General features: G+C 44.1%; 1 protein-coding gene across 1 annotated transcript; it reads left to right on the plus strand.

The window, feature by feature from the left end:
* Window positions 1–6,677: 6,677 nt before the first annotated feature.
* On the plus strand, window positions 6,678–105,726 carry FHDC1 (FH2 domain containing 1). The gene is made up of 12 exons (XM_085641681.1): window positions 6,678–6,913; window positions 28,575–29,129; window positions 64,330–64,391; window positions 65,666–65,768; window positions 80,747–80,832; window positions 80,932–81,032; window positions 81,715–81,785; window positions 81,874–81,981; window positions 84,959–85,029; window positions 91,291–91,408; window positions 95,632–95,796; window positions 101,219–105,726. The coding sequence occupies exons 2-12, from the start codon at window positions 28,647–28,649 to the stop codon at window positions 103,250–103,252; spliced, it is 3,402 nt and encodes a 1,133-aa protein (XP_085497807.1). The 5' UTR covers window positions 6,678–6,913; window positions 28,575–28,646; the 3' UTR covers window positions 103,253–105,726.
* The last annotated feature ends 38,453 nt before the right edge of the window (window positions 105,727–144,179 follow it).

Raw genomic sequence — 144,179 nt, forward strand, 5'->3', positions numbered from 1 at the left:
CACAGGCCTGCTACTGCAGCCTGGGTGAGGTAGTGTTAGCACTTCTCACTGAGGTATAGGTTCCCTATATCTCACCTAGCACACACATATAAGCCTACCAGTCACCCCTAAGGCAGGCCCTATCAATCCTGAGGGCAGGGTGCTTGGTTTACATGTGAGGGGGTGCCTCTGCCTGAGAAGGGCCCCTCTGCAGCCCTCAGAGTCTATTCTCTGTGGCTGTTTGTGGATGCGGTTAAACCATATACTCTTAAGTGCATTATAACCTAGCGGTAAATGCTAACTTTGGGATGGCTGCATCAAAACATGTCGTGTTTGGTGTCAAACGCTTTGGAATCATACCCCCACACCAGTAACTGGTGTGGTGGTATGATCCCACCCTTCTAGAGGGGTAGACATGTACCTACTGTGGAAACATATTAGAAACCTAAAAGAGCCCTGGCATCACAAAATGGATGCCATCAGCACAGACACTGGGCTGCCCTCCTGCTGCTGACTGAAACTCGCAGTGGAGGAGGCCCAACAAGAGGCATCCTGTCACAGGGAGGTGTAAACACCTTCCAGACTGGATTTAGTGTATTGGGGCTGGGTGGGTGCACTCCTAGAGTGCTTTTAAGTCCTGCACTGGGGGAGCAGTAGGCTCCTGTGTGCATATGCCAGCTCAAACCAGTTCAGGGGCTACCAGCCCCTGCTCTGGCGCAAAACTGGACAAAGGGAAGTGGGTGTAACCACCCACTCCCCTGACCCTCCCATAGGAGAGGTCATAGAGCTAGTCCCTCCCTTTCCTTTACTATAAGACAGGGAAACCTTGCCATTGCAAACTAGATATCCCTGAAGAATAATCCTGGACCTTCGACGTTCCACTACCTCTGGAAGACTGAAGAATCTCCCTTGGAGTCAAGGAGTGACTCCCCTGCTTGGCAGGCACCAAAACTTTGAATCAACAGTCACAAACTTTCCCACTCCCGCCGGAGTCCGAAGACCCTGCAGCCCCGGAAGTGGATTTCCTGACTTCTCGACAGCCATTGTGAGTCCCCAGAAAACCTGAGGCGAGTGGACCCCACGAGTGACAAGGAACAGCAATACAAGGCTACTGTGCACTATTGTCAAGTTTAACCCCTTTACGACATTCTACGAATGTGTGCATTGGACCACATGTGGTCCAAGCCTCCAGCAAAATTTTCCTTGAAAATCAGAGGCCTACCTTGCCCCGAGTGACCGTGGGCTCCTGTGAAGTGAATCCTCATGAGGCGTCTTTGCGATCCCTTGCCGGCTTGCTTGTGGGTCCCCTGAAGACTTTTCTACCAAACCAAAGGGCTCCCCTGTTGCTCCAGGCCTGCCCTGACTTAGTCTTGCTGGGTGAGTCCCTCAGACCTTGCTGCTCTGCACTACTGACTTTCTTCACATTCCACGAGACTTGCTGTTGCCAAGGCTTGTTGGCTCCAATCCAGTTGCTGACACCTCAGTAAGCTGCAGACTTCATGGGACACTCCGAATCCAGCTCCTGGTCCTCGTCGACGCCTCCTGGACCTCGTGGCTGAAGAGTCAAGACACCCATGATCACCTGAAAACACCCGACTTCTGTGGGTATCCAGCTTCCGGGCCCCGGGTCACTGGCAAGTGACTTTGAACACTGTCCCTTCTGCTTTCAGGTCTTCTTTCTTCAGAATCCAGCTTTGGATTCCACCGGACACTTCACCTGTCTTCACAAGCAGCAAGTCTTCTTTGGCTCCCATTGAAAACGACGCCACGACCTGACACCAAAAGACACCTATGCACCCGGCTTCCCTGGGTGAGGTAACTCGAGTACTCTGGTGCTCCTGTGTGTGTTGGCTCTAGAACTACTTACCCTGTAAGTGACTTGCTTGTAGTCTCTCCCGAAGTATCCTAAAACTTTAAAATTCCAACCGCGACTTGCTCCATTGAAGTCTATTGGGATCCGCGGCTGTGTTCTCACACTGCATGCGTCTCCCGTGGGTCCTTTACTTATCTGCCTTGGGTGGATTAGTGAGGCCCCAGCGCTTCTGAAGACCTTAGGCCTTCTCACTCCTCAAGTCTTTCTTCTTATACCTCTTTTTTAGTATATGGCCCCAGCCATATAAGTGCTTAATTTGGTGTGAAATATTGATTTGTGCATATGTTCCTGACTTCTAATCTCATAAAGAGATTAGTAGAGTGTGGCTAGAAATAAATACATATATATTTTATATATATACCTGTGTGGTGTCCTTTCATTTGGTCATTCAAGAGATTATAAGGTAAAACAAGCTGCTTTACATTCCTCTGAGACTTAGCCTGAAGGCTGCTCTCCACAGCTACCACTAGGATAGCTTTCTTTAAAAGGTTGTCTTAAACCTATCTCCCAGAAGAGTCGAATTGGACTGGTGCAAGGTGGCCACTTTAACTAGTGACCAGCATATGCCAGGCCAACTTCTCACAGCATCCAAGGAGGAGGTCATGAGGGGGAGGGGCTTTGGAGAGATGATGGGCACTGGCGCAGCTTGGCAGTGAGGGCATCTGAGGAGGAGGTCATGAGGGGGAGAGGCTATGGAGAAATGAGGGGCACTGTTGAAGGGTGGCAGTGAGGGCATCCGAGGAGGCGGTCATGAGGGGGAGAGGCTTTGGAGAGATGAGGGGCACTGGTGGAGGGTGGTAGTGAGAGAGTCTGAGAAGGAGGTCATGATGGGGAAAGGCTATGAAGAGAGGAGGGGCACTGTTGGAGGTTGGCAGTGAGGACATCTGAGGAGGAGGTCAATATGGGGAGAGTCTATGGAGAGATGAGGGGCACTGGTGGAGGGTGGCAGTGAAGGAATCCAAGAAGGAGGTTGTGGGGGGGATACAGAGAGATGAAGGGCACTGGGGGAGGGTGGCAATGAGGGAATCCAAGGAAGAGGTCATGAGGGGGATGGGCTTTGGAGAGATGAGGGGCACTGTTGGAGGGTGGCAGTGAGGGAATCCAAGGAGGAGGACATGGGGGGCTATGGAGAGATGAGGGGCACTGGTGGAGGGGGGTAGTGAGGGCATCCAAGAAGGAGGTCATGAGGGGGAGAGGCTACGGAGAGATGAGGGGCACTTGTGGAGGGTGCCAGTGAAGGAATCCAAGGAGGAGGTCATGGAGGGCTACGGCGAGATGAGGGGCACTGGTTGGGAGTGGTAGTGAGGGAGTCCTAGGAGTAGGTCATGAGTTGGAGGGGCTGCGGAGAGATGAGGGGCACTGGTAGAGTGTGGCAGTGAGGGCATCCAAGGAGGAGGTCATGAGGGGGAGGGGCTTTGGAGAGATGAGGGGCACTGTTGGAGGGTGGCAGTGAGGCATTCCGAGGAGGAGGTCATGAGGGGGAGAGGCTACGGAGAGATGAAGGGCACTGTTCGAGGGTGGCAGTGAGGACATCTGAGGAGGAGGTCATTAGGGGGGAGGCTATGGAGACATGAGGGGCACTGGTGGAGGGTGGTAGTGAGGGAATCCGAGGAGGTGGTCATGGAGTGGAGGGGGGTGGAGGGGGGTGGGAGCTACGGAGAGATGAGGGGCACTGGTGGAGGGTGGTAGTGTGGGAGTCTGAGGAGGAGGTCATGAGGGGGAGAGGCTATGAATAACGCAAAAAAAGATCCGACATCAGGGATCAGAGAACCTAGCTAGATGGGAAGGGAGGGGTCTACTTAGTGAGTAAGACGCACCTCAAATAGAGAAAAGAAAATACTTTTCTTGAGTTCCCTCACTCACCAAAGGTTTCCCCTAGGTGACATGCTTCATCATTGTGGCCATCCCAAGCATCTACTGCTTGGGGCGTGCTACGACTTGCGACAGTTAAGTAGGAGCACTATTTAGTGAAGACTATGTGTAGTGCAGTGAGAGGGGAGTGGTGTGGGTTTAAATTAAAAATTACCTAGCTAGTGAGTGTATAGGAGTTTGTTTGTGCTCCTAGTTGGTAAAGGATAAAAAGGGGGGTTAATAAAAGGGAGGAATTAGGTAATAATGTGCTAATAGTCTCTAATATTGAAAGTCAACATGTTTTGAGGTTATCCCCTAAACCTCTTCTTCAGGACCACATGGGGACCAGCCCCATGTGTACCACTCCGTGCAAAGGCCTATAATAAGGTGATAAAGTAAAAAGGAAATATAAACGCGCACATTAGTGTCAGCGTAAATAAATTACATACGGTTAGATTGAACGCGTAGTATTTAGTAGTTAATCAAAATTTGCCTCATGGTCTACCGGGGTGGAGAAGCCTAAATAACCTTGACTCAGCTTGCCTCCGTCAAATTGACCTATTGGATCCCATCGGCGGACCGCTGAAGGGTTCTATTGGAGGGTGGTAGTAAAGGTATCAACGGAGAAAGAGGTCAGTGGTGGGGCACCAATAAAGACTTTTGCACCAGCGCTAAAGCCGACCCTGTCATGGCCTTTCTGTTTCTGTTTATTTAATTAGCTGTCGGGTTGTTAGGGCCACTGTGGAATATATTTGTGTGTGCTCATTATATAACTGTTATATTCAATGTTTTAAGTTTGAGGGTGATTTCACTAATGTTTTTTACTGGGAGTAATGAAAATGGAGCCGGGTTGTGGCTGATATGGGGCTGGGGCCCAAGGTCAGCTGTGAGATAAGGTGTACCGGAGATAGATGGTACAAAATGGATAATCAGGCCTGGAAGCGAGTGTGCTGGAGAGTACGGGGTTAGGTGGAGGTAGTAATGAAGAGAGATTCTCTCTGAAAGCTGGCGACGAGGAAGGCTGAGTAGTGTTGCTTCCCTGATACTCCCACCTCAGGCACCTCCCCTTGCCATCAAAGGGACCTTACATGGGATGGATTTCAAAAAGAAAAATTAAACATTTCTGTTTAATTTTTTACGTGCAGGCATTGGTCTGTGGGACCACTGCCTGCTCTTAAAAAATATTTTCGCGCCATTCACAAAGAGGAAGGGTCCCCTGGCGACTCCTTCTTTCCGAGTGGCTTACCAGCTACTTGAAGTAGGTGGTAAACTGCGACTGCAATTGCAGTCACAAAACAATGATACATACAAATGTGGCTCGCTATTAGGAAGGGACGCCCTTGCAATGCCCCTTCCTAATACCGTCTTGCACAATAGCGTTTGTACGTGACAACAACCCTTTTTTGCGGTGGGAAACGGGCCAATTGCCCGTTTGCGACTGCAAAAAAACTGTTGTGCATCTGGCCCTTAGTGAACTAAAAGGCAAGTCTGTTGTTATGTGCGCCCTACTTGTGGCTTAGATTCTTAGTGCAGATGAAGCACTATGATAGTGAACTAAATCAAACAGAAAATGTGTTTTGTACAGTGCACATCTAGAACACATCCATTTGAAGGTGCTCTCTTATGTGATGATGAATTAAGGAGGCTTAGGAAAATAAAGGTTTGGCTAGGATCACACAATTTGGTCAAGCATGGAAGCCAGGATTGATCCCAGGATTTCTAGTTTCACATTGTGCAATTCAACAACTAGATGGGTGTCTCCTTCTCCTGTTTTGCATTACAGATTAAGCTTTATCTTTCATAATTTGACTGTTTTAGCACATGAGAAAAGAACTCCCGGCAAACATATGTACGGATGAGTTTATAAGGGAGTTTTCAAAGAATAATAGAAGACTATCTCTATGACTAGAACTGCTAGTTTTGAAATGGTCGGTGCCATCTGGGGCCGCCCAAACCAGTCATGAGCACACTGTCCTTCTCCATGCAGGCAGCCTGCATGGAGTACATGGCCTACACATAAGCCCCTGGCTTGGAGGCCTCCTGACCAATCACAACGCTGCTTGCAGCATTGTGATTGGCTGAGGAGAGGGAGCCTGGCTGCCTGCTAATAAATTAAAACCCCCGGGTGACCTCCCCCGTGACTGCCACAGTGGCCCACCCGAAAGCACCCTTTGCCCACCCAAATAAAAATTCCTGGAGCCGCCCCTGGTTGAAATAAACCAACACTGCAACTAACATAATGCATTGGGATTGTACCAGAAACCCGAAACTGTAAAATGATGCCCACGATGACATCGAGCCATCTAGTAAATGCAGTTCTTGCTTTGTAACCTGAATTGAAAAAGTGCATTATCTGTGTAGAAAGAGACAACGGATTTGACACCAACGCTGAAATCTCACGGTGCCCTGCATTCTGCTACCTGTAGTGTGCTTTTCCTGCAATATACCCAGAATGCGATGAAAGAAACAGAACGTTGTAAATTACTCCTACACGACAGTAAACAGTTTAAAACATCCATGAAGCTGCAACTACTCAATTTTCAGGATTATAAATTAGCATTTTGGTGATTCGTTCCTGCTTGGTAAATTGCCCCTCTTGGAAATGCATGCGAGGAGTCTGTTAATGGGCGGTTTGCAGGCTCCACTCACTCTTCTGACCCACAACCGGTCCTGTTTGCAGTTCTAATGTTGCTATGTACTTGCGCAAGGCGACCAAGAAACAAATTTGAGCATCCGCGAGATAAGACCTTTAGAGCAGCCTTTTCACGATTCTGGTCGGCACCACGAGTCAAGGTGCCTTTGTACTTCATCAAAGCTGACCGAATGTATTTCCCAGAGCGCGTTGGGTGGGATATCAGGTAAAACACACACAGACGGCAGTGTGGAGGGAGGAGCAGGACTCCGTGGAAGAGGAGCGATTCCACCACTCCCCTGGGGCTTCTGTTTAATCACCTGAGGGGGAGGCCGCGCGTGCGCACAGCCTCCTTTCGTTCGAGCCAGTGCAGAGGCGGCAGCCAGTCCTGGATGAGAGCTGGGAGCTCGCAGGGTCGACGGAGCCGCGGAGATTCCGGGAGGCAGCAGCAGGGTTGGGCAGGAGCAGCAGACCCGGCGAGGGCAGCGCAGTTGAGGTCAGCGGTCCCAGAGCCAAACAGGTGGAGGGCAGAATCTGCGGGTCGGGTGGACGCCTGGGAGGCAGCCGCGGAGCCCACGGTAAGTGCTGCCGCTTCAGCGTCCCTGGTCCAGCACGGGGCGCGCGCGCGCGGTTTGTATGGAGGAATCCGCGCTGTTGCCGGTGCAGCCGGGTGTGGTGGTGAAGGGTCGTAGTTGGGCTTTTTTTGGGGAATTCGACGGTGCAGCGGGCTGTTGGTTTAGTATAGGGTCGAGAATGAGGGAGCTCGCGACACTGTTGAGCGGCAGGTTGTGGTGTAAAGGGTGGAGGTGGTGCAAGGGGGGTGCTGCTGCTAATGGCAACTAATCGTGCGGTTTGGGGGGTGACCAGCTTTAAATTATTATAACGTAAGACTAGAGCAGGCTTCTCCAAGAGTAGCTAGGGACTTCTGGTAGCTCTCCAGCTACCCCCGAGTAGGAGGCTTTTGCTGCTTGGTGAATATAGGTGTACCAAGACTGAAAAACATGTATTCAAGATCATAATGTGTGTATGTTCAGAAGTTTTTTCAGAAACTTTTGTTTGGAGAAAAAAATTGTTATATTTGCAAAACATATTTAAAGCTGATATTTGAGTGATAAATCAGGGGGGGCGGGGGCTTATTGCTTATGTTAATCCTTTGGTACCAAGAGCAGTGCATCAATGGCAGGTGTGAATTACCCAGGTAGAGGCACTCCAAAGTGGTAGAGCCATGTTCACATTACCGCTGGCAGCCCGGCCTGATGCAACGAGGTGACCCCAACTGACAATTTTGTCTGTGGCGGCCACTTGTGTAATCATGATTGATGTGGCCAAACACATTAGCAGCTCGGGGGGATTTTTATTTATCTTGAGTAGCTCTGTACACACTGACGGTTGGAGACCCCTGGACTAGAGAGAGCGGCCTCTGGGCATCGCTGTGCCCAGGCTGCACCTGCTGTTTTCGAGGGGGGAAGGGTGACAGTACACATCCGGCTGCACCCTCAGGACCATTCTACTCCAGCCCCCACGCCAAACTGAACCCATCCCCTGCCTTAATAAAAAAAAAGCTTATGTAGCGCTGCCTACTGTGAATTTATGGTTTCGTGGCGCGTTAATAGCAGGACTGTGTGAATCCTGTCCAGCGCTGGTGCAGCGGCTTCGACACTGTCAAGGTCCATAATGGACGAGGGACAGCGCTTCTGGGCCCGTCCTTCCGCCCAGAGATGCCTTGAGAACAGCAGATACTGCGTGCACACGCAGCCCGGGGACGTAACGCAAGCCCTGCTTCCCCGCGGCGCAGAGGGGTAACCCTAAAACCCGCCTCCTCCCATTTACACACTAACATATATGGGCTACTTGGGAGCCCCTCATCACATTTAGAGGGGGCCGCACATATTCTGTTTGGCCACGGACACAGCTCACCCTAACCTACCTGGGGCATTGAGTTTGGATTGTCACCGTGTGCACGAGCGCACCGCTGGACTCGAACATTAGTTTAGGCAGGTGCCTTGGATATGAGACTAATAGGATGCCAGGGAAGTATTTCTTCCGAGTGTCAGGGAGGAGGAGGGCCGGGCATTGGACTGGATAATCAAATCGCCCTAATTAACACCATTTACGTAAGTACCTTTTCGAACACAGTCTATTAAAACACCCGCAAACTGACGTGTGTTCGTATGACGAATGCGAGAAAACAGATGTCATTTAATTTGGGGGAAAAACGCTTAATTCTGATTTCAGTTTGACGAGCGGCGGGATTTTTTTTGTTTCTGGTTTTTTTTGTGTGTCTCTTTGAATGTGTGGAAACTAACCGCGTCGGTTGATTTTAGGATATGCAGGGCTAGAGCTGCGGCCCAGAGCTCGTTTGGTGCTATTTCGTAGCAGGCTTGCACGTGCGCAGGTATTGTGGAATCTGTCAAATGAAGTTTCAGAGAACCTATATATATATATATATATATATATATATATATATAATGTTGTGCTGTTTTAAGCACTGTAACGACGCTCTTATTCGTAATCGGTTTCCCTTCATAGGATTTAAGACTATGATGCCCCTACCGGGATTCGAACGTATGCAGAATAGCAAATATTAAGAGAGCATTACCTCTCCTTTACCTGAGCATAGTCCACCCCCCCCCCCCCTCCTCCCCTCCCCCCCTCCCCTCCCTCCCTAGAAATCGGATGATGGTACTGTGTCTCAGGTGGACCGCATCCTGGTCAAATTCCGCTGTCGCGTTTCCTTATTGCTGCGACCTGTCCTCTCTTCCACCCTGCCCATTAACTGACCAACATTGTTGTTGTGAGGCTGGAACTCCCCCACCCCCAAGCCATGACATACATTGGCCTTTGTTCAGCCCCTAGGGGCCCTGTCTCCGAGCCCTGCCCCTCCCCACACCAGTGATTGCTGCCGGAATTCCCGGGCTCTGAGTGGCTGCAGGGTTGTTCCCCTTTGGGGCTCCTTCCCACAATCCGGACAGCCTACCCCCACCCCTCTCTTAACAGGCTGCTCCACTTTTCCCACGAAGACATAGTGAAACCTGTGGAGCTAACACGAGCCCTGGGGGAATTCCATGGGGCTGGGGCTGGGGGGGGGGGGGGGTGTAAACACACGAAATGTGACAGCGGTAACAGGGTTATTTCTGCGCGAGGTGGGGGGGGGGGGGCTCGAGAGTTCTGCTCATTGAAGCATCGGCAGGCCCCTTTCTCTTGTACTTTATGAAGAGGGGGCTTTCATTGACAGGCCTGGGGCCACGCGGACCTGTGGAGAACGGCCTCGATGTATCTACCCACCTTCTCGAGACCTCCCACGATGTACCCTCCTCTCGGGACAGGTCGCGGGAAATATCATGAAGCCGCGGTGGGCGCTCTCACGCAGCCCCCCCCCCCCCCCCCCCCCCCCCGTTGGGGGCGGCGGCGGAAGGCCACCGGTTATTAGCATGAACTTCCAGCTGTTGCCTAACACAGCCTTCTAGCCACAGATGAAGTGTGCAGTGTTGTGCGGGTTGGTGCACTCATACCAACAGTCAGTACCACTCACTCTGTCTTCCTAGCCCACCCCTTAGTGGGGTCGAGCCGGGGGTCTTTAGGCCCCACCAGTCCTCTCAGCAGCTTCCGTGTCTTCCCACCCACCAGGCCTCTGTCCGCAGGGGTCCCGTGCATTGAGTGGGCTGCAGCTGTCCCGGTGTCTGTCTGTGGCAGGCATGAACTTCCAGGGAGGGGTCGCACTAACTACAGCAGCAACAATAAATATCCCAGCTGGGAGCAGGGCAGGCGACGCCTCTCCCACGTTAGTCACGTGCACCCTCGCTGTTTGCCTGTTGATCTGTCACTGTACATACAAGACACACCCGGGGCGACTCCCACTGAATGCTTTCCTCATTTTATTATTTTTAAATTGGTATTTTCTTTCAAGCAACTCTGACCGCCCACCTTTCCCTCTACGTCGAACAGCCAGCAGTGCCCTGCCGTCGGTGGGTTGTGTTGATGCTTTCTTTGGGCTACCCTTGGGGCTATGCATGGTATTAATTACCATGTGGACGGTGTGGTTTACTTCCCAGCGGGGAGTGACCTGGTGCGTTTTATTTTTGCCCAAGTATGTTACCAGCTGCGGTGATTTGTTGCGGTGGACTTTGCTCGAGGAAAGGCTCGAATGCTTTTTGCTTTAACGCGGGTGTGATTTATGATTTATTTATGTTTTGTTGTTGTTTCCTAGGGCTTGGGTAGGGGTACAATTTTCAAATATGCACCCACAAATCTTTGGCTTTCCATTGCAATGTATGTCTTGTTTTCCATACGCGATTGTCCTTAAAACTGTCTCGAGTCTCTGCCCCTGCTTTTTTATTTTGTATTTACGTTTTTTTCCTCATATTCAAAAACACCCTCCCCAGATATGAGGTAACCTGGCTGTAACAGAAGGAAAGCCAAGTCTCCACCCTGGCTTGCAGGTGCATTGTGCGTTGAAAGGCCCCTCGCCCATTGGCTCACTGAAACGGGTGTAATGTTTCCTACACGTTTTGTTTATGGCTTGCATTGGCATACCCGCTGCATTTAAAGAATGGGGGGGGTTCATTTGTGATAGGGAAGGACGTTCCTGTGCCTTTTGTGCGCTATTGTTCAGTGGGACTGCTGTGAGACAATCACGTTGTCTTGGATCCTCCCGCGAACAGGAAAACGTGATATCCTAAATTAACAACTGGAATTACTAGTTCTTCACGCGGGAGTGTACCGTAAAGGCAAGCACTTGGTGCAAGGTTGGCAGGGCCTTGTGAGTTCAACGTAGTAGGTTATTATTATTTTTTTGGGCCGATTCCACTGTTGTCGGCACTTGGTAAACAATTTCACACCCTGTGCTTTCTGGTATTATAGAAATGGACTATATACCCTGGCCAGTGATGCCTCAATTATTTACTGGTAATACTGATTTATTTCTATAAATTGAGTTCAGAAGCCGCCGGGGTATGAAAGTCGGTCAGATTTCATGCTGTTTTATGATAATTGTAAAATTGCTCTGGGAGAACCTGCGTTTAGCGGTTTCCAGTCATGTTGTGAGCATGGTGCCCCGCTCTAGCGGTCTCACAGGGGTGGGGGGGTAATGGGGAACGTGGGCACAGCATGAAGGCCGTAGCGCCTGCAAGTGGTGCAGTTTTGCCCCCTTTATCAGAGAAAAGGGGTCAGAAACCTAATTTTTCGCTAATGTGACCACCACCTGAATTCCAGATGCTGACGGTCTCGCTAGGAGGTTGCCTTACGTGAACCGCTGTGTGGGTGGTAGACTTCCTACTTGGATCTTGCAGGATGCCGTGTTTGGGGCAACATTACCTTTCCCTTCAAACCTGACTGAATTATGGAACAGCTGAGCAAGAGCGCTGCTAAGAAGCACAATGTGGAAGAGCTGTACGGCCTTGGAGAGTCGGTTGTCCTTGCCAAGGGTATAATGAAAGTGGTGACGAATGGAAAGAAGTTGATGAGCAAACCATTTCTTGGTCATGAGAACTTTTGCAGGGGTTTGTGTAGGAGTGTGCCTCACAGGTGGATACATTGATGGTGGGCTTGCCCTGACAGGGTACGTTATATCGGCAGACGCCTCGCTATCCACCCAGTGGACGCAAGGTTTGAAAATGGCAGTGATGAGAGCACATTGAGCCTCTGGTTTTGTGATCATGGCCTCAGCATCTGCCGGGTCCAGTATACCACCTCTATTGAAGGACTTTTCAGAAATTGGCAGAGTTGAATGAGATACATGGTGCCTGTATGTGAAAGCTGATGAAACCCGAGGGATGGGGATCGTGACCCCTCTCGACCCCCTTTTATTCAAGGAGAATGGGAAGTTGTTAGACACGATTTTGTCCTCTCAGGGCTGAATAAAACCTACCGTAGGTGCCTGCATGCACCTGTTGTGCCACCGTGTTTTCTGCACTGCAGTTTCCAACCACCACACCCAGCCTGTGTTATTGGTGTGTCGTGTGGCAGGTGGCTGTCGAGGTCCTTGCTGTCTTTGAACATTCCCCTCCCTTCCTTTCAAGTAGTAAGATGCTTGTCTAGCAGACTCTTCTCTTCCAGCAAAGCCAAGACAGCTGTTAGCTGCAGCATGCGCAGAAGGCAGTGCACCCGCCACACCCTTTTAAGCATTTTCTTTGTCTTGTCCGTTTTAAGGTCCCAGAGCAGAGCTGCGAGTAGTGCCAGTGCAACATAGTGTGTCGTTTTAAAAAAAGCGAAACGCAGCTTTTTTATCAGTATGAATAGAGGAAGTAGACAGTGCTTAATTTGTACCGGTGGTAGTCACTAGTGTTCATTTTTTTTTATTTTTTTTTAAAAACCTCTATTTATACCAACATGGATCACAGCTATTCAGCCGACATCCTGGGGGTCCGGCAGCATGATAAGAACAACACGTGAAAGGGTCAATGGCTATAGAACAGGAGTAACAAAGGTTTAGTTTTAAATTAAACCGAAAGTGCAAAACAAAAGCAAGGCAGAACATATAATAAACATGCGCAAGTTCTCAGTTGGGGCGAGGTCCCATCCGCAGGTCAGTACAACGCACTGAAGCAGTGGGGGGAAAGCAGAGGTATGGACTCCAAGTTATAGTCAGTTATACGTCTAAAGTTGGAAATAGAGCTAGGGGGAAAGCTGCACATCTAACATTTCAGTAGCCGGGGGCACACAAATATCGCCCCTATAGCGGTTCCATCGCCCCCATATCTTATGCCATTTCTTAGGGCGACCTCGGGCACTGTACACCGTTTTCTCTCGGAACATGCCCCAGTACATATTCTCCATCCATGTTACCAAGGTGGGAGGTCTCTGGGATCCCCACAGCTGCGCAATATCTCGCTTCGCCACCATATTCCCCAGGTTCACCCATTGGGTCTGAGTGGCATCATAATCGGTGGGACCCCAGACATTCAATAGGTAACGTCTTGCCTCCGGTAGCAGTGCGATACCCGTGACCTCTTCCATCACATCATGAATTTGTTTACAGAACTTTGTGATCCCCCCCACATTCCCAAATAATGTGTAGAAAGGTGCCCAGCATCCCACAGCCTCTCTTGCATAGGCCATCTTCAGAGAAACCCATGTGGATCAGGCGGGGCCCCGTGACATAAACCCTGTGAAGTATCTTAAGCTGCACCAGCCTAAGTCTCGCCTGGATCGCAACCTCCTTCGGAGAGGAGATGGCATACTGCCAGTCCTCATCGCCCAGCTCGAGACCATCCCTAGTCCATTGTTCGCGCACGTCGAGGAGGAGATCGGTCCGAACGTTAACAAGCTTCTTGTAGATCAAGGAGACTGTACTCTCCGGCATATGGCCATCCAGAACCCTATCCTCCAAAGGAGAGGACTCAGGCACGACCTCCCCCCTCGGCAAGGACAGATAGCAGAGCATGACGCACCTGGACATATCGAAAGTATTCAGTACCCCCTAAGTCGTACTCCGTCTGCAGCGTCTCAAACGAAACTAGTGTTCATTTTTGAAGATCTGGACATATTTTTCACCATGAGACTTTGACACCGAGAAAGATACAGAAAGGTAGAAAATGAAGAAATAAGTGAAAAAAAATAAAGAAAGGAAAACGGTGAAGAAGGCAGAATTTGGGGATGAAGTAGAGCGTGCAAGAGTGAGAGAGAGAGTAGTGACAGGTGTTGGAGATAGGAAGTGGAATTGAGGCCGCTGTGGGATTTGTCAGCTCTGGCATTGGTCTGCACCATAGGCTCCTAATAAAATCCTGTGGCCTCTGCACTTATTTTATGTTTGACAAAGTAAACGTGATTGGCATCACCAGTGTTGTTCATGCTCATGGTAGGATGTCTGGATATACATTATACTTTTGCTTTCCCACAGTTGTCTGGTGTAAGTATTGTATTTCTAAACCAGGGGTGGGCAAGGCTATTGAAGTTTGGGATGTGAAGCACATGCCCTTAAATTGGGCATCTCCATGAAAACCTGATCAGGATAACACTGGCATGAAAACTGTGCATCCCTCTCTGTGCTTTACTGTGTGGCAGAGAGATCCCTAGGGTGATGTAGGTGTCCACGCAGCGTCAGCTTGGGCATATTTACCAAATAACTTCCTAAGTACATGAAAAGTGCCTCTTTTTTCCCCCCACAGTTGCCTATTCCATCTCTGCTCTCAAGGACGGTGGTCTCTGTCTGTGGAGAACCAAGCTTCACAATTAAAATCTCCACTTGACACCTAGTTTCTGCTAAAATGTCTTTCCTGCTCCCTTTCCTGCAGTTTAGATGGAGACCACAGTGTGCAGATTTAGGTGGCTCTGCTGTCCCCCTATTGGTGTGACTGTGACCCAATCACTGGTGGGAGGAGCCTGCATTTTTTTCTGTAACTTTGTCTACTGGAATTAGCTTTTTGCGGCCTGTACGGATGCTGCTGCTGTTAACGGATCTGTTATTACCTTCATTCTGGGGAAGTTTCTTTTAGCACAAACAAGTCTTTATCCAGGCTCTAAGGGATACATAATACCAGAGAATCAAATATTCTTCTCAATTTAAAATTGTGACCATACTGAAGTCTTGCATTTTTTCCATATAAAGCCCAGAGACTTTAAAATACTATAATTATTGCCATTACAGAGCAAACTCTCCTACTCCTGTGCTGTCTAGTCACTGGAAACTCACGTTGCTTATTACTGAACTTAATAATAGTACGTACTTTATCGACCTGGGATAGATGAAGGGCTGAGCAGAATTGCCAGAATTTGAACCCGTGGCCATTGATTTGCACACTGATCTCTACATGGGATGCACTAGTCCACCAAGATCGCATAACTCCCATGCCCCAATCTTGTCCAATCACATGGTGTGAATTCAGTTTTGGTTGTGGAGTTACTTCATCTGCCCAAAAGGCTCCAATCCCATCAAGAATTGTTCTGCTCGGCCTCACCCTGCAGTGCCCTTGTCTAGAGCCAGCTCATGCTTTTTTTCCACAGGATGTACATGTTTGATCTAATGGAAAAGTTAACCAAATACCTGCACTGGAATCCTCCCTGTGATCCAGTTTCTGAAATGGAAACTGAACTTCACAGTAAACATTTCCTAAACCTGTAAAATATTTAAATACATCTGAGCAGTCGCGGGTTTCCACAGGTAAAAATAGTTTCATCGCACAGCGCGAGTGTGTGGATAGGTCTCCTGTAGACTGCTTTTTGCTCATCATTACTTGCTCTCATGTCCATCTCGTTTTGCTTGCTTTTTATTCAGTGGCTTGCCTCACCCCTGGAGCAAGGCTTCTTTACCTTCCTTTGGCTGCCAGACTTGGATCCTTCCAGCGCTGACATCAGGGAACTAATTCACATCTTTTTGTGCAGCACTCCATGGGAGTCTGTGTGTGTATGTGTGTGTGTGTATATATATATATATATATATATATATCACAACAGCTTCCTCCATACATGAAAGAAGAAAGGGACACAGCGGGGCTCGTCTGGACGCTTTATTCTCAAGGATTCGGCATGACAGGTTTCGGCGCACAGCCTTTCTCAAATGCCTCAGTCCATTGAAAAGAAACCCCTTTGAATGTTCAAAGAGTGTGTATGTATATGTGTGTGTGTGTATTACCTACTGGCGGTCGCCAGTAGGTTGTTCTAGTTAGGACCCCTTTTCCATAGGAAATCCGCAACATTCTATTTTGAATAACTTTGGCGCCGGTCGACGAATCCTCGCGAATTTCTCAAAATAGGTGGGGCGCTACGCTCCGCTCCTACCCTGAAAGTCTCGGGGGGGATTCGTCAAGCGGGGGCTGAGATAAAAGGGGGGTCCCAAAACGCGTTTTTCCCATGCATTTTTCCATAGGACCTTTAGACAGGGCTACAGCCCGAACGGCTGAACAGAATTACTAGAAATTTGGCAGAGAGGTAGTCCTCAGGTCAAGGAAGTGCCTTTTGTAGGTTTGGTGTAAATCTGTTCAGTAGATTCTGAGAAAATAGCCTTTAAATCAATATATATATCTGAGCCAGCTTACGGTACGCTTACCGTAAGCTTACCGTACGCGTACGGTGGCGTGCGCGAGCGCGATTCTGATTGGCTCTTAGATCTTAGTAAACATTCCAAACAGCCGAAACCAGGAAGCGGCGGCCGCCATTTTCTCTCTTGCACTGAGAGCTAGGTTGTTAAATAAAACCAATAAACATGTAAAGGGGCTGTTTAGACAGCTCCCACACACATAGCCATGTTGAGGGAGTCCCCAAAGACCCCCCCAAGGCCAAAAATGCAATTTTTTTTTTTCGCTAATTTCGCTGATTACGCTTACCGTACGCGTACGGTAAAAAATGTTAAAAACAAACACTATCCACACTCACCCCACCCCCCGTGCTTTTGGTCGCCGCAGGCTACCAAATGTGCAGGGCTTATTAGAGGTATGAAAAACCACAATATTTTAAACAAAAATAATAAAAGAAAAAATTAACAACACTCTCTCCACCCCACTTATAAAAATTACGAAAAATTAAAATATTACCTTTCAAAACGAAGTGCATCATATGTCCTCCATGTGCGCACGGTGCGCGAAGCGCATCGTGCGTACATGGCCCATCTAGCGTAACGTGGGCACGCGGTGCGCGTAGCGCACCGCGTGCCCACCGTGCGTGCACGGCACTAACTGCGTAAAGTGGGCGCGCGGTGCGCGAAGCGCACCGCGTGCTTACTGTGCGCGCACGGTGCGCGAAGCGCACCGTGCACGCACGGAACGAACTGCGTTAAGTGGGCGCGCACGCCACGAATGGCGTAAAGTAACTTAGCATTTAAAAAAACGTACAAATTCACTGAAAAAACCATAGGTTTCACACACGTTATAGTTAGGAATTAGCATTTAAAAAACCTTGCAAATTCACTGAAAAAACCATAGGTTTCACACATGTTATAGTTAGCGGAAATTTTACTGATAAAAAACCAGTGAAATTCCCCTGTTATAGTTAGTGTAGGCAACTATAACTCACGCGACCGCAATCTTCTGCTGATGACATATGTGTCTTTATGAAAAAAAAATATTTGAAATATATGTATAGCTAAAAATGTATGGAAGAAGACATGGGCAAATAAGTGTCTAAATACAGTATTAGCATCCGCAGAGGATTGCGGTCGCGTGAGTTATAGTTGCCTACACTAACTATAACGGGGGAATTTCACTGGTTTTTTATCAGTAAAATTTCCGCTAACTATAACATGTGTGAAACCTATGGTTTTTTCAGTGAATATATGTATGTGTGTATGTATATATATATATATAAATATATATGTATATATATATATATAAGGTTTTTTAAATGCTAATTCCTAACTATAACGTGTGTGAAACCCATGGTTTTTTCAGTGAATATATATATATATATATATACATATATACATACACACACACACACACACACCCCTTTTTCACCCCTGGGAACCGCTTCAACCCTCTCCTCCCCTATCCCAATCCTTTTCAGGTTAGCTTATATTATTCTGTTTCTCCTCAGTTGCTTCCCAGTCCTTGGCAGAATTGATTTCCTCCGGAAACAAATGTGCTTCACCTCCCAGCGGGTTCGCCCCTAAGCATTATGGTGGATGCAGTTCATCAAGCGTGTGTACTTGCACAAAAGTTCTTTTGAGTGTTTCACCAGGTTGGTACAGATCAATGCTGGCCATCTCTAAACACGTGCTTCTGGATTATTATCTGTCATCAGTAGAGATTAGGCATGAAAATATTTGGGGTTGCTGAGCAGGCTGGCAAAGTCTTCTGGTTACAGTACCTCTCCAGGCGCGCAGGTGCCTCTCCACGAGCTAGTCAGCTCAAAGCGGCTCGAGGGAGCCTTTTAAACAGGAAACAAATGTGGGATCACACTGCTTCACCTTCCAGCTGGTTCACCCCTAAGCATTATGGTGGATGCAGTTCATCAAGCGTGTGTACTTGCACAAAAGTTCTTTTGAGTGTTTCACCAGGTTGGTACAGATCAATGCTGGCCATCTCTAAACTCGTGTTTCTGGATTATTATCCGTCATCAGTAGAGATTAGGCATGACAATATTTGGGGTTGCTGAGCAGGCTGCCAAAGTCTTCTCGGGTCACAGTACCTCTCCAGGCGCGCAGGTGCCTCTCCAAGAGCTTGTCCGCTTTGATTCCTCCACCTGCCCCCTCCCTGTGAAGATTCTTTATTCCTTTTGCTAAAATAAAATTCATGACGCACTCAGTGACACAAGTGTGCACTTGCTGCATAATACTGGGCTGGTCATTTTGTGTGTGTGTGTGTATATATATATATATATTAGTTTTTGCTGCCGATGTCTGGCATTGGCAACAGCAGCTGCCCCCGTCCCCCTTTGCTGCTCAGCATCGGCAACGAGCCTTGGAAAAGTGAAAAGGCTGGCTAATATCTTTCAACGGTGAGACATATTGTCTTTGCCAGTGTTTCTTTTTGAAATGCCATGTATAACGCTTGCTACATAGGAAAGGTACCCTTTAAATTCCACGTTCTGATCAATTCCCTTAATCTGACAAACAAATGTATTTTCTTCCTTGTTTATGCTCCTAAACAGTTGTTAGTTTTGAAGTAGCTACAGTTGAGATTTGAGTGTATAATTGTGGGCTAATGAAAATTCAGAAGGGCTGGTGGTTCTTCACTCCAACAGCGCCATGATTCTATGGACTATAAACGCTGCTTGGCACCTCTTGCACATGCTGCACACCGACCAGTATTGGGCTCTGCCAGCGGCACACTAGCACCTCCTTGACCAGCCTGGCTCAAGGACACACTCCAGTTAGTAATACTGCATTGTTCTAAATGCTCTAGTGGAAGGTGCCCTCTATAGAAGGACATAGTCCTGTCTTCCGTAAGTCATATCCCCTTCAGCGTTCCTCAGCGTATGCAGCATTCCTACATTATTGCATTGTTGTTGTCCAAGATGGCAAGTCAGATGCAACTGTCAAGACTCCATGCTGCAATGCTGAATGAAGCAATGTGGTTTGAGTGTTGGTTGTGTCTTCAGTTGGTGATGGGCCGTTTGAGCTGACCCCTGAAACGCATGGGGTAAGGCATGTTTAATTCATTTCCAGTTGCTTTCCCTGACAAACCACTTTGGAACTCAATTTGGGGAGATGGCTTTACGTCCTGCTGTTTTTGCTTTTTAGAATTATGGATACGTTTTTCCCAAAGTCTCTTCCAAAACTATCTGTTGTGATTTGGGTATAGAGATTGCAATGCATGGTGTCTGATGTTCAGATCAGTATAAATCGGTGTTGCATTTTCGAACATTTGCAAAGTATTGTTGGCTGGAATGTATATCAGTGTACCTTTTCAGTATGTGCTGAATTTGTTTCTCTACCATTGTGTATGGTTGTAGATTTCATTTTTTTTTTACCAAGAAAAGAGGAGGGCTGACGATTTCCGCCTGGCTTGTGGTGGGCTATCTCATTAAAACTTAAACACTTCTGCAACTTGAAAAGAAGTCTCACCACCACACTCCTAGTTTTGCTGGTAATTCCTGACAATACACCTCATAGCTGATCACTGGCTGGTGTGGGTGTTTTTCTGAAAGCCTTTGTGCATGCATGCGGGTCCACTTCTATTCTCTCCACACGCCTTCCGTGCCTCCATTGGATTACTGCTTGTTTTTAGTAATGACATTGTTTAGTACAGCAGGGATCATCTTTGATTTGGACAACTTTCTTGGGTCCCCTGACCCAGGAAGTGTTTGGGGTGGACCTAGTTCTTTCTAGCATTTCAGAGCATTGTTACCTGTTTTCTGAAATAAAAGGCTAACATTCGAGGGCGACCAGTGGGTTGACATCACTGACCTCGCTACAGAGCGTTGTGGTTCTCCGCTCTGCCTTGGAGTTCAATGCAGATCACGCTACAAAGTGTACGGGACAATCCTCGCCGCAGCACAGAAGAGGAAGGCAGCTGCTGACAATCCCAGATAGTATTCCCTGAACTTCAGGTTGTCAGGGCTTGCTACAGAGAGGAAGGGCTCTTGGCTCTGGTGGGAGTTCAATGCAGGTCACGCTAGGGTGCCCGAGACCATTCTCAACTCAGCAAAGGAGAGTAAGGAAGCTGCCAACAGTCCCAACCTGGCCTCTTACTCATCTCAGAAAAAGGTGTAGGTGCCAAGAGAGAACGTTATGAAAAACATGTACAGGCACCACACGCTGGCGCGCGGCTGCTGCATTTACGAGGTGCATCTGTCCAGGGTGGTATACGACTTACTTACCTGTTGATTCGAATTGATCTGGTCTTCTTTCATGAGTGTACCTGGCCTGAGCGGGGTGTGCGGGTGGTGGGGTCTCCAAGCCACAGTCCCATCCTCTTTGGTTTTTCTGCCCTTTGCGTGCTCATGCCAGGAATAGTGATTTGTGTCAGTTTGACCCTGTGAGTGCTCCCTCGGCAAATTCACCCAGTTGGCAAAGCGATGATGAAGTCTTCAGTTTTACAGCACATTTGAAATGGCCCATTTCAGACTTCCAGCGATAATTTGGCTCAAGTATACATGACACCACAGTATCCATGCATGCACAAAACGTGTGAAGTATTTCACAGTATCCATGCATGCACAAAACGTGTGAAGTATTTCACAGTATCCATGCATGCACAAAACGTGTGAAGTATTTCGCAAGAGGGTACAGACCCCGGAAGGCCCCCCCCCCCCCCCCAAATAAGATCTGAGAGAAACCGCGGAGTCCATACATGCCCATTGTTGAAGCCCCTGCCATTACAGCAGAGGCCATCCTGCGCATCTCCTAGAGGTCAAAGTTCGCTCATCGGGAGTGGTTGTTAGCCTGTCAATGCTGCATGTGAGGGCCCTTGTGCCTGTTCTTTTCCCCATGGTCGTGTGACTCTTACAGCAGCTACGGAGCCACATTTTTGCTCCCTTCCCTCCCCAGCGCTAGAGAGCCGATGGTGTCTGGCTGCTGGAGGCTCACTGTTCGGTGTTTTTCTATATTTGTGAATTAAGACAGCTGGGGATGATGACCATCTCCCGCGGATGCAAGGAGCGAAGAGGGAAATGCGTTCGACAGAGAGAGAACCACCCAATGAATTCCCTCAGAGTTCCGAATCCTCGTCGGCAGCGCGCCATAATTCACTCACTGAAGGCCTCTGCTTCAGCCCGGTGTTCTTTAAACAAGATTAACACCCAAAGGCCCTGTTAGACCCCCCTAAACGAGCAGTGCCATTAACGGTGCTCTTCAGTAATCATTGTTTGCTCTTTTGTGTCGGAGGGAAGCGCCGGGATCCTCGCCTGTCAATTAGTAACGGGGCGCATTAGTCTTATCGTGGTGGGAGCATGAGCCCTTTGATTGCATCTGTTTGTGGTCTTTTAGTTCCTGGGCTGCTGTTTGTTGCTTGAACTGTTTGTTCCCAGCGCCTAGAAGTCACTGTCGGTGACGGGCCTCTGCAGGAGCAGTTCTTTCTGTCCGCGTCTTCCATGCACTGCACCACGCGCGCGTTTACAGGCGGAGGCGGGAGTTGCTCAGTTGATAACCCCTCTTCCTTCCGGACAGACCCAGGGCATATATCGGAGGCTGAAATGTTTTTCAGTGCACACCCTGCCACGTGAGAATTTTGGTGAGAGGTGTAGGTGTTGCTATCTTACATCGCATTATATGCGAGCGTGTAAAGCAGACCCCTGTAGTTCAGGGGACCTGTTACGTTTCAGGGAACCCCGGTCAGCCCATGGGCCCTGAATATTCGTGAGATACGAGTTTTGATGGTTCACGTACACGGTATGGGTACAGAATCCTCTGCCTCTGTGTGTAACTAAGTTGCCCATTCCTCATAGTTTCGTGTTTCTTTGGTGAACTGGGGCCTCATTTGGCTGACGGTAGGATCACTGGCTTGTGGGAAGGTTAGTTTAGGGCCTAGGCTCTGGAGTCAGGGTTCACACTAGTTGTTGTATGGTAGCGTGATTTACCGTCCTTGTGACCCTGTCGCGTTTCTTTACATAACCGCCCCCCCCCCCCCCCGGTTTGCTCAGCTGTTCTGGAGGGGTGGGGTGGGGGAGGGGTGCCTGTAGTAGGCATAATGAGGTCTCGTGCTGTCTGCCCGGCCTCACCGCTGTGGAGTAGAGACTCGTTTGCATTTCTCTCATCCTGAATCGAGTGCTCGGCGCTCCTTTGCGTCGAGGCTGCTAAACGAGGAGTATTTGCAAGGATCGCCCGTGTGCACTTCATGCATTTGCGTGGTGCCCTCCGTTAACCTGGAAACACAGATTTTCACAAGTGCACTCCCTCCCTAACTAGTGATAGTGAAGGACGCCAGTTTTCCTTGGCAGTATCTACTCTTGTGGATAAGGCAGTCAGGTTTAGCAGGGAGGAGAGGAGCGTCCCGCTTCTATTGATTCACTGTAACCGCTGTTGTATTTTACTTTTCGTACTCCACGAACTGGCAGTAATGTCTGGTTACTTCTTTACAGCAACGCACGATGTGGCAGAGAAACGACCAGGGGAGCTGCAGTGATGTCCTGGCACACTACGGAGTGTTTTGTTTCTGTAATTTGCAAGTTGGTCGCAAAGTCAGTTGTGGGAAGCGGGTAGAGTAACGGAAAACCGGTAGATGAATATTGACTGCTTAGGCGATGGAGATTAACGTTGTTTTGAGTAATCATTGAAAAACAAGTTGAAAATAATGATGCATTTTCCATTGTTGCCCTTGTCAGTGATGAGCTTGTGTGTGGCGAGTGGAACCGTACATTTCTGCAAACTAAAGTGGGCACGAGGCACACTCTGCAGTGGCAAGTAGTGAGTGCTCGGAGGTCAGCCGGGTGCATCTGTCGTTTCTGCCCGAAGGACCGGTAATTTGCCGCCTTGCACTTCTACGGGGTGTGAACCCCAGTTTGGGAGACTTGTGATATAGCAGGTCCCCTCTCCGCAGTGCCCTCTGTGCAAAACGTTTCTCATCCTAGTGATTTATTTGATAACCTGATGTATTCTGGGTGTTGATGAGGTTTGACTAATTGTATAGCTGCATCTGCAAGCTATGATATGTGGCACCGCCTGACTGGAATCGTAGACTTATGACGTCAAGGAGCGAGGTGCAATTTCTAGTGTCATATTCAGATAATTTGTTTGTGATGTGTTAATTACGAAGTTTTTTTTGTTGCAAACATATGCAGGCCGACTTAGATGGCAATCATTTTGTATTGTCTTTAAAGGTTTAATGGCTATTACATGTTTGTAAAAATAATTGAATAAAATACACCAGTTTGTAAGTGCCAGACCGCTTGGCTTTGACAAAGCCTGTTTGTTATAAGTATTTGCCTGATTTATAGAGAGGACACCCACCCACCCAGCTGGCTGTTAATGGGGGCGGGTGTTTGGCAGGGTGGAGATGAATGGGCCTTGTTCTCCCGGGAGGGGGGAGAGGCTGCTCCTAGATGTGATCTGGGTGGCTTGAGCTTGACCTCCCTGGGATTTGGCCTTTTTGAAGTCTGATGGGATGCTTGTCCTTGAGTAAAGAGTGGGGCAAAGGTGACATGGGGTTGTTTAGCTTGTATTTGCGGGCAACCCTTTGTATTAATGAGCTGTTAGTGTCAGGGCGCTTCTGGCCATCATCTTTTTTTAAGAGGCATTGTGGCAGGAGTAGATAGGCCGCGCACACCTGAGACTTTCCTAAGGTGTTAGTTACACCCATGATGTTCATGCTTGTTGACCTGTGAACAGCTAAGTAAAATAATCCACTACACACTTTTTTCACCCTGAGCCAGCGCGAGCCGCACTGATGAGCACACAACAGGCTGAAGATGATGATGATGATGCTGCAGTAGTGGATCATGTGCCAAGTAAAATGTATTTTAATATTTGCGGAAGGGCTTCGACCTACTGTCCTGTCATTCATGAGGGGGTCTCCGTAACCTGCGCTGTGTCTGTTCTACTTCCATTGTGATTTTAAGCATGTCCGTAAGATTCATAGTTTGCTGTGCATCTGTAGTATTTGTTTTCAGACCCTGTTCTGCCAAGAGCCTTTTATTCGAACCACGAGCATTCTCGACCCCCTACAGCTGGTGGTGACTTGGATAATATTCACTGTATAGAATATACAAAAATTAAATTTTTCTAGGGGCGCAGGGCCACTTTACTTGCTTAAAGTGGCATTCCCACCATGCGTAGTGTTTGTTCGAGTTGCAAACTCTGAAACAGTCGTTTCCATTGGCTGGATGCTTGGATGGGCTAATGCAAATGGAAATGACCGAAATCGTGGTTTAAACAGCTTTCCCTATGGACATTCGTTCACCAAAACTGTAAGAGAAGTGGAAGTAAAATCATGCAGTTTTTGAGAATTGATGACCTCAAAGGTTTGACCTTTGGAGCACCCTTGAGTGATTTAGATTTGCTTCTTAAGCAAGTAGTTGAAGGAGCTAAGCAGCTGCCCCCCCCCCTAGTTAACTTTTAATTGACGTGCATGGCTTTACCATTTATTTTTTTGAGCAAAAAAACTCTCGACTTGTGATTGCTGGAGCCATATTGTGATTTAGGATTTTTCCCAAAGCCTTGCCTTCACATACCTACTCCTCAGAATAGAGGCAAGCACGGCTAAATTCCAAGCAAGCTTGGCTATGTAAAAATCTCCTTCAGAGTAGTTTTTCATTTTAAAGTAGAATTGCTTGGAATGCACATATTGTTCTGTTAACAAAAGTTTCCAATCAGTGGCACCAAATTGATGTGATGTCCAGTCAAGGACAACGTTTTTTGCTCAGGAGGAGAAATGATGAGCTGGTGTTCTTAACATGAGGCAATTGTCAGGATTGATTCAATGTGGAAACCAGTCCAGAGCCTTGCTCTACAGTAAGATAAAACGGTGCCCACCAGCCTGATGCTCCCTATCCAGGGTTACCCAGGCCCGCATCTAGACCAAACCTATTTGACGTGGTTTTTAATTTCTTGATCGGGAAGCCAAACTTTCTATTGAATTCTGGAATGTGCTTTCATCCACTGTAGAACAATAAAATCACGATCCACTAAAATCTATGTCATAGGTCCTTATTGGATGGAAACCTCCCTTTCCCCAATTTATATGAATGTATCACATGGTATGACTAGTATAGACCTGCGAGTTGGACTGTTATTATCACATGATATTGATCATCTCGGCTTTAATCCATCCTCTGGTATTCTAGTCGGATCCTACTTAGCTGGGATATCCATTTTACAAAACAGGAGGTACAAAAACAGTATTATTAACCATTGCAAAAACCGGAGTATGCTTTTGGTTGGGAATCTTGTCGCTGAGAATAAATGGCTGCTTATGAAATTTCAGCTTTCAAAAGTCTGCATAGTAAGGGGCACTGAATGATGACCTGCCTGTGTTTGTAGCCCTCTTGGTTTGTGCTGTGGTTGTTAAAGCTTTTTTTCTGATAGACTATTGAGGCAGAAATAACATTGTTTGCTCACTAGAAATGTAGTTTATCATTTGTACTATACTGTACATTTTCAAATGCTCATTGTAGTTTAGAAAGTTTGTCAGAATATTTTCACGAAGTGTTTAACAGTGTACTAAGACAACGTTCACAGAAAAATTATTCCAGACATCGTCCCACAGTATACCGAAAGAGCTACTGATAGTCTGATCCGAAATTAAATTAAGCTTTTGGCCCATAACTCGATTGGGCATACAGTATGAACTATTATAACAAACTAAAACTGGTCGCCTGAGAGTGAAATTGAACTTCAACTTAGGCCTTGAAAAAGTGACAGGTGTTGCGAAACCCTTGTTGGCTGCTCTGGCATTGGACATATTAGCAGTGATCAGGTCTAGAGAGGAGTACCCTTTTTAAAAATTTTTAAATTATATATTGTTATTTAAACCAGTTGATTATGAATAGGTTTGCAGTTAAATTTATGATCGTACAATTTTAACTGTTGAATCACATAAAATTGACATAAAATACTGTTAAAAATAAGTATAACTAAAAAATAAGAAACTGGATTTTGGTGTATAAATTTGGATGCCTCTTACATTCTTCCGAATACTTTTATAAATTGTTAGGGGGGGCAACTACCTCCTTTGAGAGCACCAGTGCACTGGACACAAAAAACAGACAAATGTTTTGTTAAACTGATGAAGAAAAGGTACCCAGAAAGATTAATAATTTGTTCCTTTGTCACCAGTTACGAGTGAATATTTTCCTGTTTTGAATTTGTTTAATTCTGGTACTAATCAGAATTTCGTTTAGTTTTCAGAGGATGTGTTTGATATGGAGACTGGATGCGGACATTTTTATTCACTTGCCACATTGTAGCGTGTGAAACCCTGATCCAGATTTTGTCTTTAGGTCTGTTCGTAAGACTGATAAATTGCTCAAGTGAAGGCCCACCCCAAGGATCAAGAATTCACCAAACACAATCTTTTAATGACCAAGGGTGCATTATATCAGAGAACAAACCTTTGGTCTGTTTCGCTGAGGTATGTTTCAGGTTACTGAGACTTGCAAGGCCTTGTAACTTTCGTAGACACACAAAAATTATGGGAATCCTTGAAGAGAAATTATTAGTTTTATTTTCAGACCTCTAGCACTGCCCAGGTGTTCAACATAATGCCACAAAACATGGTGTAGTAATACCTGGTGGTAGACTTGTGTCTTCAGATCCAGTCGGATTGGGGCTGCCTGTACCAATTGTAGGTTTAAAGTGTTGTCCTGGAGGGGGGATTGTGCTGCATGTTTGTGACCTTCAATCAACTGCTGTCCAGTTTAAGCCCCCTAAAAGCCCACATCGGAATTACCACTCGCAGCAGGGGAAGAATGCAGGAGGTAACAAAACCACTTCTTAGATTGGGCAGTTGTAACATTAGTGATTTTTAAAACAACTGATTGGGTGGCTATACCTGAAATTGATATACAATTTGCTGATAGGCACAAGTTGGCTATTTAATGTTTGCTATTACTCCCAAATTTCTTATCGCCTTTAAAATCTGCACCGCAGTGGCTTTAGAGAAGTATTGTGTTCAGCCTACAAGTCAAGAGTGTACAGCTTAAGCCACGTGCAGAGTGTGCGTAGATTAGGTTGCAGCCCTTTCTTTATAATGTACCTGGTGCTGGTTTGTAACTCGAAATGTTGGGGGGGGTGGGGGTAAAGGTGGTTGGCTGTAGTGGATTGAATCCTACCTTCAAGTGCAGACTATAGTCTGGTTGTAAACTCGGGCAACACGCGATTTTAAAATGTTTCTTCTCTGTTGTGGCTGCCTCAAACAACGACAGTTGAGATTTTTGTTGCAGAGACGATACCCCCGAGTGTGGCCAGGCTGCGTCCACCCTGCCTGGTTTCAGACGTGGGAAGTGCCGATGATGTGAAAAGTGAGCACCAGTTGTGGTTTCCACACACAGTGAGTTGTGTGTTCTGGGAATCCAAGTCAAAGTGCAAATCCCGATTCAATCGGTGAAAGCTCACTATTGTCCTTGAATTGTTCTTTACTACTTTATTCGAACTGTGAGAGGTGCTGTGGAGCAGTAGAGATGGGTACTTAGGCTTCTAGCTGTCCAGAGTGTAGATATGTTGCGTATTTGTAATAGTTGTATGTTGGCATCTATCGTTTTTAATAAAGATGGCCGGTATGTCCGTAAGCAGGCTACCGAAGTGGTGGGGCGTGGTTGTAGGCCCAGTCTGTCCTGTCATGTGATGCTCATTGGTGAACAGTCCTGCCAGAAGGATTTTGACCAGCACTCCTGGGTGTTGTGATGTTGAGGATGCTTTTGCAGCCTTGGAAATTAGGGCTGTCTGCCTCTCTCCCTCTTGGCTCCTCTCTTGGGCCCTCTTGGCTGGTGCTTTAGAGTGAGGTATACAACATTGCCCTTTATTTCCGAGCACCCCACGGACTGACCCTTCTCTCTCCAGCTCCAGTGTTTTCCTGCTTAACATAATATCCATAGAGGTGCGATGGATATTGAATGCCCCATCCCTCCCAATATGCACCAGTCTTGCAGTATCCGAAAGCTGTCCAAAAAGGACAGTGAAATATATCATTCAAGTCTAATCCCCCACATGCAGTGGGCAAGCAAATCCTCGAATGTGTTTGCATATGAACTTGTCAGAAGCGTGCTGTAGTCATCTTGTGCGGTGACGCTATGCTTTTTGTGGTGTAGCGTTCCTGCATTAATGACTGACTACTCTGCATCACCTTTGTGAAAGGAGCATCATGGTAAGCTGTTAGTTCTCTTGGCTGCAGAACTCTGAAAGCACCCACTGAATGTGAGGTCCGTAACATAATGCTGTTTGTTGTAATGTACAAAGCACCACATCCCCCTCTAATTGCCTTTTGTCTTCTGTTGCAGGTGCAGAGATGGGCCTGCACATTTCTGCCTCTCATCGGATGAGACGCTGAAACACCATCACTTTTCTGTTCTATGGTTCTCAACGAGAGCATCTCCCCCTTCCAAGAGGGCAGGAAAATGCATGTTATGAACTGCGTCTCTCTCGCTAATGAAAAAGAAAATGGGGATATTTCTGTCAGTGCTGAATTAATGATTGGGACAACGTTGCCTCCACCGCCACCACCTCCGCCATGTCCTTTTCCAGCTACAGGCTTTCCCCCACCGCCGCCGCCACCTCCCCCTCCACCAGGACCTCCGCCTCCACCATCGTTTCTCCCCAATGGCTCGAACAGTCTTTCCAAACACAAGAGGCTACGCAGTTTTTTCTGGAAAACTATTCCCGAGGAGCAGGTTCGTGGCAAGATGAACATCTGGACCATGGCTGCAAGGCAGCATCAGTACCAAATTGATACAAAGACTATTGAGGAACTCTTTGGACAGCAAGAAGTGGTAAAGACTGCAATTGTGACGAAAACCAGAAGTCCAAGGTCTTTATTTAGAGAAGCCAAAGAGGAGGTAGGAGCTGATCTAAAATATATCCAATGCAAGTATTTCTTCCTAGTGCCTTGACAATGTAGATAGCAACAACAGCCAAGTGATGGGCGGAATGCTTGAATTCATCTCAGCCACTGTGCACACTGTCCCTGGAACCAAGCTATAACCAGCGGATGAGCCCATAACCAGGACCAAAAAGGTCCTGCGTTGCCTGTGTTCCGGTTCAGGAAGGACCTGGCTTAGCGGTTCCGGCTGGACTGTTCCTATTGGGTCAGGGTCAAGACTAATTTGCATATAGCTGGGTCCAAACTGAGGTGGCATGGTGTACAAAATAATGATGGCTTGGGATGCGTCCCGAGTAATTAAAAGTGGCTGAGATTAATTCATGCAGTCCGTCCATCAGTTTTTGTATACTTTTTACAATTTAGGTGACATTAAAGCTTTAAAATAAGATGCAGCTGGAATATTTTCTTTTTTTCTCAGCCTTTGCTGGGATCCCTGCTAGTTGCACATTTTCTTCCAGCTGCTGCTGGTCCTAAACGTCACTATAAGGTAGACACATTTTGTGATGTGCGTATTGCTTTTTGTACATATTCAATGTACATTGTAGACCAATGTCGTATGTTTCCAATGATTAGAACTGATGCAGGAGTCTATTATAAACTAGAAAGAAGATAGGATTATAATAGATGCTTACACGCAGGTCAGATGTTGTTGTGGGTCCGGGGTCAACCACATTAATGGGGCCCTCCGTAGGTTGAACATTTTCTAAGTTAAACAAAAAAAGCATCTTGCAGGTTATGAGGAAACAAAGCAAAGCCAGCTTTTGGTGATATCTCGTGGTGTTAGATGCCTCCTCAAAAATAAAAATAAACAGTGGAGGCTATAAATAAATGTTGCTGAATGAGTGCAGGGCCCTTAAAGGTGTGGGCTGGATAATGTACCCTCTGCTTACACCTCCTAGGGCCCTGGATCCTTGTCCTCTGTGGAGAGTTTTTTTTTTTTAGGTGAACATATTCTTGCAACAGGTTTCCGAACTGGAGTTTGGTAATGAGTCTTTGACTGGGATTGGAATGAGTATCTGGAGAAAGGAAATTGAACTGGATAGAGGAGGTGAAGGTAGTTACGTTTTTGGTCTGGAAGGTATTGGTTTGCTTGGTATTTTTATTTATATATTTCTAATGCTATAGTGAACAAGTGCTGCTAGGTGGACTTTTTTTTTAAGCTCCTGCGTACAGACCCCATTTAGCTGTATAACACTAGTTGGCTTTCTTGTCACTCTATTTTGCTTGCTTGCTTATTCCATGACGTCCCTTCCGCTGTTGAGTTTATCCCTCACCTGGAATCAACTTGTATCCTTCCACTGCTCACTTTAAGGAAACTATTTTTTTCTTTCTTTCACACGTGGTTTTATTTTGCTCTCCCTTGTGTGCTGCACCCCCCCCCCACATTACCTCCACTTTCTTTGTTGTTCCTACTTTCCACCACCCCAGCTCACTATTTGCTTCCCACATCATGCCTTTTTATTTTTTATTTTCATGCCACACCTCAAGCTCTTCCTTGTTCCCCTTCTGACTCCCTGTTGCTCCCCTCATGTTTACTTTTCCCCTACCTGTTCTCCTATCCACCCATTGCTCCCAAACCCCTCCCATCATAATCTTTAAGTAAGAGACCTGCAACGGCCATTTACTTCCAGGCCACTTGGTTTTAAACGTGCTTTTTCATCCGTTCAAATTTTTATTTACTGCGTCAAGCGGTGCCTGCCATCTTGGGATTATAAAAGCGTGAAAAAAAATTACAAATGGCTGCTCTGCCATGCCATATGAACATGCACAAGCATGCTGGGCTGCCATAGCGTCGTGTCGAGTATGCACGTGAGCACAACGCTATGCTCTTTCATTTGTTTTTTTTATATAATGTTTTACAGCATCAGCAAAACACTTTGCCTTAAAAAGGATAGAATTGCCTCTTCCAATGCTTGTTCCTTCAGGCACTGGGTTAATCAACTAAACCTACTCATCTCGCTATGCAAACTCATGCAATTATATGTTCTAATTGTAATGGACACTCTTTTGATGTAGTAATTGCATGTCTGCTCATACATAGAGCATCTTTCAGATCTAACTTGAGTTTTTGTACATGGTGGAAGTGAGTCGGGCACGCCGGCTTGCTTTTGTCTGGACTGGCTTCCTTTTTGGTCAATACATATAGGCTTCATGTTACTTTTGTGAGCTTTAAATCTTCATGAACTTCAGCTGAATGCAGAGTTCCGAAGACACACTATGTTCACTTCTCCTGGCTTACTGTATTCCTTTGGAAACTTTGTATGTATATGAAGAACAAAAAAGCATTCGCTGTGCAAGTGGTAGTAGCATGGATTCAGCTTACCGTTGAGATGTGTTCACCCAACAGGAAATGTCAAAGGTCAAACGCCCACACTGCATCCTTCTTGGCATACAGGTTCTTCCTAATTCTTGGTTAATTGGTTTTAGAGGATCAAAGCAGGTATGTAAGAAATACTTTGGGTCCACTTGAAACGCTAAGGTAATTGGTTTTCCTGCCTTAACATTGGGTGTTTAATTTGGGAAACAGTATATCATTTCAGACACAAGTATAATTGGTTCGTAAATTAAAATATTCTGTTGCCACACTCCCTAATGATTTGTTTTAGACTCTACAAATCGTTTGAAAAGCAGGCCTGTTTTTGTTTTTAAGGTTTTCATAGCGGGTTTCTTCTCTCAGCATTACTTCTCGCATTTGTGCCATTTTGCTTTGGAAGCCTCCAAAACGATGTAGAAACTATTCCCAAAGGCTAGTTGTGCAAAACAATACAACCCCCCATTTCTTTGGAATGACTGCAAATACGATCAAAGATCCAAGATTTTCTTTCCTTGGAGTTTGCATTTTGCATTGATCGCAGGTTCTCAAAGTTACCAGCAATAGTAGTTACGATGTAGTTTGTGTCCTACTGTATAACCTAACGAGAAGTTAGGAGACACACTTTCCTGAATGACTTCAAAGGAAGGTGCAACACAAGAATAAAACAAAAGAAATGAAGCAGCAGCCTTGATCTTGCGGTGACCGAATCATCTCAGTGAATGGATTTAGATCTGCCTTTGGAATTATTTGCATGACCCTTACTCCCTTTGAAGACTAACCAGTCTCCTAGACAACCTGATGGTTATGAATTGCTCACATGGGTGACCATTATTTGAAGTCTACCTGAAATACTTCCTGAAGTACAACTGAAGTTATCGCTTTCTCTACATCTTTCCCTGGATCTGTGCTAGAGAAAGAGTGTCCCAGATGGGCTGCAGTGATGCTATGGTGCAGGACCCCTGCCAAAATGTTAGGTTTGTTTTAATTCCATAGAGGAGATAATTAAATCGTCCAATATAATCTTTGACATGAAAAAGGTGTCCACAGAAACAACACTTTAAAAGATGCACAAATCCAGGCCAACTGGGCCATTTATCACCAGAGCAGGATGCATGTTAACATATTGTACTCTGAAACGTACAAGCAGTAATATAAAACCACATTTAATGTATCCTTACTGAGCTGAAGTAGTGTTGGGATGTATGAATATGCACGCTGCCTCGGAAGGAAGTGCACATCTGTAACTCTGGATAATCTGCGGGGTTTACAAAGACTGTGAAAAGCATTAAATTGACAACCGGACAGTTGGGAACGTTTACAAAGCACCCACCTCTTTTTAGTGTAGAGTGTTTGTATTTGTCCTTCACTATGGAGCAGTGTGGTGGTTTAGGAATATGCACCAAAGAATACTGCTTATTTTATGGAAAATGGGGATATCTGCAACAGGACTATTCTGTTGTCGGTTTAAACTTCCTTTTTAACTGAGATCTAAAAGTGGGCCAAAATAGGGCTATACAAATGTGTCCAGATAAGTGTAAAATCTAGGTTAGTCCCAAAATGGAAGTGTGCAATCGAGCACCGTGCCAGTATGCCCGCATGCATTTTTAGATTGAAAAATTAGTCTTGATTCGTATTTCTCCATTGGCCCTGTTTAATCAAGCCACGTCATACTAACAACTCTTACATGTAATCTTTTGCTGCTCCGGTACAGTGAGAGTTGGGTGCCACTCAGCCCCTCTCGTGGCATTTCTTTGAGGTCTTCCCAGTTGAGATCAGTCGAACCCCGAGACCCTGGCCTCATCGGCAGCTGGGCGCCCTATGCAAGGATTGCTGCGGTTTCTTCTGCTTTGACTCTCTTCCATTCATGTTTAAAACTGGTGGTCCCCAATAGTGTGAATGTCATCCTGATTCTGGTGGGGGTCAGCTGCTTTTCTTATCGGTTTGAGTGTTGGCCGTGATTGCTGTGTGAAATCCACCAGGAGCACTGCAGGACACAAGGAAGAGGGGATTTACTGAATTTAAGATATCAGAAGCGCGTGAAACCGGCTAGCATGTGGGTGACAGTACTGTATTAATCCTGCCATGGTATAATTATCATGAATGCTGCAAAGGGTCTCAACTCTTCGGAGACATTTTAAGGGTTTTGGGGCCCGGGCTGAACATATTTTGGGGGCTACTGTTTGGAACAGCCCTGAATTTATTTAAGATATGAGGTTTGGGGCATTACATAGAAAACCTGTTCTCTGTGTTGATCATTGTATAGACAATATTTTTTTCGGAAGGTAACAGTAAAAAACAAGCATTTACAATGCAATGGTCTCGGCATTGTTAAAGTTAGAGCTATTGGCATTGCTCATGACATTATTTTTGTTTATGTTTTTGTTTCTAAAACATTTAAAGAAACGGCTTTGTTATTTACAATGTCAATAGCTTAATCTCTCTCAAGAGTGTGCTTTTCATGGCTTAAGCAAATAAGGGTAGCTTTAAAACATGTGAACTACAATGCTATGCTTCACTCAGCATGTTACCTGACCAGCATTTACGTGTCTCTTTATGAGTTTTCTGCTTTTGCATCCTGGCCTGTCAACTCTGTTGGCGCTCCTTCCAACATCTGCAGCCACCTAATTTCACAAATAGAGGCCTGTACCACTGAAGTAAAGGTTAACTACTTAAATGGAGGATTGTTTTTTCAAACTAGCATAGTGCATCCATTAAGCCCTAAATATATATAAAATTATTTTATTAACGTATGTTGCCAACATGCCTTTGTATTCTCATACATTGCAGGCCCATTTTGGTTGCTGGCTACATCTGTGCAGTTCACCCATTTCGTGTGCATGCGTTACAAGAAAGGATTAACTATCTCGCTCTTTACTCGCTGGAGTCTTTCATTCTTTCTCAATCGAAGTAGCAATCTGGATTTGCCGTTGTAGGCTCATAAATTCTAAATACAGTTTTTAGAAAGTACCAAAAGGTAGAATTAAGCAACAAAAAGTAATAAACAAATGTCATCTTCTTAATTGTCTTATTAGGCCCTACCATGGAGAGACTTACTGTTTATATCCCATTTAGATGCACAAACATATTTAATGTTTTTCACTCCCACAATACGAATATTTTTTTGCTCCATTTTGTTTATTGTTATTGACTAGTGGAAGAAGGGTGTACAATGTTCCTACTTTTTAAGTAGTGTATACCGCAAATCTGTAATACAGAACGGCAGAAACCAAGACCTTAGAAACGCGTTACTAAATGGGGAAGCTTGTAGCTAAACAATTTCAAGTTTGCCTTGGGCACTCGCAGACAACGCGATAAAGGCGGAAACGCGCAAATATTTAGAGTGCACTAAAGCACTGCGTCCTCTGTGGCAAGCAGAACCAAAACAACCACCACAAAAGGGGTTACATTTATCAATCGCAAAAAATGTACTTTATAAGGAAAGGTCTCCCGTAAAAAGAGTGCAAATTAATTGTTATGCAAAGACGAAATATACCACCATGTTTAAAGACAATGTGTTTCTTCAATACCACAATGGGCAACCTATTTGCCATATTATTAAGCAAAAAAAGAAATGTCATTTGAGTCAGAAATTAGGGCAGCGAGCATTTCTAAAAAACTGTATTATGCATCGGAAAGGGAAAGGCTCCAAGAGTTGTGGGTGGCATTTTTGCACAAGTCGTACCTCCACTGGATCTACCAGTGTAAACCTCTGACCTTGTGGGTCATACGCCAAAGCAATGGTTTCCCTGCACTTTTGAGGGCAGGCGAACCTCACTGACTTTTCATGCTCATGTCCAATATGTCATGCATGGAGGACATGGACTAGGAAAATATACAAAGCCCACGTGCACAGGATAGGGAGCGGATACCCTGCAGATCAGGGGTCACTTGTTTTTTGTTTCAATAACAAAAAATGCTCCTACTTCGGGAGTTTGTTTTATCAACACAATAAATTATACCAATCAGCTCTTTACACTTGGGCCCACATGCAAACTTGAGGTGATGAGAGCGAACTCGCAGACAGTGCCTACATTAAACCTGTGGTTCCCAGTGCTCGGCACCGTCACTTAATTGTACGCACTTGTGGCAGTCTGCCACCTGGTGCCGGTATCTGTGTAATTTAAAGATGAGCACAGCAGGTATTTGTTGATTCAATATACATTAAAATGTTAATACCTGCCTCCCAGGTCAGGTTTTTAGGTTAGGGGTCCTGGAATTGTCTGAATTGTTACATATGTAGGAGTGAGACAATTAGGAGTTGTTAGTTTCGTCATTGGCAGCGATGGGAGGGGCAGTGTGTGGTGCCAGCTGCAGTGGCCTCCTGGCGAGAGCCCTGGCACTTCTTGTTTTACTAATGAAGCACCGTTGATAGCTCAATGCCCATCAGTTAATATGTGTGTGGGCACACATCGATCGCCCACTGTACATGCCATAACTATTATGTATGATAACATGTTTTATTCAAATCAAAATGCAAAAAAAGGAACAACAAAGTGGCCAATAATAGGTTGCTTTACTTTAAAGGACTTGAGGAATAAAGGCAGGGGCTAGTGGCAGTACCATGAGTATAAAGAATTACAAAAGAAAAATCTGTTTTAATGATCCAAATACTGTTCTATCTCAGTAACAAAAACGTGGTTACTTTAAATGATGATCTTTTGCAGGCGAGTCACACTACACCAAGGCTGAAAGCAAACTAAAGCATGTTCCAATCCTTGATGATTTACAAAAATAAATAGACAAAAGTGACTTATTCCAACGTGCTGAACACACTTAATAAAATAAAAAGGCATTGTTAAAGCTGCAGTGCCCTCATCAATGAAAAAAAATATTGGCTAACTGTAAAAATATTTTGTTGGTCTCAAAAAGCACACATTGTCATGGTAGTCGCCAGTACTTTGTGTCCGATTTGCTCCTTGCAAAAGGGAGGAGTGCGGTCCCTTACACTGAAGTTATCCAATGGCTTTAGTGGGCTGGCGCATTGCGCCGTGCTGTATGCTGTAGTGGGCAGAAGAAATGTGAATGACACAATAACAGACCAATGGGGCAGAACGAAAGAAAATAAGCATATAATATATTTCATATTTGTAGAATTAAAAGGTCCTGGCTAATTGCAGGCTAAAAAAGCTTACATCGTAAGCCGTACTAACCATATGAGTGCTTAACTAAGCTACAGTAACTAACTGTGGTAGGACTAACGTTCCAGGCACTTGCAATTGTTGAATTGGTCACAGAAGCATCTCTGCTCATGGGCAAATCGGGAATGTTGACCGGACCTGAATAGGTGAAGACGATAGACGTGTCGGAATAGGAAGGAGGACACTGCTGAACTCGACGAGTCAGATCAACAAATAAATCGGGATCACAAGAATTCCCAAAACAAATACTCAACTTCACGCAAAGCACAAACACATTTTAAATCACTGCAGTGGGTTGTGAGCAGCAACAAAGCCACTGCCTTTCAAAAGTCGGATTTCAGTCTACATCTGCACTGCCTTTCAAAAGTTGGACTTCAGTCTACATCTCCCATCAAGTAAGCAGACCAGGCAGAGAGGTATGCAACATGTGATTTATACAGTATATCGGAAGCACGCCGGATCCTAGGCACTTGTGTAACTTTGAAGGATCAGGTATTGCGGGTCCTGCATTGAAGTGAATGACACTTCAGATTTTCCCTTCCTTCCCTTGTGCCACTGACAGTGATGTAACTAATATCCACATAACCACACACGCATATTTCTACATTAAAAAATCCTCCTCCAATCCGGGCTCCCACGATGACGTGCCGTATAATCCTGCCGCCTTCTCCTCATTGTGCACCGCCCCAGGCCTACGGTCCTGTGTTGCAGTCCACCCCTCTGTCTATGATGGCAGGGTAGTACTGCTCGCCACCTCCCCCTCCCCCCTTGTGGTGTCGATATGTACATTGGGGCCTCTGTCCCGGTATGCCTGATACCCTCTTCCCTCAAGGAAGGCGGGGCCTTCTCGCCCACAGGGAGTGGGAACTAGTAACTCTCCCTCCCAGCACCGGGCTCCCCCTTAGCGTCCCGCGCTCTTTCGCACTCACCGTGGTGTGTCTGAGCGGCGGCGGTAGCACGGGCTCTCCCGGGCCTCTCTGCATGGGCTGCCAGGACCCCGGCGGCAGAGATAGGGCTGCCCGCAGCGGCGCCTGATTCGAAGAAGCACAAAGGAGGGGTCACGGAAGGAGGCAGGGGGGGGTGAGATAAATCATACAAAAAATAACCGGGGCGACGGTTAGACACACAAAACGAAGGGGGAGGGATAAACAACTTAGGGATATTAACTGGATGGTGGTCCCAAGGGAGGCAGCAAGGGGGAGGAGTCGGCGGGTATGGGAGGAAATGTTGACTATAGAGTGCATCCAAGCACAATAGTGGAAGGGAGGAGCAAGTACGTAAGGAAGGAGTCTTTGGGAGCAATACTAAAAGGAAGGCGGGGAGAACGGAGCACAGAATGAAGCCAAATAATCGGGCCAAAGCGGGCGGCGAGTCTAACAAACTGAAATGCTATTGGTAATAGGGGAGGACAGGGACCATTGAAAGTAACAGGAGCTAACAGGGATGATGGGGAAGTCCGCACTGATCATACATTCCCGCATTTGGAAAAAGTTTAGAAGACGAATAAGTTGGAACCAGGGAAGCAACGGGGAAGCCCTGTAACAAACAAACAAAGACAAAGTAGGATAAAAAGCAACAAAACAATAACAAACATAAATTAAAAAAAACCTCACTTACCAGACAGCTCCGGGAAGCCTTCGCCTCACAGCAACCAACACAAAATTAGCTTGAAAACAGGGAAAAAAAAAAAGAAAAAAAAACACGCCCACCGTCGGAAAAATGGGACGGCCAGCACGATTAAGAATTTTCGCAAAAACCACGCCCCCCGATCCGAAAAGGACGGGGCATAATCGGAGTGACTGGACCTCTTCTCCAGTGGCTGGCCAGCATTTAAGAGGCCAGCCAATGGAGAACAGGAGAGAAGAGGGGCGGGTGCAAGCCCCTCTTCTTAAAGTCATTCAATCTCGCGAGCGAGACTGCGCAAGTGCAGCCATCGCTAGCCGAGACCTAAAGGATAAACGTCTTTCCTTTTAACGCAGAAGGAAACTCCTACACACTATATATACACTGTTGACTCAGCACAACCTCACACATTCATCCACAGTAGTTGGACAAGAGATTTCTTATTTAAATATCAACAATACTGTAACCTGAATGCACAAACTCCTTGCTCTTCATCAATTCCTTTATTGACAGTTTCTTAAAAACCTCTTGCTGCCTATTGCCAACTTTTTCATCCTTACGGACTTCTTCAGGGCTTTGGTAAGTCTTTCGATGTCCAACAGCAATAAAATTAGTATATTATTACCCACATCACATATTTCAGTGTCCAAGTTCCCAGTTTCCGTATTTCGATGAGGGACACTTCTGATTGTTTTTGTCCTTTATTACGGACTACTGTCATCTAGGCCATCAACTGTGAAACATCATAGTGGCCCCCACATCAAATGGTTTCCCTTGTTATGATAGATTTTGTGTATTTCTTCCAGTTTCATTGTTATATCGGGAAGAGTCCTTCCGATTTATTGAGCAAGGTAGGTCCCATCAAAACTCCAGCACCAGAGATTTCAAATAAGTGAAAATGCTTTGAATTTATGATCTAATTTCAGCTCTTTCCTGCCCTCTTTGGTCAGGTGCACAGATTCCTGGTCCAAATTCTAAAGTTAATCATCTAATATTCAGGGATAGTGAGGTGTGTTTTCAAAATTGTAGCACAGCAGCAGCTTACTAATGTTATTGCAAATAATCTGACATCCTCCCATTTCTCATAGGTGATGTCTTGTTTTTTCTAAAAAACTTTTTATGTATGTTGTATGAAACCTAAACACAACATTTCTCTGCAAAATGGCTGTGATACTCTCACGCATCACTCACATTAAAAATAAATTAAAGCTAAACACTATTTAAAACAACCTATTTAAGAATTACTGATGGTCATCAGGGCTAAACTCTACACAGAACACAACAGAGCTGGCTGTATCAGGGAGGCCCTGGGCCAGAGCCCACTTTGCCCATGCTTTAAGACGTCTCTCTTCAGTAGGATAATTCTGAACTTCTTATTCTACATGGAACATATTTCTGCCATGTTGAAGTTGGTAGCATTGCTTTTTTTGTCCATCACTTAAGATTTTTTTGTCTATAGTTGATGTACACTGTGTTCCTGCATCCTGTTTGAATTTTGTTTGTCCTCCATGGGCAGGTTTTTCTTATAAACGACGGTTTGTGCTCTAAAAAGCCAGAACTTGCATTGTCCTCTTTAAATTCTTGTTTGGTTCTCCTGGTTCCAGACCATACTAGAATTTCAGCGACCGAGCCAGTTTTAGATCCCATTTTATTGACTCCTTTTGCTCTCTGGATGGGGACTTAAGACTGGTACTTTGCTTTTCCTCTTTCAGTGGTTCATGCAGAATTGTGTTAAACTCTTAGTACTGACATTTTGCCTGCTCTGCTACGGAAGCCCACACATCTAAGATTCTGCGGTTTCTAGGTGGGTGCCTCTGCTGTCACTTGAACAAAGCTCACCTGGTTGGTCCAAACACTCTGACGCCCAGCTGCTGTCCCCCTTTATCTTGAGCCTCTTTACTTGGCAAAAGTGCTTCAGTAACCAGCTAGGACAGCCCGGGAAATCAGATAAAATGGCTGCAAATATTGAATTTTGCAACAAAGGGTGCCAGACAGTCTGCAGACTGAGACAAAGTGATGCACACATTGTGGGCTTTTGACGTTTAAGTTATGTGCATTTTAATTTGTTCGCAGTTGGTGTGTTGCCCAAAACAAAAATCACATACATCCTCTTCCTCATTGCTTTGGTTTGTCAGTCAAAAATCCAAATGACGGACATTTGGAAAGGAAGCAATAACAAGCATTCCCAAGGGGCTTTAGTAGGATTTGGTGGTTTAGTGACACATGGGTTTGTATAGTTTTCAACAGCCCGAAGCTGCAGTCGGGCTCCCTTGACCCCAGAAGTCTGGTCCCTGGGATCTCCATTGAAATGCTGCGCAACTTTTACTTTAAAAAAAAAAAAAAAAAAACTTGACATTTTTTTACCTTAGCTAAATGTTAGATGACTTTCTGGACCGAGCACTTGTCGCAGAGCTATGTGCACTTTTTAGGCGATTTGAGCGTTTATTCTTCTGAGCATTCAAATGATATAATCTTGATAGAGGTTTAGCCTCTACCATTGAAGCACCTAGAGACCATTCATTGTTTTTGGTGGGGTTTAGCCTCTACCATTGAAGCACCTAGAGACCATTCATTGTTTGTGGTGGGGTTTAGCCTCTACCATTGAAGCACCTAGAGACCATTCATTGTTTGTGGTGGACTATGAATGGCTAAATGATAATGGCTATTATTTTTAACCTTTTTATCAATCAATCCAGTAGGTGTCTTGTAAAGTGCAACTACTCGCCTGTAAGGGTCTCAAAGCGCTGGGGGGGCGGGGGTGCTTGACTGCTGATCCGTCAAAGTCACTATGATTCAGTAGAAGAGCCAGGTCTTGGGGCTCGCCTTGAATTGAGGCAGTGACCGTAATAGCCTGAGGTTGAGAGGGTGGGTGTTCCAGGTCTTTGCTGGGAGCTAGAAGAAGGATCGTCTTCCGGCAGTGGTCTTACTGATACATGGGATGGTGGCCAGGCCAGTTGTGTGGAGGGGAGGTCTGTGGTGGGTGCTTGGGATGTGAGGCGTTGGTTGAGGTATGTAGGTCCCGCATCGGTTAGGGCTTTGTAGGCATGTGTGAGTAGCTTGAAGGTGATTCTTATGTTTGGGAGCCAGTGGAGGTCTCAGGTGGCTGGTGATTGTGGCTGCGGCGGGTGTAGAGGTTTCGTGTGTGGGAGGGGGTTCAAGTGCTGTGGACCACCAGGAGTCGTCCCAGGCGGAGGGGGTGGAGCCCTTCTGAGTTAAGCTTGACACAGCTGTCCTTCCAGGAGGCGACAGTATTAATCTTTTATGGCAAGGTCGCTTGTAAATTATGACAAAATGGACTCCAAAAAAAGAATAGACCTACTATTCATGACCATATTGGGTATAGGAAATAGATCTAAAACTACAAATTTTGTAGGTGTGACCATCGAAATGCCAAATCTAGTTTCCAATGTTGCCTGTTCCCAAGGACAGCATTCCACAATAGGGCACAAAATGTCATTTATTGTTATTCTTCGACCTGTTATGCCCATTTCTTTTTTTCTTTAATGGCTTGCTCTGCCGTGTGCTTGGGTCCTATGTGTGTCTTTTTAATGTATCTGGAAATCTAAGTACAGCAGTGAATTTGTAAGAAGGGGAAGTCAATCGAAATGGCACTTTTTTTTTTTTCGATTGTGTTATATGGTCATCTCCAGCCCTCTGCGTTTACCCCACAGACATGAGGGGTAGCTCCCAGGCACATGCGCAGTGATGACCACATGGAGCGAATGTGCTCGTGCCAGCATTGGGTGCAAGGGGACTCAGGACCCCGTTAGTCCTTTGGACTGATGACATGTTGCAAGCAGTCAGCCTGCCTTGCGCAGCCATTCTCTGGCTTTGATATCTCCCTGCTGCTGTGCGGAAATGAACCAACACCTCCTGCGAAAAATAAATCGGGCAACTGGACTGTAAGTTGCCTTTTAAATGGAGAGGCTTCTATCTTCAGACTTGTTTAACCTATTTAGTAAAAATAGAAATCTGATTCACGCTGCAGTCCCCAGAACTGCAGCGCGCCATATGTTTCCTCCTCATTAACTCCTGGATTCCATGTTCCCATGGTGCCTCTGGGCGCTTGTGAACTAAAGGAGCCCAACGTATTTCAGCCTCCTGCTGGCGTTGGGCAACTGTATGCGAAGGCGGTTTTAGCAGAACATCTGGACCAAACGCATAAGGAGGATTACCAAGTGGATGAACTGGTAGCATAGTGTGCAAAGCTGTAGGCACTGGCAAAACCAATATACTTGGTTTTTTTGCTAGGAGAGTTTTGATAATAGTTGTGCGACCTTGTGTATGTTGTCCTAGAAAGAGATTCACATAATGAAGCAACAGTTTGGACTACAACAACATGGAAGCAGAGTATGGCCCCTTTGCCCAACAGACCGTGTTTGCAGAGTTAAGCAGTACCCTCAAAGAAGAGTGTTCTAAAAAGGCGTCCGTAGACAAAGTCTGAAATGTAAGTGGTGAACCTATCAGGGACACACAGCAAATTATTGTAAATATTGTAATTGTATATTCCATTCTTTGGACAAATGGCCAAGATTTTCATTGCAATTTTAAGAAAACCTATGTGCTAATGTTTCCACTTGCAGAACAGCAAAAAACTGTAAATCTGAAAACCTGGTATTTCAGCACTGTAAAGCTAAAGTGTGAGGGCAACTAGTGTTGCTAACTACTGTGCTTTCATGTCAGTCTAAGACACCCAACCAGCAGGTAATCCCTGAGCAAGAAAAGCCAATACATCAATTAAATTGGCGGCTCTGCAAAGTAAGTAAATGGAAGAATGCATGCTGTCCTCCATTATAGGGTGTGCATAATGATGCACTTTCAATAAAGGAGTACACAACGGCCCATCACCAAAATCAAATGTAAACACAAAATGAGACCATGGCTATTCCTTAAAATGTGATTCCCATCCATGCAGTGGCAAACCTGGAAAACGCACGAAAGCCAATGGCTGGAGGGGGGGATTCAAAGGCCGTTCTGTCACTGTATTCCTCCTTGTGCGTTTTTGAAGGATTGATTACATTGGGTCCGTATGAAGGCTAACGTCTGTAGCCACATGCGAAGAAGTGACCAACTAAATCTGGCCCAGATTTGATTCCAGTAACAAAAGGCCATATGTGTGTAAAAATGATGTGTAGCTATTAAAAGCATGTTTGACATGTATAGGAAAACAATGCACCGCACTACATAACAAATGACTTCTGAGTTTCATCCGCTCCTGGACCAGAGTGCTTTAGTGCGCCGACATCAGGCACTGCAGAATGGGGCATCCAATCCCATTTAGGGAGTAAGGTTTGAACATGCCCTATACATGCAATACCATACATTTGTAAATTGCTCAGCTGCATCTGAAGAGGCGCCAGGGCGCTAGCTACACATAAAAAAAGCAAGAGGTTATGGTCAGCAAGTGAGGTGCCTTTATAAGCAAGAATCAAACAGCAAGGATTTAGGGTTTTTCTGAAAATTGTATCCAAAAGGGCTACAGCGCAAGTGGAGGGAAGAGCGTTCCACAGCTTGGAGTCAAGGAAACCCAATGATGTAGCCTTGTGGATGCGAAGGAGCGGAAAAAGCTTGAGATTTTTCACTCTCCAGGATCTGACTTGGAAATGTGGCTTGAACCTCTTCCGATGGTAGATGGCGCCTTTTTCCATATGTGCCATGAAAGCAAAGACCGAGCCTTGAATTGGATTCTTTTAGTGACCCGGAGCCAGAGGAGTAGGTGAAGATGCTTAGACACACAGGCACCTGGGCGGAATCTTCAGGATTAAGCACACCGCAGAGTTCTGCACGGTTTGAAAACGCTGTATTAGGTCTAAATACAAACTGTTCACATAGTCAAGTTTGGCTGTGATCAGTGCATGGACGATTGTCTTACGAGAGTCCACCATGATAAGGTGGAGCATTCTCCGCGGGGACTTCAATGTTGCACAACATGAGGCGAAAATTGCCTTGATTTGGGATTCAAATTGAAGGTTGGAGTTGAATTGTACTCCAAGGTTACTAGCAGTAAGAGCACCCAGTTCCATCAGCCACCAGTTGCTAGAATCCAGAGATATCTTGATGCCAAAATAGAGGATATTGTTTTTTTCAGAATTAAGCTTGAGACATCTTTCATTCATCCATTTGACTTCTGCCTTTAGGCACTGTTTAAAAGAACTCTGCTTCACTGGTAAGTCTTCCTGAAAGGTAAGGAGGAGCGGAGTGTCCTCCGCATAGGAGACCACTCGCACGGCCTATGCCTCCACGAGTTTCACAAGTGGTTCAAGATGGATATTAAAAAGGGTGGGGCTAAGCTCAGATCCCGGAGGTATGCCACAAATAAGTGGTTTAAAGGAAGAGGTGAAAGGGGGAGGAAGACTTCCTGTGAGCCATCCTCAATGAAAGACTTTAGCCACCGCAGGGCCTAATCTTCCTATTCCCTTGAGCCGGTCAAGTAAGATATTGAGAAACTGTATTGAATGCTAAAAATAGATCAAGTAGCATTACCATGACGGGTGAATTTAGGGCCAGGTTTTCCTATATGAATCCCGAGACACTGAACCATGAAAGCCTTCAAGAATCTTCCTTGAAATAGAGGAAGCAGCCAGTCCATGCCAGAGTGGCATTCAAATTCTCGCTCCAGCACCCTGAAGTCCACCCACTAAAGATGAGGGATGCTGTGGAAAAAGTCGATCATACTACATTGGCCAAATTGACCCTCATCTCTGAAAATTACGGTTGAAGTCTTGCTTTCAGAAACCAGAGTAGTTTGTGTCTGCACAACAAGTTCTATCTGTGCACATGCTTTGTTCTAAGTAACAAAGATGTTGTTTGTGTTATGTGGAAGAATTCTAATTTGTGTTTGTTGTACATAACCTGTAATTATTCTCTAACTTATTAGTGGTCGTTGCTCGACCTTGGAAGGATAAAATGCTGAAGAGGCCCTGCTAAGATTCAACCCTGTGACCATCTAGGGTTGAAGTGTAAATGCATTAGCCAAAGAGCTGCTGTGGTGTGATATAACCCATTTTGAGAGTTCTAAGAAACTGAGCAAAAAGGCTAGGGAATTTTGAGGTGCTTGTCAGTATGAACTGCAATTCAAAGGACTGAGGGTAACTTCCTTGGTGCAAGCATCTCCGCATAGGCGCTAACCCCTGCTATTCACCCTCGAGCTTCTTACACCTGAAAGATGTGGGTCAGTAATACCCAGGAGAGCGGATATTGTCATCATTGAGAAGGGGGGGGGGGTGGTCCTGAGAGTAGCGTGGTCTGGAAGATGTGTGGGGGAGATGCAACAGATCAGATTCCGAGTTAGACGGAGCTTGCTGTTCATTAACTCTTTTTTGGGGAGGTAATGGTCACAAGGAATGCTGTTTTTTAAAATAAGGTTGAAAGGAATTGTTCGACCAGCAATCTCTATTAAACATTAACCCCTTGTACTTTCTAAGTAACTTTGATATCAACAAGAATGCTACTGTGAGTTACTCGATGGGTGACTTCATTCACATTATCAGTGAACACATTTTAATTGACCTCTCTAAAAGCAAACGGCAAAAGCAATAATTTGTGTCTCAAAAATAGAAAGGAGGCGCAGAACAGATCCTGTGTCTCACTTTGCCGAACAGGCTATGGCTAAGTGACTAGGAACTTGAATAAACCTAGAATCCTACATAAAGGGTTCAAAGTGGATCTGTGTGTATCTGAAGTTTTCATTCAGGAAACTCTCTACCTTTCTTCATTGTTGGAAAGTCAGAAGCATCGATAGAAATGTGGGAAGCTGCACCGTCTGAATTGACTCTAAGGTTCAAGTAGGTTTATTCAAGTAGATAAACATGTATCTTGGATCCTGTAGAGAAACCCCACCAGGAGCAGCCTGCTAGCTGCTCAGCCCTTCCACCAACTGTCACCACTCGTACCCAGTCACTCAAGCATTCCACTCATGGCCCACACGCCAACATTCCACACAACATTCACACTGGCTGAGCAGCTAGTTACAAGATAACATAGTATATAATAACACAACATGAGCATACTACAGGCACCTTCCTTGTGCTCCGGTTTTAGCCCATCCTTGGGTGCTCCCGGTGTCCCACATGTAGCCCTGTCAACCTTCTCCCATGAAATCAGCCAGTTGAGCGGGTAGTACAGCTCTGCTGTAGTACCATGGTAGTGCCTGAAATCGTTCCTTCAGAGGCATTTTTCCATTTTCCCTTGTTGCCTGACCAATGTACGGTCACAACCTTACTTCAGTTCACTACAGACGCTGCCAGTCCTGAAACTTCACCAACAAAGCACAGATTTCACGTGTGCTTGTCTAAATAGTGCAATGGAAGCAAAACAAGATAAGCAAACCCAGAATTTCATTGGGCTGTTAGACAAGGTAAGGACTGGACACTCTTTACATAAAGGCCTGGGGGAAGGGGGTCACCCCATCCAATGTTAGATCTTCTCCGCTTCGAATGCATGGTTTGCAGGCCTCTGTTCTCCTTGGCCGAACCACACAACCGCGGTGGTGCCTCCAAGAGGGCAGAGGAGCGTTGCCACTCTGCTGCGAGTACAGGAAACATGAAAAATAAAATGATGATAAAACAAAATTACCATTTCATTTTTTAGGGTGGCAGCAGTCTAGTCTGGGGGGGGGGGGGGGGCAGCAGCAGGGAGGAACTGCCTGCACTTAAGTTTAAAGCGTGCATGTCACTTTGGCCAGCTCTTGTTACGTCTAGCCTGACGTGCACTTTAAACACTCCAGACAGCTGGGTGGAGGATAAGCACAGGCCCCCAGTGCCTGAAAGCATCGAACCAGCACACTTCAGCCAATCCTGATGCTTCTCTCGTGCTGCATGAGCATCATGAGAACAGCGTCTGGATTGGTAGAGGAGAGTTGGCCGAGGCTCTAGAAGGGTTGTGCTGGAGCCACAGGCTGCCGAGACTAAGAGTAGCACTGAGCACAAGGCTGTGGGTAAGTAAATCTTTTATTTTTTATTTTACATTGATTTAACTCACTGACGGGTACTGTGAGAAACTTGCAGTGCCTTCAGCCTCGACTCCAGAGCCCTTAATTGTTTCCCATTATAAACACGATTTAAAAATGACCACGATTGAGAACTATGGTGTTGAGCCCAAGAGCGCTGCCGTGTTTTTTTATCAATGGTTGTCAGTGGACCGAATATTCGCCTGACCAGTTTTATTTGCCGCAGGCTCCCACTGCCGCACAACTCCATCAGGGAACATTCAATATGCTTACATTGTTGGGAATGCAAAACATTGTTTTTATTGTGTCCATTAGCAGCACAAGAACATGCTCCAGGGAGAGTTAAGTGGTCAGTAGTGACCACAGACAGGATATGTAAAAATCCTAAAACCTGCAGCCTCCCTCCTGCTCCCACCTAACTATAAAATCTGGAGAAAATGGCAGTGTCCGGAATGGGGAAAGGACACACCAGTGTTGAATTTTGGAAAAAGGACAATACCATGATGTAATTCCTGGCATATCCAGGAAGATAGCAGTTTGTTTTGATTTCTCACAGTAGCGCACCTAGGATGCTTTAGTAAATATCTTTATTAACATTTTAAGACATTTGTGACCAAACATTCGTACATTCGGAGTTTCACATTAAATGGGGACACATAATCCTAGGCACAGGTATAACTGGACTAAGTACGGTCCACGGCTTTGTAATTCGTTCCTTAACAAACACTGTAGCCCTAGCGACGTGGACCCCTTGATATCAATCTTCCTGTCTATAAAAAAATTAAGTGTCTGATCCAGCTTCTCATTATATTCAAAAAACATTTCTGTAATAAATAAATGCAACCCCCATTCCCCCCCCCCCCACAACTTTATTCTGCCCCACCTCCCTGTCGCACCAGGGATGCTTGCGCAGAACAGCAGAAAAAGAATGTAGCCCAAACATCCAAGAGCCTTCATGAGCTCTGCCCTCCACTGCTCCCTTTGGGGACATGCTTTCCTCATTCCAATGCCACACAAGCTATTGGAAGTGCTAAAGCGTTGGCATGCATAGGAGCTAGTATGAGATATGTACATTGCTAATTATCGAACGTCAGCGGAAAGATGGGTACTGTAGATAATTAAATGGGTGGGAAAAACATAGTAGCTAGACATTAGGGATCTGGGCGTATTGGAAATGAAAACATCCAGTACATTTTGAAAAGCTGGCAGCCGATCTGGGCAAGCGGAGTTGAGATAAAAATATCCAATGGCTGAATGCGGTTGGCCGTCATAGAGCCCGACCTCTTGCAGGGCATAGGAGAGATGCATGTACAGAGGCAGATAACTCAGGGTGCCTGTTACTTATGTAGCTTTCAAGTTCACTAGTTATGTTTGTGACATAAACGAGATGCAGGTGAACTCTGGAACTGTCTCCTACCTATATTAGGTTGTTAATTATATCCGCATTAGTCAGGTGTTCATTTAAATCAATATTTACTCTATTGCTACCTACCTATAGTACTATTTAAAAAAAAAATCGAACTCCTTGATTAACCTGCAGAATTGAGTGGAATTTTTTTTTTGTAGTAGCATTTTTATAGTATAAAAACCTATTCCTTGTATTTACTGCAGGAAAAATTGTATTCATTTTCTGGTGAGTTTTATGTTTTTTCCGCACAATTCTGTAAAGTACATTGACCCTAGTGTGTTTGTGTGTTTAGGTCTCGCGAGCCAAAGGCTCGAAGAGACATTTTATATGTGGGCTTCTCAAAGTGCTGCTGTGGCCTAAAGCTACAGTGCACGTGAACGTGCACGCGCGCAGCGCCATGTGTCTTTCCTCCGTAGCGATCGTAATCACGATCACTTTCACTTTCGCGGGCTCCTCTGTTGCTGACATTCCCCCCTCCCTTCTCGCCCAGCCCTTCTTGTTTGCCATGGCGCCTGGTTCACCGGACTCCATGCACACATGTTTAAAATGCAGGGTTCCCTGCCCCATTATGGCCTGTCTCTAGTGTGTGTGTGTGTGTAATTTACTATCCCGTGACTGATTCTTGGCGTCCTACTGCACAGCTCCCTGTCCCTTTACGTCCTCTAATCGAAAGAGCCTGGAGAATGGCGGCCCTTTGCTTGTTGACATTTGCGGTCATGCTGAGAATTGTCCATTGTGTGACATTTAAGAAGGCCAACGCGGGCACTTCTGTGTGTTATAATCCGCAGACATTGCATCCGGTAATTGCCCACAGAAGATTATGTGGTAACATTTTACGTAAAGGGTCACAACTGTTGGAAATGATGTGTGGCCCGCGCCGTCTGCCACACCGAACACTCGCCCCTGTTTCCGCCTATGGAGGCGGACCTGGAAGCGGTAGGTAGCTGGACTATTCTTGCAGCACGGAAGTGTGATGAGTGAGGCTGGGCGTGGCACAGCAACAGTGGCAGTGCCTGCCAGACCGTCTCACAGCCAGTCTCGGAGAAAGGACAGGAGTGGTGACCACAGCCTGGGCACGCAAGGAGCGGTGCCAATCCCCTGAGTCTCGGAAGAAGGACGGGAGCGGTGCCAGCAGCCCGGGCACGCAAGGAGCGGTGCCAATCCTGTGGCGAGTCATTCTGTACCGGGGGCTAGCGACCGTTTCCAGACATCGAGGCATGGCATCGTATCACAGCTAACTGGGATGCCAAAGGCAGTCCCATGTAGCGGAGCTCCTTAGAGACGACATTGCATTATCCTGGATTTACTTTCATAGTCCCCTACCCTCCCTTTGCACTTCCTGCCCCATTTCACTAGATAGCTGATCTCTGCTCTCTGTTTCTTTCACAATGTCACGGTTCTTGCGCTCACGATTTCCTCAGACAGTGGCTGACCTGTAGCTCAAACGAAAGTTAAGTGCTGAGAATCAAGACGTCAGTTCCGGGAGTTACAGGTGCTGTCGGGCAGTAGCAGGATTCACTTGCACAAAGCGTCTTCCTGTAAAAACACTGACTGCACAATAACGTCAGGCTCACAGGTGAGACGAGATGCACTACGAGCGATCGAAACCATAATTCCCAAAGCTGAGAGTGGCGTGAGTCTCCTCGACATACACTTCCTGGTATTTGCAGACACGAGCTCTCAGAGGAGACGTGAGATCATTCTTTTCTCTCACTCCCTTAATTCTGAGCTTCCACAGTTGTGTGCCGAGGGGCACAGGCGTTCCTACGACACATGAGGGATGTCAGCCCTGCTTCCCCAAAACCGGACACGATTATTGCTGGCATAAATTCGTTATTTTCTGCTTGATATAGTACAAATAATGTAGTTACCCTCAATTAGATTTGCACACAATCCTTGGGCCCTATCTATGGAATGAAGACCGTGTGAGTGCTTCTGAGCAAGTTATGGCTGTGGGCATAAACAGAGAGGCTAACTGAGATTATATCTGAAAAACATTTCAGAGGTGCTATCTCTCACTGTGAATTAATACGCTATTGGCATTGTAAATGACAATGCCTTTTATTTATGTTTTAAAAACGAAAACAAAAGTAAAAGGCATTGTTATTTACAATGTCAATAGCTCAGAATCACGTAAATGCGAGACCTATTGCATTGTAAATGCTTGTTTTTTATTGTTGTTGTTTTTTTGACCTTTTGCGAAGTGCTTGAAAGGGTCTGCCGTTCCCACGGGTGCATAGCCGAGGCATCGCTTCATCCGTTGCTTGGTGAGGCGCTTTGGTGGTATCTCGCTCTGCTTCCATCGACGAGCCACACGGATGCTTCTGCCTCGTTGCTTGGTGACTTGCAAAGGTCAGAGGCAACCTGGCTCCATGATGCAGGCGGATCTTGTTCTGTGGTGCAAACAGTAAACTGATAAGTCCGCCTTTGAGTGGAGTGGATTTCTTTTCCAGGCCAAACGCTAAATGCCTGGAATGTGCGTCGTGTAACCACCTTTTCTAAACCACAAAGCACACCCAACTAGTTAAAATCAGTCCACGGTACTGCCGCGCTTTTCACACTTTGAGATACTTTTGTGTTGTCACTTCTGTTGTGCGAGGGTTTAGAGTTAGTGGCTGCAGGTGAGGGGCATTGAAGGGGCAGCTTTAGAATGAGATGTTGGCAAGGGATTACAAGGTAAATCCCACTCTCCCCTGAGGTCTGTGCTAGGACTGAGATTATTAGAACATGGTTTATTAATCTAGAGGAGGATGTCCAAATATTTGTTCTAAAACTTGCTGATGCTCAAGGGTAGTAAACGCAACAAACGACTGCAGACATTCAATAGATGTCACAGAAGGACTAGAACATTGGTCTTGCGCGCACACTGTTAAATGAAGGTGTGACAGGTGTGTTATCATTTGTGAATGATGCAAGTTCAACAGAGGGAGATTGCGAGTGGGCATTAATTGAGCAGTCTGGGTAACAAAATGGATTTTGAGCAGTAAACTTATTTGAATAAGAAAAGGGCAAATTAAATGTGTGGTTGATGTAAAAGGAGTGTATTGTAAATAATTCCATACTGGAGTGTATTGCTTGTGCCACCAGGCTGCTTTGAGTTGTCATTCATGTGTAGAAGGCTGATGGTGCCTTTGAATTAATGCTAAGCCGTCTACATTGCCAGGCTGTCATGGTTTCAAAATTAGGCTGCCAGACTAAATTAAGATGCTAATCGACCAACATGCTGATTGCTGCTGGCTCATATCGGTGCAAAACAACCATGGGCATTTGGCTGCAGGAAAAGAATAACTTTCTACCTGTAGGGGTTAGGTTACTGCAACAAGACTGTAGAGGTAATGGGCAACAGTCGGAACAATGCAGGCTCAGCCACGCGCGTTCCAACAACGCAAGTGCCACCACGATTGCCTTAACCATGCATAATCCCTAACAATGCATATGTGTGGTTAAGGCAGTGCGCGGTCTAGCTGCTGTTAGGCGGAAGCAGGAAGGATCGGGTGAGCCAGAGGATGCGGTTTGGTAAGTGGGGCTGGGTTTCGGGTGGTAGTTTGTTTGGGCTGACTGGGTAGGTTTCAGGGCTGAGGGGGTAGGTTTCGGGGCTGCGGGGTCAGGAAAGTTTTTGGGTCTGTGAGGGGTCAGGGTAGTTTTCGGGGCTGCGGGGGATCGGGGTAGTTTTCATCTGGGGGTGTTGGGGTAGCTTTCATCTGGGGTTGTTGGGGTAGCTTTCAGGGCTGGGGAGTTGGGGTAGTTTTTAGGGACGGGGTCAGGAAGTTTTGGGGCTCGTGGGGGGGGGGGTCCGGATTGTTTTTAGGGCTTGGGGCAGGAAAGTTTTTAGGGCTGGAGGGGAGGGGTTGGTTTTTAGGAGGAAGGGGGTAGTTTTAGGTATCAGGTTAGGGGGTCGGGCGTTTTGGGGCTCGGGTGGGGGCAGGGATCGGGGTAGTTTTTATGGCTTGGGGGAGGGTGGGATCGTTAGGTCTCGCCTGACCTAGCGCATGCGAAGTGCTACCAGGCCAGCCTAGAGCTACAGTGCATGTGCGCGGGCGCCGCTTTTACTGCGATTACTTTCACTTTTGCGGCCGCACGGCCGCTTTGATGTTTGATCGCGATCACTTTCACGGCCGCTTCACATAGCCAATAGGTCTCGCTTTTGGGACCTTATAAGTATTTAGTTATGCAACTGTTGCATGGCTAAACACTTATAAGGTCCCAAAGGCGAGACCTATTGGCTATGCCAATGCTTGTTTTTAGGATGGAGGCAGGGAAGTTTTTGGGGCTCAGAGGGGAAGGGGTTGGTTTTCAGGAGGGAGGGGGTAGTTTTAGGGCTCTGGGCAGGGGACAGAGGAGGTGTGGGGGAAGACTTGCTTGTCAATCCTTAACCAGGGATATGTCTTTGCCATACATGCCTTAACAACGCATATTTTGTTGTAAAGGCATGTGTGATAAAGGCATATGTGATAAAGGCATATGCGTGGTTGACTTACGTGGTTGAGACCACGTGGAACCGGCATGCGTGGTTCCAACACACAAGCAGAGGTAATTGGTGCATTAGTGTAGAGTCACTCTACTGTTTATTTTGTTTGTTTTAATAAAAAAAAAAATGTGGTTTGATTACTGCATGTTATCTGCATGACATTGTTTTCTGTGAAACTACCACAGTATGAAATGTATTCTATATGGCTACATCTTTGATGTAGGCACCCATTCTGCCTGTATTGTTAGCAGTGTCGAAATATGGCACCTTGAATGAATTGGACTTTAAAGAGTCTGGTGACTGAAGAAGGCCCACACCTAATGGTTCATTTCATGTGCAATCCGGTTAAGCTTGGGAGCACGCTCATATAAAACTCCTTGCCTTCTATTGTAGAAAGGCTGCCACACCATGTAGTCTTTCCTCTCTTTCTACTTGTGGGACTTGGACCACCACCGCCAGTGTGAACATGGATTTCTGCATGAAGAAGCCTCTCTCGGTCGCTAGTTGCTCCCTGGGTGTTTGTTTGCATTCAAATGTGATGCTGCCGCCTGGGAGGAGTAATGCAGCCTTGTTTGAGGCACTAAACCGAACTCAACTTGAGTTTTAAGAATACATGATTTGATAATTCAGAAAACGCTTAGTAAACACTGGTGTAACTGTAGCCTCATAGCCGAGATTGAGACGCCGCCATGTTATAGCAGAGAGGACAATGGACCCGCCAGACTGGTTAGTCAGCCTTTCTGTATTGCCTCGTCTGAAGACACCTGCTCTACAGCTGAAAGACACTACTCTGTCGTATGCAGCATACCCAGTGCATCACTGCGGGTCTTCGGACATGCAATGTCCTCGAGTTCTGCTGTGTGTGGGCTGAGCCCGTACGCGTTACTTGTTGTCCCTGCGCCTTGCAGTACTCTGTACTCAAGGATTTATTACAGTTGACGGACTGCCATAAAAATGAGTTCACGCCATCATTAATCTTGCACAGGGACATTTTTATGACTGCTTCGCCAGCAGGGCGGGCTGAAGTTGTCCTGAATGAACTGCAATATTGCTGGCTGAGGAAATGACCGTGATTGGCGAAGCCCTCAATTGAAAGTTGCAAGGCTTTGCTTTGTTCCACAGGATGGAGATATGGGCAGGGCTCAAGTCGGGGGCACACGCGGGTAAACCGCGTCTACCCACTATTCCCACAGGGTAGACACCGTCCACCCTGCCAAGAAGCTGGGCCCTACAGAAATACGCGGAACCTTTACTGGTGTAATTTTCAGACTCAGTAGCGCCTGCAGGTTGTCTGCTTTCCATTCCCAGCAGCAACATGCGGGCGGCGAGGTGTCTTTAATTTTCACCTCCAGCTGGGCCAAAGAAAAGGCCGAAGTTAAGGGGCCACCGGTCCTCCTTTTCATTGAGTTTCCTGGGTGGACGCGGTCTGGACCCTCACACCTAGCTGCAAATGCAACACGGCGGGGGGGGGGGTGTATGGGTTCGATGGTCCTTTGGGGGGGGGGGGGGTGTATGACAAAAGCACACAGCTTCTTATCACTTCACAGGCACTTAAGAGAGGCAGCGTTTGCCTTTGCTCAGTCCCTGCATAGAAATGCACGCACTGTAAGAATGTCAGTTGTGTTGGTCTGTCCCATTATTTAAGCATAAAACTATTTCAATGCCACTGATTTATTCCTTTTATAGTGCTCTTCATCGAAAAAGCACTTTACACATTATACATTGACAATAATTACGTGTGTAAATCAATGTACAAGATGTGGTTTATAAGACAGTGATGGTTAAGGGTGTCGGAGTCACATATCCTTCATAGTTCACTGTGCTATATTATAAGGGTTACAATTTATGAACTGCAAGTAACAAAGGGATCTGTTAAAAGCAGTAACACTTCACTATCTACATAAAATAAAAATCTGTCATCTGCATGTTATATAATATGCTTTACAGTAGACACTTTAACCTTTTATACTACTTTGATTCAAATCTGAGACTAGACAAAACATAGATATCTGCATCAAAGCGGTAACCTCCAGAATTAATTTACCATTATGATTATTCCCTGCTATTTACTGGGCACACAAAGATCCCTGCAGCAGGTGCCTTAAACCCATAAGATATTTTAAAATGCAGACTTGGCAACCAGTTAGACAGAACAGATCTACTGGCACGTTACTCCTTGTTGCCAATTTCTTTGTGGCAGAGTTAAACAAATCTATATATATATTAGTTGAGACCCAGGTTTTGAGTCTGGGTTGACGCACTTTTTTTGGTGCAACCCAAAGGCAACATCTAACTTTGTAAACTCTCGTAATGTACTTAAATGTACTCATGATAGACTGCTAAACGTGTGTGAGGTCTTAATATCTGATCTCACTTCTTGTGATGTCACTTCCTGTGAGGTCACTTCTGTGATGCCACGTGCAGTGTCATGTACTGTGATGTCGCGCACGATGATGTTTTTTGAATGGTGCCTAAATTGTTTAGTCCTCCCACTTGATTTTTTTTTAAAGAATTGTGTCCTGGGTATGGGGCGAGGCCATGAGACCAATGTCACTATGACACGACTGCAGTGCTTGCCTTTTAAATATAACGCTACCTCTTTGTGCTCTTTGACAAATGACATAAAGTGACTTTCCATTTGTAGTAAAACGTTCCTTTGGTCAATGGGCTACATGGAGATGTTCATCTCTAATGGGAAATTGGAGGAACTATAGGTCTTCAAAAGAAACTTTTGGAGAAAATGGGGCTTTTTCCACACATAGCTGTGGGGCCAGTTACATTTGGGCCACTGGTGTTGCAGTAGTTAATGCCAGACTTTGCTCTTAATCCACACATGAATTAAATCATGGGTGCTACGCTCCCTATACCTATGAGGAATATTGAGGCGCCGACCCCTCCACTTGGAAAGAGAGAAATTCATAATTGGGGTGTAGTGGGCCCCTCAAAGCCCTGGGTGCGGTTGCAGCTGGTGAACTAATGATGGTCGCCCCTATTGGATGAAATATGTATTTGGCGGATGCCTGCTGGCTTTCCAGCAAAAAATAAATCACTTTTTGCTAAAATCTTCGACATTACTGTTGCACTGAGAGCTAGATGTTTGATTGTGCGCTCTTCACTAATCGGGCAGTCACTTGAATTATGCAGTAAGGGAGGACCAGATTATGTGACGTGGTTAACTGCTACAAGGAAAGGCAAATTACCTAACGTAATAAGGCCCATTTTAAAGCACTATTGTATTTTTTAATTTTTTTTATTTACTCCCATTAGCACTGCATGGGCAAAGATTTCACCTCATTAATATCGTCTTACATCTAAAAACAGCAATCGGCAAATTAAAGGTGACCGGTCTAGCTGACACTACATCTGCCACTGCACTGCAACACGTGTGGTATTTTTTTCAGTAACTTTTGATGTGTGCGCTACATCACATTTTTGTTAAAATCTGCAAATTGTACAGAAGATGATGGATTTCGAGGCAAGTGCAGCTAATCCACAAGGAGCGTGGTTGCTCAGACTTCTTCCAGAGTATATGCTGGGGGTTAGCACAGTCGCCCCTTTTTGGCAAAAATAAGATCTTCAGTCTGAATCCTAAGAAACATTTTTACACGAGTTAAACTGGTGTGGGTGCGTACAGTTGATGAAAGGATGGTTTTTGCTGCGTGCCTAATTCTGTGGTGTGATCACCCGCATGTTCCATATTTATCTTGCCATCTGGTTCTTGATATTCCCTTTCTTTACCCTTTTCATTCACCCATTTGCTTCTAGTCTGTTTGGAATTTCTAGTTCAAGTGCGTTCTTGTATTTTCATCTCCGATTTCTCAAAACACAAGGTGTTGTGCTCCTTTAAGTGCTTCTTGTAATGACTCCCTCGGTGGTTGATTTGACCCACCACAGCAGAAGTTGCTTCATAGTTTCATCGCTCTTCTAATGAAATACTGTTTTTTGCTGGCTTATTCTATTTACCACCAATGTGTGGATTCCTCCGTTTCAGAACTTAACTTTTTTGGAAAATGTTATAATGCCCCCACCAGGGCTGGACTGGCAATTCCTGGCACTGGGCAATCCCCCGGTAGGCTGGATGGGGGCCGGTTTTGTTGCTGGGGCCCATTTGAACCCTGGCGTGACCGAGCAAACAACAAGCACACAACTATCTGCATAAAATGCAGCTGCTGCCTGGTGGTGCTGCACGCACCGTCCGTGACATGTCCGTGATGGATGTCATGTCATCACCCGATTTTAATTCATTTAGGCTAGCAGCCCTGAGCATATATTTATTATTTATTTATAAAAAAATCTACTGGGTGGTGGCTGCACTGCACGGCACCTCCATGCGCGTCTTCAGTCTCCGCCTTCACGTCTGCACGGCACGTCATTCACCCTTAGGTTGGGGGTCTGGAGTCAGTGGACCTGGTGGTGATCATGCGCAAGCGCATTGGGGGTCGCACAAAAAGTGAGCCTGACTACGAGGCAGAGGAGGCCAGGGAGTGAGACAACGAGAGGCTGGAGCGGAGGCCCTGACCCCATAATTTAATTATTTGTAGCCTGCACCGGGCCGTGTCTGTTGGCTGGTGCCCGCAGGTGAGTGATCATCGGCAATGCAAATGCAATTCTTATCCCACCCTGATTAATTAATGGCCAGGCACTGTCTCTGGGAGCTTCTCGACTGGGCCGTAATTAAAAGCAAAAGCCTGTTTAGGCCGCGGTTTGCGACCGCAGCGCATTGGATTTATTCAACGTGACATTAACAGATACAGTTTGAGTAACAGAGGGAAGCGTTCTGTAAGTTACAGAACGCTTCCCTCTGTTACTCAAAGATCGGATGAATGTGCAAAGGTCTGCCATGTTATGTCTCCACCGTGATAGTGCCTAGATGCCTGTGCGTTTTCATGGAGATTTGTTTCACTTTCTAATGAGCCGAGCCTGTAACAAAACATGCCTGGCTCAATAGAAGATCGTGCAGAGTTCACCAAATAAAATCTGATTACATTTTGATTAGCTTCACAGTCGGGGGAGACCCATGTTTGTGAGGCTGGACCATGGGAGGGTGGACAGGCCACTGCTCCCGATTGCCAAGGAACAGCCCGCCACTTTCCGACCACAAACTGACTTGCATTCTGCACTGGCCCTGTGCTGTCAAATAAAAACACACCTTGTTCCAAAATAGTGCTGATGGGATTGAAAAAAGGCGCTCTTGCAAGCTATTCACTCGCTAGGAGGGCACTGTCCCAGAACATAGCCACAGGGAGGAGAATTATTATTATTCACACATCCCTTTCTACTCACCGCTACAACATTAGCCCGAGCTGTGGACTCTGTTAGTTTTGTGCTCAGGGGGGCTGTGGACTGTCAGCTGTGAGCGGAGTTGGGGATTGATTTGAACTCTTTCAGCAGTGTGCAGAGACGAAAGGCTGTTGATTGTCAGCAGTGTGCAGTGGTGGGGCTGAGGATTGTCAGCAGTGTGCAGTGGTGGGGCTGAGGATTGTCAGCAGTGTGCAGTGGTGGGGCTGAGGATTGTCAGCAATGTGCAGTGGTGGGGCTGTGGATTATCAGCAGTGTGCAGTGGTGGGGCTGTGGATTGTCAGCAGTGTGCAGTGGTGGGGCTGTGGATTGTCCGCCCTAATATCAAACGGTTTACGGATTTGAAAGTGAATCGGAGTCGGATCCGGGGGCAGATTGGGGGCGGTGGGGTGCTGGCAATCATCTCCTCACTGCCGCAGACCTGTTAAGGCAAAAGGGCAGTGGAGACACCAGCAATAATGGCAGGGAGGGAGGAAAAGATAAAAGGGATGAAGGTGGGAGGAAGGGATAAGTAAAGGAGGGAGAGAGAAAGCGAGGAAAGACTTCTAGAAGGGAAAGATAAAGCATGAGAGTTAAGGGCAAGGGGTTGTCCGGAGGGATGACCGGAGTAGGGGATGGGAGAGAAGAAAGGAAGAATAGGTGAGGAGAGAGAAGAGCTAGAAAACTGCTTAGGACAGACGGAAGGAAGGGAGTTTGCAAGGGAATGAAGACTGACAAGTGAAGGAAACCAGTGAGAAAGGGAGGGAACGATGGAAGAGAAGAAAAAGGGAAAGATGGCGGTAAGAGAATGAATGATTGAGGAAGGAGCAGCGAGCAGCCACAGTGTGTCTCACCTAGAAAAGCCCACAAGGCTTATATCTGAGGTACGAATCTTGGCAAAGCCAATTCAGCCATTCAGCCTTCTGAGGTCAATACATTGACTCCCTTTAAATTAGTTCATAGCAGCACGTTATTTAAAAATTCTTAGAAAAGGCAAAACCTACTGCATTACTAGCTATGCAGTCAGGGCAGTTTGTCAGTGAGAGCGAGGTGGTCTGATTGGGGGGGGGGTGGCATCTCCATGTGCTTTGTAATGAAAAATGTGCTGTAAAATGCACCGTTTTGGTTTGTCTTTTTCCAAAATTTGCTTGGGGGGTTAACCCCCACCCCCCCAAATCTAGTAGTGGTCGGGCACACTCGCTACGTGCCGGACGGGGGTTGGTCTGGCAAAATTTAACAAGGGCTGCTTTCAGTTCCCAGTCCGGCCCTGGCCCCCACACTTCCTTTTGCCTCCCAGAACAGCCCAAAGGCTCTGTTGTTGGGGGCCCCTGATATTAGACTCCTCCACTATTGGTAAAGGCTGTCCAGCACTTTTACTAAGGGCGCATCTCAACGGTCCTCGACTGCACTCCTCTTCAAGCCCGCTTCAGCTGCTTCTCTCTTCTGCATCTACCATGATGGGATCATACCACGATGCCTCTGGCTGAGAACAATGTAGATCTTAATGGCCACATCGCCCCTTCATTCCACGGTTCCTTATGAGGAAAGGGATGGCTTCACTGACCTTCTCCCTCTGCTATCCAGGAGGATTTCATCTTCCATTATTTGGGTTTCGTAGTTGGCTCAGCAACCCCTTCAGCTGATAGGTGACCTGTGGGCATAAATCCAACGATGTTCCATGTGTCCCTTTTTCATAAAGATGGAGTGCTCCTCGTGTTGTACCTCCGTCGAAATACCTGTGCAACTAAAGATAGCAATATCACTAACCATGAATACCGGACTGCACGTATTCAGACTGGAAGTATTCATTTTGATGCAATTTTCTAATACAGGTTTTTGCTATTTATTTATTTATTTATAAGGTTTTGTATAGCACTTTACAGTATAAAGTTATTGAGACATAAGAAATAAAGTAATATACACGCATTATATAGTCGTCATTACTTACAAGAGAGGCAAAAGGTATAAGATAACATGGGTAAAGTGAAGGGGATCAAATGCCGTCCTAATTAGATCGCTTAAGCTGGCTGCTCCCAACTGTAGGTAAACCTCCGAGATATCTTAACTCTGAAGTTACTATTCACGTTTCAGCCTCCTCCTGCATCTATATTCTGGGCATATTATGGACCAATGAGCCTGGTAGTTGCTCGGAATTTTCAACTCTCTCGAAGGAATAACGGGACAGTCTCATTCATCCAGAGCCCCCTCACTAGGGGCTACTGCGGCAATTCTTGAGGCCGATTTGTGGCCCTTGCTGATGAATATAGTTTGTTGCTCCTCCGTGTTGCTTTCGGATCACCATGGAATTTGTCTTCAGCAGTGAATTTTAATGTAAAGACTACCCGGATATATTTTCCAGGCATAAATTGATACACAAGATTAGCAATAACCGATGGACAAGTATGCGTGTTTGTGGCCCAAAGTTGTAAACGTGCCAGATGTTTGCAGGTAGGTCCTTTTTGACCCACAAATCCCCAGAAAACGGAAGTGCCTGTGGTACGATCGGACAGTGGTGTTCAGACTGGTCTACCTCAATGCACACCTACCGTGAAATAAAGTCAAATCTACCTGTAAGGAAAAGCAACGCGAAGATCCAGTCTCCTCCTTTGTCACCGTGCGGCCGACATTGCCGGCTTTATTCTGCTTCTTTCATCCATGACCCTAAGTAGATAGTAATTGTTGTACATCTGTCCAGCTTTACATCTCTTCTGGTCCCTAGTCTTTCTAAGGCCCGTTCAGTCACAGGGGAAATGATGCCTACTGTTTAATATAGATAACAATTGGCACCCTCCTCCATGCTACTTGTTTGCTGGACCGTGTGATGGATGAAAGGCCGAGTCTGCCCTGCTGAGATTCAAACCTTTTACACTTCAGCTAAGAGCAGCGCATCTGTGTAGAATTGTACAGTGGAAATTGGAACCGGTTTGAAGGCATGACAATGGTGGACACTGAGCTTGACCAATATTGAGCAGCGTTCAATTAGAGCTTGACCAGTATTGAGCAGCGTTGCAATTAACTTGTGGTGTTTTTGCTGGCAGACACTTTTTGTGTAAGCATTCTTCAAAGTTGGGCGGTAAACCATAATAAAAAGGATGCTTATGGCAGACTGTTGTCTTTGCATTTTCAGGCCTGAAATGCACCCTTTGTTGAGGGCCATCTTTTAGGCCCTGTACAGCAGCGAATATAGCAAATGTTCAACGCGTTCGGCACATCAGTGTTTTTTCGCCTGAACCCGTTTAAAAACTACAGCTGTGATTGGGAGAGAGTTGGTCCTTGAACTGTTGGTATCTCCCATTAACCAATGAACGAGTAGTGCTGCGGGGTTTAATGCAGTACCCTATCGGGGTTTGTTGGCTCGCAATCCCTCAACCTCAGATTTTTCGGAAATAACCCTGTTACTTTTGCCTCCACGCTCCTCTTTTCCGGTTTGTCTTGTTAATAAGGTTACCAGGTGACATGTCACCAAGGAGATATGGTGCTGCAGACCTGGACTCTTGCACATCATTAGCACGTCGGTTCAGATGGAGAGGGTGAATGTGGGAGGAGCCCCAAGACAGGAGTCCAGAGATGGTCCATACATGGTGCTAGTGGCACACTAACCTTTCACCTAACTCCCTGTCCCAGAATTCGACAGGCATTGTTTAGTAAAAATCTTAAAACAAGCTCATTTTTCAAATAGATTTTGTCTTTTCTGAAAACCACAAGTGAGACTTGTGGGGTGTCCACTTGTCTTCAGACAATAAATGCCCACGAACCGATTAGCACACCCTCACCATTTGCCAAGCCCCTGCTTGTTAATTGTGCAGCCGCCACTGCGCTATTGTGAATATACCTGAAATAACTTCCGCTGTCACGTGCGAGGGAAGCTTCTGACAGGTGCTAATTGAACTTCAGTGAAGGCATCAAAGCCGCATGAGAAATGCTTGTCGACAGCAGCAATTCCTAGTAAGGCAGTTTTGTCTTGGCAAAATATCGAATAAAACCAAAAAGACGTACAGCAATTTCCTGCATCCTAAGTTTTTTTTTTTTGTTGTTTTTTTTTAAATCGCACCTTGGTATTCTTCACACCTCACCATTTGTTTCTTAGCACATGATGTACAATGGAAGATGGTTATTATCTACACACTGAAACGCTCAATTTTTCAAGCTCATAATCAAGCGTTAGATTTTTGTACATATGTGGCGCTTTCACTCGAGGAACAATATTCTTTGTTTTGTATCCCCAGGATTGTGATACTCTGGATGGAAAAAACGGCTGAGGTTCAGACCGTACTAATCCTGTGTCTTCCTTCCCATTCCACGCTCAGGCGGGTTTAAGATTTGAAGAAAAACTCATTCTCTTTGGTGAACGACGACAGTAACAACACAAAATAGAACAAAAAATAACATTGCCACATTCTGCTCCTCTAGTTCCATTGCAGCACAGGCTGAGGCTCCCAGAATCCTCTGCAGCCAATCCAGATGCTGCTCTCATGCTGCTGGCAGCATGAGTGAAGCACCAGGATTGGTCTGAATTTGCTTTCACAGAAACACTGGGAGCCTCTGCCTGCTGTCTCCAACCCAGCAACTCAGCTCGAGTTGGAGAGATCTCAGCACACATGTCGGTGTGACCATCCTAAGATGGCTAGCAAAACCAACATGCGTTCCTGCGAAGAAAAATAAAATGATAAACTTGTTTTATTATCATTTTCTTTTTCATCTGCTGGTGGGGGGGGGAGGGGGAGAGTTTGGGAGGGTGACACTCCTCCGCCATAACGGAGGAGCCGCCACTGCTTTTTTAGGAAATGTTTGTAGTCCTGTGCACGATAGTCCCTGATCATTTGAAATGCAATAACAGTTGAGTGTGGATGCTGACATAGTACACGTGGGTGCGAAGTGGTTTTCTGCAGCCCATGTGCTGCAGCAGGGCCACCTCATTTTCCATGACGTGGACTGTGGTTCAGCGCACACCATGGGTGAGGCGAAGTGTAGGCCTTCCCCCCCCCCCCCCCGCCCCCACAATTGTGCACACTAGCTCAAATGTTTTGCATCTCTGAACGTGCAGCTTTCAGTCATTGCCAAGAGGTGTCAGAAGCCCACAGTGTGGGAAGAAGTAGCTAAGTTAATGTAGTCCAACATAGCATGCTGCGTAGCTAGTCACCTCAAGGCACGGAATTGGTACAATTGCGGGGAACGCATTTTAGAATGTCTCGAGGGGTTATTCAAATTCATTTTCATGCATCTGAAATACTACTAAGTAGTTCCGCGGTGCAGTCCACAAACGGAAGTACTTCTAGGCACTCAAATACTATTAAACCAGTCAATAGTCCTTGCCTTATTGATCTCTGAAGCATGACGCCAGGAACTGAACATGTGACCTGAATGTCTCTGGGCAGTCGCTGAGCCCTCAGCTATTCTAGACTTCCTGGAATTGCCTAATGTATTAGAAATTAATTTGCTGAGCTATTTTTACACAGTGGGTGATAATACAAAAATTGGAACCAAAGATTTTTTTTCTTAAATTGAGTGAGGACCACCTTGAAAGTAAAAATAAATAAATAAAATGAAAATGGTCTGTACTGTATAATGGAAGCCCACTTTCTGTGTGCGTCTTACTCTCACGTAGTGGTGTACCCCCTTGCATTGAGTTCTGCTATACTTTCAGTAAGGCGCACACAACACGTCAGCTATTCTTTTACTGATCAGGTGTACAGTGGTTGGTTTCCCTGGTCACAGGTGAGTGTGGGTATTGTCCTGCTCATACGCCTTTCCAAACAGAAGGGTTGCGCTGGACTGTACGTACTCGGTGTCTCATGAGGTGTAGCATTTCTTGAATGGGATCTCCTTACCGTAGATCAGTGACACCGCACCCAATGCCATCAATAATTGAGGCTTTCCTTGAATGGCGTAAGTTTTAGGAGTGGCAAGGGTTTCAACTGGAAACTTTTGCGTTGCATGTCCTTGATTATTTAAATATTTTTTTTTATTTTTTTTTATTTCAGATTTCTCTGTTGGATGCAAAAAGAAGCATGAACATTGGGATATTTCTGAAGCAATTCAAAAAGTAAGATTCTTTTATTTTGAGGACAGATTTTTGAGATGTCTACATTGAGATGGAAATAGCACATTGGGACACATCAGTAAATAGTAACCTGTAAATAGTCCTGTAGCCGTATGTACAGTGTGAACTGCCAGAGTGCAGGGTGTGTTTTATTGGCCTAGGCTATGAGTGGCGAATCCACCTTGCCACAGCTGCTGAGCCTGGGAGCACACCCAGCGAAAAGTATTTCGCAACAGGAAGTGTCGTGAGTCAAGTGCTTAATTCCTAGAATCTCCAGCAGAGACTGCAGTGTGGTGACCATTTGTTTGATGTGGTTGTGGCCAACATTGGTAGGTTAGTTGTTCGCATTTAGGTTTTGGCAGAGAGCAGGCACCTTGCCGTATGTTGCGATCATGGCGGATTTTTGTGACTGAATTACACAGCATAAATTGATGAGCGAGAATCCAGTGACCGTTTGTGAGCTCATCATAAAATTAAGTGTCACTTTGCCTCCGAGTGCTGTCTTTGATGATAAAGTCTGCACGTTTTTCATTTTGCTCGCTCACGGATTGTGATCCAGCAATACTTATCTGCCAGCTCCCTTTGCACGTTTTTGCAAGTCTTGTGTAAGGTGCTAGGTTCAATGTTAGAAAATACATTTAATGGCAAAACATGAACTGAAAACCAAGATTTGTCACTTGATGTTTATTTAGGGAAAATTACCGTGAATAGGAGGAGAAATGCAAAACCATGCCTAATGGCAGGCTGCCAGAGGGGGAGCTTGATTGCGAATAATTGTTAAATAAAACCAAAAGTGAAGAAAGGAAAATGTCAGCTACCAGAGAAGAATAGTAGAAACATACTGGCAAAATAAATACATAATTAAGATTTGACGGGGTGAAGGGTACAATAGGATAGGTAAGTCTCTCCATACTATCACTTCTACCATCAGTCTTCTCAAGCAACACCACCTCTGCCCCATTGTGGAAGTAAAAGAAACGGGTGAAAAAAAACATCACCCCAAAATAACTAAGCCTGCCCTTGATGGAAAATGCTCAATTGAAGACTTCCTGGTTCTCCACATGGATACTTTTTAACCCAGTGTCTGCATACGCGTCCTCGTCCTCTGCTTACAAATAAATTCTTGATCAATGTTCAGCGCCTTTTCTCATCCAAAATGGTTGCATGCGCCGGAAGCAGTGTGGGCGGACAAGGGTGGGAACTGTTGCTGTTATTTCTCTGTAAACTTGTGGCTGTCTAGATCATACGATATTAATTCAAGTACAATGTCTTCCAAGGTCTGCTGAGGACATCGCTGAAGATATCCGCTTGGGAAGGTGTGATGTCTACGAATCGGAGAGCCTGCGTGAATTTCTCAAGTTGTTACCAGAAGCGGAGGAGGTAAGGGTTAATGTTTTGGTTTGTGAAAGCTGCGACCTCGCGTCATTATGGAAAGTGTGGATTGCTCAGTGTCTATTAGTCAAATGGGATCTGTGCCTTCCCACATCGCAGTCCAAACACTGACTCCAGCCCGTCTCTTGTGTTATGTAAAAGTGTGCGCTGTTGTAAGCCACAACCAGGCACGTGATGGTATTTCTTTAGACTAACCTGTAGAATAAAAACTACTGTGCTGTTTCATATGAAGAGGTGTAAGCTTGCAAGTCACCTCAGTGATCAGGAGATAACCAGCTAATGACGTGAGTGGTAAAATGTTGTTACCTCACCCTAAAGTCAGAGGCCCGCCTCTTGCTGGACAGCATCCATTTTACCACAGAGGAGGATCAGCTTTCACATTTCTGTTCTGAATAGAATTGTGACGTAGAAGTGTGTGCATGTGTGTTTCATGGCCACGTGCTTGCTAGTGTCACTCTATGGGACCTTTAACCGGAGCACGCCCAAAGCAGATCAAGTGTTGGCACACTGTGCATGAGTTTTCTGCAGTTTTTTTCCTATTACGTGATTGTGAGCAGGTCACTCACCTTGGCCACACAAGTCTTTTTGTACTTCCGGGTTTATTTTTATCGCTGGGTCTTTTTAGATTATGAGCAGAGTACTCGCTGTGACAGTAAAACCATTGCTTTGAGTAGCATTCTGCGCTTGCAAAAGAAAACCTTTCTCCTGTGCCACAAACAGAGTAAACAAGTGATGTGAGCTGGCATTTGAAACATCTGCAATATATGTGGAAGCAAGCGTGCTGTGTGCTTGAAGCAGATTCCTGGAGTGCGGGTTAAAGTTATTTCACACGGTTCTTCTGTATAATGTCCTTGCCTTACACCGTTCACCCGTCGTCATAATCCAGATTCAGCACCACAACACCGAAGCTCCGTGCTAGAGTTTCCTGTGTAGTACAGTTGATTGCCTGAGCGAGTCTTCTGCTTGAGTGAAGAGGCTGACCTACTGAACATATTTCTTAGCTGGAAGAATTCAGATTGACCCAAGATGGAGTCTGAAAGAATCCGTCCATCTTCCGGTCCTCATGGTTGATTGAAAGCTCGCTCACTAGATCGTCATATACAAGTGTCTTTTAGCACCACCAAATATTACTGAGTTCCATAATTGCACAAACCTCTCATTTTAGTAAGGCGTGGATGCATTCAGAGTAAAGGTACAAACCAAGAGCTCTGACAATTTTGCACACCCACCTCTACGGCCATAGCTACAGTACATCCAGAGGCCACAGTAACAGTGGTGTGTGGCCACGCTCCTTCCTTCCGGCAAATACCCCCCCCCCCCCCCCCCCGATCAGCCATGCAGTGAACTGTAGTAATTATCCATTTGCACTTATTCCACAGTCTGTTGTCCAATTTTAGTGCGTGTTTGCATGCAATGATGAATTGGTGTGTTTAAAGGCATTCTTTATCGAAGAATGACGGAAAGAGTCTTGCTCATACCTAGATTTCAATTGGGTATGTTACTAACAAATGTTCATTTTAAGCAAAGTTTTATCTGCTAGATGCATTTACCTTGTCAGCTGGGTCTGAAACAAGAAATGTACCACATGGTAAACAGTACAGCGAAACCACTTTCTTTCATTGAGGGTTCAGCTGAAAGGACAGCTAATGCACTGGAGAAGACATGGGCTTGGATTGAAGAATGCTTCTCACCCTTCCAGGGAGTTCCGTATTGCAGTAGGCCCTAGGGGTGAGGGCAGTCTGGTACAGATAAAATATATATTAATTAGGACTCCAAACAAAGACTTTACTAAATAAATTTGTCAGGTTTTCTCAAGCGTAGGCTGATGTCACTCCTGGAAGCCAGATCTAGTCGTCCCCGACCCTTTTAAATATTACATTATTCTCAGTCAACCGCAGACACTGCCAGTGAAGGTCGTGGCAGTGGAGGTAGTAACATCCTCTAGAATTAATTTTTTAAAGAATACAATATTGGTACATCTAATAGTGATGGATTGTGTTTGGGGGAATGTATGTGAAAAGGAGGTACAGTATGGTGGGAGTTGAGACTCGGAAATGAATGACCGAAAGTATTCATTTAGGAAAAGGGTGAACTGATTATAACCAGTTTGTCAGATAAAAGTATAAAGTGATTTGTAGTTGGCATTTTTTTGTGTTGCCACCTTTTACAACCACTGATTGGAACGTCAATATGTTTGTTTGATAAAATAGCGTAGTAAATCCATCGCTCAAGGGTGTAATCCAAACTAGGTACAAAGAACTGACAGTGCCAAAGTGTCTTTTGTAGGAGTCAGCCAGAGTCTGGCTAACGCAGAAGGGATATAACCAAGGGGTGGAAAAAAATACTGCGACTTGTAACCAGATCTGTTGGGTTACCCGATAGCATAAAGAATACGCACTCGGACATCACGAAAGCCACTGCTCCGCAAGACTTTCCATCAGTGTACGTAGCAGTGTGCAGTGAATACCCTTTACAAATAACTCCACCACCACTGCATTGTTTCTCCTTTCACCTGCCCAGCGCAACCTGACACGCCTTTTTATACTTTTCGAAGTCTTTCTCAGATCTGCCAGAGCCAAGACACCTTTACTCCCCTCTTCAGGAAGTAGTGCAGCTTGGTTGGGTGAATCACCAGTTGCATTGTGTGAGATTCACCCCTGGACAGTGACTCAGCCTTTCATCCTTTGAGTGACTGCTGTGCAGACGGGTTTCAGTTGGATGAGGACGAGTAAATATAAAGCAGTTTGTACAATGCACTTTCTCAAAGCACGTTGTAGACCTCAAATTCCCACTTGCTCTTACTTGTGACTCTGTTGCGGGAGGTGGGCATATTTACTGAGATCAGTTCATTGATTTTCAGTTCCTTGTGAACACATTGCGCTGTTCATTAGATGTTGTGACAATCCGAAACTTCCTCTGGATAACTTTCGATCATGGAATACACCCTTGTCCATTTAACGCAATCTTGAGCGGCACGGAGTGCTCTGACCTGAAACTTGACTTCAAGCAACTTGGGTTCATGGAACAGATTGCAGAATTAACCAAGATCTTCTTCACTTTCGGCATTTCTGCTGCCAATCATTTATTTTGAAATTCAGACACTGAGTAGTGTTGATTCACACCCGTTTCAAGTGCAGCGCAACCATTAGCTCAAATAATTGCCATATGAATGTAAAAATGCAGCAGTTCATGTAAGTGGATCCGTACACATTAAATGCCTCCCTATTTCTGTCTGAGAGTAATTTTGCGGGCAGGGCATGTTTTTAAATTGCTCCAATCATTTGCCAGATCTAAGCAATTTAGCTGCTTTCCGTTTAGTGCAGGTTCGTTTCAGGGAGACGACTCTCTCGTGTCGTTGCTTGTTTTTTGTAATTGTTCGCACCCTCCACTATAGCGTACGGAAATACGCATTACTGCATAACGCGACCGACCTTCATTGAATTATTGAATTCTGGAGGGAAATTGGGTTCATGAAATATTGGGCTACTTTCTCAAAATTGAGCCTCTAAAAGTTGGAAAGTACCAAAAAGACTGCTCACACCCACGCAGTTCAGCTTTGCGATCTGTGCTATGACCGTAACATTGTAATAAATCCTTATTTATGCATGAATTTCCAGTTTCCTCATCTGCTCTGCTTTCCTTGGCAATTCCTCCTTCCACCGCACTCGCAGCATTCTGCCTCTTCCTTTGCATCCGAGGCAGTCGACCATACTGAAGGCCAGCAATGATGGCTGCAGATATTGTCCTTGTGCTGTCAATACATCAACTTTATATTTATAGTGTTGCACTTCTGGATGTACTGGACACATGAACGCGGGCACGGCAAAATCGAACGCAGCCTACAACGAAAAGCCAGTAGGCATGTGCTACTGGATCTTGGTATCAGTTTCTTGGGTAGCTTTTTTGCCATCAGCTTTTCTGTGATTTCAAGACTGACGCCATTTTCTTTGGACACATTGATTCAAATACCTCTCGCCTCTTTCTGTCTGTTAAAAATCTACCCTACTCATTTACTATTGAATTGCCTTAGGGGACAGTAAGTGGTTGCCCACTTGCGTCTAGTAAACGAGAGGCTCCCTGTAGGTTAAGGTGACCGGTTAGAAAACGTGGTCATATTTGAAATTGTGGTGTCCTTCGTCCTGATCAGTGATTGTTTTTCTGTTGATTGTGAGGTCTGTTTGGAAGGTATAGACGAAGGTCTGATACTGTGGCGGATTTGGAATGCAGCCTAGTCAGGATGAAGTTTGTTCTTTCAAGGACATTTGAGTAGATCAAATCATGCTGTTGGGTCATGAAGGACAGCTACTTCTGCCGAATGAATGTTGGTATGGAAGACTAGTTGTAGTGTGATTGCATGTTTCTTGAAATCTCCTGGGCAATCATGACCGCTAATTGTAAAGACCTTGGGATTTCACATTGTTGGAGGGACGTGTTGAGATATAAAATGTGTAGGGCAAGGGAGTCGAAGGGTGTCTTGATGTCTTCACCTGGAAGAAGATGAGATTGATCTGAGCGGGGGTCACAGTATCCATCTATGATCCTGTTTTCAGAGGTTTGATTTAGCTGAATTGACGCAAAAGAAAATTATTTTTGTGAAATTCCCCTTAACCATCTACTGACATGATGAATTTTGGACTTGCTGAATATTAAATGAGACTGCATTGAAAGTCTTCTCAGGTACTTTGACGTTGTAAGCACCAAACCTAGACTGAAGAGTCCGTCCCTAGCAGCTGACCATCTATGACATACTGCACCCCACTCGATAAGTGTGCTGGGCAAAAGTTCTTTGGGTACATTTCTCAAACGGATAGAGGGAAATTGGAAATCTGATTTGTAGTCTTCTGCTCGCATCTTTAAATTTGAGTTTTCACAAACCAGCCGAACAGTAATCATGGGAGGCCTTGTAAAGCATACGTTAGTATTTGTAATGCTGCATAAATATTTGAAGATTGTAAATCTGAAGATTACTCACCTTCCACTTATGGCACTGTAAAGATTCCTTCTGCATGTTGTGAACCCACTTGTGTCCCTATTATTTCACTCTCACTCGTTCCTGTCTATATCGTACTTTCCTGACATTATTTTGAAGTGACTTTGTGGCAGTACGTAGTGCCTTCGAAATCGACAATAAATGAGTAAACAAATAGGAAACCATAATATCCTTATGCTTGCACCCTGATGGCTGCTGCCTCAAGTGTTCTGTTTTGCGCGCGTTCAGCAGTTAATCAAATGATATTTTCACTTCATGGCACCTCCCGCAGTGTGGTTGCTTGCGATATCGCAATTAGCACTGCTGAATAGAGATTTATAGGATAGATTCTCACCCAAACGGCCTTGTGCCAGATCAAAAAGTTGATTGATTGCATCATCTTCTTACTACACCCCTGCCCCTAAATTCTGAACCACATGAGATACTTCACTGTAGAGAAATTCCCTGTTGCAGGGTTCTCTGAGGCGTTGAATAGCTGGATCTGCAATAGAAGGCGGCAATAGAAAGTAGGTGCTGTTCACGTGAGTTGAAAGTGCTAGGTCGCTCTGGTTGACCGTTTTGGTTTTTGAAACGTGATCATGTGCCAACTACAGCAAAAATTCAATTAATTATTCTAAAACAAAAATAAGATATTTTTTATTTAGTGGCAAATAACTTTGAGAGGAGTTCGGACTTCTTTTATTTTGTTTTATTTTTACCATGTAACCGTACCACGAGATCAGTCGACAGATTGAACTGACCATGGGTTAATTTGTTAAAACAAAAAAAAACAAAAGCGCTGGGGCTCTTCAGGAGGTAGCTCGCACCTGTCCATTTCTTCTGTTGGCGCTGCCTAAAACAGATCCAACTACTAACCTTCAAAGTTGGGCGAGGGTGTAGCTTAATGGCCAGGACTGCCGACTAAGGAGCTGGGGAACCAGGATTGAGTGTTTCAAGTCTCGGGGTCCGTTCAACATCCTGTGATTCTGGGCAAATCCCTTAATCTCCTCTTGCCTACCATAAATGAATGTATCCTTAGATGGTGCTCATGAAAAGTGCTGGTGTTGATGATTAAGTGCCGGTGATGAGCACTGGAAACCACCGGCTCAAATTAAGCACTGGAGCTGACCCATGCTTTATTCCTTTTAAACCGTGTTTCACGTTTTTTTTCAATCTGGTACAGCTGGCTTTTTTGTGGTGTGTCAGTAAAAGACACCAATTACTTTTCAACTGCACTTATTGTGTGAGGAGTAACTAGCAGCTGCCCCATTTGAGGGACAACTTCCCTCAGTGCTTTTTTGTGCTTATTGAGTGGACTCACCCAGAATGGCAGCGCGTTCTGTTCACTTTCCATGGGATGAGTCATTGTATTCATGTACCTGCTTTCTGAACCATAGAATCATTGCATCCTACCACAGGTCAAATATTTGTCAATGGTGATTAGACTGATAAGCTTTGGTCCCACCCTTCCTTAGCTATGCTGCAAGTTTAAAGGTCTTGCATCACATGTCCATGAAGCATATATAACTTGACAGTAAGAAAGACTAGTTCACCGGTGTGCATGTACTCTAAATGCGGGTTGTGGGTTAAGACTTGGTGTGTTCCAGTCCATGCTTCCACATAAGACTTCATGGTCATGAGTAATCTACACGGGGGTCTGAAAACACAGCACCAGCTGTTTGGGTTGAGGAACTGGCTTTACTTCTTTTAAGTGACTTTTTATTCGCTAGAATGTTTATTTTGTTAAATTAGCAACTTTAAAAATATTTTTTAAAGTGTAGCAAATCCACAGTGATGGGTCGCTTCACAGGATGATAAATGTCGAGAAAAGTTGAGACTACACAAACACAAAATGGTTAATTTCTCAGTTTTGCAACCTCAATTTTGAGCGCTCAGTTTCAGAATGGATCAGGTGATATGCGTACAAGTAACTTAGTTAAAAATAAGTTAATAGAAGTAAACGGTCTCAATGATGCAATACAAAAAATGCTTGTGGGGAATTCCAGAATGGCTCCTGTGCACATTCACATTGAAAGTTACACTATCCTGTTTGAAATTGCCATTGCAGTTGAAGGTGCTTCAACTATTTTTAAAAAAGTGTTTGTATGTCAGGAAAGTGGGGTTTGCGCTGATCGCCGAGTGAATGAAGTTCCATATCGTGGCCCACTCCCTGAAACCGATAGAGAAATAGTTTTGTTTCTTAGAGGTAAATATTTCCAGGAGAAAGTTTAGAGCTACAAAGTGGCTTACTTCAGAAATGTTCAGTCTTTACAGATATTTCAGGGATTGAAAATGAATGGCTTTGTGAATAATGCAGACTGTTAAAAAAAGAAATGCTGTAACCTCCATAGGAACGCAGTTTAAGGTGTCCTGGATAGAGTTCATGTGACTGAAACGACTGTTTTTTTGTTTTTGTTTTTTTGTGTAGGATTGATTTAGAGCAATACTTTAGTGCAAGATTTCATGCCATAATTTTACTGGGATTTGAAGAAGAGAGAAATAACTTTCAAGAGGGTTGCATTTGAGGGGATGAAAAGACATCCGAGACTGAGTGTTACCAAGAACCTCATGGAGTTAGGCAGTGTCCTCCTGGGAGGAAACCTTGAAAATACATTCGAATATCATAAGTGTAGAGGTGATAATAGATGCAAGAAGAGGAGGCAAGAAATTCCAAGTAGAGGTTGAGGAGTTTGGGCCGAATACAGCCGTGTGACACCTCATGGCGGAGAGGAGATGGATCAAATGTTGCTGCTCAGCTTTATTGGTTAATAGAAGTTGCCTAGATAATAGGTTAACCACTTTAGGACAGTCATTTGTTCACATTTGTTCTTTTAGTGTATTAAAGAGGGTGGTACGGTCCACTGTCTCAAATGCTGCTGAAGGATACGGTTGAATCCGAATACTTGCTCCACCTTTGTAGGTGATGCTCCGTATGATGTAGAACTATTCTGGGTTTACAGAGCAACATAAATAGAAATGCTACGCTTCTCCATCCCACCAAAAATAGAACTTATTTGAAAAAAGCGAAGAGTGCATTAATTGTACTCCTAGTCTTATTTTACAGTTCCGACTTTCATTAAAGCTGGTGTACTGCGATCATGTTTTCCCTGATCAAAGAAGTGCTTTCTTTTAGAAAAAAGGAGAAAAAAATGGAGAGGAAATCATCCAGGTTTATCTTTTTCTTAAAATTAAATGGGACTTAAACTGTCCAATATAGCCTCCTTTCCTATGGACAGTTTTTCCTACTACGATTTATTTACTGGTATTCTGCAAACATTGATTCTCTTCTCTTACAAAGTTAGTAGATATTGGGATGCAATTTTTTCAAAACCAGTCATGAAACAATGTGGTACTTTGCTTTTGAGATTCACTACAGCTACTAAGTACCCAAATTCATCATACTGATTTCAGCCTTAAAAACGCTTCCAGATGTGTGGAAGTGAGCACTGACCAGTGAAAGAAACCTGTTCATAAATGCCCTTCTAGGCACAACTGGCTCCCCAGAGAATGCACCTTCTCTGACCAGGAAAGCAGAGTTTTCTCTGTATAAGGCCAAATATTTCCTCTCCATCAACCCTGTTGCCTAGAAAATATTGGAAACACAAGTTTCTTCTGTGCTTTTCTTCAGATGCCGGAATTTTCTACTGGTAAATATCTCACAAATCTAAAAAAAAAAAAAAAAGTTGACGTTCCTGCTTAATAAATTAGATGCATGCTGATGGGCAAGCATGAGTGCACTGCGGGGAAAGAGACCTTTACGTCATATATTGTAGTCTCTTTTCTGAAGTGGTGTGTATTTAAGGTCTCCTGCCAAGTTGCACCAGCCTTTTTGTCTCCAAAAGCACTGCCTTTGACTGGGAAGCACAAACGGGAGCTGCCGAAGTCACAGGACTATGGTGTGTAGCATTGATGGAATATCTACGTTAAGCAAATTAGCTGTTTTTCTTTTCTTACAATGCTTTTTCAATAAGCATTCAATATCTTTTACAATTGGATAACTTGGATTACACCAAATTCAATACAAAGAAACAACAGGATTTGTATCGGACTTGTTCTGGAATTGTACATTGTAGTTTGCATGATGGGGACATTCTCATGTTTTGACATTTCTTAGGCGGTGACAGCCAGCAGACACCTCCCCATTGAAGGGTCTGAGAGAATCTCTTAAATAAGGGACTCTCAAGCTGTTGTCTGCTGTAGAACACCAGATCTGGCCTTTCTGTGCACATAGAAAGTGCAGGTTGTGCACGTCTTGCAGATTGTGCACGTCTTGCAAGCAGATTAAAGCGTTTTGACATCGCTTTGGGGTATGCTTTTCCCAGCTAATCAAAGCTTTTATTTTTTTTCCCCATTTGGCATCATGGCCAACGTGAAGGACTGGCGTATGGGTGTGAGACTTCAAATAGTTATGCCCTTTGTTTTTCCAAGGGTTTCAACATCAGTGTATGAAAAGTTCTATTCCCATTTTGCAATCGAAAATGGCATTGCAGTCTCCTCACTTCTGTGATGATGGTCTTGGCAACTTGGCTAGTTAAGTGTTAGAATAACACGTTAACGCCTTTCTAGTGTACCCTGAAGCCCTACTGGGTTTGTGAGACCAGAATATTGTCGCCAGACTAAAGTCTGACATAAATATTGTGTCCCACATATATTCTAGAAAAAATACCGTTCCATTGGAGTCCATAATAGAAAATCTGCACACATTGGGACAATATTTTTGTAAATCATATTTAGCAGATGATATTCATGTCAGATGATATTTCTAGATACAGTATTATGACAAGCAATCATTATGAGCCAAACAAGCTTTCTACCAAGACATATAATGACATAAGGAAAAAGCATTCTTTATCTGCCACGCTTCAGTATTCTGTCACTTCCTTTTTAGCAGTACAACTCTGTACATAACCCAATGTCCTCCTAGCATACCAAAGAGTGGCCAGACCCAGGCTTTTTGCCCAGAGTTCTTGTTGTGCACCGTATTCTAGATGGTGTATAAGGTTCCTGTCCATGACGCAAGCAGGTGGTACTAGGAGATTGAGTGTTGTAACGTGATTGGTGGTTCTTCGCCAGTCAGTATGTGTTAGTGCTAGCTGCCAGAATCTCTAGTGAAATAAGGTGTATACACGGTTTCTTTTCAATTGAAGACTATTCTACACGAATACAGAAAAATGCGTTGCCTTTAACTCTGTATCGTTTTGTCAGGATACAAACTGCTACAAACTGCTTTACTGAATTGTAAGCAAATCTTGCTATTACACAGTGTTCTTTGTATTTCCTTTCTGGCATTTGTAAACATAGCCTACTTTTTTTAACCAGCGTCTTGATCCAGCAGCGCATCTGCTAGGAAAGTTAGTGAAATCACTGGTTTGCTCATTAGTGAACTGTAATAAATAGTTATTCTAGGGTGCCATCTGGTTTCTTTGCCCAGCTTTGCTTACATTCATGTCTGTTTTGCCATTTGCTTTTCAAAGTCTTCTGTGACAAGGGAACACGTCCTGTATGTTGTGACTACAGATCGAGCCGTCCTGTATAGCTGCACGGAAGATTGATTGCATTTGAAAAACAGATACATGATTAGTGGCTAATGGCTAGAACAAACCAGTGGTATTTAAAATCTTCTAAAACAACGCGAATACACGTATACATTATTTAGAATATTTCCAGCTCGGTAACTATTTACACCTGTCATTTCCTGAACCCATTCTGCTCCAGGGAAGGCTGCTCTGTCACATGCGCTCCTGTGGCACAGAACCGGACCCCGCTTCATTGAAAAGCTGTATTTGTGCTTCACAAAATGAAATCTATTTATTGCAATATTTTGACATAATGGATCTGATTCACAATGGTTCCCCGCAAGAAAAGTTAATTGAACTTTTAAGATTTACTCGGGCCGTATACATTGGAGCAACTCTGGAAATAGATGTTGATTCTCAAAGATGGATTTGAGCAAATAGTTTTGAATTCCACTTGCCCTGGCACAGATGCTACAGCCAGTTGTCTGTCAATCGAGTGAAACGTGGCTTGTGGAAATAGAAGACACTCTGCCTTCTGAAAGAGCAAACCTTTGTTAGTCACTCAATTTAAATCGATATATTGAGAGGCAAGTAATGTGTTTTTAATGAGGCGAGCTTCATTTTTTCATTTTGCCTATGGAGCAACACTGGGCTGCAAAGGAGTCCCATTCGTACTGCAGGGAAATCTGGTAAACCGACTGATTTGGGACATATCACGCAGTGTGTGCTGTTCCTTTGGTCTTTGGCTCTTATGCAGGTGAACGTTTTACTTTGGAGTCGGAGTCGTTGTGAGTCAATGGTAAAAAGGTTAAAGTATTGAACTAGGGTCCTGAGGCAAGGGGTTTGAGCAGATGTACTAACACCCATCTAAAATATATTGTCAGTTAAAACATTTGCTGATTGTTTGTGTTTCTATTAAGACCAGGAATTGTATTTTGGGATCTCAGAATATAGGAACCGAAAATGCTATTGGTGCATCCAATATGTGCCTCCTTTATGGTCACATCCAGCGTGTAGTTTTGCAGTATATATTAATTTCAGAACTTTGGCACAAGTTGCATCACGTGTGGTTTGAGTCATGAAGTGGGTGTGTTCTGGGCCTGGATTGTGATTTTCTTTTTTCTATCCTGGAGAGTAACTATGTTGTATCTACATAGTAGCACCCTAGCGCCGTTGTAGGCCCATGCCATTGTCGGACTAATGCTCATTCTTGAAAAACACAACAATCAGGGCTTCATGTGTTTGTGCTTTTTTTGTGTTTTTTTTTTTAACTGTAGTCTACATTTAAAACCCAAGTAAGGTCGGTGTTTAAAAGCTGCATTTATAATATTACTTGACTTAAGCCAATACCGCCTCTCTCTTCCTCAAGGAACCTTGCCTTAGTTGCCGGACTTGCAGTTAATTCCCACACTCAAGCATTTCATGTCCTCTACTTGCAAATGTCAGGATCTTTTGGATAGGTTGCAAAGGGCACAGAATTCAGTAGTTCCACCTGTTTTTGGGCTGACTAAAATGATCAAGTTTCTGCAGAGCACGTCTTTGCGACGACTTCCAATTATGCGCCACGTTTTAGTAAGTGTCCTACCTTGTGCATTTGTTCTTCCTTTGTAAGACCCCAGATACCCTGCTTGTCCTGGCAGTTTTCCCCCACACCAGTCGCCACCCTGTTGATGCTAGACCGAGCAGAGATCCATCAGTGGCCTGCCGCAGCACCCTGCATGTGTCTGAGAGCAGACCATAGGGTCCATGTGGTGAACTTTGACACATCCAAATTGGCTGTTTGTTGTTCAAACTGCAAATATCCTTTAGTGGGAATTTATTACTCCTGCATCATCTTAGACTGAGTCCATGGATTTCCTTTCCCATCAAAGAACTGAGTCTTGATAGGAGATTTAAAGAGGCGCTGGAGACTTTCCCTCCAACCCAGTATCCTGGTCCATAGAGAACATCTTCAGCCTCACACTTCTACTGCTCACAGACATACAGCTTTAGGACCTGGAACGAATGCGTCCTGTTGCCACCTGTACGTTTTGTTGGGCATGTATGTGCATCAGCTTTTATCATGTCAATGAAGACCATGGCTTGGCATTCTGATTCTTACGATGACTGAGGTGCCATAGTTCTTGGAAAAAAACCTTCTTTGTGTTTCACTGTTCTCATTGCTCTAGGTAGTTGTATTGCGGATTCCTTAAGAACAACTTTCATTTTCTCACATACTAGTGCTCCCATGAAAGTTTTACTGCTGATGTAAATACTTATATATTCAAAAAACATCCTGGGTATCTTTTCATAGTACTAAGGGGCAAACATTTTTAGCAGTTAAACTAAGCTGAACTTGCAAAGATACGAGAAATTCTAACTTGGATTCAGCATATTTTTTAAGAATTATTTCTGTCCTGTTTGAGAGTTCTGGTCCTTGTATTCCCTTCCTGTAATAACTTGGTTTGTTCAGCTTCAAAACTAACAAGTGAATAGTAGCACCAAACAGGTTGTTCACGTTATTGCATAAGCTAACGCATAGGCATTGCATGCCCTGTGTTATCAGAAAAAGGGCATGTTCTTGTTTGTGTGCGTGGTGTTTTTTTATGTTGCTGGGTTGCGACCGGAAGCTACAATATAATTGGTTATTAGTGTCAACAGTGTGCTAGGGTGCAGTGGAGTTGGCACGAGGGGGTGGATCATACCCTGTCTTCAGATACTGGCTTACTCATGTCCAGGATTGTAGCAAGTTGGCTGCAGGCGCTTCTGTGTACGGGCATGTTGGGAGTCGTCCAATGGCTGCCATGTCCTAACCTGGAAACGGGATAGTCACGTTTGTCTGCTGAGTAGCATGCATTCACTTTGCAATGTTTTATTGCTGGAAAAGAACGGAAGTCCCAGGCGTCGTCCTGTGCCACCATAAAGCAGTTGTGCTGGATGTGTCTTGGTGTACCCTTCAGCCATCCTTTGCCTTCATGTCATCTTGTGGTGATACCGTGTTCCACCTTCCGAAGGACTGCATGCATTTCTGCAGCAGTTGCTCCGACTCATTTTATGGAAACTTTGATGTAGAAAAAAGCACTGCCTCATCCAAAATATAATTCACGATAGCTAAAAGTAGGGAAGGCACGATAAAGACAAGTAGCGAGGAGATGAAAAAATCAGGTTTGGAAACAAACTAGGAGAAGATAAAATCCCTAAGAAATTACTAGGACATTGAAAGTTTTTTGCATCAGTGGTCTCCTTGATAAGGAAACAGATGGAGAAAGCATGGGAGAGGGGCCTAACCAGGCATATAGGTACGGTACCGCATCATGGCTGCAAACTTTCTTTCGAATGAAGTTGGATCCACACATCACCATCCCAAGTCTCAACTTGTCCCTCTTCTTGTGGTTGGATAATCCTGAAGTGGCAGAATAGAGGGCTAGCTTTCATAAGGGTGTGACTGCATCAGACTTTTTTCTTTTTTCCTTCTTCATGACGGACATTTGGCTTCTGGTGGATAGTTGATCCAGAGTACATATTCAACCCTGGAGTCGTCAGTTGCACAGCTCACATACAACATTGCACCATAAGCCAATGACATTTTGACTGCACTGATAACTACATGGGTTCGGTTGCGATCACTGAAATGAGGTTTTGACGTGTGCAACACACCTCTGGCTCTGACCTAGCCATGTTCTAGTCGTAGTGATTACTCTGATTCATTGAGACCCATTGGATTGTAGGTTTCATCTTCTGGTTGCGTTTTGGCGCATTAGCTTTGACAAAGTTCGCCAAAGCATGAAAATCGTGTTACAATTAATCAATGGGGCATAATTAGATTTAGTCTTCCTTGTGATCTGGGCGAAAGAACTAATTTGAAATAAATTAACTATTTTATTAACTTTTATTGGCAAATATTGTCATTCATTTGTCACAATGTGGAATGTGTGATTGACGTCTGAAGGTATGGATATGTGTTTTGCGTTCTATATGCTGCTTTGGCCTCCAATGGGAGTCCAGGCGGCAGGCAGTGTTGGTTTTACACTCCTATTTTTTAGTCAACTCACAAATGTTAGACAATATGTGATTTACAGTATGAACCTGTGTAGTGTGCACTGAATATACCCACTCTGGCAGAACCCTTCTTGAGGGTTAACTTTGCTGAGCGCATATTCAGTTTACAATTCTCTGAGCTGTTAATGCTCATCTGTAGAAACTTAGAAAAAGATGGTGTACTTTTGTCTTGTCTTTAATCTTGCCAAGATCTTTGTTGTGCCAGTGTCACGGAACTGACCTTCTGAGCTTGAAAAAATGGTTCATAAAAAGACTTGCAACTTTTTTTTTTTTAATTATTTTTAACTCTGAACTCTGTCTTGAACGCTAGGCTGACCTTTTGGCAGCTCTCCAGTGCTTTTGCAAAATTATGCAGTTACTTTATTGTGCCTTGTTGTGAGCTGTTTTCTCCCCTATGTTTATGTTCCCTAATATATAAATCTCCTTATTCCATCTCTCTTTAGGCTAAGATACTGAAGGCCTTCAGTGGGGACCTTTCTAAATTGTCACTGGCCGACTCCTTCATGTGCTTACTTATACATGTGCCAAAGTAAGTCGGTAGATCCTGTTCTTGTTCAAAGTTTGGCAATAAATCTGTCCGGAGGGGGCGCGCTCAGTGATCGGTTTCATTTGTTTGTGTGTTTTACAGCTATTCCCTTCGAATCGAAGCGATGGTGCTAAAGAAGGAATTCGCGCCTTCGCTCTCCTCTCTGAACGAGCAGATGTCGGTGATCCGGGTTGCCATGAGTGGTAAGCGAACTCTGGCCAACCTTTGCCCACGTTGGCTAGCCTAGCTGGTCAAGGACCGCGTTTGCAGAAGCAGTTTTTCCTCTGACTTTTCTGGTGTTCCTTCTCCATTCCCACTCCCCATTGTTATGGTTTTTTTTTTATTCTTCATCTTCTCCACAAGGCCATGTGCTGATGGCCAGATGCGGGGCTATCAAAGGGCACTTGTGTGGGTGGTGAGGAGAGAAGGTGGAGGGCCTGAAAGCTGGACCCAGCTTCATGTTTAAAAGTTCATTTAACACAGTCCCTTTATTCAGCACCATGCCCTGTTCCCTAATTTGAGTCTACAGACATAAATCCTGCGGTGTACGAATGCGCCATGAACACGGACGGTGGAGCTTGGAAAATGCCTTCTTCAAGCGGCCTCTTATTCATGGCGGCCCATTCATTTTCTTTCTATAGCTCCGAATTGTTGCGCCGGGTGTTTTGTGAGCTTTGATGGTTGCCCTGGTTATAGGTTGCTCACCAGACCAAGAGCTAAACACAGGGTTCCGTTTTGATGTATGCAATAAGATTTTTAGTTTTTTTCTCTGTCATAGCTCGTCTATTCCTTTTGACATTTTTTTGTTAAACTATGCATTGTAGCCTTTAGTCAAATTAAGAAATCTTGGATTAATATTCTTTCTCTCCTTTCTCTGCGCTCCAGAACTAATGACGTGTGAGCAGCTTCATTCCATATTATTCCTCGTTCTTCAGGCTGGCAATATCATGAACGCAGTGAGTATCTCCTTTCAGTACTGCATGGAGCTCCTTGTGTGCTTCACCGAGCCCTCCTCTGAAGGCGCCTTGTCTCTCTTCCCCTCAGGGAGGATATGCTGGCAACGCTGTTGGCTTCAAGTTGTCGTCCTTACTGAAGCTGGCAGACACAAAAGCAAACAAGCCCGGAATGAATCTGCTCCATTTTGTTGCTTTGGTAAGTAATTGTAGGGAGGAGGTATTTTTGTGAGTATGCACACTCTTTATGAATTGTAATAAGCCTTCAGCAGCGGGGTGAATGTTGGGAGTATGTTTTTTGTTGTTGTTTTTTTTACGGTGGCTTGGATCTAAAAACTATTTCAAGTTTTTTGTTTTAATGCCCTGTGACTCGTGAGAAGCGACCGCCTTCCCAAAATTAAATTTGGTAGAGCATTCAAGTGTTTAGAGATGAATTCTACAGTTGGCAGAGAGCTGAACACTTCCAAGCTACTCATTTTGGCACCTTGGGCTGGAATACAACAAGGGTCAATTGCAGACTTGGTTGCTGCATGAGAAGACCGTGCATTCTAGTGTCACCAAGTGTGCAGTGATTTGAGCACTTCCTGCTTTTGCTATATATCCAATTCTTCAGCCTGGATAGTTAGAAAAATTCGTCCAATAATCTTTTAGTGGTTATCCACTTCTTAGTACTGTCCAAAAATTGTGTCCACGGAGGGCAAACTGCACAGATGCATGTGCGTCAAATGTTGCCTGCTGTGGATAGCAAGATGAGCTGGAGTGTTTGCCTTGAATGCAGAAATGCATGTACCCTAAAATATTATATAAACAACATTGGTCACTGACTGGCATCTGCCCTGTGCAGTTTGATGCCATGCCTAAATAAGACCAGCTGACTGACAGTACTCGTTCTTTGTATATCTGAGGCCAAGGTACTGGGTGCTTACTGCTGCGGGCCATGTAAGAAGTATGTGTGGGCACTCGCACCCCTCAAGGCTTGCACAGTGCCCCAACTCTTTGCAAGTGTCTGATTTGTCTGATTAACGGCCCAGGTTCTAGTCTTAGTCCACTACAGTGTCACTGTGGACAATGCCTTTATGAATGATGCACTGTTGATTAGGTAATATGTCCAGAAACAACATCTCCATATCTGCTCTGTAATCCAAGTTTATAAAATGACCACCCTTGACACCAAGGTTTGGTCTTGGCCTGCGATTGTCAGTCTGGTATTAGATGCCTGGACGGCTGTGCGAGCACATGTTGGCAGTGTGCATCTGTCTTCAGTATTCTGTTGAGCATGGCCTATCTTCATAGCAGTGGAAGAGGGCACTTTTATGACTTAAGCTTTTCGCTTTTTATGCTATGCCATCAGCCCTGATGTATTGTCCTCATTTCTGTGGCTTTATAATGAAAATTATGCTCGCTGCCTCCTCAGCTCTGTGTGTGAGATTCTCGCTCCAAAGGCAGATGTATCCCGGTAGAGTTCAGTGTCTATCGGGCTTCAGAAATTCATGTTCCATCAGGGTCTGGTCCGTCTGAAAGTCTAGAGAGCAAGGACCTGGTCTAGTGTTTTTTTTTAAATACCACACACTCGAGCAAAAATGTTGAGCAGGAACAGTGCCAATAAAAACCCGTTGGGTGGGATTTCAGCAGTTCCTTTTCTTGTAGTGCGAATTACTCTGAAGCTCTATCGAATATACCCTTAGCTCGCCCACTCAAAGCACTGGCCTGATGATCTGTAGTGAACACCTCCTCTTTAGAGCAGTGACATTTCATGTGTGCAAAAGGAAGTCCTTTGTGCACCTATTTAAATGTTTGTGATAGGAGATACCTGCATAAATTACTCTTCGCCACTTTCTATATAAAAGTCAATAAAAAAGGGTAGGATCCTTCAAACTGCATAGACCCCTAGATCCTGATGTTCCGATGCACAATCTAATATGATACTTCCAGGAGCCGGGAAAAGACTTGCATAGTCAATAAGGGTTTTAACATTTCTAAGAGTCAGATTTAAGTGGGAATTTTTAAACTATACTTGGTTTTAGATTCAGTAATAATTCGGCATTCCACAGACCGTTTCCAATGAATATTTAGTTTCTCTGAATCAATGCGATTTGGCTACTAAAAGATAGATTAATCCGGATATGTATACGATTGAATGGTTAAATGCGAAACATATTTTAAGTAAGTTGTTGGTTGTGACCACACAGTTGCAGCAGTTTTTTCTTTCATTCCTGGCATGTATCTTTTCCTGTCCTCTTAAAACATACATAGCCTGCCACAGTCTGGATGTGCAGTGATACCTGGATGCTAGTTGTGGAAGAAGCCTGTTATGTGGTCAGTTATGTTTTTGTCACACCAAGTGTACTCGTGCCGCACAGGGCTACAGAATAGTTGGACACAATGCTATTACATATAGTTGTGTTGAAATCGTTTTCAGACACAGCTGGCTACTGACATTTAGTTGCATCAACTATGTAAAATCTTAGACCAATTGTACCAAGGGTAAGCCCAAATTCTGCCCAACAGCTTTCTGAGATAAACACGACCTCTAGTTCACATTCGTAAAGCACAATGGCTTTAGCTCACTTATGGTAAATGTTTGAGAACCACCTCATGTAAACTTGAGCTCTCTTCTCAGTTCGACTAGCTATACATTAGGCACTAGTCATGAGTTGTGTGATTCTTGGCACATCATTTACCTCCTTGTGCCTCAAAATCACGATGTAATATATATATTTTAAATGTGCCCTAGTCTCCTATTCCAACCGTGTTTACTACCTGGTTTGTGTGATCTGGACGCAGCCAGGACCCGAAGACCATGCTGTTGGATGTTCAGCAACAGCTGGATAGCCCTTTAGTTTTAAAGTAGTTTGCTCTACATCAAAAACATAAAAGAAAACAAATACGGCAAAAAAATGCCTACAAAGAAATGGTAAGGTTTTAGATTTGTTTGTTGCAGCTGCTCTCAATGGCATGAATGAAAGCATTTAGTACTTAAACTTACCTTGATGGAAAACCCATCTTGTAAACGTTTGTTTGACACTATTCACGATCTCGTTTTGTTTGTAGGCTTTTGGTTCTACAGTGGTTATTTGAGTGAACGGCACTATCCCAAAAGGGTTTCTTTACTTTTATCTGCTTGTGGATGAGAATCCCGAGGTGCATAACGTTAAGCGTACCTTTGTGTGTTGCAGGAGGCCCAGAAGAAAGATGCCGCACTACTGAGTTTTTCGGAGAAGATACAGCATGTCCAAGATGCCGCCAGGTAATCAAAGAGCCTTCCCCTCTGCCTCAAAGAAGTTATTGTGTGACTTTAAACTGGGATGTGGGAAGTTGCAAAGATTTGTTTCCATGAAGTTCTGTGTGGAATCTTTGCAGTGTTATCATGTTTTGATGCTTTCCCACGTTTGGGTCCACAAAGTGTCTTTTGCGATAATGTGCCACAAAAGGTAAACCTGCAGAGCAAAATTCCACAGGCATTTGCCATTGTGGAAACTTGCAGGTTAAGTCAGGCTATATATTTCCTTTTTGGCCAGGCTTGAGCTGTGTGAATTTGTCTTGTAATTCCCTGAAATACTCTGCCTGGGCAAAGGTGAACTTAAATCTAATAAGTTTGTGAAGGTTGGAAATCAGGATCTTGGCTGGTGTGTTGGAAAAAAAAAAGTGTGTGTATATATACGTGTGTGTGTGTGTGTGTGTGTGTGTGTGTGTGTGTGTGTGTGTGTGTACATGTATATCTATAATCTAGTCTCCGAAAAGAATATCAAACACCTTACGTAACATTTATTGTGTGCAAGTCCTGTTAACCTGATATCACAATCAAAAGAGAATCCTAAAACGCATACCGCAACGATTGCATGGAATAATTGAGGTGCTGCCCTATTATTATGCCCTATATGGGCTTGCATAGATCCATATTCTCTGGTCTCCGTATTACTAAAATGTTACTCTAAAACACACTGATGGCATACTCCATGAAATCAGAAGTGAAACGCTCATCCTTCCTTAAAATCCAAGCAAGTCCTTGATTCTTTAATTAGATAATAGAAAACGAAAAAGAAAATTGGAGAATAAGGGAAAGCAAACACTCAATGTACACTCAAATTAAATACGTGGATATGGGTTAGTACCACATTCATTCACTAACTTCTCATCACGTTCTATAATGTCCTAATTCTTCAGGTTACAGATGTACGTCTAGCTCTTCTCTGCCATTCAGACCCCTTGGAGTTTTTGTTTGCAAGTCTGATAATCTAGATTCGAGCCTGCTAAATTTAAGCACTCTATCCCCCCTTCTCACATCTGGTGGCACATGATCTATACAGAAGAATCTTAAGACTCCTGTTGCTCTGACGATGGGATTCAAAACATTGTGCTACCGGATAGGTAGCATCTTTGTGTTATAGCCCTCTGATGTTCAAGGATGCGCATCTTTGCAGGATGTATAGTGTTGCCTATATATTTCAATTGGCAAGGACATGCAAGACAGGCTGTATAAGATATTCGATAAAGCAGGTGTTAGTCCCTCCCAAGGAGCAAAGCCTTTTCACAGTAACTCTGCTTGAATTCTTCCACAAGTGCTCGTTTCTGAAAACAGGCCTGTAAATCGGAGGTCAAATGACAGTCTTTGTCTTTGGAGGAAGCTTTGTTTACTTTTTCCTCTTTGACTTCAAAGTGAGAGGGTTTGCTTAACAATATTGATGGATACTGGGGGTAGGAAAGGGGTTTTTCTAGCTCACAACATTTAAATGAACTGTGCTGGCATTTCAGAATTGGGAGCACACAAATGAAGCACCTGATTTGTAAATTCTGAAGTGTGTTGGAAACATACTTTAATATGAGAAAGAAATTAATACACTATATGCCATTTCAATATGTTATAATTTGCGTGCTGTATAGTTTTATTAATAAAACTTTGTCTGTGCAAATGTAATTGTCATTTCAATTGAAAATGTGTTTTCTTTAGTGGCAGTGTGTTGCCACACCATGCATATTCCACTCTACACCACTGCACTCTACTCTGCGCCGCTGTACTGCATGCCAATGCACTCTTCGCCACTGCACTTTACAGCACTCCAATCTACTCTGCACAGCTCCGCTCTATGCCACTATGCTACACTGCACTCTACGCCACTGCACCAATATGCTCTGTGCTAATGCATTTACTCTGTAACACTTAACTCTATGCCTCTGCACCAATCCACTGTACTCCACTACTAATCTATGCCACTGCACTCTACACCTCTTTGCTATATGCCATTCTACTCTCCCCCTCTTCACTCTGCCATTTCACTCTACTCAGAAACAATCTTCTCTACACCACTGCACTCTACGGCATGCTACTCTGTGCCAACACACTCTACACAACTGCATTCTATGCCTCTACTCTATGCCACTGCACTTTATACCAATGTACTCTGCTCTGCATCACTGCACTCCACACCACTGCATTCTACACCACTCCACACCGCTTTGCCATTTTACTATGCACCGCTTTGCCATTTTACTATGCACCGCTTTGCCATTTTACTATGCACCGCTTTGCCATTTTACTATGCACCGCTTTGCCATTTTACTATGCACCGCTTTGCCATTTTACTATGCACCGCTTTGCCATTTTACTATGCACCGCTTTGCCATTTTACTATGCACCGCTTTGCCATTTTACTATGCACCGCTTTGCCATTTTACTATGCACCGCTTTGCCATTTTACTATGCACCGCTTTGCCATTTTACTATGCACCGCTTTGCCATTTTACTATGCACCGCTTTGCCATTTTACTATGCACCGCTTTGCCATTCTACTATGCACCGCTTTTCCATTCTACTATGCACCACTTTTCCGTTCTACTCTGCGCCAATTTGCCGTTCTACTCTGCGCCAATTTGCTGTTCTACTCTGCGCCACTGTACTCTACTCTGCGCCACTGCACTCTGCGCCACTGCACACCTCTGCACTCTGACACTATTCTGTAACGCTTAATTCTATGCTAATGCACTCTACCCCACTCTACTCTGCATCACTTCACTCTACGCCACTGGACTCTCCAACACGCCACGGCATTCTAGGGGCCGCGTCATTCTAGGTCACTGCACTCTCCGACACCATATTCTACTCTGCACCACTCTACACCACTCTACACCACTGCACTCTGTGCCACTCTACTCTAGACCACGGCATTCTACTATGCACCACTCTAATCTGTACTCTGTGCCACTGCACTCCACATCACTATACTCTGAAACACTCTACACCAATGCTCTCTAAACCAGTCCACTCTACACCACGCCACTGCATTTTACTCTGCAGCAATCTATGCAACTGCACTCTGTCACTACACTGTACTCTATGCCACTCTACTCAACTCTACGCCACTGCACTCCGCAACACCCTACATCTCTGCTCTGACACTCTATTCTCCAACATTGCATTTTTGCCAATGCACTCTACGCTACTCTACTCTGCATCACTCCATGCCACTGTACTCTGCAGCACTGCACACCACTACATTATATGGCACTATATTCTAATGTGCCACTCTACGCCACTCTGTACCTCTCTACTCCATGCCACTGCACTCCACTATGCAACACTCAAACGTGCAACACTCTAATGTACGCCACTGCATTCTACAACGCTGCATTTATGCAGCTGAATTCTATGCCCCTGCGCTCTTTCCCACAATACTCTGCAACACTCTAGGCAGTGCACTCTACACCAGTCCACTCTATACCTCTCCACTGTATGCCACAATACGCAACTTCACTCTCTGCTGCTCCACTCTGCCACTCGAATGCACAACACTCTATTCCACTCCACAATACCATAGAGTGCACTCTACAACGCTCCAAGCCACTCTCCTCTATGCCGCTAACATTTAGCCATGTTGAATAGAAGGCACACTGGTGTACAGCTTGGCTAAAACAATTTGACAAAGCCAATAGCTCTTGCATAGGTGAGACCTATTTGCTTTGCCAGTCCCCGTTTAATAACCTGCTATTGATAGGGAAGGGAGTGTAATACTTCCCTGTGTGATATGTAGTGATCAGAACAAGAATGTTAGAAGCAAGGTATGCACACAAATAATTGGCGCCTGTGATTGACCGGTGGACATTTTATATAACTCCCTCATTGAGACCCTTCTCATTTGCCCCCCGCGCTAATAGTAATTCTCATCTTACTTGTCTAACTGCTATTATCATATGTCCTTCAGGTGGTCTCATTTTCTGTGCTCTAATTTGGTTGCCCAAGCAGATATTTTAATTGTCAACTTTTCAATGTAATTTTTATATATATATTTTTTTAATTTTATGAACCTTTGTTACAATTCCGATGAAAGAACTGCATTGTCTTCCAGGCCTCGTCCCTCTCCTTTGTCTGCCCACTTTCCATGCCCTCCATTGTCTTCCTGCCCCCTCCATTGTTTGCCGGCCTCTCCCGCTCGCCCCCTCAATTACCCTGTGTTGGACCCGGCCTCGTGGCGTGGTCTTAACCCTCTTGGATTGCGCTCGTCCCCCGCACCGGCCTACACGGGCCGCCCTTTCAGGCCGCCAGGGACCCCTCCTCCCTTCGAGGCCCCCTTTGGATTGTACCCAGTTTCCTACACCCGCCTCAGCTGCCCCCTTTTCCAGGCCGCACAGGGACCCTTCATCCCTGCGGGGTCCCCCCCATACTTGCTCCACGCACCAGCCATGCAGCACAGCTCCCTCCGGCCTCGGCCCCAGCAAAGCCCCGACATCGAGGCACCAAGATCTGGCCAGGGGGCACCGCGTGGCCACTTCACCACTCCCGGAGGAGGAGAGTTTCGATGGGACCCCCCACCGTCCCTCAACACCTAGGTGTGATCGTCCTCCGGCCTCCCCGGGCCTGGCGCCTCTCCCGCTGGGCGTCTGGCCTCTCCCAGCCCGGCCTCTCCGCCCCCCAGGCACAAGGGTCCGGACATCAAACGGCTCCAGACCTATATCTGGGGCAACTCCGCAATGGGTCAGTAGTTGTATCCCGGAGTCAAGAGCCCTGCTGATGGAATCGTGGCTGACCCTACGGAGAAGAACTTTTGATTGAGACTATACCACGAGCCCTGCTGACTGCGTCGCGGCTCCACCTTATTGAGACAAGGAACCTCACGGAACATCGGAGCCCTGCTGATGCTGTCGCGGCCCAACCTCGCTGAAACCTCCACCAGAGCCCTGCTGACGTCGTCGTGGCTCGAGCTGAACTGAACCACCTTAAGAGCCCTGCTGACCTAGTCGCGGCTCAAGCTCCACGAACTGACCACCAGAGCCCTGCTGACGCCGTCGCGGCTCGACCACTCCGAGACCCGGAGTCCCTCCAGCTTGAGGATCAAGAACTGGGCCTAAGGTACCCTCATACCCAGCTGCTACTAAAGACTGTCCCGCTACCCCGTCCCTACCAAAGACTTTGAGACTCTTGCGGATCCCTCGATCCCCCCTTGTATATATCGATAACCGTAACCTCTTAAATGCTGATAAAGAATTGCTCGTCTTGATAAACATCCTCGAGTCCTGTGTGGTGGTGTTACTGTGCTAGTACGGAATAGGAGAAGGACCTCTCCTAGGAGGCTTCTCAGCAGCGCTCGGCTACTTCGTACAGTATGGGGGCCCCCCTGGGTGGTCTCTCCGACTCCCCCGGGGTCCGCCTTCCAACACCCTGCCACCCCCTCCCCAGCTCCCCCGAACTTAATTTCCTGGCCTTTCTAGCATGTGCCCATTCGGCAGAAGTCCCCAAGATGATATATTGCGTTTGACAAAATTTCAGAAAAATAGGTTTTGACCAATATTTTTTTTTTCTGTAGGCAGATATCAGTTTTGCAGGGCTTTAACTCTCACACAGCAATATTTTTGCTTAACTGAACACATGACCTAGAGCACAGACATTCAGTATTGCCTCTATTTTTAATATTACTTTGTTAATGATAATTGAATGTATAATCAAGGCTGCGTGCAGGCCTTGGGAGCTAGATGCTTGCTTAGCTGCACATTGTTCCTAAAGCACAGGCACTCAGTATTGTCGTTTTTTGTAGCTTTGTGAACACAAGAGGACACCTTATTGATGTATGTCAATAGGTGGACTTTTTCTTTTTGTGCAAGAGTCGAAATCGGTCTGGTAGGTAATTTGCCAAGTCATTCGTAAATCCCTACAAATAGTCCTATTTAGTTTCCTGTATTCGCGTTTTAAATTCAGCAATGAAGTTATGCAGCAGTACAATGTATGTTTTCAGTATAGTATGAATTGTATGTACCAACTTGTGACTTAAAATCTGACACGTATTTTCTACATCCATGACATTCAACTAAGTATCTCCTGTGCATAAGTAATGTGTACAAAGTTCATGTTCTAGGTGAACGCTTGCTTTCTGCGTGCTTTCTTTGATGATTTACCAAGAAGGTGGTGCTCATGTTTGAATTTTCTGCATCACCAACTCTGCATTATGAAGCACAGCTGGCCACACCAAAGTATACTCATTATCCAAGGTGCAGAGACTTATTTCTGTACTTGTGTTCTTAGGTTATCCATCGATAACATCGAGGTGGAGTTAAGATCTCTGTCCATGAAGACCACTTCTCTGAAGGACAATGTCAGCAAGGATCCTGAGCTGTTGCAACAAATAGAAGAGTTCCTCCAGGTATGAGCTGGACAGTTGCGAAGTCTTAACATTGGAAAGACCAACTGGTATTTTGACATTTAAATATCACTCGGTGTAGCCTTCATTTTTTTTCTTAATGTAAACTGTCTGTATAATTAATTGTCCAAGAAAAAAAAATTGTTTTAGGATAGGAGTTCCTCTGGCAAGTTTTGCGTTCAGTGCCCTAGGCTGAACAGTAGCTCGCGATGCTATGCTCGAATACTTGATTTTTCTTTGGTGAGCTTGTCAGATGACACATTAATAGCCACTGGATAGGCCCTTTCTGCACAAAAGAGATTGTAAGTTTAATAGGTCAGTTTTGGCTCTTCCACCTATTTTCCAGTGGTATTGGTGAACATAGAGAATGTCAGACTTGCTTCTGAGTTACTTTATGCAGTTCTGAAGGTGGTTTATTGTATATTTATTTTTGCATATAGTTGGGTATTACCTATAATCGGAAAGACCGATCCAAGGCAATTGTGATCACTTATGCAGTTTAATTTTTACTGGTATTCAACCAGTTTGCATACATAAGAAATCTTAGAAAAGGGATTAAACAGACTGAAAACATGTACATTTGGATCCTTGGAGATGAAAGGACGTACATATACTGGATTCATTGGAAATCTAATGAAACCTTGAACACATTCGCCTCACCCTTAAAATGGATCATTTTAAAATGTATTTGAATTAAAGGCTTGTCCGAGCTTCAAAATGTGTGAATAGTTATTTCCATCAATTTTCTTTCAGGTCCATTATTTGTACTCTAGATAGGTGTTGTCCTTTTGCCGATAAGCAGCCTAGCATGCATAAAGTTCAGTAAATCTTTGCCATGTAAGCTACTTTTGTGCTAGTGAAGGGCCTGGTTTTCATTTTGCTTTGAGTAGAAAGGTTTACATACACAGTAAGCAATCTTTTGCTTCAGTTGTCAAAAGGCCTCTGTGCCCACTGTTGATCTTACACTAAAGGTGTATTACTATGGAAGGGACAAAAAAACTGAAATCTAAAAATCACGCATTCCTGCTTTAATGTATAATTATGTCACAGCCCATGCAGTGTTTCGACTTGTAAGGTTATATTCATAAGCCACCAGACAAGACAGCTGCCAGACATTGAAGCATCTGTAGTTTGTGGCATGTCCACTTTCTTTTCAGATGAAAGGTTAGCTTATTAATGATTTGCTTCAACAAATGCATGTACCAGTGTCCAAAACGATCGTTGTAAGTGAAAGAAGTAAAGATTGCCTCTTGCAGGTAAATTCCCATCTTCACAGATGATATTTAAAATCAATGTGTATGTTCTCTAATCAAAGTCAAGGGATTTATCAGTGCTCTTAGCAGATACTTGTTGTTTTGCAATTGAAAATGTAATTCTCCATATCATACTATCATGAAATCTTTGCAACCCGGTTTTTGGTGTCCGAACCGTTTACTGTCTGCCCAAATCGTGTGCAAAAAAGGCCGACGATAAGCCACTAATGAAGGGCTCACATTTTTTAGACCACATGTTTGCAGGCAAACACAAGCTTTTGTATACGTTTGTAGAGACTTGCACTGTGCACTTTTTTAATTGACAGGTCAGTCTTCCTGCCTCTTGCACTGTGCTTGGCATTGAATGCTCTGGCCACCTGATACTCCTTATATAGTTCAGGGAATATACAAAGATGTTTGGTGCTCCAGAAGGAAAATACATTTTATCACCTGGGCACCTCCCTGACACGTGATCAAAGGGCGTTTTCATAAAATTCGCCTTAGGCGTGCACCTGCCCTGATCAGGTTCATTAGATATGTTAATGTGTCCAGGACTGGTTTAGCTTCTTCAAATCCAACCATTTGATCTGAGCAACACGATTCTGATTTAATGTTGTCTGTTTTCACTGGGCATATGACATGACTCTTTAGTTCCTCTTTGTCATTGAGGGTGTGGATCATTTGTTTTCTGCTGTGCACTCAAAAGGTTCAGTTTTCACTATCGGTCTAATGACACTGGGGCACACATGAACTCTGAAGTTTATAGTGGCTAGAAAGCATTTGGCAAAGTCTGAAAGTGATCTTGCTTGCTCGTTTGCTCTACACTGGTTGTTCCTCATTTAACACACTGTAAATTGTATCTACTGTGTGGGAGAGTGGCAGATAGCATTTCTAAAAGGCTAATCTCTTAACATCGTGTCCTGCATGCAATAGCCACATCATGATAGGAGTCCTGGCTGAACATCGGATTAAGTTTTAATTTGCTTTTGTAACAAGGAGACTGTCTAGATTCTATCTGCTACTTGATGTAAATTATTTTCTTCGACATTTGTTGATTATGGATGGTTGAAGTGTTTGGCTTAGGAAAACCTAAAAGTAATGGATGACCTGCGTGAATTAACCTCAACCACTGGTAATTACTCAGGACCACATTCCAGTACATTGTGATTTTTGCCCACTGTGCTACTCCATGCAGAACCTGGTCTTTCATATGATTGGAATTCTAAGACGAATTGGTCTTTACAACACAAGTGGGAAGTGCCTGGTGAAGTGTTCCCCTGGTGGAGTCATGGGGCCGTAACCATTAAGGAAGACTTGAGGCATGTAACCGGGGTTCCAGAAGTCTGATAGCAAATATATAACTCTAAACTGAAATTGGTCTACAATACTATTGTAGGAAGTGGAAAGTGTGGATTACATGTCTGTGTCGGGGGGAGGGAGGGGGGAGGAGTTTCCCAATGAGGCCTATTAGACTGCAGATATGAACAAGGTTTATACTAAAATGTGCACATTTTCATGAATCCATTGACTAATTATGTATGTGCATTCATTGTATTGTAACCTGCCACTCATTTGGTATGAGTGTACATTTATCGGTAAAATAAATGGGGATAAACCCTAATTTCAACAATTTTTTTTTTTTAAACCAAGCCCAAAATAAATTGGAGGAACACAGATAAAACTAATAACAAATAAATACGGATGAATAGAGATGGGAATCTCAAATACCATAAAACAAGTATCTCTATTTATAAGCTTGTCTTTGCCATTAAACAAGTTGGGGTTTTATCTCCCTTTTACGTGACTCATTGAGGTGTGATTCGAGAGGAGATTACTGTAGTTAAAATTCATTGCCTTCTCATAACCCAAGGTACTATATAGAGATTGGAGCTCCGAATCCCTCTTTCCCAGTTGGCATGGCCAGTTTTATTTTGTCCGGGCGTTGTTCCACGTTAGCTTCAATCCAGGTTTATTTTGCCTCCTTCTCAAACTGAGATGTAAAGACAATTTAACTTATGATAATGCTTAATCCATGGCGGATACTTCCAGTGTGCCTCCAGATGCATGGTTCAACAATCTTTTTCAGTCTTTTTCAAGAGTTGTATTGAACTGTTTGCTTTACAGTTATTTTTAGGTTGTTTTTCTTTTTTAACAAGTTCCCTTTCTTCTATTTTAAGGATATTCAAAAAATCAAACCAAATCTAGCCTTTGTAATAAAGCTGTGTACATGGGATTTTGTTCCAGATAAAACAAATGCTTTGTGCCATTTTCTTGTCAAGTGCCAATAGCAATGTAAAGCCTGCATAGGGTAATGTGAAAACTGTTTAAGTGGACTAAGTGCACTATATATCGTTTGATACTATTTATACTGCAGCAACAATGAATGTTTGAACTGATGGCCAGTAAATATTACTTTGGTATCCCATGCCACTCAATGTGGTGTTCTGACCATATTTTATTGTCCAGTCCGCTTGGTTCATGAAATTGCCCTCAGGCAAATGTAACGGTCAAAAGTTTGGATTGTGCATAAAATCAATCTAGCTGGGATGCAACAGAGCAGGATACATACTGGGGGCGCCGTGAGATGTTACAGTACATTTTGTTCTTGTCAAAACTGTTGTGTACATCAATTAGCGAACTACAGCTTTGAATTTTATTGCATTTCATGCATATACAATCTCATTTCACATATCGCTGTTTAGGCACAGGGCAATTAAGTGATTCACCCAGAATCTCAAAAATTTCCGTTGCGTGCCAGCATCTGGATTTGAACCAAGGGCTGCAGTTTCCTTGTGTCAAATTCCACAACTTGGCCACTAGACCACAACTTCATCTACCACACAGTTTTGGTTTTTGAAGTGGTTTATACAAAATGCTAGTTGGTAACATTTATTTGCTGCTCACCTGGATTTTGGTGTGAGTGTGGCTAAAATGCGTGCCATGCTTGCTTATTGTGCTCTTGTTTCACTATAGGCATCTCTGACTGAAGTGAAAGACCTAGAAAGTCGGAAGGAGGAGCTGACGAAGGAGAGCCATGCTCTGATTGACTTTTTCTGTGAGGACAAGGACACCATGAAGCTGGATGAATGCTTCCAGATTTTCCGAGATTTTTGTGATAAATTCAACAAAGCTGTTAAGGTAATGAAAAATAAATATTTATGGGCTATATTCACCTGGGTTAATATGATCCTGTGTCTCAGCTTCTTTATACTTTATAAATTAGTCTGTTGACATTTATTGCGACCAGTTACACCACGGCTGCTCTATTGTTAATCTCGTTTTCCTAATCACTTGTAAAAGTCTATAGCAGATTATGCATACAATGCCCTCTTGCCAAATTATAAGGAGAGAACATTGACTCCTCATAGTTTTAATCTTTTCTTGCATGTTCTATCGGCTTTTCCATTGTTAAAATGTTGCTACAGTCTGGAATTCACCCCAAACCCTCTGTCTTGGGGTGAATTCCAGGCTGTGGTCTGCGTTTTGACTCTGAAGCTATCAAACTGATTGGGCTTAAGATCCACCCCTTTCAGCTATTGGTTTTCTTTGACCAGTAATTGGTTTGAGAGTTAGTTAAGCCTTACTTTACCCCAGTGGAGTATTTTTCCCACACCTAATGCTTTTGGCTTGTTGTGTGCATCCTTCTGCCTCTAATCGAGAGAGTGCATTAAATGGTGTGAGTTATTGTTTTACAATTCATGCCCTCTCTATCTACTCTTGCTGGCTACCTCCTGCGTGTCTGTCTCCATTGTGCTAACATTGCATGCATTGGCTGAATCACTGACTTGTTTTCTTTTCCAAAGCTTGTCGTCAATTGTATTACCAGCAGTTGAGTTCTTGCTTTTCTCAGGTCTTGCAGCAGGGTATCGTTTTTAGGGGTTGCTTGCACTTTTGAAAAGGATCCTTAACCGCCTTTTGTACTTTATTTGCAGCTCCTGCAAGATGTCCCTTTTGTTAAGTTCTTATGAAGCTGAAACTTATGTCATTTGCTTCTTCTTTAAGGCACTTGGGAGGACCTCAAAACATGCAATTCACTTAATTGTTTTGCTCTTTTCATAAAACTGTCTGCTTATTTTACAACTACTTTCAATCATTTATGTTGTGGTGTACCTTTGCAGTTTTAATCTGCTTTGCTTTTACTTTGGGTTTTATTTTTGTGGGCTAGTAGCCTTAGGTCATCTAATTGCTGCAGATCATGTTTTGGTTTACATGATTGAGCATGGCAATATCAAATTCGGCATTAAACCTTCAAGCCGCATTTGCCATATGGCTCCAAGTAAACTCTGTACTTTGGGACTATGGATCCCAGGGACCCCAGCTGCAAAGTTAAGGAAAGTTTTCTCTGATAAGTAAATAAGATACAAGTGTTTCTTCCATTCACAAGTTCAAGTTAGTTATTATCTGTCACCGCGTTTGCTTTTGGGGTCTCAACTGTACAACAAAACCTATGTTGTAAGATGAGGTTTCTTCCTAAGCTGAGGTTCTGGGCCTAAATGGTAAATGACTTGCATATTGTGAGAATCTTGGTCTCTAGGATCAGCTGATCCTTAGAAATGTGGGCTTATCAGAATGCCTCTTTGCATTTCCAAGTGTATGAAAACATTGCCATCCAAAGATCTTTTTCTCATCACTTGCAATGCAACCGCTTTAATTCCTGGGCCACCACTGAAATCTAGGTCAGCAGTTCGTAAGATTTTGATTTCTTTGGACCTCTACCAAATCACTACTGGAAGCCGGGATCTCAGCCTGAACAATAACTGTGATTTGAACCTCAAAACAGTAATGGAGAAACTAAAATACACAAAATAAATACATATTATAACTCCTGTTATTTAATTAACATACAAATATTTTTAAAAATCGAAATTTTAAGATGAAGATTAGACCTTTTAAAAATATGGTTTTATTTCTAAAACATGAATCAATTATGCTAGGCTGTACCAGACGACTTATTCTTTACTTCTAACGCAGGCTGTTTTTGTCCCCACATATCGGCCCTTTAAAAGAGGACCCAATTGTCTGTCTTAGATTCTGTTTACTGTACGTGCGCAGTGCCCACAAATTAAGCTAGGAATACCAACTTTATTGTTTGTCTCCAATTTCAAATCTATTTACAGATCATTTTTAAAATGTTGAGTTTTACATGCTTGTATTCTTTATTATTATAATATTATTTAGTTTATTAGAGAGATTGGCTATGTGGATCGCAGTTTAAGAAAAGCTGATCTAACGCTGGTCGTTCTTTGCCATCAGTCATGTATTCTCCTTCAATGGTTAAAGCCATTCCTTGGTAGAAGTCATTATGCATGAGTCCCTGTCTCTGACTTCCTGGACCGTAAGAAAGTAGATCAATATATTGGTGAACTTTGCACAGACTGCTACCCTCATTGTATGCCATGAATATGTTCCTATGGACAAAGTAAAAGACTTCTTTCTGGCATTTATGGTTGAAGGTACCATGTGCCTCCTAAGAAGGCAGACTTACCTCTGGAAAGAGACTTGCATACAGCCATGGATACAGCAGTCCTTGTCAACAGTCCTTGGTCGTGGATAGGTAAAGAATAAGCTTTTATCCCGAAGTGCAACCTATTGAGCAATGTTAGTGCTTCAGTGCTGTACTAATGGCAGGAAGCACTATACAAGTGCTGATAACCTGACATGCCAAATGCAGATCTTACATTGGCTTAGGAGAAAATGGTTGTGGAACTCATTAAGGCGGAGTTAGATGTGAAAACACAATGGAAACTTAAAACCGAGGAGTCTCAGCTCACATCCATATGTCAAATTGAACCAACCATTGTGACACAGGACAAACCTTTATAAAATGTTTGTAATATTAGATATTACAATGTGTATCATGGTTTCAGGAGTAGGTCAAGTAGCAGCTTTAGGCTGGGCTAACGTTACAAAAGGAGTATCAATACTGCAATCTTTTTTAAGTTACAATGGGAAGTCATATAGGAAAAGGAATGCATAGTCTTAAAGTTTTAAAACTAAAATGTTGTCACAATCGGAGTTGAGAACTGTATTGTAGTAAGGAGGATTGGGTAAGGGTTATGTTGTGGTGTTAGGCAAAACTTAGACCTGTGCACCAATATCCACAGAAAGATAATTCATCTCAAGGCTGACTTGCAAAATTTAGGCTTCTCAGCCACAAAACAAAGATCAGAGACCGGGAAGGAAGAGAATTAAAGGATTTAGCATAGCAAGAAAGAGGTTACTACGTTAGTTCTTTGCAATATTAACAGTAGGCAATGGGTTATACTTAATAAAATGATTCATTAGAAACAGTTCTAAAGATGGGAGCAGTTAACTGCTATAAACTACTCTTGATTTGGTTGGAGTCCGATTTAAGGCTTCCTAGAAACTCCAATGAAGTGTGCAGCACATTGGTACATCAGAGACTATTGTGACACTTGTGCAGTTTGAACACCATTGTCCATGGTGCCTTTCCTGTTCTGTAGTTCTTGATTTCTATCATTACATGGCTCCATATAGGAGGCTTGGCTTGCCTCGCTTTACCACAAAGGGAGCAATTTGGATTGGGGCGTACTATATACAGTAGTGGTGAGTGATGATCTTCTCATCTATCAACGGATGGAGGCAACCTCTATAATGAAGGGTTTGAAGTTCATGAGGGGTCCAAATTATATGGGATTGTCAACTCCTCGTGTGTGCTGTTGACAAGGTTATGTTTACACCTTAGCAGGAACACAAGTTGAAACCTGCAGAATTGTATCAGTTAATCTGCATGTTTACAGAATGTATCCATTTTAAACCTATGGATATTGTCAAAAAGAGAAATTAATTTTGTTTGCTAGCTGGTGAAACCGGTTAGTCATATAATATTGTTTTTATATAGTTTTTCATAGCACACGTCTGCTGTTTCTAAGCACTGTAGTTAACAGGGTGGTACCATTGACCTATTTAACGGTACTCTCTGTATTGACTTTGGAAAGACAAAAGGCTAAGTGTTGCCTTATGGGAATCCAAACCCATGTCTCTAGATGTCAATGGCTAGCATTTAGCTCACTGAGCTTAAATCTCTACAGAAGAAACGTGTAATGGAGCCACTTTGCCAGCAGGGTCTGAATTTCCCCATATTAAAAAAAAACTTTGCCAAATATTTTTACTTTGAGATTTTCCTTCTTCGTCAAGGAAATTGTTGGAGTTCAGTTAATTTGGTTTTATAACGTTGCATGGCTGTAAGAGCCAAGGTGACACATCTTACTGATTTAAGCTTCCTTCTTATGGTCTCTACAGAGTTCCAGAACTATCACTATTGTTAACTCTCCTTGAGGGGGTTTTAAAGGCCCCACAATCTGAATGGGAAGGGATCTTCTGACATTCTATGTTGACCACCTGAATGAGGTCATTCTTGATCGGATTCTTAACTATATAGAAACTGCTTTAGGTAGGCAAGTCCTATTACATACGGAATTGTTTTACATAGTCTTTTCCACGTGCTCACTAAAAACACATTTCACTTTTTAATGGCTGATTTAAAAGTTCTCTGCACCAAGTTATTTTGGTTAAAGTACACTTGGCACTGTCCACTCCGATCCCCAAATCTATACAAAAGAGACCGGAATTGTTTCTGCTTCTAGGGCATGTCGTAATTCCAGAGGGAGACATCTTTGGCAAGAGATTTAAGGAGTTTTCTGGGCCTGACCTGCTTAAAATTATTCACCAGATTTGTTTTTTATTTTGGTGCTCTCTGCTAGGTTTGTTCTTGCCTTTTAGGGTTTTGAGTTTGTTAATGCTGTCTGAAGAAAGTTCCTAGAGGATTAATCTGTTTGCAGTTTGAGCTGCAGTCATTTCCAAACAGTCATAGCAAATCCTCCCACAGGTTGCTTTGTCTACATTCAGCAAGCATTGTTCTTTAAATATTGTTTATGAAGTCCTTTGTCTGCTTTGGTTTTGCATCCTGTCTGTCTTAACACTATGCTGATACCACCTTCTAAACAATTTTGAACTTTTAGATTGAGTAATATAAGCGAGCAAGGCAAAGGAATAAGAAGAAATCAATTACCACAATAACTACTAGCAGTTCATAGTTTCTTTTCACTCACAGATCTGTATCTTTTAACTTCCATTCAACTTTGATGGCTAGTTTGATAATATAGTGGACCATCTTCTAGAAATGGATGCTGGTCTTGTGAAGCATCACGTTTGCATACTCAATCAGTCCCACTTACCTTAAATGCCGTAGAGCAGTTTCCGCTCCTACTTAGACGCAGGTGAAGAATCTATCAACATGAGTAACCCTTCCCTTCTAGACTCAAATATTCCAGCTCTGTTATACAAAATAATTAATTGCTAGGGCAAACCACTTTTTTATAGCAAATATATATTGCTGAACATGTGCAGAACGATTGTCCTTCCTTTAGTCTCTCTCAACTGGTACATTTTGTTTTTCTTAAACCCCGGTTTGGTTTATAATTCATACCATATTCTTGTGATGTTAATTTATCGCTCTGAGCCATGAGCTTTTAAATGATTGTAGGTAGTGAGATTCATGAATCGTACCATAACACTGTTTTTTTGTTTGTTTTTGTAGGAGAACAGGGAAAGGGAAATCAAAGACCTCCGCCAGGAACAACGATTGAAGGAGCTAGAGATCAGACGACGTTCACTAGAACCTGGGGGCATTGGTCGCAGTAGCAGCGAGAATGATGTAGTGCTGCTGGCAACCAATGGCATTGAAGACTTTTTACCTTTCTTTCAACAGAAACCACCAAGTCCGTTCTGCAGGGCCCCCAGCTCTAGGCGATCTAGACATTCCTCTGCATTCCCAAAAGACAGAGAGTTGCGGACATTCCTAGACACCACTAAGGTGGATGAATCCAATAAATTCAATAGCCTCCCACGTGTAAACGTGCGACAAGCAAGACCAAGCATAGCATGGATGGAGGCCAAAGACTACAAAGAGGCCAATTCAAATAGTTTGCACTTAAGCCAGAAAGAGGAAATCGATCCTAGCTCGCAACCCAATTGTCAACATTCACAGACAACATCCAGCATCCTTAATGATATCTATGCTACCACTGTGGAGATGCCTGATGACAACAATAATAAGGTAGAACATGCCCACCGCCTTCACAAGCGAGCTACTTTAAGTCCCTTGGCAGTTAATGTTGAGGAATATGAACTAGTAAAGGGATTGCAGCAGTTTGATTGTGGGGGTCCGAAAAACATGGAAGAGGTGCCATTCATAAATGTGGAGGATATCAGTGTCATGGAAGTGGAGACATCGGATGACTTGAGTTTGCTGTCTCTCAGTATTACAGAAGACAATACAATAGCATCTACCAAAAGTTCTAAAGGTGTTTGTTGTGCAACTGATACCTCACCTAGTAAATCAAATAACACACATGGTTCGTTGTCAAGTGGTGTTGCTCCAGAAACGTTCATCTCTGACAGCAAAGAGCATGGCCAGATGTTCTATATAACAGACACCACAGACTGTTCTTTGACTCTGGACTGTTCTGAAAGCAGTGATCTCAAAATGGTAGCGGATCAAACCACAATTGAGAGCCCTTCGGTAAACTCCAAGTCCAGAGATCAGGACTGTAGGAGCTCCTCCAGGCTGAGCTCTGTTTCTGCAAAGGAAACTTCTGTTCCTCTTAACACGAAGGCAGTAGACTCCAACAAAAAGTCGAGCCTTCACCGAGACAGGACAACAAAAGGTAAAGACGTGCAGGGTGCAAACAGAAGCAACTCCTTGAAGGATAAATCTACCAGTTCCTCTAGACTACCCGGCACTCAAAACAGCAATTCATCACGTTCAAAACCAGTACGAATGCTGAATGACACTGAGCATGAGAACATGAGGAAGGTGGTTCCCATTTCGAAATCCAACCGATCTGCCAGTAGTTTGAAAAGGACAGATGTCAAACCAATAGTTAGGGAAACTAGCAGTCCAGAAATTAAGTCAGTGCACCGCAACTCTGTTGGGGGCAAGATAGACACACTGCCAAGAAGCCCTTTTAAACGCAGCTCGGTGGCTGAGGATTCTCTGCTACAGCCAGGAGGAACTCTTACATCAAACAGCCCCAGTTTTGCTAGAGATCAACTGCAGAGGAAGAACTCAATCAAAAAACCAAGTGCGAAACCCGTCCGGAATATTCAGAGACCAAAGCCGGAAGAAACTAAAATCTGCCGTTCCAGCATGAACACCCATGTTAAGTCGGATGTCAATAAGACTCCAGTGTCTGTTAGTCCAAAGGCACCTGCTGCTACTCCAAGTTTTGCAAGGAACACAGTGGCTTCCTCATCAAGGCATTCAAGAGGGGATCTACCTTCCCCCTCAAAAACTGTAACTTCCACAAGACTGTCCTCTCAGCCACAGCCGAAAGGGAAGATCGAGACCCTGGCCAGAAGCCCGATCGCCAAAGAGAATAGCAGTGCGGTGTCTCTAAACCGATCAAGTAGTCTGAGAGTTAGTGGAAAGAAAATAGAAGCGAGTCTAAACCCACATGCTAGAACGGTGGCTGCTTCAAAGGAAAGGGGCATAATGGAGAAGTCCTCAATTAAGCTAAAAGACACTGGAAAAGCCACTCTGGGTAAAATATTGAAACCATTACTGAAGTAAAATCTATGCGTATGAAGACTTTTTTTTAAAAAAAAGTGCACAATAAAATATTTCCTAATATTGATTGCACTGGAGTAATACAGGACAATGTTGCTGGTCAACTGTATATGCTAATTTAGGTACATTCTAGAAAGTTTTTCTTTTTGTCTTTATTCTGTCGGCACAAGTGACAATACGGATACATTTTAAGCGTCCGTTATAGAGCAAAAATGCAATGTAAATACCTCTGCTGTGTAGGAAGGACAACTGTATGTTGGTGGTACGCGAAGAGGGAAATACATCTTGGAAATGTACCATAAATTACTCCAGTTTTGTAACCAGCACATTGGATGTTATTTTTTTAAAAATGTAAATCAAGTTTATAATTTGTAGGTAAATATAAATACTTGATGTAGCTGCGTACAAGTTCAAAGATGACCTCAGTTTGTGTGGAAAACGAACTGCAATGATAGTTATGCCTTTTTGTTTAGTAGATTTACAACTCGTCCGTTGTGGACATGAGCGTGTTAGGAAGGCGATGTAGAACACGAAATGCTCACCTGGTGAGCAGGATTATTTCGACTCATTTGGACTAGGTTATGTTGGCGTCTAACTCTCTCTTGTGTCTCACTGCCAGCATGGAGTCGTGCTGTAAGGGTTTATTTATAGACTACAGAAGTGCCAAATCTTAAGGGTGCATATCAAAATGTTACAGCTCTGCCTTGTCTGATCCATTCTAGCATTCCTTTTTGCTGTCACATTCCCTTGCCACATTGCTGTTTACTTGAAAGCTGCTATGCATGTTTGTACAACTTACGGGTAGGAGTGTGCTTCCTGTTCCGATTGGTATGTCTGAAACCAAGTCTGTTTTTATGCGCTTTAACAACTAAATGTTTCCAGAAGAAGACATTTCTACTGTAGTTTGTGCAAAATAATTGTATAGCCTCCAGAGTTAAGTAACATTTGTTATTTTTGCACAAAATGTAGAAAACGCTGAATGGCTGCTCTAGAGTGTTAACTTCTCGACCCAACCTTCTAGCACAATCCCCACCACACTAACCATAAAATACTGGGTTCCTTTTTTACCTGAACACCCTTTACTTTTGTTTTGAAGTGATAGAGCAAACATGGTTCCAAGTCTTCTATTTTAGCACACATTTACAGAACAGGTGTTGGTGTTTACACTGTTCTTGGCTTGCCTCCCTTCTCCTGAAGTTATTTGTTTGACTGTGAATGTGGGTGCTGCCTAAACGTGTTTGGTGGCCTTCCTGCATGTGTGGTCAAATACAGACAAACCTGATGAAACTGGTATGCAAAGAGTATGTCATATAAATCTGGATTTGTTAGCTACTACACATTTAGGGCCCCGGATCGAACTCTGTGTCACCTGTGTATTCAGATGGCTAAAGCCCACGCACAGCTGTTCTACCACCCTCCATTACCCCTGAATGCTGAGGGTGTATCTTATGCTCCTGGTCATTTTATTTGGCTTCCTATTACTACCTCTGAGCAGCATAATGGTAGAAATATTTTCCTGAAATACAAGGCAGCCCCTCAGTAGTTCTCAGTCTGTCTTGCTTTTGTAGCAGTGGAGTTATAGGACTGGTGCTAGCTTCATCTGACAAGAGACTCAGACTGTGGTCTCTGTTGCACAGCACTTTCTCTGCGTGAATTCTTCCGATTCCATTTTAGAGATTGGGTTTTCGAGGTCTGTTTCCTAAAATAATTTAGAAGACTATGTTTTGTTACTTTAAGAATCCAGCCCTAACATGCTTTTGTTATGAGAGTGGAAGACCTCATTGGAATGAGTAGGAATGCGGCTAGCGTTCTTCTGTGGGAGAAAAATCACTGATAGTTTCTAGTATTTCCATCCTGACCTGGTGTACTAAATGTAGTTGGGAGCAAGAAAGAATAGCGCGCAACCTCCCTGTGGGAGAGAATTGGGAGGCACAGAATCTTGACAAATTGAGTTAGCATTTTACAGTGTTCGGGATTTGTTCCGGCATAGAATATTACCACACTGATGTCTTTTTAAAATTTAGTAATAAATGTTTAAGCATTGTTGGGGAGAAGAGCAACAAATTATGGCAACTATTCTGAGGAATCTGCTATAGGACTTGAACTTACGACGCACTAATGTTGATCATATTTAACCCAATCACTGGAAATGGGTTCCTGCATGCTACATTAACCAGCTCACGTCCCCTCCCCAACTTATTTATTTGTGGTTTTAATATGATCCACAGTATATTGTTCCTAAGCAACCTGTATCTCTAAGTTCATCTGTTAAAGCAGGTGGTTGAATTTATTACCTTTTTATTGGTAACAAGTGGAAAAAATTATTTGTTGGAAAAAGTAAATAAATGTTGGAAATGTAAATAAATTTTGTATACAAGCAATTCTCTGTAAATATGTTTCTATTTAACATATCTTTCACATGTCTAAATATCTGGTTGTTTGTTAATAAAGTTCCCATTTACAGGGAGTTGAATTCCCTCTGTCTTCCTTTCATTTGTGAGGTGGTGATGGTGTTGCATCTTGTTTCTGACATACCATTGGTATTGTTTCTGTACAACACGGACCAATTTTAAGCAGAGTGCTTACATGTTTGGTAAGAATATCACGCTGATGATCATTACGAGCGACCGGTGACGTATGACCCATTGGATCTTTCCTATGAAACTTCTGAAAATAGGAGGTCACCCATTGAAAGCAGGTCATGGTATTTCAAGAGTAAGTGAACGTACTGGACGCTATGTGAGACTCGTATTTGTAGGGTTGGGTGAAATTCCCCGTTCTGCCGGTGGAATTGGCAACGGTTACTTTTCTAGCATGGAGTTCTGGCCAAATTCTGGCATTCACCGCATAGCACAAATTCTTCTCACATCTGGCTCTGAGATGGTAAGTTGGCAAGTGCAAGTGAGATTTGGCATCCCCAGGGGCAATTTTTGATCACTGGGAGGATGTCGGGATTTTTCTAATGCAGGTGTTTGCAGACAGAAGGCTGCCACTTGAGTAGAAAAACTACTCGAGCAGTAGCAAAATCAACTTGAGTAGGTGCGCCCTCTGGCACGCTGCCCGGTGCTGTTGGAGCTGAATTTTCAGCATGAAACACATTCCCGGCACTAAATCACAGTGCCGATTGCGCGACATGCCTAGTTCTGCCTGTTCGTGGAAATCCGTGGAATCTCGCAGAGTTTTTTTGTAACTCCACAGAATTTTGCTGAGTCAAATTCCATATTCTCCCCCCCCCCCCCCACATATTATTGGGCCCCCAATGCAACATTTTGTAAAGGGATCTCCTACAACAATAATCTTCACCTAGGTGATCTGCCCAGAACCAATTTATTTTATTCTTTACTTTTTTGTGGTCACTTGTTGTAGAGACTTAAGTTGTCATCTAACTTTGCTTTCCTGTCACCGTGTTTACAGGCGTAGGCCCCTGCTTTAGGAGCGCACTGGCTCAAGAAGTCCTTGTGCCATGGGCACAGTGGACACTGGGAAGTCAAATTTACTGCTTCTAACTGCAGTCCAAGACTATTTGGGGAAGTGCAACTTTTACAAACATAGTTTCGGATTGCTAATTTACTAGAGTAACTCCAATCCTGCAATATTTTATCTTAAAGGCTTAAACAGTGGTCATTTTTCACACACAAGTGCTGCTCTGACTCGGGACACCACTGGGCGAAAACCAAAAGTTACACGATTGGACCTCTAGGGAGAGTGCTACGCTGAAGGGACTCTCCTTTCTCACCTACCCAGAAGTCATCCAGTTTGCACAAAAAAATGAAAGAGTAGACACTCACAAACCTTAAAGGAATATTTTGGAACATACCTGTCAGTAGATGATCCTGACGGGATTGTCCTATGACGAAGCATGATACCTGGAGGTGTGTGAGGACAATCCATAACATTTTTGTTTATGTCCAATACTTATATTGAGTAGTATTTTGAGGGATACATTATTACTATTATCTCGGGTAGCTCCATCAGTGAGCATATGTTGTGTTGGGAGGCCAGCTCACCACTGAGACCATATAATATGTTATGTTAATAAGATTTGTAAAAAGCGCACATATACCCGAAGGTGTCTTGGCGCTAGGACAAAAAAGACAAGCACAAGCTAGAACCTAGTACTGAAAAAGCCAGGTTTAATTGTTTTCTAAAGTCAGTCAGGGAACTCATTTCCCTAAGTTCCAAAGGCAGAGTGTTCCACAGTTTTGATGCACCATAAGAGAAGTTAAGACCTCCCCAATGGGCAGTACGGATCCTAGGTATCCGCAGTATTCTTGCCCCCATTGACCGAAGGTGTCTGGTCGGTTGGTACCATGCAAAACGCTTCTGAAGAAATAAAGGACCTTGGACACAATACACAGAGTTTTGAATTTAATCGGCTGAAGCACCGGGAGCCAGTGCAAATTGCGGATGTCGTTGTAAACTGGACAGTGTCTAGGGATGTTAAGCAAAAGACATGCTGCCGAGTTCTGGATCATCTGAAGTTTATTCAAACATTGCTTCTGAGCATTGAGATAGAGCCCATTACTAACTTCGATTGGATGAGTGCAGAGACTACCGTTTTCCTGGTATTTTCCGGGATATACAGGAAAATCTTCCTTATTTTCTTTATAAGGAAATGTGACGCGGAGACCACGGCATTGGTTTGTTGACAAAATGTCAATCTGTTATCGATCAGCATACCCAAATTTTTTACTTTTACTGCTGGGTTAGGAGGTACGCCCATTTCTACTGGCCACCACAAATTACTCCACGAGGGCTGCAAATTACCGAAAATCAGAACTTCCGTTTTATCGGAATTAAGTTTAAGGCAATGCGCTATCATCCATTTGTTGATAGTTCTCATGCAGCTTTGAAACTGCAGAGTAGGGGAGCTTTGACGTTTATGTGCCGCTACAACAATCTGGTTATCGTAAGCATATGTAGCTAAGCTGAACCCAAATTCCTGGATTAGTGGGGCCAGTTCAGAGACGTAGATGTTAAACGAGGGGCTCAATGAACTGCCCTGAGGAACACCACTAGGTAAAACGTAAGGGGCTGAGTTAAAACCGTCCATGGATACAGTGGATTTCCGATCTGTTAAAAAAGAGGTCAATAGTGCCCGAGCTGCTTCACCTACTCCCACCATTTCCAGACGCCTCTAGTTCCCTACTCTGGATATAAATGGGGGGTGGGGGGGGGGGTTTAAGTAGATGAATAATACCTTATCTGCTTGTGCACTGGAAGACACTTTGAATTTGCTATGGTAGAGTGAACAGGTGTGTTACTTTTTGAACTTAACTACCTCCAGCTACATAACATAAAAAAACTCCTCAGCATGCATATTAAAAAAAAAAAAAAAAAAAAAAAGAAAAAATGGCCCACCATTCAAGATTTTCCAGTGAATATACCCCTAATTTCTTATACAAAAAGTGATGGATTGAATAGTTAAATTCATCTCCAGGCTGATTTGCAGATGGCTGGGTCCAAACGGAGGTTACCTGGGGTCACATTAAAAAAGGTGCACCGAGCGCAATGTGGTATGATGAATTTACTGCCCTCAGGGCAGCCGCGAACTCGCGCTGCCCAGGGGGCAGTGCATTCATGTGAAAAAACAAGCAATTTCTTTGAAGTCGCTCCATGTTTTCACAGTTCAGGCGGCACCCGCCTGTACTTTTAAAGGGGATTAGAGATCCCCTTGCAAGCGGATGCAATCAGTGACTGCACCTGCCTGCAAGGTGATGTCTCGAGGGTCCATAGGGATCCCCTTTACCCCCTCCAGAGGACTACTCGCATGGGGCGCACTGACTGTGCTCCGCCTTTTAGGTGGCACACTGCCAGTGCATCTCATGAGACCTACTTTGCCTCTACGCCTGTGTTTGTAATATGGCGTGGGCATATAGGCAAAGTGATTCCCTACTTTGCATGGGGCACACCCACATGCGAATGAGGGAATGCCTCCTGAGATAGCGCTGGCGCTTTGTGTGCCAGCGCAATCAGTATTAAAGAAGGGGCCGCACAAGCTCTTGCAGCACCTTCAGTAATAGCCAACGCCTGTTGCGCCCCCGGGGCACTTTGTGCAATACGGCCCAAAGTAACGATGGACTGGAACACTGCCCCAAGTAATTACCAGTGGCATCCATCCTTATTTTTAAAAAAAAAAAAATTTATCTAAGTTAGTGTGTCGTCCTAAGTGGAAGGGGTATGCCCAGGTGTGCGTCCTGTGCACACTGTCATTGGAGTGAAGAGACAAATTTCAGTGTCGCCTGAGGATCAAGTAAGAGACAATATCACAAAACTAACTAGGGAAACCATTTCGAGAAGTAACTGAGCCAACGAAATCAGCGGGCACCTCGCCTGACTTTTCCACTACATGGATTGAGATGATGATGATGGGCAGATGCAGACCTCAATGAATATACTAGCTTTTTTTCTGAACGATGCAATCTAAATACATAGGGCCACCAGAGCATTAGGCCCACTGGCAAAGACCCACACCCGTAAATAGATCTATTTTCTCTATGGGGAGCTAATGTAAAATTCTCAAATAGCTAGATATTGTCAACGTTTCAGTTAACAAAAGGGTTCAACCGAGGATCAGGACCATGTGAGTCTTCTAAGAAGATTGCCATGTGCAACTAACAAACCTTCACAGGGCAGCATTTGAAATCAAAACCATAAACGTTTATTTAAATTCAAGATTCATTACAGAAGGCAAAAAGTAGTTCGTCAAATCAGCATCAATAATGCATTGAATCATGCAATTGTGAGAGGATCATCATAGGGGCAGCCTCCTAAGTAAGTGAATAGCCAGAACCAAAGTACAATTCAGCTAGTGGACTAACATAGAACATGCACAGTTCAAAGTGTAAATCAAGCAGAATAACATAGACTTTTCTTACCTTTGAAACTGAGAAGTCTCCAAGTATAAATCAATGGACTAGCATATTCTGAATATTCTACAGCAAGTAAAGTGAGGCACACATACCAGAAGGCCCCAATATATGGTTTGCAGGCAATGCAAGTAACACTCTTGACCGGTTAAGATCAGACATCAAAAGGCTGTACTAATAACGTTACTTACAAATAAACAAGAAATGTTTCAAGAAATGATGCATCGAATGAGAAACGTTCAGGAATACCTACTTTCAAGGAAGGAAATAACATGACATTTGTGTAGCAGATAAAAATAAGACCGTACAACTGCTAGAGTAGACTCTGGCGAAGAGCTTTGAATTTGATTAAAAAATAAAGGAACATTCTGCACGTGGCTTCTGTTTCGAGGAACACAAATGAATACATTTCAGCTCGAAAAACCATACTATAAAATAAATTCTGTTTTGCTTATTTTCTGGAATGAAACTCATTCGTGTACTTTAAAAAAACTTTTTCTTTTTGTCACTGCATAACAAATGCAGGCAGACTCAGTCCAGTTCTTGTCAACTGAAGCCTAGTTATGCTAACTAAATACCTTTAAGTCAAACAATATTTTGCATTAATTTAAAACACTGGCACCTTCCCCTCTAATTTATGAATCCTCACCAAATTACGCTACACACTATCAATCATTCTTGGATTAAATTTTTTCTTCTCCAAGGCCTTCCTTTCATCATGCAACAATTAAAACAACAAAATCTTCTCCCTAATCAGTAATTGAATATTAGGTAATACATCGAAAATAAACATATAGCTGTCCCACAAACGTGATTTTCAAATTTTATTATCAAAAGTGCACATTCTTTTTATAAATCATTTTTATAAATTAATTTTCAATATCACATATGTACATAGCAACAATATACATCAATATAAGTTTTAACACATCAATTGGGAAAAAGTAATAATATATTGCAAATAGTCTTCATCCTAATACGGTAAAGTTGTAAAACTGATGATTGAACACGTCTTGGTGCATCTTCTACAACGAGATCTGGACAATACTGAATCTTTGTAGCGAGTCCCGACATCATGCAGACAAAAGGTCCCACTGGACCATTGTAGAATTCCCAGTAAGTGTCCAGTATTACATGATAATACACTGATTAAAAGTGTCCCCACCGGGACTCCGGCTGCATGAGCTAATATAAGGTGAAACGTAACTCGTAACCAGAAATGAAAGCAGCGAACCGCTATATAAATCTTTAATCGAAGATGGTCTCCTAGGCAAATAGAGAATGTGCGAAGTATCAGCATCCGTCCACAGCTGTTGAGTTTTACAACTTTATCGTATTCTAGATGCTGCTGGTTATAACTGTCCATACAGTTTTTTGTGTTTTTTACCATTGATGCTGCTTCAGGATGTTTCCTCCATATGATCAAGCCTTTAACCCTCTAGGACGAAGACTATTTGAAATATATTGTTACTGAGCCCCCTGCACCACATTTCTGGTGAAAGTGCATGGCATACAGATGGCTTGGTGCCACTGAATCAGTTATGACTTTTGCGCCCTGATGAAAGAATTGCTTGTGTACGTTCCACTTCGGCGCTTTCCCTTCTGGTTGATTAATACATTTAATTTACTGCACAAGCACTGCATTGTAATTTGGTGTGTGTATGCATTTGTTGTTGTAAATTATTGTCCAGTTGTCTTGATTCCAATTGTCTTGTTGTCGGTCATGTTTTTTTTTTTAAATTGATTGTCATTATGCTTATTGTTGGCTTTTCATGTTTTCCAATTGATGTTTTAAAACCTATATTGATGTATATTGTTGCTATGTACATATGTGATATTGAAAATTAATTTATAAAAATGATTTATAAAAAGAATGTGTACTTTTGATTAAATTTGAAAATCACGTTTGTGGGACAACTATACGTTTATTTTGGATGTATTACCTAATATTTAATTACTGATTAGGGAGAATATTTTGTTTCAATTGGTTTTTCCCCTGCGCTCTTCTCCTTATATTGGGATTTTCAGGTACCGTCTTTTGTTTCTTATGTACTTCTTTTCATCAAAAACTCTAGCTTTTAGGTCATAAGGTTCGATATCGTCTTTTTCTGGTTGTCGTAGTCTCTTCACAATCACATTTCAAACCTACCTTAAAATAAATTACCTTTAAAATTAGAACTAGACCAATGGTAATGTTTATGGTGTTGGTATTTTCTTTAATAAGCTACCACCTGCATCACCAAATCATTCACCAATCTTTTCAGTACTCTTTCCAATCGAATGAAACAATGAACCAGCTGTTTCTCACTCACCAGCCTCTTCAGCGGTTTTAGCTTCACTCGCAATATTAGTTATATTAATATATTAATGTCCATGCTGTTATCGGGCACAAACATGCAGCACTGCTGGACCTTAAGTACACTGCACACATCACCTACCTTTGTCAACAAAATACCCAAAGCTATTCCATTTACTATTGCCGGTGCATGAAAAGCAACCATTTCCTCATTAATTTTAGTTAATGCACCTGCAATACAAGTAACTAAGCAATGTAACATAGATAATTTTCTAATCTTCGTATCATTCAAAGCCACACCAATAGGAGGAATCAACACACCTAACACATCCATAAGCACATCACCAAATCTATTTTTTACTGTCTTAACTCAATTCACTTATTCCACTCAAATCATTAGTGTGACATGTTGGAACACTAATGCTAGATAACCAGAATCTACCCTGTTACTTGAAATACTAAAATAAGTAATTCTATCATAAATGTGATAAATACTTTTAAGTGAGGAATCATTACCCAACATAAAATCTCTATCAACTATATAATTACATTCACTCATTCCAATCATAACTGATTTAAAAAAACAACAATGCAGACAAAAATATTTTAACAGTTCAAATACTCTTCTTAAGAAGGCTTGAGAAAAATAATTCAGGTAACACTAAGTTCAATTAAAATGTTCCTAGAAAAATATGATACTCAAATCTATCTTCAACTGATACGTAATTAAGTACCACATTAGTCTTCAGATACAGACATTTAGCTACGAGCAGAATTCCTAAATGTGGGAATAGACCACAAAAACACATTCTAAGTGGAGTTATACAGGCACACTTATGACGAGTTGAAAAATCAAAGCTTTTTCACCTTAAAAAATCAAATTCATTTCCATCTGGAAATCATTTGATATCTATTACCTTCACTCTTAGTTCATGGAGGTTATTGATAGTCTCTCGGTTCGATCTCTTTTTAATGGTTCTTGAACTCTTGTACCCACTACTCTTGATCCATGTAGCAAAGAGTTTGACTTTCTGAATTAGAGGTTTTTGTCTCCACGTCTGAATCTGCAGTTTTTAGTCTTCGTGTGGATCCAAAGCAGCAAACATAGACACTTTACAGCAGTGTTCGTAACCAAGATCACGTGGTATTGGCTTTTCAATCGAGGCCGCAAACGCATCTAACGTGCGAATACTTCATGACTCCAATTACAGGCTCTAGGCTGTGGCAATGCTTTTAACCTGTTGAAGGTGTAGCAAATTTCACCTGGTGAGAGATAGCTTACCAAATATATCAAACCTTTGCATTAATCCAGATCAGTAATATTCAGCAGAATACCAGGAATCATCATGTACATCCCCATCAGCACTTTGTGAGGAGTTAATCCTGTTTTTCATTGGGTGTGTTTCTCATACATAGTAGAATTAGAGGAAAGGGATCGGGCCAGTTCAGTGATGTAGAGGCAAAAACCTTTGTCAATTTTGCTTTAATTGCACTGTTTGCTTTCTCCACTACAACGGATGCTTCAGGAAGATAACTGCAATGGAACTTCTGTTTGATGTTCAGAGCCATGCATAGGAATGTCAACCTCTATATGATTCTAAAGAAGTTGGCCGGCCAAATCTAGGGATCAATTCTCTCAGCAATAGTTGGGAACACTTTAATCCATTTACTAAATAAACAGATAACCACCAAAATAAACGCAAACAGCTATAGGGTTGCATCTCTACAACATCTACATGTTACCTTGTGAAAGGGCCACCTAATTTTCTCAATTGACTCATGGTCACTCTTGTTTCTGTCAGAATTTACCTGCTGACATAGTTCTAAGCATTCATCCTAAAATGATGATTAAACCAATATTAGTACAACATTGCAACCATCCCATCATGTCCCACTTGTGTTGATCCATGCATATAGCTTACCATCTACAGTAGCATTTAATTTGGCAACACAACTCTCCCATGTGTTGACAAATTACCTTTCTCTTAATAACATCTTGCTTATTTCCAACCTTTTCTTTTATTGTCCAACACCACACTCTGCAAGTCTTTCAACTCTTCAAATGTTTGAACTGACATTTACAAAAAGTTGTTTATTTTACTCTTCTGTTTCAGAATTGTCATTAAACTCTTATGTACCAGACGCAAGAGCACAGCACTTTGATCTGCAAAGTATGTGATCATGCCATCTCCACTCTTGTGTGCGGCACATTTTATAACATCAATTTTCTTCAGTGTTTGCAAGGCAAAAAATCCATTTAGCATTCACAGTCCATTTTTAATGGGAGTTTCAGATACCGTCATAAAACCCCTGTGTGACCCCAACTGCCCAAAGTCGTGGACCACTCCAAAACCATTGTGGCGATCTGTGTAGATTATAACTAACAAAGGAGAAAGTAGAGAGTTGGTGTCCTAACCGAACACCGGGGGTGGATTCGACCTCCCCTTGCAAATTATCATAAACACTAGGATCCACCCTTGAGGGATTTCATAGAGGATTATATAAATTAAGGGTCATGTGCATTACCTACAGTGGTTGGAAGCACATAGTGTTTCTTAAATACCCCTCACACACCAAAAGGGCCCTTGGTGTCATGCTTCCGCATAGGGGTCTCTGCGACCCTCTACGGGACACTGCGTGCTACTACCTGCGGGTATGCAAAGCCTCCTGTGTGTGTCAACATGTTTCGAGGCGTGCTGCTTCTTCTTCAGGACAGGTTTAACGGATCCCTACCTTTCTCACATAGCTCGATTGACAATGTCAAAATGGATATGGTGCTATATAAGCAGGTAGCGAATGCTACGTGTTAGAGACAGATTTGTCAATACAAATAACAAAATACAATTACAAAAGGCAAGTCCTTAAGGGTAATCTGAAAGAGAAACACAGCAATTTAAAGTTTTTAAAAACGTCAGGTATGCAATGCATTTCGTGTGCAACAGTGGTGACCTGCAAAGGATTGATCTATACAGTGCTTATTCGAGGATGAATAAGCACTGTATACATCACTCCTTTGCAGGTCACCACTGTTGCACACTGAATGCATTGCATACCTGACTTTTTTAAATTGCTGTGTTTCTCTTTCAGATTACCCTTAAGAGACACTATGTGCTGCCAAACCACTGTAGGTGATGCACATGACCCTTAATTTAAATAATCCTCTATGAAATCCCTCAAGGATGGATCCTAGTGTTTATGATTGTGTTAATTCATATTTAATCTTTTAGCCAATTGCTCAAACTTCTCAGATGAATTTTGGGCACATTTTCTTGCTTCTACACTCAAAAATGGCAATTCATATTTTCATATCTTGAAATTGCCACTGTAAATTCACATTTCTTCTATGGACTTTAAATCCCCCAATAAACTGGAAAGTATTAACCTCCACCACATTTGCATTGCTTTGTGAAGAAAAACTAGCTTCTACCTCACCAGTCCTTACCTGGTCTCTCCTGCCTCTTGCACCACCACTTGTACACGAGCCTCGTTATATGGAGGAGGTCTCACTTCAATGAAAAAATTGTCTATAAACTCATCTTCTCCCTCGGCAGCGAGTCTCCTTCTTTTCTGTCTCATTGTATTTAAGGTCTCGCTGAGCCAGCACATGCGCTGCACTGCGAGAAATTTAGTGTGTGAGTTTTCAAAGGGCTGCCACAGGCTTTTGGTGGCCTAGCGCTTGCGTTCACGCGCGCAGCAGCCATCTGTTTCTGATCGCGGTCACTTTCATGGCCAATGCTTGTTTAAATGTACGTTCCTTCATGCACAATTGTTTTTTCTCTACCTCGGGCTTGTTTATCAGAACAGTGCCCGCTTCACGGACACTGCACTTATTATACATTGACAATGAGCTCTTCCAGGGCGGCACGCCACAATGCTGTGTTTTATCTTGAAGTATGTTTAATGTATATGTTTAGTTATTTAAATTATTTACTTCATGGTATCACCACAGCATTCTTTCAAGTCCTCCAACTACGAACAGAGCGTTGATGCCCACGTCAATGGATTCGTTGCTTGCAAGTTATTCCTCTAATGGGAACTTCTGCACAGTATGTTTGTGTAGCGCTAGGCACCGACTCTGACAGAGATTGTAAACATCCTACCACGGGTGAGAGAGTAGCTAAGGACCTCCTCCCAGGTGTTTTGTGGTGAGAACATAAATTGGCAGAGGAGAGAATGGTGCGGGTCCTGTTCTTTGATTACTCCTTCTGGATCTCACTCCCCCACATGCACTAAGTTTCATCTTGCTCCCCCCTCTATTTTAATGTTTTTTAATTTTTTTTTAAATGGCTGACCGGTCCAGCCACACATTAGGAATGCTATTGTATTAATGAGTGGCGAACGTCCAGTCTATAATTTTTTGTTTCTTGCATGCCACTGCCTGGCTCCTGTTTGCCCTGTTCATTGGTAATGCCTAAACGCTTCTCACTGCTTTTCTTCTTTTTTTGGGCAGCTTTGTATATCCCCCTGTTCTTGCTGTCAGATACCACCACCCTTCTTCCCTCGTCATTTCCCCCCCCCCCTGCCCCATTGGTTTATGGGCCAGAAGCATGCCTCCGGGACAAGAGATGCAGCGGATTTTGCGGATCTTGGATTTTGGCAGCACTTTAATCATGTGGTCAGATGGCTTAGTGCGATGAGCTGAAAAACAGCTTGTGTAGGGTCTGGACATTGTTAATATTTCTTTTCCGCTAGGGGATGTTTGTTGGAGTTGTCAATTATTACCAGCCACATTATGATTTCTCCTCTGCATCTGTCATCTAGAGATTGTTACCCACCAATTAAACTGTTTCCTGACTTGTTAATGACAGATTCTTAACAAAATGGAGCTTCTTTTATCCGTCTCGGAAAGATGGTAGATTGACTGGACCCTAACCTAAATGTGACCTCTTGGTTACATACGTGGATCTCTGCAGGTCCGGTTTATCCCCTGCTTAACTGATCTTTCCATCTCTTTGAGACATGAGCACTAAGATAGCATTATTTCAAATGTGACTTACTCCAGCACTGTATTTAAAGTGCTAGCGCTGTCCCGTTGAAGGCATTACAACTGATTTAAGCAAGCATTGGCATAGCCAATAGGTCTTGCCTTTGGGACCTTATAAGTGTTTAGCCATACAACAATTAATGTTGTTGCAGTAAGGATATTGTGCTGCATAACTAAATATTTATAAGGTCCCAAAGGCGAGACCTATTGGCTATGCCAATGCTGGTTTCACTTTTTTTTTTGTCATGTCTTGTTTTCTCTTTATCTGATTTGTCAATTGTTGACAGCCTTACCAATATGTCCTTCCAACATTCTCATGTGATTTCTCATTCGCCACATAGTCCAACTCATTCAAGGCTTCATACTGCACAGATAAGACTGCAGCTTCATCTCAAACATGACACACCTCAAATTCTCACTATTTCCATTTCAAATGTACCATTCACATGAAATGTACTTTTTTTATCAGCAGTAATTCTATTCCAGTTTTCAAGCCACAGGCATATGTGCATTCCTGAATTAATGAGCATCTCATGGCTGGGTTACTGATTGGGGGGGTGACTTCTCTCTCCCACGTTCAGGAATTGCAGACCTACTCAACAGTGCACTCATTGTAATCTCAGCCTAGCTTCAATATATATATATATATATATATATATATTCACTGAAAAAACCATAGGTTTCACACATGTTATAGTTAGTGGAAATTTTACTGATAAAAAACCAATGAAATTGCCCCGTTATAGTTAGCGCAGGCAACTATAACTCACGCGACCACAATCCTCTGCTGATGCTAATACTGTATTTAGACACTTATTTGCCCATGTCTTCTTCCATACATTTTTAGCTATACATATATTACAAATATTTTTTTTTCATAAAGACACATATGTCATCAGCAGAGGATTGCGGTCGCGTGAGTTATAGTTGCCTGCGCTAACTATAACGGGGCAATTTCATTGGTTTTTTATCAGTAAAATTTCCACTAACTATAACGTGTGAAACCTATGGTTTTTTCAGTGAATTTGCAAGGTTTTTTAAATGCTAATTCCTAACTATAACGTGTGTAAAACCTATGGTTTTTTCAGTGAATTAGTACGGTTTTTTTAAATGCTAAGTTTTTTTCCATTGTAATAAGCCCAGCACATTTGGTGGCCTTCGGCCACCAAAAGCACAGGGGGTGGGGTAAGTGTGGATAGTGTTTTTTTTATTTTTATTTTTTTACCGTACGCTTACCGTAAGCGTACGGTAAGCGTACCCCGCGAAATTGCCGAAAAAAAAATAAAACCGTTTTTGCACTTGGGGGATGTTTGGGGACTCCCTCAACATGACTATGTGGGAGGGAGTTGTCAAAACAGCCCCTTTACATGTTTTTGGGCTTCCGATTTTAAAAATCTCTCTCAGTGCGAGAGACAAAATGGCGGCCGCCGCTTCCTGGTTTCGGCCGATTCGAATGTTTACTAAGATCTAAGAGCCAATCAGAATCGCGCTCGCGCACGCCACCGTACGCTTACCGTAAGCGTACGGTAAGCGTACCGTAAGCTGGCTCAGATATATATATTGATTTAAAGGCTATTTTCTCAGAATCTACTGAACAGATTTACACCAAACCTACAAAAGGCACTTCCTTGACCTAGGGACTACCTCTCTGCCAAATTTTGAGTAATTCTGTTCAGCCATTCGGGCTGTAGCTCGTTCTAAAGGTCCTATGGAAAAATGCATGGGAAAAACGCGTTTTGGGACCCCCCTTTTATCTCAGCCCCCGCTTGACGAATCCCCCCGAGACTTTCAGGGTAGGAGCGGAGCGTAGCGCCCCACCTATTTTGAGAAATTCGCGAGGATTCGTCGACCGGCGCCAAAGTTATTCAAAATAGAATGTTGAGGTTTTCCTATGGAAACGTGGTCCTAACTATAACTACCTACTGGCTATCGCCAGTAGGTAATATATATATATATATATTAACCAAAATCCTGGAACGATCCTTGATACGGTCCAAAAGCAGGTACGGACCACAGCGTAGAAAATAATTCTTTTATTTTATTGCAGATTAAAGTGCATAGTGCATAATTCTATCAAGCGAGTGCTCAGCCTGACGCGTTTCGACTGCCCCACGGCAGTCTTGATCACATGACGCGCTGGACCAATCAGTGAGTATATATAAGGTGACTAATCAAAGACACGCTTAGATTTTACCAAAACAATTACGGTTCAAACATAAACATAGGACTGTGAGTTAATACAAATAATAATACTTTCTCAATCAATTTTGCATTTGTTATACATTACATAGTGAATACATCATTATTCGTTGATAGTTGTATAAAGTTGGATATATATATAATACAATCTCAAAACAACCCCTGCAATGCAATATGTAATGTTAATAACCAATACCAGTACAACCAATACAAATGCAACCTGTCTACTGGGCTACGGGGTGGAAAATCAGGCTCACCACACAAAGGGTATAGCACTGGGGAGTGCTTCCATTCACAGGCTCTTGGCCAGTGGGGACCTACTTTTCGATTTATCATGTCTATCCTTATCCTCAGAATAAACTCCACCACTCTGGATTTATCCTCAAACCAACTGGACTCTTAGGGATTTCATAAATCTTTAACCTGGAATTTAAAAAAAAAAAAAAAAACTTTAAAATTCCCATGTACAAAAACATCCAGTAGCTGAACAACAACAAATACATGGAGAAAAAAGCCTTCGTACATGGTTATTCAAGTGGCAGTAGATCTGTTTTTGGAAAGACAGCACAGTTGGAACGAAACATTGCATCATACACCAAATCATAAGCCTATTTCCCTCTACAGTGTTCTGTACCTGGTGGCTACAGGCCCTCTCTCGTCATGTGGGGTTCCGTAATTGTGGAGAGACCTTCAAGTCCCTCTAGCAGGCCCAATCCATAATAGACTATCCAGTGGCCTCAAACCTTATGGAATTTCTGCAGGCACCCCCTGCTTCAGTATGTGACCCTTTCAACAGCCATGTAGAGGTCCATTCCCCTCCTCCATTCGTGAATAATGGATGCTTAAGCCGCCCCCCCCACCCACGATCAATGTCTTGTTTGGCGATGACTAGCTCCAGGGCACTACAAATAAGTTGTATACGTGGAACATCAACATCATTTGGGATGCCCAATAATATATATTTTGGTTCTCTCAGAAGTGATAGTTCAAGGATAGCGTTAAGTTCTGTGAGAATCTCGAAATAGTAAGTCTGGGAACACCCCATATTGTGTGTAGGAAATTGCCTCTTGCTGCATTGCAATGCTAGCATGTCAGGTCTGCTGTCCTCCCCATGGCGTGTAGTCTGTATTTATTTATCATAGTAAACCCTATGTAAAAATGTATACTGGATCAGTCGCAGTTGGGACTTAATGGCTACCTGTCTGGGGTGCATCAAAGCGGCCTCCCAGTCAATGTCCTCAAATTCTCCTACATCTCATTCCCATCTCCCTCAAGTTGAACTAAGTTGTCTGGCATGTTATTATTTCATGTTATGTATGTAAGACACTACTCCCCTTGTCAACTCCTCCTGAAATAGTCTCACATCCAATGGGACACACTCCAGTATTTTAGGGCCTAGCAGACCATCCGCCAATCAGGTGTGTCACAGTTGGGCAAATGTAAGGAATTGGGGTTTGTGCATATTTTTTCTGCTTGAAATGTTGCTAATGATTTAAATTCACCATGTCCCAGGATATCTCCATTGAGATCCCATTAGTCCCACAACTCGAACCCTCGCAGTTTGCCAATTTCTTTAAGCAAGGAGCACCTCCACAATGGAGTTTCTCATGTAATTTTACTGAATCAGCCAATTGTTCTCCACACACTATTCCATACCACCAGGGTCAACTGTGTCGCAGGAAGAAATCCCCTTGTTTCCTTGCACCCATATTTGTAGTGTAGGTGCGAACAACGATCTATAGGAGGGGTGATCCTGAAATGCATGGGTCCAGTCATTGATGGGGGATTAGGTGTGCTGCCCAGTAGTAGGCTTCAATATTAGGGAGGGCAATCCCCCCCACTATATTGATTGTGCTGCAGGGTCCTAAGAGCTGTTCTAGAATGTCCACCCTTCCATAATAAAGATCTTATGTCGCCATTGAGGCACATGAATGTGGCCCTACGGATTGGGTAGTATGTGTTCTGAAGGGCATACAACAGCTGCGGGAGGGTAATCATTTCAAATAGGGAAGCTCACCCCAGTAGCGAGACGGGGAGGCCCCTCCAGCATTCAGCATCTTTCCAGCAACTAGACAACATCCTCCCTACATTACGAGTGTGACACACTTCCCTATTTGGTGTCTTAAATATCCCAAGGTATTTAAAACCATCAGGCGTGACAGTTACATTTCCTGACAGTGGCAGCAGGTCTCCGATAGATCCTGGGGTGAATAGTAGGGTTTTGTCCCAGTGAATTGTGTATCCTGAATGCTTCCCATCGGAAGCCTTTGATACCAGGCTAAGTGTGTATCTAACAGGCTAGGGATTCAACTCTAAGGGCAAAGAGGAGGGGGCAAGGGGCACTTCTGTCATGTCCCCCTTCTGATTGCGAGTTCTGAGGACATAGTCCCATTTACCTTCATGGCCACAACTGGATCACGGTACAGGACCTCCACCCAATTCCTGAACCTGGGTCCAAATCCATACTTAAGCAATGAGTTCTCCAGAAATGGCGAGTGGACCATGTCAAATGCCTTCTCAATGTCCAGGGACAAGAAAATGTGGGGAGACGCTCGGTCCTACACCACTGCCAATCAGTTGTGTGTGCGCAACTTCTATTCAGCCTAGTGGCCTGAACTGACATGAAGCCAGACTGTTGTTGTGGATGAGGGGGGGGGGGGTTGTCTACAGAAAGTGTGATGCTAGGAGCCAGTAATTTATCCTCCGTGTTTAGTAGCGAAATTGAGCGACAGTATCTGCTTCTCTCTTTGGGCTTACCCTCCTTATGTAGAATTGTAATTGTGGCCTTCCAGATGTCCAGGCATAGTACCCAATCTTCTCACCTCCCTGTAGAGGTTTAGTAAATTTGGTCCCAGAAGGTCTGAGTATCCTTTATAGAACTCGGCCGGGATTTTAGTTGGTCCCGGGCTTTTACCCGTCCGCAACTTAGAAATGGCATACTGCACCTCAGTAAGAGTAAGGTTGGATTCCAGAGCTTCAACTGCTTCTGCCGGTAGTACTGGAGTAGGAATGGCTCCCATATTTTGGGCAATGTCGGAGGGATACCTCAGACATGCACAGAAGGACTCATAATATTTGGCAAATGCTAATCTGAGTATTATGACACCGCCTCATCTAGTATGGTCGGTACCCAACATGCTTCCATTTCTTTTTTGATAAGCCATGCAAGGAGTTTACCTGCTTTGTCCCCCACTTCATATAATCGATGTAATGTCGCTATCGTGTGCTTTCTAGCAGTGTCTAGGGCCAGATTGCGATATTCTGTTCGTAATGTTTCGAGCTGTCTAAGTATACCATGGTCGGTAGAGGAGAAGGAATGTCCTTCCAACAAAGATTTGCTGCTCTAGGTCCTCTAATTCCTTGACTTCTCGCAGTTTCTTCTGGGAGCTAAGGTTTCTGGCCCTGTCTCACAGAATGGTCTTGCATGATGCAACACAGAAGGGGACCGAGCCCTTGTTTTAGGCAAAATAAAGCTCTGTTTCCACCCAGAGTTCCCAATCAACCTCTTTATCCTGTGGATCTCAAGCGTTCAACCTCCACCCCAGAGCTGGTGTCTAAGTCTTGATCCCAGTCTAATGAGGAGAGGGGAATGATCCGACAGTCCCCAGGCCACATAATCTGCCTGAGATACCTTTCCTACCTCGCCCCCAGGAACAAAGACTTAGTCCAGTCGGGAATATGCTCTGTGTCACCCGTAAACATATGAGTACTGATGGGCATTTGAGTGTTATTGCCATAAGTCAGACAACCCCCAATGTGTGCATGAAACTCGCTAGTGAGGTGTCCTGTAGGGTACTGTATGGTGTAGCAGATCTATCAAGAGTTGTGTCCATCTTGTCATTAAAGTTTCCTCCTATGAAATGGAGAAAGGAGGGTACCACTTTAAGTAAAGTGGGGGCTTGAAGTCATGGGCGCACATGTACACATACCAGGGTAACCTCCTGTCATCCTCATGTTTCCCTGACCCCCCACAAATCTGCCCTGATCATCAGTCCAACAGTGAGACAGTGAAGCGAGGATCTTTTTAAATCAGGATTGTCCCACACCCCCCACCCCGGAACTAGGAGTGTAGCCTGCGTTGGCCATGGTCGTGTATGCCCCTCTCCTCAGAATTAGATATTGGGTACCCTGTAGATGAATCTCCTGTAACATGACGACATCTGGCTGTATTCTTTTGATGTAATGCACCACCAATCCCCGCTTTATCTTATTCCCCAGACTGTTAACAATCCAAGTTAAAACTGAGAGGCTTTCAGGGCCATCAGTCTGTGCCATCAGGGATTCTTGTATCAATACCTACCAACATTAGCGTGTCTTTCATAGCTTGTATGTTGCTGTGTCTGTGTGCCTTCCAGAAACCAATGCAAAAGGGAAACGTTTGTGGACCTTCTGAGTCGGAGGATAGGCCTTAATCCCGAGGGGGAACTCTTCGAGAGACAGAAGCCCTCCCGTGTTCCCCAGGCCCCACCCATGTCTTCCCTCAGTGTCTGAAAAGAATCTTTTTCCATGACCTGAACCCTTTGCTGGCTATGGAGTCCCCCTATTCTCCTGTGCAGATGCACAACTTCTCCTGCAACATCTCTGTTGTCCTTCTTTGTGACTGGCCCCCGGGTCTCACAGACCTTTGGCCCACTCGGTGCGTGAGCCTGATCGCTCCTCAATCCAGGCCAGGCCTCCTCTGGAGCTTGGAAGAAGACAGTTTTCTTGGTATATAACCTTTAACTTTGCTGGGAACACCAACAAGTATTGCAGTTGGAGGTATAATCAGGAAACACCATAATCTTTGAGTTTTCATATTTAACTTCTCCCATGTGGCATGCTTCTTGAAGGACAATATCATGATCTAGTAAGTTGAGGAACTTCACTAAGATGGGCCGGGGTGAAGTCCCTGGGGGGTGGCCTACCACCCAGGGCTCTGTGTGCCCTCTTTATTACAAAGCATGTGGAATAGGTTTTGAGGAAAGGACTTCTTTCATCCTTGTTGCCATGAAGGCACTTGTCTTACTACCCTCAACTCCTTCTGTAAAGCCAACAAAGCGAAGGTAGTTTCTTCTTGCGTGATTTGTTTCAATATGCCACACAACATCCTTACTTATGGTGTGATGCTCCTCCACCTCGTTCTTGAGGTTCTGTACTGTATCTTCCACTTCCGACAGCCTGTTTTCAGCCACTGTGACTCTTTCAGAGACACTGTGTAGGTCCTGGCACAGCAGGGAGAATGTCAAACACACCTACCCTATCTTACCCTCCAATACCTCTCGTGAAGATTCAATCACCTGCAGGAGTGTTCTGTTGTCGAGCATTAGGGGACCTGGGTCTTCAGTGTCTATTGAGATGGTCATTACCTTAGCATAACGATCCATCTTGCCCTGTCTAGCTTGTTTTGTGTCCTTGTCTTGCGCCATGTTTCTGAGGATACCACCGTCTTACTTTTTATATCCCTATGGCCTGTGGAAGATGGAGTTGGAGGGCCACAGTCCAATGGGGAGCACCGAGATCAGGGCACGGCCACAGCTCTGTGTAATCTGTGCTGTGGGGGAAAGATATAGCTGGGGCAACTTGCGTGCCATGGGCCCTAATGTTCCACTTCAGTCACTCCTGGGAGAGGGTGTTTTGCAACGGTGCCATCGGGTCTCCTAAACTGGGCCTCCCCGCACTCTTACCGTCTGTCTGCTTCACCACCTTGGGTGATTTCTTAGGCCTCGGCAATCATGTGCCTTCTCCAACGCCAAGGCCAACTTGTTGGGGCAGGGGGGGGAATAGTGCCAGCCTGCACCCCCTGGAGCCTGGAGTTATGAAAACACCCTCTAAAACAGTCACGGTGGTGGACACTGTGACCCAGCAGGAGGATTGGGGGGGAGGGCAGTAGGGAGGTGAGGGACTAACCTGCCAGCACCAGTGATGACCTGCGGTCACGGGTCCCTCCCCTGGTATGCAGTCAGCTGGAACTCTGAGGGGCCAGGGACGCTACCTCACAGCCTGGGGCAGGCCTCCCTCAGCTGGCCCAAGGCCCATGTGTGCTGGGTTGTTCCTCCGGCTGCCTGACCCCTCTCACCCATGCAGTCACTCATGTGCAGGCAGCCCCATACCGGAACTTAGCAGTCCAACTGCGGGATGGGTGTCTCCAAAAATGCAGCATTGCACTTTGCTTTCCAGCCAATGGAGCACACACTGAACCAGTGTCTTCCGCCAGGGTGTAAGCTGGCTTCTCAGCGATCTGGGGCAGATACTCCAGGGATTGGCCACTTTTTTACGTGCCCCAGCCCCCCAGGGCACAATGTCTGCTGCGTTCATGAGGGACCTGTGGCACCCCACCCCACCCCACCCCAATCCTGGGCAGGCTGAGCTGGCTCTCTGGCTACATGACACCTGTCGTCTGTGAAGCCGCTCAGTTTCAGTGGCTTCCAAGACTGGATCCATGATTCCCATGTCCAAAGTGTGAGGCCCCTGGGAGGCAAGCTTCATACCTCTCCACGACGGGGAGGGGGGCACTCACCATCTCACTGTTGCCTGTAGGGCTCAGCCGTTTAGCAGCAGAGCCCTTTAATTTCAGCAATGCCATTTTGAATACCTGCAGTGGCGTAAAGTAGATTGTTTCACAGTAGAGTGAAGTGGTGCAGGGTAGAGTGGAGTGGTATAAAGTAGTAGTCTAGAATGGAGGGGTATTGCGTTCAGTGGCAAAGAGTGCAATGGTGCATAGTAGAGTGGGGGTTGAGTCCTGGCATAGAGTAGACTGGTGTGGAGTAGAGAGGTGTAAAGTGCAGTGGCATACAGTGCAGTTTCATATAGTGCAGTGGTACACAGTAGATTAGAGTGGCGTAGAGTGGCATAAAGTAGAGTGGCACAGAGTAGAGTGATGCAAAGTGCATTAACGTAGAGTGTTGCAGAATAAAGTGACAGAGTGCAATGGTGCAGAGTGGCATAGAGTGCACTGATGTAAAGTGGCATACAGTGCAGTAGTAATGTGCGTTAGTGTATTTGTGTAGAGTGCAGTGGCATAGAGTGCAGCGGTGTAGAATAGAGTGGCATAGTGTGGAGTAGCACAAAGTAGAATAGAGTGCCATAGAGTAGATTGTTTCAAAGTAGTGTGAAGTGGTGTCGAGGGCAGTGGTAGAGTGTTGTAGAGTAGATTGACTTAGAGTGGATTGGTGTAGAGAACAGTGGTGTAGAGTGGTGTGATGTAGAGATCAGTGGCAAAGAGTGCAGTGTTGCAGAGCATAGTGCCATAGAGTGAAGTGGTGTACAGTGGAGCGGTGCAGGATAGCTTGCAGTGGCATAGAGTGGAGTGATGAAGACCCGAGTGGTGTAGAGTGCATTGGCATAGAGTGGTGCAGTGACGTAGAGCGCAGTTGCGTGCAGTGGCGTATAGTGCAGTGGCGTATAGTGCAGTGGCATATAGTGCAGTGGCGTAGAGTGCAGTGGCGTAGAGTGGTGCAGAGAATAGTGATGCAGAGTACACTTGAATGGTGCAGAGTAGAATATAGTGGTGTAGAGTGCAGTGGCATATCATGCAATGGCGTAGAGTGCAGTGGAAAAGAGTAGAATGTTGTAAAGTATAGTGATGTAAAGTGCAGTGCTGGAAAGTAGTTGAAATAAATACATTGGCATAGGGTGAATTGGTTTGGAGTAAAGTGCTGTATAGTGAATTGGCGTAGAGTGCAGCGGTTCAGAGTAGAGTGGCATAGTGTAGAGTGCAGTGGTGTACACTGGAGTGGCATAAAGTGAAGTAGAGTGCAGTGGCATATAGAGCAGTGGTGTAGAATAGATTGATGTGGAGTGGTGCTGGGTAGAGTCCAGTGGCATATTGTGTAGTGGTGCAGAGTAGAGTGGTGCAGCGTTGATTGCAGTTATTGAACGTTACTGTAATCCATGCCAGCAATGCAGTTCCTGTTCGCATTTCACATGTTTTTCTTAATCTTGCATTTCATAAGAGTTTCCTTTTTCTGGATGGTGTTTATCTAGCTTTCATGCAGCCTATTATTCTTGTATTGTATTGTTGGTAGGTATTTCTAAGAGGCCACGAATATATGAGCCCTGCATTTGAGTGGCAAGGCAGTGCAAGCTTCTCATAGTGGCTGTCAATCGGTCAATAAGCTGTTCTGAATACATGCTCATTTATTCCTTGGCATCTGCAGATCGAACAAAGCAATCGTCATGTGTCAATTGTGATTCTATGCTTAAGTTTGTGAAGGAGGTACACCGTTGTTGAAATATTTACAGGACAAAAATAATAGAAAATATAGTTATTATAGGTGAGTGTGTGTAGGGGTATCATGAAGGGAAGAATATGCAAGAAATTGCATGCAAGAGTGAAAAGAGGGCGCTGGACATTAAAGAGATGAGATGTGAGATATGCAGACAGAGGATTTCAGAACGATGTGGGTGATAAAAAGGATGTAAATGTCTAAGATACTGCAGAAGAAAGTGGTGCAAATGCTAGAATGGGATTAATTAAGGCATTCCAAATACTACTTCCTTAGACCCAAGTAATGTTTAATACACAGTCTCATATTTTCAAAATTAATTTTTTTTTAATTTCAAATTATTCAGAACAAAATCATTGTTTCTCACTGATCTGCTATTTCCAATAGGTTTGCTTTGTATTGGGTGCGTGTCTGTTACTGTGTGATGTCTTGATGCTATTGCAGGCATCTCAAAGAAAGGCATCAAAATACTGGTTGGGTAGTATGCCATTTAAAAAAAACACAAAAAAAAAGATTTAAGCCGCAACCTTAATTGAATGGACCATACCTCTTGGACAGAATTCCTAGTTATGCTTTTCAGTCATGCCTGTTTCAGACCCACCCACCTTTTTTTAATCCCACATAATGCCTTGTGTAATGTTTGCAACATTCATATGTGAGCTATACTGTACATATTGAAATGTAATTATTTAAGCATTCAGAATTTATTACCTGGAAAAGTAAATTTCAATTGCTCTATTTAAAGCATTTTCTGGATGCTGAAATTGTGTAATGTTTGAGGTTTACAAAGTGTTCAAAAGGCCACTTGACTGAAGCAGCAGTGACCACATATTATCTCATGATCAGAGAAAGAGAGAATGTTTAATAATTCATGGCTCCAGTTGGAAGTGATTATCACTATCTGTCTCAAAACAATGACAATTGAGTTCATAAAAACAATTGACGGTTGGTCTGCATGTCAATAAAAAAAAGCACATCAAACCTATGATTTGGAGGTATGGATGTATGTTGTATTAGCTTAGTTTCAAACTACCTGAAAAGTAATGGCTCTGGCTCTGTGTACCGTATCAAAGGCAAAGATGCAATCAACGTGATGGAGGGGTAGCTGGTTTCTAAGAGCGGGATTAAACTGTTACTGCATTGTTGGAAACGTGGTTTGGATGCCACCCAAGATGGCTGCTTAGCTCCCGAGCTGCATAGCGCGTTGGAACTGCTAAATCCTTCATAGCGGTCTCCTCTATGCGTTTGTCCCTGAAATGACCAGTTCGATGTAGGTAAACATCAAGAGATCTGCTTTTCAAATATTTGTCATTTCCTCATGGCACTTTGGAGCTGAAATTTGCAGTTGGCATCTCCTGCACAGATGCAGCCACCATTTCATATTTTTAACCTGTTCCCTCATCTCTTCTCAGTACTTTGTTGCGGTATTCTATATAAATACCTTTATTTGCTTAACTTGAGCTTTTAAACTATTGGCCTCAGCAGAACTGTTTTGAAGACTATGTTTACCATATATATTCTATGGTCCATCTTCTGTATTAAACATGCAATTCTCTGAGGAAGCCTTATTATTAAATCATAGCAGCCTTCAATCTGCATTGCCGGTATTGATTATTTGAGGAGTCTTTCAATTCATAATGCTTATTCTCCTTTTTTTTGGAGGTGCATGTGTCATTTATGGGCAGAGCTAAAAAGCTCCAACACTCCAGTAAAGAATTTCATAAGGTTATTGAGGACTCTGCTCTGTCATCTACAGTGTTGCTAGTTGAAGGTTCATGCGCATTTACTGATATGGCTCCGCAGGGTTCTTCTCATGTATCGGTCTCTGTGCTTCCACTGTTAAGGGTACAGTCACCTTCTTCTGCCATCAAAAGGCTCATTCTCCTCCGAAGTTGTCTTCTCCTGTCTCTATCGACACTGTGTTTGAGGAAATTCATGCCTTACGACAGTTCATTGAGGAAACTAATAGTCATGTTCAAGCACTGGACGATCAATGGTCCTCTAGGGAGTCGAGTGACTTTGGTGGAAAATTGGATATCAATATACATCTTCGAAAATTGCCGCTTTGGAGAAGGATGCGTTATTGTTGAAAAAGCTCACTGAAGACCTAGAAAATAGAAATAGTTGCAATAACCTATGAATATATGGTCTTCCAGAAGGTATTGACCCCCCCCCTCTCTCTCCACCTCATTTTTGCCAAAGCTTGTGGATCTACCCTCAACTACCAATTTAAACAGAGTGCCCACCGCCTAGGACCGCTCATGTTTTCATCCTCTGCTCCAACAAGACCTCGTGGTGTCATATTATTTTTTAAATTTACAGACCTTTTTACAAGTCTTACAAGCAGCATAGACTAAGAAGCAACTTGTGTGGTCTGGTGCAAAACTGTTTTTGTCACAAAATGTTTAAACAGTCACATCTAAACTGCATTGCGTTCCATGAGTGTATGTTATTGATTGTTTCATCCCTGCACATTTAAAGTTATATTTCAAAATAATACTTTGACATTTGACAAGCCAGCAGATCTCAGGAAATTCATTCAGGTGCCGATTAGGATCCTGGAAAAAATTTCCCCGTACGACTCGTATCCGGTCTTTTTACCGTACGAATCGTACAAGTGCCGTACAAACTGCCAAGTACGATTCGCATGGGAAAAAGTCCATACGAATCGCATTGGGAATAATTCCCCACACGTCCTCGGGTCGGAAAATGTGTCCGACACGTCCCCGGACGATTTACCATACAAATGTGAAAAGTAAAGTCCGACCGCGCAAGTACGATCCATCCCGTGCGTCCGATGTTACAACCGTATGGAAAAGCACTGTACGGACCGAACTCCCATAGCAACCATGGAGACATGTGCCCGCATACGCGCCGAACACCACCCCAGCCCCCGTGAGTACGAGTCAAACCCCCACCCGTGTACGTACGAGTCGAACCCCCACCCATGTATGTACACCCGTGTACGTACGAGTCGTACCCCCGTGCATGTACACCCGTGTACGTATGAGTCGAACCCCCACCCCCGTGTACGTATGAGTCGTACCCCCACCCGTGTATGTACACCCGTGTATGTACGAGTCGTACCCCCACCGTACAGTGCGTACCCACAGCGCTACGCGCTGGGGGTACGCACCATACATACACGGGTGGGGGTTCGACTCGTACGTACACGGGTGTACATACACTGGTGGGGGTTCGACTCATACGTACACGGGTGGGGGTTCGACTCGACTCGTACGTACACGGGTGTACATACACAGGTGGGGGTACGACTCGTACGTACACGGGTGTACATACACGGGTGGGGGTTCGACTCGTACGTACACGGGTGTACATACACGGGTGGGGGTTCGACTCGTACATACACGGGTACACGGGTGTACATTCACAGGGGGTTCGGCGCGTACTCACGGGGGCTGGGGGGGAGGGGTACGGCACGTACCGGGCCCCCTAATCTGGTCGTTTCGCGGCGTACTTCGCTTTTCCGGCACTTTTTGGGTGCCGTAGAAATATTGCCGTCCGGACTGCTGTCGGTTCGATTCGTACTTCCTGGGTCGTGAAACGCTGCCTGAAAGCTTCCCGACGTCACGTCGGAGCATTCCCGGATCACATTCGTATGTATATTTTCGTCGGTCGGTGTTTTGTACGACTCGTACGGAAATGGTGTTTCCGTGCGAATCGTACTTCCATATTTGTAATGTTTTTGTCCCGGGTACGAGTCTGACGGAGAAAACGCTCCGACCGACGGTTCGTACCCGGTTTTTCCAGGATCCTAATCAGCACCTGAGTCTCACTAGATGACGACAATGGACATTGCTGTTCCTTCCTCCTCACCATGACTGTTTTTGTTATTTATCGTGTTTTCACTGAATGCTTCATAGAATGTTCATTGGTACTTTTAACGTTTGCTTATACTCTTAATTCCATTGCAGGTCTCCAAGATTATTCCGTTATCTATTTCATATTTGTTTCATATGGCATTCTAGTGTGATGTGTTCTCCCTTGTTGGTTGTGCCATCTTCTCTGTCTCCACTCCCTGTTCCTTTTTTGTAGCTTGTAAGGTATGTATTTCAGTGGTCAATTGTTGACATGTACTGTCCTCGATAGCTCTGTTTCTTTTCCCCTGGTTTTTTTTCCACTTCCACTTCCTTTTCTTTTCGTTCTATTCTCTTTCATATCTTTTGTATTTCTCTTTATCTTTGCTCCTTTTTCATTTTCTTCTCTGTATCAGGCTGTTGATTTGGTAGCTTCCTAAGTATTTGTTGCATATTACATTCAGAGTAATATCTTGGAATGAGAAAGGTTTTGTTAATCCTATTAAACGGCAGATAATTTTATCACATTTGGCTTCTTATAACCCTGATTTAGTCCTCTTGCAAGACTCCTCTTACAGAAGATGAGGCTTTAAAGTGCAAACAAAATTGGCTTGGTTTAGTTCCTACTTCCCCTACTTCTATGGGAAAGAATGAAGTTATTCTTCCATATCATAAAATGCTAAATTGTACTGTTATCTCTCAAGAAACTGATTCGGAGGGCTATTGACTTATTGTCAAACTTCTTATTAATAACATTCCATTTATTGTGTTTAAAGTTTACTGTTTAATTCAACCAGATTATTTATTCTGGCCTAATATAACATAGAAATGTCTTCAGTTTAAAGATGATTTTTTGTATTATAGTTGGTGATAGTAACCAGATTATGGATCCTTTAATTGATCGCTATTCTTTGGTTCATTTTATTTCCCACAAATCTCACAAACCATTCCAGTCCACTATTGCACAAATTTGTTTAGTCTATGCAAGGAGATTATGCAGTCCTATTGCCCAAGAGTATTCTTTTTATTCTCTTCCACATGGTTCCCTTTCTCGTTTAGACTATATTTCTTATTAGTAAACCCCTATCTCAAAATCTTATTTCCTCCACTATTGAACCAATTGTTATTGCAGAGCATGCACCAGTTGTTGATTTCACATTCACATTTCTACTCCCTTCACATCCTAAGTCAAATTGGTGGGGCTTTAAGCATTCTCTCTTATTAGATCCATTTTTTCCTCTTCCTTTACATCTTTTGCTGATTCATTTTTCTTCTTAATGCTGATTGGGATACATCCCACAGTTAGTGTGGGATACTTTTAAGACTGCAGCACGTGGCTTTTATCATTTATTTTTAGAAAAAAGACAGTTTTCTTACACAGCACAAATCCCTCTTACCCAACATTAAATTATCAAAACATCAATTCTATACTGCTTGTCCAGATTCTTCTTTACAAGAACTTGTCTCTGCTAAACTATAATTCAATAAGATAACTACAGACAATGCCGCTTCCATCTTATTACGTGGTAGTGTCCGTTATTATTGAGGCCGTAACAAGATAAGTGAACATTTAGTTAATTATTTAAAAATTTGTAAAGAATGTACTTCTATTGCCTCTATCCATTCTCAGATGGGATGCACTTATTCAAGGATAAAGACATTTTAGAGGAGTTTGACATTTTAGAAACCGCTTTATACTCCTGATTCCCCTGCTCATTTTTCTCTTACTGAGGCATAACTTGATTATACACCTCCTCCTCATGATTCATTTATTTCCATATCCCTTGAAACTGATTTAGAAATCTTAGAGTTATGCAGTGCCCTCAATTCACTTAAGAGGGGTAAATCACCAGGTCCTGATGGCTTTATTGTGGAATTTTATCTACATTTCTCCAATATGCTATTCACAAAATTGCTACATCTTTTTAAATTATTTTTTATCAATCAGGTAAAGCCGGAGGTAGTTTCCTGGATGCTACAATTTGTCTAATTCATAAGGCTGTTCGAGACCCTCTTCAATGTAAAAATGATGTTCCTATCTCTCTTGTAAATGTTGATTACAAAATCTTTGCCAAATTACTTGCTCTGTGTCTTGAGCCTATTTTACCTAAATTAATTGTTAAGGAACAATGCGGGTTTGTCAAGGGCCGTTTGACCTCGGACAATGCAAGTCTTTTCTTTAATGTATTACATAAAGCTCCTTCTCCTTCTTATCTTTTAGCTGCAGTGTCTATTGATGCTGAAAAAGCATTTGATAGGGTGAATTGGTCTTTTTAAAAAAATATTTAAAACCCTTGCCTTGCACGGTTTTGTTTTAAGATTCTCATTGATTTCTTTACTTTATTCCGCTCTGAGCTTCTGTGTTAGTTAATAGCCATCTTTCCCATTCTTTTCCATTACAACGGGGGTTCGTCAAGGATGTCTGTTATCACCACTTTTATTTGTTTTAGTTCTTGAACCCTTTTTATCTCATATTTGCAAGAATACTGTTATATCGGGGTTTCATTATGGTGATAAGTATTTTAAATTATCTGCTTATGCAAATGATATTCTTTTTCTCTCCAATCTAGATTCCTCAATTCCTGCTCTCCTTCATGAAATATCAGTTTTTTCTGCTGTTTCAGGATACAAAGTTTATTCTGATAAAACTGAGGTTTTGAAAATTACAAAATATATATGTTAAGGATTCCTTTGAACCCACATGTTTTCATTGGAATAAGTCTACGCTTAAATATTTGGTTTAGTAGTTCTATTGCAGATACAGTCAAGCTCAACATGAAAGAAGGTTTAAATAGAATTGATAAGCTTTTGTATACTTGGAATCCCCTTTTCATGTCATGGTGGGGCTGCTTTGTTTCCGTTAAAATGATCACTCCTATTTTATTATACATTTTATCTATGATCCCCATATGTATTCCATATATATCTATCTATATATCTATATATATATCTATATATATATATATTTATGAAATTGACTTTATACTCTCCATATGTCTCTGGAACAGCAGAAGATCTCAAATTTCTCTCTCTCATGTCAAAAAACATAAAGCAGATGGTGGTGCAAAAGTTCCAGATTTTTGGACTTATAAAGCATTTTAGAAGACAGGCTTGCAAGTGGCTTCTCCCTCTCTCTTCTCCTTTATGGCCTTTGTGGTTTGATGTTGAGCTTAACTTTCTTTCACCATTTACTCAGAAAGCAGCTTTTTATCTTCACAACTTTTCAAGCACACCTGCTCTCTGTTGAAGATACATTATCATTTGCAGATTCTACCTCGTGACTCTTTTTTGCATTCTCCACTTTGGCATAATTGTTTTATTACTATCATTATTGGCAGTCTTTGAGACAAAAGGGGATTATTTGGGTTTAGGACTTATTTGACAGTTTGAACCCTTGTCTGAAATTGAGAAAAAGAACATCTTTTAATTGCCTGCGGTCATTTTGGTATACATTTTCGTTATCATTATGGAACTTACTTTAGATATTCTTTATTCCTTTCCATCAACTCCCATCACTCCAGTGTCTCCCGATTCATTTCTAGCATTGCTTACACTTGCTCTCAAAGCTTCCCCTATTTATAGATACATTTTGATCCCAAACCCCTTCTGTGCTAAATATAAGATAGAACTTACCTGGGAAATAGACCTGGGATGTGACTGGACTATTTGATTATGGAATAATATTTGGTCCAGAATATATAAAGCTTCAAGATCTGCTTCTACCACCCAACCCCTATTCTCTTTGCATCGTAGATTATATAGCACTCCTGTCTGTATAGCCAATTTATTTTTCAAAGGGAACCGATAAGCCATGTTGGTCTAGTGGACATCCTAATGGTGACTTGCTACATCTCCTTTTTCTCTGGCCTCCTACTACTACTTTTTTGGGAGAAAATTGGTCTCAACTTTCAAACATTTTTAATCTACATTGTCCTATGTCCACCTTTTTGCATGTTCTAGGTAGTATATCAGATGTAGCTATGTTAAAGTTCAATGACAAAGGTTTATTTGATCTTATGCTGGCCTTCGCTTTTCAGCAAATCCCTACTAATTGGAAGTGTTCTACTAATGTATCATTTGCTGCCTGGTGGAATAATGTTTGTCATTAACATAGATTAGATGTTAAGTTTTCTTCTTTGTGTAGACCGCCGGTTAATAGAGACTTATTGGATTTCGTTAACTAATTACTTACATTTTCTTCTTAAACAACATGTAATTAATACTCGTTCTGAAAACTTCAACCCTCTGTAAGCTGTAATTTGCTCTGCCTTTTGCTATAAATTATTTTTGTATTATCTTACTAGTTGTATTTTTTAATTACTCATCTTTTCATTTAGATGCATGCTACTATTTGATCTTCAATTGTGTATTGATATTAACCTTTTTTCACTTCCCTCCCTTCTTTTTCTTTTTGTTCCACTCCTTATTTCCCTCCAGAATATAAAAAAAACTATAAACAGCTTTTCTGTATTTCATGTTAAATATGTATACTTTTTTGCTTTTATATTCTTCTTGCTTGCTTTATTTATTATGTGAATTTGACTTCACTAATAAAGCTGATTAACCCCAAAAAAGAATGTTAGTGCATCATGATGTAGTGTTGTTAAAGCAGTACATCTTCAGTTCTTTCCTATATTGGTGGATTCGGGCAGTCCAGATGGCTGAGGGGATGGAGTCCGAGTTTGTGGGTGCAAAAATGGAGAAGGACCTTTTACTATGTGTTATGGTTTGGGTTGACAGCGCAGCTGTTGCCAGGCAATTATGTGAAAATCCTCAGGAGAGGGACTTTAGCACCGCCCACATGCTGGCAGTCAGGAGTATATGTTTTGGATGCGTAGAGGTAGTGTGCTTCCACCAAAAATTGCTTGCCCTGCCCACAGCGGTGTTTATTATGTTTATTTATCCAACTGCCTGTGCTTGGACTTGCAGGGGTACACACAACATTGTAAATAATTTAAAGAGTCTTAGAGAGCTAGCTAATTTATGGTGTATTTCTCTGGCAGCAACATAGGTGGGAGGGAGGCAGTCTTTACCCTACGCAGATTTGTAGCTTTGGCTTGACAGTGCAACTGTCACCTGACCTTTTAACCTACATCAATAATATTCTGCCGTTTGTTTCCACATGATTAGATATCTGTTCCTGGGCTAGCTACTTGTAATGCTTCAGATTACCATACAATATTCATTGAAAGCCAGACATATTGGCATTGTGAATGTTTTTTTCTTTTTTTTTTTTGCATTTCATCTCCAGGCAAATCCTGCAAAGTTCCTGTAGATCCAATGATTTCCAGAGGAAGGGTAAATATGGTAAGTCTGCAGGAAGGTGTTCCAGTTGCAGGAAATCTTTCAACTGTGAAGTTACCACTTATGCTACTACATGTTAACAGATTTAGTATTAATAGCTGCATAAAAACAAGCATCTGATTCTTGCCACTGTTCTGTTGCAATCTTCCTTGTGCAACAGGAGTGAGCAGGAGCAGATGCCAAACTCCTTACAGAAGACTCACTAGAATCCAGTCTACTGAAACACTCCTGAAAAACCCTCACACGAGTTTCCAATTGCACAGAAACAGACTGTTATCTATAATGAGAGCAGCTTCTGATCAATGAATCACATCAGTAGTTAGGAAAGTATATTATCACTGTTAAAAAAGGACAACGGTATAATAATGAACACTCCCTATGGGTTACAGGTAGAGACAGGCATCAGACCGCGTCATCAACAATATTTTTATAAAACCTTTCAAATAAACTTTGGTTGCAAGCCACAATCTAAATGTATGCAAAGTACTGTAATATATCAGTCTTGAAGGGAACAATAAGACAAGATGATGAATCTGTTTATACATTTTTATTAAGGTCTTTGTTAGACACCATATAAACATCATTTGTCATGTTCCTATTCTTGTTTTCAATTTATGCATATTTCATCTTGTTGTAGAGCAAACATTTGCCACCCTCTTGTCCTGACTCTCATTTGACATTAGTTTAGTGCCTTGGGGCTTTTTCGAGTGTTGCTAATTCATTTGATGTGCTCAGCCCTTTCATCGATCAAGTGCCCACCCACCAAACCGCAGTTTTCCAAAACAAGGTTTATAAAGTGAAGATCAGATAGTGTTATTCAGACCCAAGAGTCTGTATGTCCTCACTTAAAAGGGCTTTCACATGGGTGAGTAACCAACTGAGAATGCTGCAAATATAATACCATGTGTAATGAATATATATATCTAGGCAAGTACAGGAGGGTGGCACATGTTTCTTATTAAACAAGATGAATGAAAAGGGGGGGAACAAGGATGAGATTACAAAGGATGCTCATATCAGTTTAATGGTGCCTAATAATATTTAAATCACAAAGGATTTAATCAGCTTGTCTTAGTATTTATTCAAAACTAGTATATTGCAGCAAACTGTACACATGCAGATTGTGATGCAGTTTTGGGGTCACATTTTGTTAAACGCAGTTGTCAACTGGATGTCTCTAGGTTAGGATCCACTGAAACAATTCCGTGATATCAAAACTGCATTAATACACAAGTGGATTGTGATCCACGTTTGCCTTTCTTGCTTCTTTTTAGGTAATGCCTTCCAGTGTAAGCAGCCTGGTTGTCCAAGTCCTATTGCGTGTTTAGCAACATTGGGGGGTCGATTCCGATCCGGGTCGGAGGCAGGAGTGATGGGCAACATAGTCCCTATGGGTGGGGGTGGCAGGAGTGATGGGCAACAGGTCCACTATGGGTGGGGGTGGCAGGAGTGATGGGCAACATAGTCCCTATGGGTGGGGGTGGCAGTAGTGCTGGGCAACATAACCCCTATGAGTGGGGGTGGCAGGAGTGATGGGCAACAGGTCCCCTGTGAGTGGGGGTGGCAGGAGTGATGGGCAACATAGTCCCTATGGGTGGGGGTGGCAGGAGTGATGGGCAACATAACCCCTATGAGTGGGGGTGGCAGGAGTGATGGGCAACAGGTCCCCTATGGGTGGGGGTGGCAGGAAATCCAGCATTATAACTACAAGGTCATGGTAAACATCAACGTAATGTACAGCTAAATCAAATTCACAAGGATAAATACAAATGCTTTATTGAGCAAATTTGAAATGCAAATGCAAAGCCTTTCAAAACAAAGGGCAATGGCCAGTCCATATCCAAATATCAACAATGTGATTTGAGTGACAACTGTCACACGTTGCTTGCCTGCACTGGTAAGGACAGGGGACATCCCCTCGGAGGGGCATACATGGGGGCAGGCCAGGCACCGCAGGGACAGGCTCAGGGCTCAGCAGAAGGAGGCAGTGAAGGGGTGGTGGATGCAGGAGAGTCACTGGCAACTGCAGTGGAGGTGTTTGACATCGTGGGTGCAGTCACAACTGTGGGGCACAAGCCAGATGGGGTGGGTGCCGGCACAACTGCAGTGGGCAGGTCAGATGGAGTGGAATGGGTCCCCACTTCAGTGCCCAAGTCAGACGGGGTGGTCGTAGACTCCACTATAGTGCCCATCTCCATGGGAGCGGAATGGGCTTCTGGTGAGGCCGGCAGGACAGAGGGGGGCCACGATCCCCAGACCAGTGGCACAAACAGTCTGACCGGGGGGGGTGGGGGTGGCAGAGCAAGTGGTGGGGGGGAGGGCCTGAGCATTTTGGGGATGGTGTATCTGTGGGTGGGGGAACCTGCGGCAGGCTGTGGCGGGGGAACCTGTGGAGTGGTGGCCTGGGGGATGGAGGACGGAGACTGTGTCGTGGAGCTGCGGGGCGGGGGTGGGGTCTTGCTCTTCCGGCTCCGGGGGGACTTGCAGGTGGGGGCCTCAGTCTGACTGTGCCTGGGGGAGGGTGTCTGGGTGTGAGGGGCACTCCCCTCTGTGTGTGGGGACTTTTTCTTTCCCTTGTAAGCTGGATCTGCTGGATCGGTGGGGAAGAGGCCAAGGTCACAGAGGAAGAGCTTCTTGGGAGATGGGGTTGCAGGTGAGGCAAGGGAAGGGGTCTTGGAGGGAGAGGTATCAGAGGACTGCGGAGTGGTTGTGGATGCCTGTGTGTGTGTTTGCATACCATCCCGTGTGAGTGTGGTATCAGTCCCCTGAGTTTGCTTGTGTGCACGTCTAGACCTTGGCTTGGGTGTTTGTGTGCTGCCCGTGTCTGTGGGTTTGGGTGAATGTGCTGGTGTGTGGGTCCTTGGGACAGGTAGGGTACGAGGAATCGTGGATGGGGCAGGGGTAGGAGGGGTGAGGGACTGTTGGAGGAGGGACACTGCTGCCGTCAGGGAGGAGACCAGGGACTGATTGATCCTCTGTAGGGCAGATATGCCTGATGAAATGCCCTCCATGAATGACACCAGTTGTCAACAGACTGGTGTGTGCATGGAGGACACTCAGCATTGATGTCTGCCCTACATGGATCTGTCGAAGCAAGTCCACAGACTCCACACTCTGGGCAGCAGGGGACACAGGGGCAGGGGGTGCTGTGCCTGGCACAAAGGAGACATGCTCCCAAACATGGGAGCCTCCACGGACCTCTGTGATGGGAGCCGATGGGAGGGTGATGATGGTGGTGGCGGGGACAGCCTCACTAGCTGGGGGTTGGTGGCTGCTGAAACCCGCCTCCACAAGGGAGTCCTCCTCCGAGCTGCTGTGGCCCTCAGCTGGGGTGGATGGTGCTGAGGACTCCTCGGGGTGGCTCCACTCGCCATCCATGCCACTGGGTCCCTCCAACTCCTTGGTTTCTGTACCAGCCTGGCTCTGTGGCTCCTCCTGGTCCGTGGAGCTGTCCCCGCCTGTGGCCGTGGATGTATCTGGATAGAATTAGGATAAAAAGAACATCAGTCACCTGCACTGACCGCACACACCACAGTGAGTAGAGCATATCACAGGGCAAGCCCTGGCATCATCAGCTGAACACTGCTCAAAGTGCTCACACTGTTTTGAATACGCCACTAATCAGTCTCACCATCAGCCATGGCACTCATATCCCTCCTGGACTTGCACCCATATGTCTGTTGCATGTTGGATGCTAATACCCCAATGTGCAGACATGCACCACCTACACTTTTGTTGGACATGCAAGTGAACATGTAGGAGTTTGATACTATACACACACACCACATCTCTTGCCACTGACTCAGTACAGGTGTCCGGAAGAAGGGGTGGTCAGAGTCTCATTTCACATGCTTGTGATGCATATCAGCAACACACACTATGATGTTCTCATGTCCTGATAGTCAATGCCACAATGGGGTGCATGGAGCACATTTGACCCCAATGCAGGATCACTCATAGCAAGTTAAATGCCATGGCACAGGCATGCCTGGAAAGTCAGTCATCACTGTCTCCTGTCACAGGGGCAGAGCATCCAGACAACAACAGTATGCACTGTGTCACAATCGTAGGTCATGTGTAAAGCAAACTCTGCAGCTGATAAGTGCACTTGTCCATCCCCTGCAAACAACATATCCCGGACCCAGATGACCCCACATCATACAAAACAGACATACGTGTCTACGAACACAACTTCCTGTACTTGAGCACCTCACAGTCTGATGTGCATGAAACACAGCTGCCTGAACTTCACAGTTGCATACACCATTGTGCACTGTCAAGTAATCACACACCTCTATGTCACACAGGTCTCGTCTCCTATAGTCACATCTCAGATGTCCTGCTGACCCTCAAACTCATGAACACCCCAATTGTCCTGAAAAGGAAGCCACACCACAATGACCGAGGCAGACACCTGAAGGCACATGTCACTAAGCACAACCTGTAAGTTGATACACAGGAGTGGGATTACAGAGTGTTTCTAAATGCCCTTGAGTAGGCATGACTGCCCAGGTCTATGTGAAACAGTGTATAGCCCTGGACAGTAGTCAGGTGGCTAAGCAAGTGTGACACACTTGATATACATACTCCTGAGGCCCAAAATGTGGAGTACCCTGCTGCATGGGTGTGTTCGAAATACCCCAGGCACATGTAGTGAGTCAGACCAGCAATTGGAACACATATTGAGGGCACACACAGATCACGTCAGATCTCAGGCATTGTGTAAACAATTGACACACCCGTGAAACACACAACAGAGTCACGGTAACAGATGCTGTCCGGAACCTGAAGCATAGCTGACTGCAGGGACACAGTGCCCTAGTGACACAAGCCACAGACTGTAGGGTCCACACCTGTGGATCAGATGAGGAGGGTGCATCACACAATTGAGGGACATGAGTCCTAGACTACAAGACCGACGTAATGTGGAAGTGTGACCAAGCCAAAAAACTGAAAATAGCATGTCAGACATAGTATACAGATTAGGCATGGACTTACCGTCTCCTTGCTGCTGTCTGGCCTTCAGCTGCCCATCCAGGTCCGAAGAAGACCACCACCAGAATCCTGAGCATGTGGGGGCTCAGGGTCCGGTGTCCGCCCCTTCTGCGAGGCAGTTGCAGATCTGGCGCTTGTAGACCCCCACTGATCGAACTGCCCAGGCGATGGTCAGCCAGATCTCCTGCTTCTGGTGGGCATCAACCTGTGAGGATGATCAAGTTAAAAGTCCTTTAGCACACATGCCCCATATTTGTGCTGCACACAGTTGGATATACATGTCGTCATCACAAAGGAAAATGAGGTACCTGTAGTGCACCCATGGAAATGGACAAATGCCCTGCATGTCTGACATGTTAACATTGCCTGGGAAGTTGAAGCTTGCACAAATGCACTTTTGCTGCAGAACACCTGTTCATCACATGTACCTACACACTTTGGGGGTTCAAAGTACTCAGTGAGTACCCTTGACACTGGTGTACACATTGCTAGTACTGCTAGTCAGACAACATGCACAATTAGGAAGGCAGTGGACTGCACACTCACCTACTCCCCTGGTTTCCCATACAGCTTGCAGTACTGTGGAAGAAGCCGGTCCATCAGGGCCTGGTTCTCCTCCTCAGTGAAGGCTGGGGCCCTCTCCAGAGTACGTGCCATAGCAGTAGCCAGAGGATGCAGAGACAGCAGCAGTGGTAGCAGAGATGTGGCCCAGTAGCATGTAGTGCAGGCAAGTGAGCTCCCTGGGGGCCAGCCAGCCCTATATCTGTGCTGCAGAGGCAGAATCTGTGCCATGTGTCCCAAGTGATAGGTCCAACACGGTTGCATTCTATGAATCTAGTCAATCCATGGAATTGTACAACTTATACATGTTTTCCGCATCGTTCAAATCTTCACCTTCATGATACCCTAGAAATTGCAACATTGTTGTAGGCATCCAACTGAATTTCCAGCGTACGACTCGTACAAGTTTTAAATCCGCGTCCGTCTCCATGACAGTCCAGAGCCAATGGGTGCTCACGGCTCGGTCAACTGACTGTACAATGCGTAGTTTGAAAATCCACATGCACCCATCTCCATACGATTCAATGGCCAAGGCGTGCGCAGGGCTCGGTCCATGCCTGCACAACGCGTATGCATGATAGTCACCCGCATCGGTTCTCATTGCAGTCAATGGCTAAGCATACGCACGACTCGGTCCATGCCTGCACGACGCGTATGCATGATAGTCACCCGCATCGGTTCTCATTGCAGTCAATAGCTAAGCGTGCTCACGGCTCGGTCCTGAACTGTGCAATGCGCCTCTGTAGAAGTCACCAGCGTCGGTTGACATTGGTGTGACTTTTTGACGGCTTTCACACACAATTACTTGCCAGGGACTCAGGTGCACACCTACCACACTACAGCATGTGCCACACTGTGTACCATGGCATGTAAGGCTGCATTACCTGTGTGTGGAGGGGGGGCAACATTTGGTTTGTTGTGTGGCACTTTGGTGCAGCCACTCCCAGGCTGTGCTCGTGTTCATGGGGACAGAATCCTTTGTGTGTTGTGCACATTACCACTGTGATGTGCAACTGTACAGTTATGGGCATGAGTCATGGACACAGTTGCAGGTTGGATATGTTTAGGACATGTCACATACACCCTGAGTCCTGGGTGGGATGGTATGTACGTCACAGTGAGACCCATAGCCACAATTCTGATGTACACCCACAGTCTGTGTGCATGTTGTATCTCAGATGTGTCTTATCAAATGTGCCCAATGGGAGACAGTATACACACCCATGTGGTTTGTGCATCAACATTGATGTGTGTGGTTGTCTACAAGACGTCCATGTAGGGCCTGCAGAGACAACAGTGGCCACTACCTGTGGGACTCGTGGTTGTTTTCTGGCATGTACATGATACGCCCTGTCATGCCAGTGTCCATGTGGCAATACAGGGACACTGGGTATCTGCCTGTCAAAGAGCTGTGATGCCAGGGAGACAAATGGCCTCACTTGTCACTATGGTGTGTGTTTGGGACATGACAGCAGTACACAGGTACTGTGACACAGTCCCATTATTGGCCATTGCACTATATGGATCTTATGTAGACATGTGGACTTGAGATGTGAGGTGATGGGCATGTAGGTGACATGTGTCTATACCCAACAGCACACACCTCAGTACATTGTGTATTGTCATGATGTATCATGTGATATTTTGCTTGGTCATAGCCACATGGGAGTATGAATCGACAATCTTCCTTTGTTCATCTC

The sequence above is a fragment of the Triturus cristatus genome, chromosome 2_2 (genome assembly GCF_964204655.1).
Source record: "Triturus cristatus chromosome 2_2, aTriCri1.1, whole genome shotgun sequence".
NCBI lineage: Eukaryota > Metazoa > Chordata > Amphibia > Caudata > Salamandridae > Triturus > Triturus cristatus.

Excerpts from the sequence above, each read along its gene's own strand:
- FHDC1 (XM_085641681.1), top strand. The coding sequence starts at position 28,647 with ATGGTTCTCAACGAGAGCATCTCCCCCTTCCAAGAGGGCAGGAAAATG. Across the intron at positions 81,982-84,958 it reads TGCTCCATTTTGTTGCTTTG|GAGGCCCAGAAGAAAGATGC; the intron begins GTAAGTAATTGT and ends TGTGTGTTGCAG. Across the intron at positions 95,797-101,218 it reads AATTCAACAAAGCTGTTAAG|GAGAACAGGGAAAGGGAAAT; the intron begins GTAATGAAAAAT and ends TTGTTTTTGTAG.